Consider the following 144,179-nt stretch of genomic DNA (forward strand, 5'->3'; position numbering starts at 1 on the left):
CTAAGGTGGCTGCCTTGTTTAACTTCTTTGAAAAACATAACATCTTAGTGAGTGACCTCCTGTATCAACTGTCATTCTAAAGATCATGCAGGGGGTGGGGTAGAGACATAACAGGATTCAATAGACACATTGGCCAAAAAACACTTCTGGCAGACACCTGTCTTGTCTTCACACCTGAAACTTCCATGTTGCCTTCATGACTGCAATGGAATGGGGTCTAACCAATTGATACAATAATTCGATATGGTTAATTACATCTCTATGGTTATGTATGCCATACAAGTGGGAGGACTTTCTGCCTAATCTTTTTCAAATTACCAGGGATTCTTTTATGTACGTGGGCAGGCCCTCAGGTTTTAGTCACATCTGAACAAGTCACATCAAGTCACTGCAGGTGGCACCTCATACAAGTGATAGTTCGGTTTAAAAAATTATGAACTCGGAACAGTCTTTGACAAGTTAACAAGTGTGTAATGTTAGTAATTTCTTTAATTATGTATGAAATAAACAATATAGAACACACAGATATAATGACATCAAGGTGAAAAATATAACAATACATTTGGTAACAAGTTTATATAAATGGTAAAAATTTAAAATGTGGAAAATTTAATAATATTTTGGAGATTTTGTTCAGACATTAGCTCAAGTCATAATCCTGACCAGCTAAAGTTCTTGTTCATCCAGTGTCTTGGGTAGATAGCTGGGAATGACTAGAAAGGACTAGAGAAGTTCACACAATACAACTTTACTAATACATCTATATATTATAGTCTATCTCTTTTTATACTAGGTCACACAGAATTTGGTGTATAAAAACCAGTTTTATTTATATAATTTCAATGGGACTGAATTTTATGTATTTGGATGAAAGAAAAATATGAAGTTTGATGAATTATTATTGCTATGCACGAACATGTTGGATTGATATTTAGAAAATCGAAATTATGTGCGAGATCCAAATAATACTATGTCAAAGATATATTTTTGCAAAATTTGTGACACAAAGTATATCCTAAGTATATAACAATCAATATTACGATAAACCTTTGATCTTTGGTGATTCTTTTTAAGAAGTATATTTGATAATCTACAAATTTTAATGTTCGAAATCGCCACTAGATAACTTGCAAAATGATAACAATTCTGTCATGATTAAATTGTATCATTAATTATTAAATTTAAGTCTATACCTCTGTTTTTTTTTTTCAGTCATCACAAATATACTTTTAGATAAAAAAATTAATTACAGTATTATTTGAAACTGATTTAAATCATAATGAACAATTATCAAATAGTTAATAAAACATAATTTAGCCAATATAGTGTAACATGTATCAAAGTTAATAAAACATACCTGCAGAGATAAACCCATACAATTACATGCCATTCATTAAATAAAAGGGAGAGAGAAATGGAGTTAAATGTCCACTAACATATGGTTCAATTTTATTTCAATAATTCGCTTGCTTTTGTGAGTCTTTAGCTGTGGGAGGAAACACGTACAAGCAGGCAATCGAAACCATGCCACTTGAATCAATGATGTCCCTTGTGAATAAACGTGCAAGTGTTAACCCAATCAGCAGCCCCCCCCCCCCCAATATTAAAAGAGATATGACCATTACTTATATATACCATTATAAATAATCAGCTGTTGTGTATTTGTTATCAATGTCATGGCTGACTTATCACAGATGTTTCAAGACAACCCCACTAATTCTATGTAACTCATCGCAAAATCATATGAAACACTATTTTCTATTTCCCCAAACAGCATCGTTTACAAAAAAAATGTCAAATTATGCCAATATGTGAAAATGTGAACTCCAAATAAATTTGAGATTAGAAAATTTGATCTTTTTCACATTATAATTACCAGTTTATTTTTGCTAGAGTTGAAATGAACAAAGCATATTTTATTTGATAATCCTCGTGTGAGGTCATGTATCACCTGTTAGATGTTTGTCTGTGGGCAATCAGATCATAGTCATTTAGCTCTCAAGGTAATCACAATTACTGAATGAACTGTTTACCCTACCAATCATACTCTAGGCAACAGGTTACATGGGAACTTGATATGATTCAGATCAAATTTCTATCCATCTCTTAATTCTTAATTCACAAATCTCTGAGATTTCAGGCTTTAGACCACATGTATAACAACCCAACTCTTTGTTTAACAATTAAATAAGTATCAGCTCCATTTATTTAAGCTCCATGCCTATGTCAATTTATATTTTTTTTTCATGGATACACAAGCTTATTCATTCCCACAACTGATGAACACAATACGTTCTCAAATTCCAGCACTAATCATGTACATGTAGCATATAATAAATTCAATATAACTCATCAATAACTGAACTATTCTAAATTTAACAGTTATTTTATATGCATGTTCAACCATCAACTTAAAAACAACTGAACTATTGTAAAGTGAACAGTTATTTTACATGAGTGTTCAGCCATTTAACTTGAAAATAACTGAATTATTGTAAATTTAACAGTTATTTCACATTATATGTGTTAAATTTAAAAATAACTGAACCGTTATAAATTTAGCAGTTATTTTACATGTGTGTTCAATTTAAAAATAACTGAACTATTATACATTTAACGGTTGTTTCACATTCAACATAAATACATGTATAGTGTAACTGTTCTAAACATAACAGTCATTTTACAATTGACTTCAAAATAACTCAACCATTACATATTTTAACAGTTTTTTTTACACATGTGCTCAACCATTCGGTTTAAAAATAACTGACTGTTCTAAATGTAAGAGTTATTTTACATATGTGCTCAAACATTCAACATAAAAATAACTTAAATGTTCTAAATATAACAGTTTTTTCACATATGGGTATTTACCATTCATTCACAAAATAACAAATAACCTGTTCTAATCTAAACAGTTATAACACATAACATTTTAAATGTGTTAACTATTTTCACAAAATATAACAGATCTGCTCAAAACTAGACAACTGTTTCACAGAAAATATTAAATGTGTTAAACTATATTTCTCACAAAAATAAACAGTTATTTTATAGGAAATTCTATTTAAGTTCAACCATCACTTCCCAAAAACCTGTCCTATATACTTCACAGCTAAATTTTCTGTCTTCAACCATTCACTGTCCTAGGTACAAAACAGTTAATTCACAGGATGGTTCATTTATTTTGGGCATGTTCAACCATCCACTCCATAGCCAGATGTAAACCTTCTAATCCAGTCACAACACAATCATGAACCTGTAATAAACAAATATTGAATGTTTATTATTTAATAATTATCAAAATTCATATCTTAAAAATAATGTACATGTAGGTTTTTCAACTCGTTTGTTTTGCTCTTCCAAGAATATGTAGACTTTCAATATAAAAGAAAAGATGGACTCGTGGATTTTCTCCGGGTCCTCCGGTTTCCTCCCACTGCTAAAGATCACTACATGCAAGCGAATTATTGATATAAAATTGAACCCTGTGTTAGTCCCGAAATGACCTAGCTTGTGTCGAGTGGACGATAAACCCCATCTCTATCTCTCTCTCTCAATACAATAGAATAGATGGACTTTCTTTCAATATAATAGAAATTTCAATACAACAGAAGAGGATTCAATCCAGCAAAGCCACCAATTGATTTGTTTTGTATTTATATTTCTTGGATTGATAAAGCAATTTTTATCCCTTCCTTTTATAGGTATCTAGTGAAAGACCAGAAGACCAAATAAAATCACAGTCCAAATTCATATAAATATCAGAGTATCTTTGGTATTAAAGCATTCACAGACTTGTAATTGAAACATTTTTGTATTCAGCATCATTTACTTCAAATATGGAAAGCTATGTTATATACGCTTGTATATCTCCATAGATGTCTAAATAAAGGAAAATCTTACCAGCCATTTTTTATCGAGATTAACTAGTTCTAGTAATTCGACTATTCTACAGGCTGGTATTTTAGAATGAACATCTGTTTTATCACTGATACAAGACAATATAACAACAGGTACATGTGGTGCTGATGATCTTTCATTTACCATAGCCTTTAATTCCATTAAAGCACTCTTTACTGAAATACATAATTATCAATTATCACATGTAATAATAATAAATGTTGTCTTGAGAAATTTCTTATGGATATTATAGGATTGGATGTTAAGAAAAAGTGAGGTCATGTATGTACATGTTGTAATATTCGTGAAACAACTCATGGAAATGCGGCTGCCCTGGAAAATTTTGCTCATAGCACATAGCATGGTGTATGCCATCTTCATTAGCCTGGTCAGTGCAAAAACTTAGGACATTAAATCCCATTTCTTTTATAACAAGTTGGACACAAAAATAATAATACTGATTTGGATGTTGGTAGAACGTTCAGTTTCTTACCTAATTCTTCTGGTTGAGATGCATCAACAACAAAAATAAAAGCATCTAACGTGTGACACAAGTTTTTAACTGCTGGCTGTAATTCTATTCCTGTATTGTCTTTATCCTGCGTAGAGTTAATAAATAATCGACTATGATTTGCTCGGTTTCGGTGCGATGGTTTTTCTCTCTCTTGCTTTGTCCCAGAATATAAAACTGTTAAATGAAATGTGGATCCAGTTTTCAATTTTAATGTCATACCTGCTCCAACACCTGTAATTCAATTTGGTAATATTAACTACATGTATAATAATTGTACATCAAGATATTAAGTGCCTTAGTTTCCTCAACAAGTTTAAAAATTTGTTTATTATTAACCAGTGACTGGAATAAAACAGTACTAAACTACATATTAGAAACTCAATTTTAGGCTACAATACAGCTAAAAACATTGATGAAGGCTTGTCCCTGCAAATTTCAAGAAATTTCGAGAAATTTGCTTGACTTAAACTTCTGTGTACTATCATTCCCAAAAGTTTCAGTTATCTTGGTCGCTTTGCATAAAAGTCATGTTCTTTCAAAATGTTCGTACACAGGCTGAAGTCTAAGTCTGGCAAATTTCTTGTAATTTGCTGGACCTTTGTAGGATTTAAATTTTTTGGACCGTAGTAGGATTTAAATTGTTTGGATGGGTTCTGTTTTTTGGGGTCACCCTGTATTAAACCTTCTAGATCCCACAGTGGAAATTAGTCTCAAATAATGCCTGACCAAAACAATAACTGTCATTTTAATAAATTTCTATTTATGATGTAGAACTGCTCGCTTTTTCCTTTTGATATCAACCCTGTCCAGAAGTTGAGTAATTCTTAATTTGACTTAAATATTTTTTTACAACCCCCAGGCCTGGTATTTGATGGTCTCAAGATTAATATCATCAAATTAAATAAATGATGATGTGTCTACTGTGTAATTTTATTATGACTAGACTAATCAGAAAGTAACACCAAATGATAACATTTCAGTAATTATCCTGTCGATGACCCAGGATGATATTGATTATATTTATATATACATGAAAGCAAAGATAGATACACATATGGGATTAAGGGCAAAGTTCACTTAGAGGTTATATGTAAGCTTAAACCTTTTTATGAATGAAATATATATATACATATACATACATATATATATATATATATATATACACAGATAGAGAGAGAGAGAGAGAGAGAGAGAGAGAGAGAGAGAGGTGGTTTGACCTCCACTCGACACAAACTAGGTCATTTTTGGACTAACACATGGTTCAATTTTATTTCTATAATTCGCTTGCATGTAGGGGTCTTTAGCAGTGGGAGGAAACCCGAGGACACGGAGAAAACCAATGAGGTTGGACAGGCGACCCTACTCCTTGTCACGTACAACCAGGGATTCGAAACCAAGCCAGTTGACTCAATGAAAGACCTTATGATACAGCACGCACATGCTAACCATTCGACCATCCAACCGCCATGAAATAAGGAAGAAAACAACTCACCATCAAATTGTCCTGGAAACATGGCTATCCGAGAGAATTTGTCATTATCTTCATAGAGTAGTTTGCGTACTAGTTTATGTGTACTGGTTTCTAAACCAGGACCGAACATCGCTACTCGAGGAGCTTTTTTAGGGAAAAAATATTTCAACATATTAGAAACTTGATAAAATGTAGAATTTATTTTTTTCCAGGATCTGTTAGCTTCTGGTGAGCATTTCATATATCTGTAATATAAATAATATTAATTACACTTAAAATGGCAGTGACCCAAAACAAGTCTTCATTTTCCATAATAAAAGAAAAACATAATCCAGCATTTATACAATTGTCAACCATTTGTCCCAACTGCAATTCATTTCAGCGTTAATTAAGAAATTAATGAAGCGGCTAATTTGTACATTACCCGTGCCTGACCGGTGTTCTTACATAACATAATATCTCATGTGTTAATAACCACTTCGATTAAAGATACAATACAAGATAAATTAATAACCTACAAAAGTTCTCCAATGGCTTCAGACCACCACTAATAATCAAATTCACCATTTGTTATTTATTAAAGATTTAGATAGGAAGCAACAATAGTATATTCGACTAAGGGGAAAAAAAAAAAAAAAAATTATATATATATATATATATATATATAACACGTGATTGTCTGCCATATCACCTCGGTGGAAGCGGACGTAAAATACAACTAACTCACACACACAATGAGCTGACAGTTTTCACTATAATGTTTTAAACATAGATAAAGAAAGAGGAATGTAATGAGAATTGCAGTCAAATTCTGGCTATAAAATTGATAATGAAAAGGGAAAATTTCAGTCAAATTACTTTATTGTAAGTGAAGTTATGAATGTTGAAAGTTTTTCATTGCTACTATTGTTACTATAATAAACAAAGTTTTGTTTGTCCATTTTTAAATTGAATTATTAATTGGGGATCGTGTTTCAGTCCATTAAAAATCACGACCATCCATGTTCTAGAGAGTTGAATATGGACTGGTCATGTGGATAAATGTGTAATTAATATTTTATATAACATTTGAGGCTAAAAGAAAGACCTGCAATAGACTGACTTAGCTCTTACATAAAGCATCTTTATGGGAAACTGATTCAATGCCATTTAATACTTAAACTGGATATATAACACAGAACACAAAGAAAGTATATCCAGTTCAATTACAAAATACCATTGATACAGTTAAATAGATATGTTGATGTGGCACTCATGTATCATGATTTAGGTAACCTTCATGGTAATTAGTGGCATATCTCTCAATATTCTTTAATCATTAAGTTCTGTTTTTGGGGGGCGTGTGTGTGTGTGTGTGTGGGGGGGGTCTAGATAAATATATTGGGTTTTTTTAGATAGTAATATTTGCTTCCTAAGGACTAGAGAATCATCGTATAAAAGTTGGTAGAAATAAACAGTACATGTACTTATATTCTATATAAATGTGTCCCTAAATACCCACTTAAATACATTGATGTTTAAATTCTAATATTTACATTTCATGATAAAATATGGTTATTTATATCATTTGCATTAATTTTATGAAATATTTATTTCCTTTGACAGCCTTTTATTATCAACAAAGCTTTAAAAAATAAACATACATCTACATGTATCTTTAAAACATCTCCTTCAACAATTGTGTAATATCACAGACAATAACTTTACATCATACTTACATTTCTTTGTATGACCATTCTGAATTAACTTCCTGATACATTTTTGGATTGGTAGTGAATGATAAGACTTCCCACTTTGGTAAATCCCAATCTAGACGTTGATGCCAGAGTAAATCATCTGTCGCTAATAGATTCCATTCATGACAAACAGAGGTGATGTTGATTAAGTCTTTAGTTGGTAAGTATGAAAATATATTCAATTTAACATTCACCTACAAAAGAAAATATATTACTATCATATATAAGTCTTAATTAATGTTTCCTGATAAAGAAAAAGTCCAGCCATTGCATTTATTAATAATTTCATTGATTGTCTCGTCTGGTTTTAATTCCGTGTAAACTATACGCAATCTGGAGTACAAATTGTGTTGGATTCCTGGTGTGAATTAGTCCAATTGAGAAATTTACAAAGAGGTACTAGATACAATCATAGTTCCTCATTGGGTTTAAGTATATCTTAATTAGGACTCATTGGTCGGATCAAATTTTGAATACTAATTATTATGTAATAAGCTTAAGCTTTGTTCATTTGTAATTAGATTTTATCTTTATCTAAATCTTGCGATTCTTTTGATTATATTAATACATTTGAAGGATAAGATGACTGCATTTACATGTAAATACTACATTGCAACATGTCACATCGATTAATAAACAAAAACCCAAGCATAGGCCTATGCATTTCTTAATTTAAACTCCATGAAATGGACTGACTTGAAAGTAAAAAACATCTATATCCCAGTGATGACTCTGCAGATATGTTTCAGATTTTGCATGCACTCTTAATTTAATTACCCTGCCCCTGGTGTAACCAAATAATCACATCATGTAAAATCAAAAACTACTATAGTGAAAATCGCATAAGCAAAATGTTGCTAGTTTTTAACTTAAACTTGTATTCCATATCAATGTGTCATGTTTATACATTTTATTTGACTGAATAAAAAACATGATGTATGAGATGATAATATGAAACAAGATATGTATCAGTCTAGATATGTGCCACATATTGTCATTTTGCGATAATATCTAATCATAAATGTTACTTACGGGCATACAATCAAAATATGATACCATTTCACTGTTTTTGTCTTTATTTACGCCATCTGAAACTGCTATTGAGCACGAATTGTTATTCTTCTTGAAGTGAAGCTGAGGGTCTGGTGTTTCTTTTTTCCGACTTCTTCCTCTCATTTTTCTGATGAGAAATTGTTGTAAGCCACCAGACACTACTTTGGATTCTGATGTTTTACTATACATGATATATTTCTTCATCAAATCTTTTACAGAGTGGAAAACAATATTGATTTCTTCATCAAGATCTATTTCAAAGTTACTATTATTATTCCCAATAATCCTGATATTTTCAGATTCACAGTTCACAGGGAATTTTTGGAACTCCATTTTTACCTAAATATCTCGCAACTTTGTCAAGCGAACTGGTGTATTTGGTATGTTGGCAAGCCATAGTACCCATTTCTTTTATAAAGAAAAAATAACATCCGGTAATACGTCACAAATATAGTAATTTTACATAGTTTGTCAATTTCTCCACGTGTATTTGGACAGCCAAATGTTGACAACAGTCACGTGGTCGGTCACGTGCCAAGAGATATTATACTTCCGGGGCATTGCGAAATCAAATCGAGGCATTGACCTCTTTTACTCGTCGCTGGATCGGAAATGGTTGGTCTCAATATTTATCAGCCAAAATATCGGCCTCCATCTGCTACAAATATTGCTCAATGAACTATATTTTTAGATTAAAACATTAACCCACCATTTGTCTTTATAATTAAATCATTTTATTTGGTGTTACAACAAAATGTAAACCAAATTAATGTATTTTTATAAGTGTGGTATCCAGTGATCATGTCTTTAAACATGCTGATGTACTGTGGAAATTTGTCGATTGACTGAGTGATTTTTGGTCTCCTCACCCTTTGCTCCACGGTTGCCTTAAAGAAAAAAAACCCCATTCTAACCGGGTACAAGTAAGCTACCCACGACGTCCATCGGAACCCCAATTGGGCACTGAAACTTGACGGTTCCAATCTTGAATCTAAAAACACTCACGAGTCATCTCGTATCACATTCTTTCTTGTACAGGTGTAATTTTTTTTATAATATTAATATTGCTTCTGGCTTTTCCTAGGATATGTTATAAATCTTTTTAAAAAATATGCAAATAAAAAGAATTCCTGCGCTCACATGTAATTGTAACTGTAATCGTACGGTACTCTGATATAGAAAAGCATACTGGAGTGGAAGGGGGTTCACCATGTCCATTATGATTACCATCATGTCATGACAATGTTGTAAATGTGAATCAGAAATTTTTCATAGGGAATAAAAAACGGTTTAAATTGAAACCGTTGAGCCAAACACCGTGGCCCTCGTCAGTAATAATACATTGAATTACATGAATTGGTAATTTTGAGTATTCTTTTCTTTCTTTGTAGACGAAGGGTACATCCAGCTTTGGGCGGCGGCACATTAAAACACATGTGCAGTGCCGCCGATGTGGACGCCGTTCATTTCATGCACAGAAAAAATTATGTTCATCATGTGGATATCCTTACCCCAGAAAACGAAAATGTAAGTAATGATATACAAAGCCTTGGATAAAAGTAAAGATTATGCTTTATGTCATAGGTCTAGATTGCTATATAGTCTGGAGGAGCCGCGGTGACTCAATAAGACGCTGGCTCATTATCTAGCCAACTTGGTCTTTGGTTTGATTGCGGTGTTGGCTGAGAAAGTGCCTGCAGATTTTCTGGTGCGGTTTCCCCCCTTATCAGTGGTGCAAGGATAGTGTGTACACATTGGTGTGCTTGTAAAAGAACCCATGACAGTTTGTGCCACTGTCTGTGCAAAATTTCACTCAAATAGTAAGTGCAGGAGGACTACACGCAAAACAAAAATCTACAAGATAAACCTGTGGACAAGACAGAAAATAGACATTGCAGTATTTGCACCAAATAAACAAATATCAAATCAAGTGAATGTGACACAGACTTCCCTCAAATTTGAAAACAATCAAGAATACAAAATAGACGTAACGGAAATAATGCGACCAATCTTGACAGTGGGCGTCTCCTCAGTGGTGATAGTCTGCCAGTTGACGTCATGAGTTAAAACGTCAATTTTAACAATAAGGGCGATATTCCGGATAGAATCTCGGAAAAAGCTAAAAAAATAAGTGTAGTGAGCATTCAGAAGCAAAACCCGACGAGAACATTCTGCAGTACAAAGGGTTAAAACTCTACTCTAATAGTCCGTGTCACCGAATGGCGTCTGCCCTTCATAAGCCCAGTTGGTGTTAAACACCATTTCATTTCAAACTCGTATCATATACCCCATCAAGCCTTGGCATGAAATTTCCAAACATCAATCCTTGAAGTCAGTGCATGGCAGAAAAATTGATCTGATTTTGTGTTATTTCTCATGAAGTACCAGTAATAAATAAAAAAAATATTGTAAAATCATTATGTAAATGCCCCTTTACTCTTGATTTTATGGTTATTCACATAGTGTTTTAAGAACTGCAGAGAAATTTTAAAATGTTCTGCTTTTCATCCTGAATGGTTGATTTTTCAGTCGGATATTGTATAAGCTATATAACAGGAGTCTCATTTGGCCATACTAGTTGAAATAATGATTTCTTTTATTGAAATAAACCATGGTTGGGTAATATTTATATTTGTAATTTTTTTAAACAGATAACTGGAGTGAAAAGGCCAAAAGACGAAGGGCACAGGGAACAGGAAGAATGAGTCACATGAAGAAAATTTTCAAGAGATTTAAGTAAGTATAAATTGATTTTAGGAGTTAAGATTGTTTTATCTCTAAGTATACGCTCAACTCCCTATTACATGCTACTTGTAAATATACAACCATATTTTCATTGATTTCTGAGCTATAGAACAATCATACTCCTCGCAGTGTTTCGTTTGATTCGACCTAACCTCACCCAAACACTGCCATAATCACTGCTAATTTCTGTCCCAAATTATGACGGTCAACAGTCGTGTCAACTACAATACATTACATCGTAACAAAATCGATCGAGATTAACCAGATCTCTAAATATGTTGACTTAAAAGTATGACAGTTGCGGCGGCAACATTACGTCATGTGTGCGAAATTTTAATGCTAAATTAACCAGTGCATACATAATTGAATATTGCAGAAAAACTTATTGTGACAAACAAGGCTATCCAAAATAGCTACAAACGTAAACATTCGTTCATTGCCACATGTAGAATCGTTTTATCCTCTATTGGACAGCACAGCAGATGAAAACAAATATTTTCACCATCTTTTAATACATTTAATCAAAACCCCAATTTTTCACTCTCTGTACAGCAATGGCTATAGGGGGATTTCTCAGGCCAGTGCTTTAGGAATGTAAACAATCAACTAATCAATCACAAATTTAACTGTAAGGCTGTTTGTTTATGTATGCATTTTTTTACCTGCGAAAAAGTCGGTCAAATGCAAATGTACAGGGATCAGTTCCATGTAACCATCAAAAATGTGTATATGGAAAATTTGATTTACTGTACAGGCATTCCTAAGTATGCCCTGTTTTGACAACCTTTTGACTAGATTGGATGGAAAGTTATTTTGAGACTTGCTGATGAGAACTCTTGACAGGATTGTTTGGAAAATCGCTTTGAAAAGTCTACACTGACAGTTGAAGGGAAGTTGACAGTACACTAAATTTAAGATTTTTTCCCATCTTTTTCAGGAATGGTTTCCGTGAAGGTCAACCTAAGGCAAAGAAAGCAAAGGCTCCAGAGTCTTAAACATTTAAATCTCTGTAAATAATTAAAAAAAATAGCAAATAGAAATTTGTTTATTAGTTACTAAGATATAACAATATGCTCCCACGATTATCATTGCATGACTTGCAATTCTCAGCACACGGCTTCAGGTCAGAATCCTTAAGTGGACGAAGATCCTTTTAAATTGATCAATTATGGATCAAATTAGATCTGTGGAGACTGAAAATGGATCAGTATTGAGGTGTTGGCATTGAAGGAAAATAACAAGGTTGTGTTACTCAATAGCAATGTACTGACACACTAAAATTACAGCAAAATACAGACCAACCATTGCACAGCTTTTCTCTTGTCCTGCTGGTCTGTAATAATTCACCACAATCCATCGTCGCCAACGGACCACTAGAATGATTGCTTATGTTCCTAATTCCTCACACAAAGCCCACCAAACTTAGTTTTGCTAAGTCAGGTACATTCAACCGAATCAAATTAGTCTTTCATCTGACTAGGATAGAAATTGTGGCTTAGGTCTGTTGCACACCAAAATCGAACTCGTCTAAGATCTTTTGATCCTTAAAATATATTTTATGTTCACAAACTTGGTGTATGTATTACATAATTGTGTGAAGAGGAAGGACAATTTTAATCAAACTCTTCCGCATTTATTGTCAAATATATTCAAACATCAATAAAAATCGAAGCCATTCGCAACCTTTGGGATGTAAACATTTTAAATCGGATAAATATTGTGACCGTGATATTTCTTACAATCGGGAGCAATAATCCAAGAAGTTATGGCCCAATCCAAGAAGTTATGGTCTGATGGGTGCAAGAATTGAACCCATCGGAAATCTTTGGGATATATTATAAATTTTGGAAGCCCTGTTTACACTTGGCTGCAATAAGCGTACCAGGCCGCGATAAATTTCAAGAAATTGATCGGTTTACATTACTCTCAAATAACTAGTCTTGGAACCACGCCAAATGTGAAACTCTCACAGAAAAGTTCATTTCAGGCCCTATTCAAATTACCCCGATAAAAACAATTGTGGTTGAATTAGTTTAGGCAGCCATTTTGACAAAACTGTCAAAGTTCATTTGGCGCATACGCAGTAGTCCGTACTGAGAACCGTTGTCAGACCCAATGGCGTTTACCGTACGGCACATTTATTTTTGATCTGTTTACCCTACAAAAAAATTAACCTGTTACGCTTAAAATTTGTAAACCGGGTTCATTAACTATTTAGGTAGTTTTCGTACAATTGGGGGCAATAATCCAAGAAGTTAGTCCGACATCAAATCAGACGCATTCAAGATCTTGCTGATATAAACATTTTAAGTTTCACCAATATCCGATCAAATTTTTTACCAGGGGCGATGACAAATGTCCACATGATGTGGACCTATTAAAAAAAAATCATAACAACCAATTTAATATTTATTTCTGTTTTAAAAATCCAATGACATATACCTAAAACAATTTTGACCATATCCTGTTTGTTTTGTTGGCAGAAAATGCCGAATATTGTGAAAAGTTTAATTCATCACATCTCAACACCATTTTTGGAAGGATATTCCTTTTAGAGATGCAACTTTCACAATGACAGACTTTAATAAGTTCTATTTTAATCTCAAATTTGCCCCTTTAGATACTCTACCCAATCAAATTTAGGTTACATCTATCATACAGTTCAGTAGATAAATGCACAAAATTGTCTAGATTGATCCCATTAAAGAGCACCTGCCCTGCCACTATCTACCATATTTAGTTGAAATCCATTGAGCGGTTCTGCAGAGGTACTGTTCGAAAAAATGTTTCAAAATACATGGATCCAAATTTGAGCTGCCTCCATATGGTTGATCAACTTGATTTAAACAAATCTCAATAAGCACTACCTCCAAGCAACAAACCCTAACAAATTTTAATCAGGATGATCCATGTAATATATCGACCAAATATATTTAAAATCCGTAGAGTGGTTCAGGAGAAATTCAAAATTACAATGGTATTGGACGCCAACGGTCAGAGTGAAAATGTTCAACAATTTCAAATAATCACAAGCTTATATCAATTATCCACTGTAGGATATAAAGCAATATAACTACAACACAAAATTTAATAAATTTTGTATAAAGTGGGAGCCATGTGTAATCAACTGGTCATTGCAAAATGTCAATAAAATCCACTGTGCTATGAAGAGTTTTCAATTTTTGCTAAACCATCTGCATATTGGAATTGATTACTGTTTTCATATTCACTCATATCAAGTGCCACAAAACAACTTTCTTTAACAACCCTTTCATTATCTTTTGCATATTGCTGTAGAATCTCTGTGCACTGTTCAGTGGCTATTGCCCCAAGAGCTTCAGCACATTCATGTCGCACCATAGGGTTTTCATTTTTATCACACAGATTTGAAGATAATTGTTCGATACAAACACTACTTTGAATTTGACCCAAGACATAAGCTATTTCATGTCGAAATAATGCACTTTTACATTTCAACCCTGAAAAATTTAAATCGGTAATTAGAAATATGAAAAACATAAATCAATAATTACAAATATATCAGAACTTCTAATAACACCTAAGGTAGCCAATACTCAATAATTGAATGCTGTGTCAGTAATTTATAAATCCCCCTTTATCCCAACTGAAATACATGTACTTTAAATTAAAGTATTGGTACATTACATTTATATACATTCATTTCCAAGACCCCTCCCCACTCTCCTTTCTCAAGTGATGATGAACATGTGACAGAAGATATGTCTCTATCCAGTGAGCAATAACATCAATATTATTATGACTAATAATTCTGTATGGCTTGCCCGGTATATTTCACAATGCTATACCGGCAATGACAATCAAATGATTATGAATTCTTTTTACCTTCTGCTAATGCAAGCACAGCTTTATCAGATCCATTATTTCTCAATGTAAACATGGCTCTGTAGCGTTGAAATAATGGAAGAGACTCATCCAATAAAATCTGTTGTAAGGAAAATACATCAGACTCTCTTGCTGGAGGAGCCGGATCAACGGATTTGTAAGGATTTACAGAAAGTGTTTCAATGTCTTTCTGTGATTCTTTCATCCATTTTATTCTCTGCAATGCTAACTGACAGGTTTCAGCTACCTGAAATACAAAATAATTTAATTTAACGAAATCATGTATGTAGCATATTCTGTGCTGGTTGTCAACTAGCAATAATATCATAACTTCTTTTAGTTTAATTGTTGACATTTGAAGCAGCAACAAATACATGTTCTACAGTAGCCATGACATTATTATGGTATCAGTTTATATACATGTACCGGTAGTACATTTTTTTTGTACTAAGTAGAATACTATTAATCAAACCTCTATAACTGGATCGTGTGAATATTTTAAGAGTATATCAGCAACTTCTGGATGACCAATAGCACCAAGAGCCTCTCCTGAAAAATAAAAATATCCATTTATTATTAGCTTATATTTTACAGTGAGGGGCTCAAAACAAAGCAACTTTAACCTTGATATTTTCAGTACAATTATACAAATACCAACGTGAATTGTTTCAATGGCATTTGGTAATTGAACTGGAATATACATGGAATTTGAAATGACGTTACATGTAGGTTACATACCAGCCTCGTGTCGTACCATTGGTTCCTGGCTTGTATCTTCTAACACCTTGACTAATGACGGAATGGCATACTCGTCCTGCATCTGTCCCATACAGTATGCGAGTTCATGTTTCAGAAGTGCTGATTCGTCATCAAAACAACTTGAAATTATGTCCAAAGCTTCCTTGCCACCGAGGTTTCTTAATGTAAATAGTGCTCTAAATCTATCTTTCAGTGGTTTACTTTTGTCTGTCAATACCTCACCAACTTCAGAAATTTTTTTGGGATCAATGATGCTTGTCATTCTGTGACAAAATAGTAAACAAAACAATATATTTATGCACGTGTTAAAAGTTATTACACAACTGCGACCATGTTACCGGAAGTCATGGAGTAATCATTTATTGAATAGTCTAATTGAATCCTGAATTTATATTCAATATATAAAGCATCCTTGATACGATTCAGATATATTTCATGAATATTTGACATACTCATACAAATCTTTCGAGTATCATTGCGATTCCAAAATGTTATTTTCTAGATATATAGAAAATATTAATGTGAGCGCTCCCTGCATTGGGCCAAAATAATCTTCTTGACAGAAGACCGTTGACTGAAAGGGTGTACAAATTTATTCCAGAAAAGAAATGCATACTACATGTTAATGCATGACATGAACTGATAATCAAATACCAATTACGATAACCTGATAAAACGATGTAAGCAAAAGTGTTTTGGTGATTAGATTTGCAGTCATGAGATGTACAAAATTACAATGGCCAATGTTCATCATTCAGTTCATTATATTATACAATTATACACATCATAATCATGTTCGGAAGTGAATATTCAATCCCCAAACCAAAGTGTCTGGCTGATTCTTTCCTCAGCATATGTGATAGCTGTACTGATTGTTGACAACGAAGGGTCAGAAAGTGTGACATATTTTTCCATGATAAGAAGTTATCAGATGAGATTGTTACTTCTCACATTTTCAAACCAGTTTGAGGTTTTTTTCTTTTTTTTAGTGTGGTAATTTTTCTTTTTTTCTACATTTCAGAGATATACTGTTTTACTGTGTGTATGAAAATTAGAGGAAAACTGCTAATCACATTGTTTGGTTTAGACTTTAAGATAATGAAGTGACTGTTGCCACTTATATGAGATGAGGGCAGATTGGGGCACCCAAGTTGTAAATAGGGAGGCGCTGGTGTTCCTTTGTATCAACTATGCATTTTTCTCTGTGGTGTTGTTATCCTTTATATTATTCTTAGTGATCTTAACAAATACGTCATCAACACAAGAAGATTTGATCACTTCCCTATCTATCATGGCCTCATGTTTTGTATTTGTTGATCTCATTGTGGCTAATTTCTTGGTTCAAACAGTCAACATGAACACAGAAATAAGGTTATTACTTTAAAAGACAACAATTTAGAGGAATGATCGAACAAACTTGAATTACAGATTTGCTCAGATAAAATGATTATACTGTAAAATAAACAATGTGATATTTATTTACAAACTCGTGCTTTTAATCACATCTATATTTCATTCTTCACCTCACCTGTGCACATTCTATGAATTCTATTACTTACACTGTGATATTTGTATTCTAACTAAAATTGTCTCGGCTGTCAAAATGGATAACAGTAAGAGTTCCAGACGTCTCCGACTGACTTCCAGAAATGACCAAGTCGGAATCATGAAATTTTCTTCGGAAACCATTACATGTCAGAATCCGGGTTCAAACGATTCGACGCCTCTGAGCCCTAGTTCGATGTTCACATCTACAGAACTGAAATACATCAAACACAGTTTTATTAATGCCATCTTGTTGTGTCACTGGGATAATATTTTAGGACCAAGACTATATCATTTGTGGAAAATACAAAATGTGTCTCCTCCTCCTGTTGGTGTTCTGAGATTTTTAACTGGGCAGATTTTAAGTGGTGAAATATGTAAAGAATTAGACAGCAACTCTATAGATTTTAAATTTTATGACATGCCTGATAAACTTATTTTAGTTGCAGCTTTTGTATTTTCTGGACAGCTTGATCGTGATGTAGCCATACAATCTGTAGGTTTTGTGATTCCTAATTCTGAGTTGAATCTTTATCTAAAATATCACAATCTGTTACAGCTGTGTTTTAGAAGATTAATCTCTAAATTTAGAATTTTGTTGAATAAGGTAAAATTTTATATTCAGATTTATAAGTTATTGTTAAAACGGCTGATCATCATTTGACAGATTTTGAATACCTTGCAAACTACAATATTGTGAAAGTTGAATCTCTAAAAGGAACATCAGTCCAAAAATGGTTCAGTTCCATTTAGTATTCATAAAGATACAGTGAATTGAATATTCCACAACAATACGAACAAACAAAAGCCAGTTTTGAGTAAAATCCGTTGATGGGCATATTTTCAATCTGATAAAATGTTAAATAATTGATTTGCACACATTTTAGTGTGGATTAAGATATGAAAAATTAGATATTTTCTGAAAAAATGCCAGTGCACACTTTTCATTGTGAAGAGAATGACAATGTACTGCAGAATAATATTAGAATATATATAACCTTTATGTTGTCTAGTCATTCGGCTGAGATGTAAAACCAAGGTGAATCCATTTGTTTGTTGGCAGAAACGTAAAAGAACCATAGACAGTTAAAATTCAATGAAAATTTGACTGAAAAGCTGTTATCTGGCAAAATTCTAAAACAAACCAACAGACCAATATTACAATATTGAATTGACAAATTTTGAAATAAGTATTGTTTAATGGTCGAGAGCGAGACATTAAGTAATATATTGTAACAACATGAGGGCCGTGAGGCCCGAATGTTTTTACAATATATTACGCAATGTCTTAAGCTCGAGACCATTAAGCAACTTAAAATACAGACACTTGCACGTGCTTTGCAATGAAATACGTCACTCGAGTTCAATATTTTACCAAGTTACGCTTGGCACATTGCCCGTACGATTATTTGAAATAATGGTACTCAAACATCAAAGGGTGACGTCACATCTGTATTTTAAGTAATGATATTGTTCACAAAAGCATTCTTAACAAAAAAAATATTTGTTGATTTTTTTTTAATTTGAAGGTATCTCGACCTGAAGATGTTTTAAATAAGTTTTCATCATGGTTAACAATATGTCTAGAAATGTTTTCCTCTCTTACCGAAGCTGGCCTTCCACAACAACCCAGGGTAAGTACAAATCATTTCTAACAGATTAACAAACTGGGTGGGATGTTATGAACGTAAGTTTTATCTCCACTTTCAACAAAGCAGTGCACTTGCTAGTATGAGAGTATGTTTTATCACCTTTCTCAACCTGAAATGAAATGAAATGGGGTTTAACATCCTACTGCTCTGAAACGACTGGGCTAATGAAGACGTGCATACGCCATACAGTGTGCTGTTGTGGAAATTTTGCCCGGACAGCAGCACTGCAGTCTACTCTTACATGTATATCTAATTCCAACTGTCAAGGATTTTCTTATGAGCACATCAATGTGTACATGGGACCTTGTATTATAATATGGGGGGTTGGATGGCCGAATGGTTAGCACATGCGTGCTGTATGATAAGGTCTATCATTGAGTCAACTGGCGTGGTTTCGATTTCCCGGTTATACATGACAAGGAGTTGGGTTGTATGTCCAACGTTGTTGGTTTTCTCCAGGTCCTCTGGTTTCCTCCCACTGCTAAAGACCCCTATGTGCAAGCGGATTATTGAAATAAGATTGAACCATGTGTTAGTCCCGAAATGACCTGGTTTGTGTCGAGTGGACATTAAACCTCATTGCTCTCTCTCTCTCTCGTACTATAACATGAGGGCATGGTTTTGTTTATCAATAGGGACCGACAGACCCAAGCCAGCATCTTGATTTGTTAACTCAACAGGAAATTTGTTGTACATGGACACTTGGTCCTGCATTGAGGAAACTGTTTAAATACTAGGAAGCAAATAAAATATAAAGAATTTGGAACTGTTGGACATGTAAAACTTGTTAATGGACCTGTTAATGTTGAATTCATATCATTTTAGCTATAATTTTTGTTCTAGTTGTCTGAAACAGCCTTCTGTCCACATCACAACTTAGAACCAGATTTTCTCTATAGATGTATAACTTCTCACTTAATGACGTTTGGTAGAAGTTTAGTTGTAGGTAAATTAGCCGAGAGAGTCAATCTTGTAAGTTTGATTTTATTTTTTTTCTCATGGTCCAATAGTGCTCACACAAATATATGAACATTTTCATCGCTATTCGAACTCAATGACTGGCATTCATTATTTGATGTCAGTTAAAACTATGAAATTTAATAAGTTTTTTGTCTGCAAATGGAAATGTTTAATATATTAATTCAATGAAATCAACTAATATTCGAAAATAAATAAACAGATAAGGAAAGTCATTGATATTTGAAAATGCAACAAGTAGAATCTAACATTTATCAGATGGAAGAATGATGTATTTGATGTGATCACTACAGTCCATATCACTTCTATATTGCTACGTTGTAATATTACAAGTTCAGGTACAGATCTTCGGTAAATAACTTGTATAGGAATGGTCGTGGATTTGACGACATGACTGGGTTAATGAAGACGGGCATACACCATGCAGTGTCAATTTGGCTAGACAGCGTCACTACAGCCTACTCTTATTTTAAATTCCAACTGTCAATGTGTACACAGGACCTTTATTTACTACATGTATGTCCCATCCGAACAACTATATGTTGTCCCCTGCAAACCCTCTGTCCCATGCCACTAACCAAGGAGAACCACGTCGGAAAATCCAGATGAACTTATTGGATAAAACTGGGATCAAACACTGGACTTCCCGGTTAGCGAGCCACCGTCTTACTTATTGGAAGATTGTACGTAGATTACGGTCGCCTACTTCAAGTGTCCGCTTCATTTTCTTCTTATTGCTAAAGAGTCCTGGATGGAAGCAAAATAATGATATCAAAATTTACCATAAATTTAGTCTACAATATTGAGCTATGGTTGTATTAAGTGTATGTTAATCCACATTTGTCTCACTGTAAACAAAATTTTCTTTATTTAGTAAGAAAAATTTTGAATTTATTTTCTAGGTGATATCCACATTAGCATTATTTAATACTGACAATGAAAGAGCCACTTCTAGATTAGTAGATGATGATAAACCATGGTCATATCATCATGATCTGTGTGTACAGGGTTTACTCAAGGTAAGTATCAGTTAATATGACGGCACGTCACGCAGGATTTCTCTTGTGAGTCACACCTATTTCCTGTCGTTACTCGATTTCACCGAATTTATGTTTGATTACAAGTTAGGATCAATTGTGCTTCATTTAATTTGTGAAATATTTATATTCTTTTCATTTCATTTAAGTTTATCACACTTTTATACCATGTTTAAGACTGTACTTTTTGCACAGTGGTGGGGTGTTCCATCATGATTAGTTTGAAACGATACTGTTGGTATCACTTGGTATCACTGAAAGAAGGCAAGAAACCGTTGCTTAGTGAAATAGTCTTTCTTAACTGGGTTAAATTGGCAGGTAACTTCAATCCTTGAGGAAGATTCTTCTGAAGATTTGATTTCTGCACAGTCAGTCCAGTCTATGAAAATAAGAAAAAAACAAATTCCATTTAGAAGGAACATTTACGATTTGGGGGCTACTGATTGAACATGTTAAAATGAACCTATAACCAAATTACTGGTTCATTAAAATACTTCAAATTGCAATAAACTTTAGCCCTTTGAATAACTGACTTTATTTCTGCTCCCTTGGTCCATTCTATGAAAACAATGAGTACAATATTATGAGATAACTAGTAGCAACATTCACCAATCATGGGCTGCTCCTTGAACATTCGATCCCTGCATTGGCCGAGAAAGTTCATCCAGATTTTCCGGCGTGGTTTCCCTTTGTCAGTGATGCAGGACGGAGGGCCTGACAAGGACAGCTGTCTAGTCGTTCGGATGGGATGAAAAACCTAGGTCCCGTAAAAGATCCCTTGTCAGTTGGAATTTGATATAAGAGTAGGCCGTAGAGCCGCTGCCCGGGCAAAATTTCCCTCATAGCACACTGTATGGCGTATGCCCGTCTTCATTAGCCCAGTTTATGAGCAGAACAGTAGGATGTTAAACCTCATTTCATTTCCTTGAACATGATAAGATGAACCTTATAATAACCAAATTATGGATATTGTAAAACACTCCAAATTATTTCAGAGTCACCACGGTGCTATAACACTTCCTATACGAGAAATATTATGTAGTCGTTATCCTACTACTATAATAGATGTACAGAATCGAGACGTTAAACATTCACCATACTGTTACGGACATGATGTTAAAAACTTTCAAGTTTTACGAGATGAACTATTATATTTACATCAAAATAACATGGATGAACCTGATATGAGCAACAGGTATGTAAAGTTATTAAATTGTTGTTCTCTGTTGTCCAGGGCTAGAATAAAGACATCACACATCAAAAGCCATAAATTTTGTTATCGAAATAAATTGTCTGTTAAAAAACCCTTGCTTTGAAACTTTTTCATAAGGATTTTAAAGGTACTTTTCCACGTACTGTGTGATTTGATGATATATCTGGACTAAAAACATATTCAAACTAATTAATCTATCAAAAATTTGCGTCCAATCCCTCTCAAACCTTTGTATACGCGGGGAGATTCCTCAATCTATAAATCGCGGGGAGATTCCTCAAGCTATAAATAAACTGATGTTAGAGGCCATGTCTGTCATCTTGCTGCTTTGAGTGTGGGCCCATTTTTCATAATGTATTTTTCAGTACTTTCTGACCATTTACCATACATATTGAGGCCTAAGTAAATTCCTAATTATTTTCTGTCAACTTCTTTTCCCGCCGTTTAATTGCAGAGTCTTTTGCACATTGACACCCCTAAATGTTCCCAAAACCTAACCATTTGATCAAGAAATAACAACTGCTACTTCAGTCAAGTTAGCAGACAATAAGCTGGCAGACAACAGTCGGGTTGCCAGTTAGTGATTCCCTGACATTTTTGACCAGTGCTTGCCCCATGGGTGTTTTTCGGGTAATCCAGTATTTTTCTAGTAAGACTGAGTGTCTTTACCTTCCATATAATATACCGGTACTAAATTTGCCTTTTACTGGAAATAACCACCCAATAAATTTGTGTTCTACACTTTATGTTTCAGCGTGTTTCAGAAAGTTCATCACAGCTCATATTTAGTTTCAACTCTTATAGATGAAGTAAGTTTAAACAGACAATATGTTAGATGGACAAAATCAAATATCATTATTTAAACGACAGACAAAATAAATATTATTATATTGCAGTTATGGTGCAATCTCAGTGATAGCATCTCATATATATGCAGGACAAAGTATCTAGACCAATGTCATTAATTGAGTGTTGATATCACTTTGATACTCAAGAATTAAGCTTTTCAACTTAATATGGCGATTCTTGAAATGCAATAATTTTACTTCCAATGCAAAGATATTCACTAAATGTTGACTTCTATCCTTATATTCTTAAAGATGCATTATGTAAGAGCTAAAAGTTCCTATTGCAGATCTTTATTTTGGCTTCAATTGTTATATAAACTATTATTTAGTCATTTATTAACATGGCAAACCAATAATCAACCCTCTAGGGCATCGGGTGGCAGAGATTTAAATGGATAAGAGCGAAGTAAGACTTGAAAATTTAATCATAAAGTGGATATTCGAGACTTAGTCTTGCTTGTCCAGTACTGTTGCTATGATAATAAACAATCAATGCAACATCTACTAACACTCATTACTTCACTCAGAATAAAGTAATTTGAATGAAATTTTCAATATATTCATTTTTCATTATCTATTTTTGAACTGTTATAGCATGAACGTCCGGCTCTTTATCTAAATCTTACTTAATGCATCTTTAATAAGTGTCTGCCCTTACATTAATGCTGTCTGTGCATATTTTATTAAATGCAATCTGTTTGGTTGATCATTTAATTTGCAATAACTGGTTGAGTGATTTTGATAAAAACTACACTACATGAGTCTCCCACATAAATGCCATTTGTGCATATTTCATTGCCCTATCTGTTTGGGAAGGGTGTTACATTCACTGATATCTATCCATCCTCTGAAAATCCTATTTCTGATGCCTCAGTGACTCACTAACCATAAGATAGCAGGTTTGATTCCAGTTTTGGCCGAGAAACAATCTAATTAAAATATAGATCTATATTTCGTTTCGTTTCGTTTTTTATACCTTCGATCGCCTACACTACATGTAGATCTAACAAGTTATAGTGGGAGTTCACGTTCTATGAAGTCAGGTACCAAGCAAGCGACATTTGACCCAATTACGTCAGTCATTCGATTAACCAATGAGCGACCGCCATGTATTTTTTATCTACTTTTGCTTTGTTTTGATTTCTATTGTCGCTAATGTCTACCCACAGTTCCGCGCAAAAAAGGTCAAACGCTCGATTCGACAGACCATTTGATTGGCTGACCCCTCATTTCAAGCAGAACACGAGTTAAATAACAACGCTTCCAGATCCAAGTGTAGTAAAGACAAGTAAAAACGAAATTTTGAACTATAAAAACGAAATGTAATTGGATCTGTGTTTTAATCAGATTGGCCGAGAAAGTTCCTCAGAATTTTCCAGTTGATTTTCCTTTCATCTTAGTGGTGCAGACAGAGGGCCCTCTAAGGAACAGTGCCTATTTGTTCAAATGTGACGAAAAGCCAAGATACTGTGTACACTTTGGTTTGCACGTAAAAGAACCCTTGGCAGTTGGATCCAATAAAGAGTAGATGAAAACGTGGCTGTCCAGAACAAAATTTCATTTCATTTACCTATTAACTGCTAAAATATTGGGTAGTTATCATAGATAGCTGATTTTGTATTTTGTAGATTTCGAAGTTATCTGCAGATTGTGGTATCCGTGTGGCACATGTTCAACAGTTTATGCGACTGTTAAATAGAAGAGCCTTTTCTCTAATTAATTATGTGGAGACAGAAACGTAAGAAATATTCTGAGTTATTTACAGATAAGTCACAGATAAGCAAATTAAAATCCTCATTTGTGATGTAGGATCAAAAAATCCTGAGCACCTGTAATAACAGGTCCTAGTAAATAATATCCCTCAGCAGTTTGAATTTGATGAAGAATAGACAGTAGGATTGCTGCCTGGGCAAACTTTTCCTTCCATCTCAGAAAAAAAGAAAATTCATACCCCTTGGTCCAATTCTTAATATTAAGATATTAAACACAATTTTATATTGAATATCAAAAGAAACTATACCATAAATTTGTGTCTTGAAAAAAATTAATGTAATTGGGTGCCAAATTGTTTAGAAACGGATTTACCTATAGGCTTGGCAGACTGAGGCCTAGGGCCTAAAGGGCCTCTGGCCAATGTGTCTTAACATATTTTACACTGATCTAAGCCTTTCATAAACATTCATCCTCATCGATTTGGCTCAATTGTGTTTAGAACACCCTTTCATCATCCTATAGTTGTAAAGGTGGGGAAGTGGGTGGGGCCTCATAAGTGGAGTAGTCTAGGGCCACTCTTTATTAAATTCGACACTGAGTGAAAAACTTAACAAAAATCCAAACACTGACCTACTTATGGTGTTCGCTAAACTGCTTATAAAGCACTAAACGATTTGTACAACTTGTTTGTCTAATATTGACTCAGTCAAATTTGATATTGTAATTGGCAATGACTAGTGTTTGTAATTACATTATATGCCAATTGTTCAGTACACACAGGAGATCAAACATCTAGCTTGTAAACTGTTTCAATGGCATTTAGTAATTGAACTGGAGTATACAGTTCACAATTCTATGGAATACAATTACTGCTTATTACTGAGCTACGTTTCGACTAGGCTTCTCTAGTCATTATCAAGCAATGATAAAATATAAAATTATTAGCTTGTAATATTAAATGTACTATTAACACCAGAACACTTTTCATTTTCACTTACCCTTAATTTTGATTATCAGTTTCTGATTATAATATATGGTTTAGAGTTTGTTGTTTACATATATTAAATATTAGTAATTATTTATTATCTAGAGTTGTTGTTTACATATATTATATATATATATATATATATATATTATTTTTAGGTTAAAGGGATCCATATCACTTAAAGGTGGTCTGAAGAAATTACGTCAGGATTTATCACTTATTAAAGATGGAGATTTTAGGATTATTCTTGCCACAGCTGAAAAATGTAAACCAGGCATTTATCATTTCTTACTTGGTGAAGGCAAACATGTTGATTTTGTTGCGCCTATGGGTGAGATTATATGAACTTGACAGTTCCTTACAATTGCTTTGTTTCTGTTTAGTTTAATGGTTTAATTTTGTTTTTAGAGTTGTCATTATATAATTAACACATGTACATGTATGTACAGCGGACTGTAATCGAAAAAGTGAAACGTTTATGTTTTCAGATGTCTCTAACTATATTATTATTACATTTATTTGGAATATTTAATTTTCTTCAAGTAAAGAAGCTATTGCAAACTGAAACAAGTCAACATGGATGTATGTTGAAACGTGGGATTTCAGTCTACAAAACATGTCTCGACGGCATAACAAAATATCTCGACCACAACCATGACAGTTGAAACATATTCGTTGTGCTTAATTAAAGATATATTATGTAAGATTTAGATAAAGAGCTGACAAGTCTTGCTATAATAGCTCAAACATTTCATTCAAATTACTTCATTCAGAGCCAAGTTATAACTGCTTGTAATTTTCACAAGATGTGTGCATTGTGGTAACCAGGGCACTAGTATATTCGAGACTTAGCCTCGCTTTCCCATTTTTAAATTAAATTTTTAAATGGCGAACCGTTCTAATCTAGTTAAATTCTCGAGTATCCGTATCTGATGCCATCGAGAGTTGATTATGGTCTTGTGTTGTTAATAAATGTCTAATTAATAGTTTATATAACATTTCAGGCCTAAAGAAAGACCTGCAATAGACAGATTTAGCTCTTGCATAATGTATGCTTAATCACAATTCTACTCAAACTACCTGGGTAGTCGAGACTGACAGAACTGTGAAGGGACTGACAGAACTGTGACATGACTGGATTCCCCGTCACTCGTTTGCAATTCTGTCAGTTAGAGTAGTTCTGGACTGACAAACAAACATTCCCTTGGAGAACAAAAGTGTATTAAATTAATGTGTTTGGTAGATTTCATTTTGACAGGTATTTCTCAATTGACAGATTGAATGCTCACTTCCTAATAAAAATGAGTTTATTTATTTATTGCACCTAATGGCCATCTTGGGCAACATATTTATTTAGGAGAAATAGTATTATTATATGGATAAATGACAGTGTATATCAAACTTTCAAAATAAGGTCATATAAAAAAAATATTCTGTTTCTCAGATAAAAAACGCCAAAAAAAACACAAAAATAAAAGCCTTCCTCCTGCATTAGATTTTTGGTACGGATTGTCTGAAAACCAGAATATTATTTTTGCATGGCTTAACCTTTAAAAATGTCCTTCTTCAGGTTGACCCCTTTCAGAGTTACTTTCGTTTTTGGTTGACTTGGCAGCCAAATTTATTTTTTATCTTAATTTCAAATCAAACATTTATTTGTTTGAAAACAGGGTTACATAACCCATTTAATTAATTTTATTCTTCCGTTATTAGAGTGACTTGATAATCGAGATGATCACATACCCCTACAACTTTGGCAAGTGTATAAATATGGTTATCCAGGCACTTACACATACTGGAATTTGGTAACTCATAGCCAAACCTACAAGTAAACTGAAAGTTTGCATTTCTTCGAATTAGTATCACTGAGCTTTAGATATACTATTCAAAAAAAGTAGGGGATATTTGATTTTGGGGGCATAATACTAAAATATGCAAATGACTACGAAAAAAGTCACTATAGAACCTAACAGAAGAAACATTTCCAGTTACATGTGACGCCCAAACGCACCAATAGCTACCGCATGGAATGCAGGTGATGCTTGGGATCATCATGGGGGTCCAACCCAAGATTTGCACGACTCTGACTTTGAATGTTACAGTCATTGTGGCATTGAATTCCAGGGTGGAAACATCAGTTTAATTGTTTTAGTGACCAGAAAACAAATTTTGATATGCGTCGGCTTACCCAAAATGAAAGGTTACGTGCCCTTGGCATGCTACAGATCGGCACAACACAGGCGGTTGTGGCGCGGACGATGAATGTTTCTCAGTCTATCATAAGCAGGCTATGGTCCAGATACCGTGATACAGAATCTGTACAGGACAGACCACGCTCAGGTCAACCAAGGGCGACAACTCAAGCCCAGGATCGATTTATCCGTACCTTGGCCTTGAGAAATCGTGTCATCACAGCAAATCAGATCAGCGCTCGTCTTCAAACAGACACTGGTGTGAGAGTGAGTGGCCAGACGATTCGGAATCGACTGCATAGGGGTCACCTTCGCGCCCGACGTCCTCGCGTGATCCCTTGTTTGAGAGATCATCACATTCAGGCAAGACGTCGTTGGTGTAGGGATCGTCAACACTGGGATAATCGACGCTGGAGCAATGTGATGTTTTCAGATGAGTTAAGGTTCACTGTTGATTTTTTGGACAGACGTAGGAGGGTGTGGCGTCGTCGAAACGAGCGCTTCCAAGACGTTAACGTCATCAGACATGATCGATTTGGGGGTGGTTCTGTTATGGTGTGGGGAGGCATCACTGTTGCTGGAAGAACGGCTTTACATGTTGTTGCAGGGCGTGTTACAGGCCAGTACTACCGGGACAACATCTTGGCAGTCCATGTTGTGCCGTTCGCACGACATCATGGCCGCCGTTTCATTTTCCAGGATGACAACGCAAGATGTCACAGGGCCAGGATCGTTACAGGTTACCTCCAACAACAGAACATCACCACATTACCTTGGCCAGCACTGAGTCCCGACCTCTCCCCCATCGAGCATGTCTGGGACATGCTTGGACAGAGGTTACGTCAACGTCAACAACGTCCTGCCAATGTCCAAGAACTTGCTGCTGCGTTGCAACAGGAATGGGACAATCTGGACCAAAATGACCATAGACGTCTCATTAGGAGTATGCCACGTCGGATCAATGCTTGTTTGGCAAACAGAGGAGGATTTACCCGTTACTGACTTGGTTGTGATGCTGTGGTAACTTTGCTGTTTGACCCCGGGTATCATTTTACCCTTATAATGGTCAGTCTGTGCCTTACTTAGTCTAACGATCATTTGGAATAAATCGATGAATGTGAACTTCATTTCATTTTGTCATTTGTTTCTTCGTCAGTTTCATTAGGTGACTTTAATAACACTTAAAAATCAAATATCCCCTACTTTTTTTGAATAGTATAGTTGTGCAGGACCTGGGATAAAGGTTTGAATATCTGGGATCGCTCCTTTATAAATGTTAAGTATTTTTTTGTTAACTACCTTGCACAGAAAACACTAATTGATTTACACATCCTACTTGATTTTAGTTATTTTGAATTGTATATTTATTTATGGTATAGTTGAGTTGACTTTGTTTTAAATATAATTAAATGTAACATTATTATGAATTTCTCTACTTCCATATTGTTTCAATGGTATGTAGTATTTGAACTGAAACTGAGTTATTTTTCAACTAAAATTCTTAAGTCTCTATTAAATAATCCTGCAATGGCATTTAGTAATTGAACTGAAAATATATAGGAAACAATCCCATGGAATACAATTGCTGTTTACTATTGAGATAGGATTCTGTAGTCTTTATTAACCAATGCTGTAATAGCATTTAGTAAAATAGAAATACACAGGACACAATCCTATGGAATACAATTACTATAGATGCTAAAGGATTCAATTAGGATTCTCTTGTCTTTATTAAGCAATGCAGTAATGGCATTTACAATGTAGTACAATAAAAATACACAGGACACAATTCTATGGAATACAATTACTATTTACTACAATAGGATTCAATTACCAAAGGATTCAACTAGGACACAATTCTATGGAATACAATTACTATTGACTACTAAAGGATTCAACTAGGACACAATTCTATGGAATACAATTACTATTGACTACTAAAGGATTCAACCAGGATTCTCTACTCTTTATTAAACATTGCTGCAATGACATTTAGTAAAACAGAATTACATAGGGCACAATTTCATGGAATACAATTACTGTTTACTACTGATTTAACAAGGATTTTCTAGTCTTGATCAATCTTTGCTGCAATGACATTTAGTAATTGATCGAACTGGAAATACATAATACATTATTATTTTCTATAGAATTGTGTCCATGTATAATATACATCTGCTGTTAAAAGACTATTTTAAGATGTATGAAAGAATAGTGGGTGATCTCACTGAATAGCTAAAAGCTTTTTTTAACAACTTGCCAGAGAAATTTAATGTAGAAGTTTAATATGGTTGAGATTGGTATTGAGTATTTATTGTGATTTGTATAAATGACGATTATTTATAAAAATATGAAGTGTAATGAATCCGTATATAATAAACTATGTCATTTAATGATACATGTATATATTCAGTTCGTTATATTTACGATAACCTTGCCCTAGTGGGATAACCTTGCCATAGTAGTGTACGAACTGTACGGACATTCATTATTTAAAGCTTCTTCAGTCTTACAGAAATTAATAGTGATGTTGGAACTGAATTATTTTATTTTTGGTTGGCATTTCTCTTCCCAAATTCCTGTTTTGGGTGATAATAAAGTAATAAGTAGTGATAATACTAAAGGCTATTGGTCTGTTGGCATTCTGTTACACTTGTATTAAACTTGTATTACACTTATTGTAATACTAAAATATCATTGCCAGTTTTGAAAAACACAATTTCACCTGTTTCAAGGGGATCCGTACATTATACTGTACACAGAGCCAGAAATAGCCCGAAGTCCACTGGCTGCATCACTCCAAGATGGCAGCTGATCAATTGTATTTGGACAATTCAGAACAAGCATCATCTGTAACTGGTACTCGGTGGAATTTCTCTAGGTCATTACACAGTCACGGTGACAAATTAATTAGATTGCAATATTAACTTTTTATTCTGTTTGAATTAAATTTCTAAACAATTTCTTCAATTCATTAAGAAATAGATTAATAGTATATGGCCACAAAAACTGTTTGAAAATAAAATAAGTGTGTATGCAGGGGCGGATCGGGCGATCATCGCCCGAAGGGCCGGTCGGACAAAAAATGAAAAAAAAGAAAACTTTGTCCAATTCGTCTAAAAAACCTTTTCTGCTAAACATTATATGCGGGGGGGGGGGGGGGGGTATTGGACCGGCCATGGAGCGATGATGATCATGTTGTATGTGGCCGATGGCTTTAACGGGCCGCGACGCCATCACTGGAGTCTGGAATGGGTTGGTATAATAGACTTTCTGGGCTGGATGTGGGCCGGAATGGTCAAAATTTTCTCAACTACATGTAGTCCCATTTTTTAACCAGTTAAATACTCTTGACTCTTGACGATACTGGGGGGTTGGATGGCCGAATGGTTAGCACGTGCGTGCTGTATCATACGGCCTGTCATTGAGTCAACTGGCGTGGTTTCGAATCCCCGGTTGTACGTGACAAGGAGTAGGGTCGCCTGTCCAATCTCGTGGGTTTTCTCCGGTTTCCTCCCACTGCTAAAGACCTCTACGCGCAAGCGAATTATTGAAATAAAATCAAACCATATGTTAGTCCCGAAATGACCTAGTTTGTGTCGAGTGGACGTTAAACCCCATTTCTCTCTCTCTCTCTCTCTCTCTCTCTTGACGATACAATGATAATACCACACTGATCCGCAGTGAATATTTGCTTGGCCGCGACAATCACTGATAAGGATGACATTGATGCGGCTTAATGAGCTAGAAATATTAACTTTTTTCCTGCGACAAATTAAATTCTAAAACATTTTTTGTATATATTGGAAAAATAAATAAAGGCGTTTGACGTATTTGTAGTTAAAAATTATTTCCGATTTAGTGTAAATGGGTATTAAAATGACTAAAATGCAGCATTCTCTCCGAAGCAGTTATGTCTTATGTAAACAATGCACGCGCCATTCAGCCAATGATTCACACCGCGTGCTGTGACAGCACGTGTTAAGGCAGTCATCTATGACAGAGATATTATACGAGACTCGTAATTCTCTGTGAAACAGATTGTGATAATACGTTAATTAATAATATGACGATATGATAATTTGACAGGTTGATGGTTGTAAATTATTTGCAGGTCGGGGTTTTGGCCTAAATTAATCGATTTATGAGATATATTATTTGGCAGAGATTATAATCAGATATGCCACCAAATCGCATATTTGGGGTTCATTTTTCAAAATTTTCCCGGGGGAGAGCCGCAGGACCCCCCGTCCGGGCTCAGCGGTCAGTAAAAGGGGCCGCTCCGACACGGGAGCCCGGGCCGGTTCCCGGCCCCAATCCGTCCCTGTGTGTATGTCGGAATTTGATCCAATTCCAATGTCCATAACATTTTGAGTTGCATACATTTGGATAGATAATCTGTCGTACAACAGAAATGATGCTGAAGTAAATTTGGGCTATCAAATGAATCAGCATTTTACCATATTAATTGTTGAAAAGGTGTATTAATATAGTCATGGTAAGTGTGAGCACAAGTTAACACCGCTATATAGAATGATATAAAATACTTTCCTCGTTGAAAGACATTATGACATTCAATAATTAGGTTAGACAGTTTAAAAAGGTCTTCAGTGAAAACCCCGGATAGCTTTTATATTAAAGATTAGACAGCGGATTATATTTCTATAGGTATAATAATATCAGGAGTTACGAATAAAGGGAGTAGAAGCTAGGTCTTGGTTCTTGCATTTATCTCTTTCAGAAGACCCACTCATCTCTTTTTGAACTCCAAACTATTTACTTTCCATTTCAACATGGCGAAAGTGTAGCTATGTATTGACCCGTAGCCCTAATATATCGAGCCCTTTAATAGTTCCAAAGTTTGATACCTTACGATTTTCTAGCTAGGTTTCCCCTTGTCGGTGGCGAATGACGGAGGGTCTGACAAGAAAAAGCGTCTAGTAGATTGAATGGGATTTAAATCCGAGACTCCGTGTTCACGTTGGCGTGCACGTAAAAGAATCCTTGACATTTGATATTCTTTGAAGAGTGGACGGAAAAGCCGCTGTCCAGGCAAAATTTCTCATCTTCATTCTCCAGATTGGTGAAAAACAGTAGGACGTTAAATCCAAGAAGTTTCTTGGTTAAATCCTATTTCATTTCATTCCATTTGATAGTCTGATGTCGGCAATTTAAATATCAAAGACCACATTTCGGGGGATAATTTTGATCATCAAGTTACAGCATATTTTACATATTTGGCTTTATTATTTATACAGACAATAAATCGTATATATGACTATTATCAATTATTAAAGGTGGACTTCGGTGATTTAATGAATATGGCGTTGCCTAGCTCTCCCTTGTCAGTGGTACAGGGGGGTAAAAAAAAAGGCGTCTAATCTATCGGATGGGACAACAAACTGAGGTTCACCCATGTATAATCCTTGACAGAATTTGAAGAGTAGGCGAAAACGCCACTGTCTGGGCCAAATGTCCCTCACACCACACTAAATGGTCGTTTGCCCGGGGTCTTCATTAGCCCGTTTGGTGCAGAAAAGTAAGACGTTAAACCCCTTTAATTTCAACCCCCAAGCTCTACTTAGTGGATGCCTAGTTATTGGCAAACATAACATTATATACATATAAAATATATGTATACGATATGTATGATCATTTATAGGTATAATAGCATAATTGTATAGCATATTATATAGCTGTAAAACTTATTCTAATACCCAATTATTTGTAGATTATTGACATTATTCACCCTGTACTTGAGTGAATTGAAAAGGACATTGACAACCCTTCTATTGTGAGCACGTGAGAGTAAACAGAATGACATTAGTTTGATAGTGGTCAGCTACCTTATCAATGGAAAACAAATCCAGCCTTTTATATGTCGGACCAGTGATTTTTACATTAAAATATATGAAAAAATAACAAATTATTTATAGATTTATGGATATGTATAACTTATGTATTGTTGATAAGTAATTAATGCTACTTTCTGTGTATGTTGTATTAACATTCATGTTGAAACATGCGATTAATATCAAAATAAGTGCTATGGTGTCTGTATAAGAATATTATATGATACTGAATGGAGATAGTAACAGCCAGCATAAGAGTGTTGATTTTATATACTGGTCACATGACTGATTGACTACCTTTCCTTTCCATTCAGCCCGGTTGTATGTATCACGGTCTTGTAAAAGTCGGGATTTTAATCACTCGGTTGTTGCTAATCGCGCCTAGGGTTATCTTTAATTCTAACAACACATGTCATAAGGATATTAAACTTTATATCGGGTCACAAGTTAGCAATGTTGCTCCTGTAATGGAAGGATAATAACTTTATATCTGATTTCACCAATGAAAAGACAGGAAACATTACAGAGATTTGTGAGACGTGTAGACTATACTGAATTAATTTTAATGTCTTCGTGAGATAGGGATTTATTTATTTATACTGTGTGTAAAGTGGACTTGGATCACCATGAGGCCCAGTACAGCATTTTCTGTCAGGAGACCAGCAATGGCCCTGTGTGATGTCATCAGATGTGGATATTTTCAACAAGTTCGAACACTCGTTGATGTGGGGCTCGATGTAGACAAACCTGACGCTGAGGGAAAAACCCCTTTAATATTGTGTGCTTTTATAGAACCCGAAAGCTGGGGTGTCGGGATAGCCCGAATATTAATAGAAAATGGCGCGAATGTTTCTACCCAGGATCGATATGGTTTAAATGCTTTTCATTATGTTTGTATATACGGACGCTTTCAGTTGGCGAGAATCCTTTTAAATGCGATAGATTTTGATCTTAATCAAATAGACCGGTTTGGTAACACCGCCCTGCATTACGCCGTGAGAGCCGGGAATTCCATGATCACCAAGCTTATCGTTCAATGTTTAAAACGATATAATTTACCTTTCGATACACCAAATAAACAAGACCACACGGCTCTGCAAGAAGCTTATAAATTGAAGTTTTTAAGTTGTGTTAAACTTCTGGAAGATGATGACACGTTCGAGATACCGTGTGATGACACTAACCTTATATTAGGGTTTGAAAACATCGAACCCAAAAACAAACCTAAAAGATGTCTACGCGAATGCTGTAGGAATGTCACGTTACCGGGTCGTTATGAGAGACCAGAAAGTACTGCAAAAGCTCCCAAACCCAACAAGAAGAACCCCGAAAGGATCATCAAGTGTGCGAGTCCTAAAGACTTCAGAAATACCAAAGAAAATATTTTCAAACTGACGGCTTTACCTTTCGATGATTTGAACTCCAGTGAAGAATCTCTACCAACTATCACTCGACCAAAATCCGCTTTCATCAGCAGACGTGATTCAGAATCAAGCAGTGATTCGTCTTGCTGCAGCTGGCGAGATGAACTCAGAACCTTATACCAAAACTTTGAGTTTCAGTGCTCGCGATCTTGGAGGAGACCCGTCAAACGACTTGAGATTAAAATAGAGGCACCAACCATCGATGAGGAAGCTGAGAAACTAAAAGATAAAAGGTGCAGACGACCAAGCTATTCCAGATTAGGTCTCAGTCTAGATCTCCATGGCCAAAGGCGCCGATCGTCTTTCTCGCCAAAAATATCACGAAAAGGGTCGACGTCTGATAAACGTTCGCCTTCTGGGGACAATATATCTTTAGGTTCAAGTACTGATTCAGTATCAAGTGTAACACCAAGATCCAAGAACAACCTCAGTCCGAGAAGTACAAACCAATAGAAATTGACCAAGTTAGTTTACAGTCAGTACACGCGACTCAATTCTATGGAATACAATTAATGTTTATTACTGGGCGACTTTTCCACTAAATGACTCCCCAGTGATTAGAGAATGTTACAGTTAAAACAAATATAAACTACAATAAAAGTAACTTAAAGATACATTATGTAACATTTAGTTAAAGAGCTTGCCATTCTTGTTATAATAGTTTAAAAATAGATAATGCAAAATGAATATGGTGAAATTTAATCTTTGAGAGTTTGTCGAGATGTATGTATTAATTGCAACCACCGTACTGTTTGTTCGAAGCTAAGCCTCGCTTCTCCATTTTTAAATTAAATCAAATATGGCTGAACCGTTCTTATCTACTTAATATTGGAGATATCCGATGGCATCGAGAGTTGATTGGGGTCTGGATAAGTTAATTAATGTCTGAATGATAATATAACATTTCAGGTCTAAAGAAAGACCTACAATAGAAAGGTTTAGCTCTTGAATAATGGGGGATCACGGTGGATAAGTGGGTAAGACGCTGGCTCGCTAGCCTGGAGGTCGGGTGTTCGATCCCTGCATTGGCCGAGAAAGTTCATCCAGATTTTCCGGCGCGGTTCTCCCTTCTCTGTGATGCTGGACTGAGGTCTCTGTACACATTGACGTGCACATAAGAGTAGGCCGTAGTGCCGCTGTCCGGTCAAAATTTCCCCCATAGCACACTGTATGGCGTATGCCCATCTTCATTAGCCCAGTTCGGAGCAGAGCAGTAGGACGTTAAACCCCATTTCATTTCAATTCATTTCTTGAATAATGTGGATAATAATGATCAAATTGTAACGATTACATCCAATATAACACTAGCGAATGAAAAATATAAACTGTAATATTTGTATTCTGCGTATTGCCAGTTGAATTACTAATTGAAATAATGCATTTAGCAAAGTAAAGAGAAATTTATCTTTGGTACTAATTGTGATGAATATGAATAAAATACAATAAATGTTATAAACTATTTTATATGACAAGGCAGTTTATGAGTTCATTAAAATAATAAAAGTAAGAAATATGACCGCTATTCTTTTCATGTGTGAAAAGAGGGATAGCAATTAATGGAATACAACGACTAGATAATGTCATTTTGGGACTAACATGTGGTTTCCTGTACTTCGGCGTTTCGCGATCTGTCTGCTGCTCTCTAAATTGCTATTGTGAAAGGAGTGGGTTAAAGGGACATTGGCGCTTTGGAGTTAAGATCATTTCGTTTCGTCGTGATTTGACTACAAAGTTAAAGTTAAACAAATTGTATGCATGCATACTTTGATACAGATTTGTTTACCCATGTTTATAGTGGTTTTTATGGAGTTCAGCTTGTGTAAAATGCAATGTCCATATTTGGAATATGGGTAACAGTATATTTTTTGAAAATGATAACCCCCTTTAATGTATATAAGTTTAAGATTCTTTAGTCGAGCAAATTATTCCTATAGCGGTTTTCATGAAGTTCAGTTGATGTAAAATGTTTTACTCCGATTATTGGTTACATTACATTAATGCCGATTTAATATAATATCCAAATTATTATACAGCCATAAAATCTGTGTAATTGTTAAGAAACTATTGCGTAATATGACATATTGATATATTGAACAGTTCTACCGGTATAGATCAATACAGGCTTTATCTTATTGTTCTTTAATATAAAATATACCTCAAGTATTTCCTGATTGATATCAATAATCAATAAATGTGTTACAAATATAGAAATTTATTGCTTTTATATGAAGTATACACTATTGATCTCATAATGCATTAGGGGGTTGTGGTAGTCGAGTGGTCAGGGTAATAAACTCTCGGACAGAATGCCCCAGGTTCGAGTCCCGGCGTGGGCCGATACGAACCTCGGGATTTTCAAATCAAGTTTTTGAGCCTGCGGAGCTGACATGTAAAGTATTGTCCAGTCGTTTGAATAGCAAGACAACAGGATGTTCACCCGTGTAGGCTACACTTTCATTGGCGTGCAGTAAAAGACCCCCCCCCCCCACCGACGATAGCAAAAATCGATGATTAGGTTGTTTGTGACCACCTCTACATTCGGCGACGTTCATATAATCGCCCATTAAAATTCTTGGGCCCGCCCATGAAAAGCCACAAAATCATAGTTGACATACAAATAACACAGGACTACTAATGTTATTATGCCATAAATAAAATTGAAGTATTGATAGATAAAGTCATGAAATAGATAAAAGAAAAAAGTTGAATAAGCCGTCTGTTATACCATGGTATTAACACATACAATACCCTATTAACTATACATTATCACATTCTATGCCAGCATTTCAATTGATTATTTGTCTGCATTGAATAAAACGTGAATAATATATAATACATATGTTAATATACTACTTATATATTATCATTATAGTCTTTTTCTCACCGCCTTTCAATTAGGATTACTTTTGCCTTAAAGTACTTTTTAGGGTAATTTATTAGGGTAAAAATCTCGCTAGTCTACATGCTGACATGATATGTCTGCACCAGAAACACGTAATATTTTAATATAAAATGGCATTAATTCGGTAAGAGAGGGAGACCACGAGGTTGGGCAGACGACCTTACTCCTTGTCACGTACAAGCATGGGATGGAAATCAGGCAACTTAACTCAATGACAGACCTTATGATCTAAAGAGCAAGCGTTGAGCCAATCGCCCCACGCCACCGCCACCAAACCACTTATATACTTACTCATACATTACAGACACAAAATAATGAGCTATATGTATATAAATCAGAGGTGGTATCGGCTGTTCTAGAAGATGGAATCGACTGAAAGAGATCTGGAATTCCCACACGCCGAGTTAGGGTCAGGTAACCTTAATACTAAACCAGAATTCCTGACTAGAGATGAAATAGACAACACCAATTAACAAGCGTGGTTTGAACGAAGATTGTTTTTTAAAACCCAGACGCTACTTAATACAAATACCATCCTATATCAACCATACATACTTATAGATACTAACAATTTATCACTCAATTTATAAAGATAAGATTATTTAAACAAGTACTACTTGTTGTTACAGGTCGAAGGTCCGGTAACTGAAATAAGCTAATCTGTCATATTGTACGTGCTAAAATTTGAATTTATTTTGACAATATTTTAATCCAGTTGGGTGACAACTTTATAAACAAAATTTATAATGTTAATAGAGCATTATGTCAGGGAATAAAGGAACGTGGGTAGTTGGTTTGTAAAATTGTGACTACAATTCGCCGCTTTAAGTCATATTGCTGTAGGCCCCTTTAGTTCAACGAGAAATGAAAGCTTAATAATAAAATGAACCAAGTAAAACTAAAAGCGACTTGTTCATATTTCAGAACAATATGACTCGGTGTGTGGGTCTGGAATACAGTATACAGTGGCATCCAGTCTATGGAAATACTAGTTATCTCATGTTACTGTATTAATTTGACCAGATCGCGAGGAGGCAGAAATCGAATCGACGCCCCCCCCCCCCCCGCCTCCCAACACACACACTGCACAAAAAAAAGAAGTTCACTAGTCCGCGGGTGCACTATTCCGCCGCTATAAGAAATACTTTAAATTTGGGTATCAATAAACCTAACCCTAACCCTAACCCTAATAATAGATATCGGTGGACTAATGAACCCTAGCCCTAACCCAACCCTAACCCTAATAATGGATATCGACAAATGAACCCGCGGACTAGTGAGCATTCCCCGTTCCTAAACTGAACATCTACATGTACTAGATAATTATAGAATTAACCGGGAAATAAATACTTAACAACAATGAAGGGTGTAGGTATCTCAAGTATATTTGAACTAGGCAACGCATGGTGGGGGGTATAAATATAATCGCATTCCCCTACTTTTCAACACCGAGGTGCCGTTACCTTACACTGTCCTCCATTCCTATTCAGCATACCTTACCTGTAACATTACACAAATTCGAACTACAAAGCGAAAGGTTGAATGTGTATGTGTGTGTGTGCGGGGGGGGGGGGGGTCTACAAAAATCATTTAATTTACACTTTTGAAAGGTCGGGAGGTTAACAGCCTAAAGATGCCTTAAGGTTATCGACGCTTGCGATATGTTGGGCTCTTTTTCTGTATAAAGATTGTGATCAAGGAAATAACTAAAAACAACTATTCAAAGAAATGGTTGGTATAGAAGAGGGCTTGAATTGACATTTTCTTCCCGTGAATTTTCACGGTTGAGAGGTGGAAGTATAGGAACCATTATAGTCAATTAGAGAATATTTGGTGGCCTGCCTCCATCGGTCTAACAAGAGTTATCTCCCGGTAATTGTTATTCACGTTAACTGGCGAATCGTGGAGAGGACGGTAAATTTAAACGCTATCAGTCACCCCATGTTCTAAATCTTGAACTTTGATTACAAGGTTTCCATGACAAAGGCAATGACTCCAAATTTAAACTTAGATAGGTTCATCACTAAACCTAGCCAAGCAATCACCGACTAAAATTGCTAAACCTCCGAAAATGAATTGAAACCCATGAAATAGTGTAGACATCACTATAATTTATTGATTTGGGGATGCTTTTAATCTGAGTACATTATAGTATGTAAAATTAGATATTGTCCTAAGAGTGCCAGCGACGATCATTTCTAAGAGAAACGAAGCAAAGAATGTATAGCTCCCCATCCCAGTCCCGCCTTAGTAATTGCTTCCCTTGATTCATCCCACCCCCTCCTCCTTTTGCGTGACAGTTTTTTTTTCATAACGTTTTGGTCTAGAATTGGACAACACCGTTTGAATTTACATTTTCTGGTGAATAATCATGGTTGTGGGGCATACATGAAAAAGGCAAATCACGTACATAACTGACGCCAGGGACTATTATATTCCTTTGATCGGGCGTAGCAAAAATCGAGATGGTCAACACCCTTTAAAATGTTTATCAGATGATTGTGACGTGTTCGTTATAAAGGTTAAGATCATCGAAATGTTCAACAAAATGTTACAGACCAAGGGATGTTATGGATTTAACATTGAAGTCAATGGGGGAAATTATTACTAGTCCAATTCATGCTAACATAACCGTAACTGTAAAGTCATTCCGCTACCTTTTAACACTAACGTTCTAAAACTTTCTATTTTTAAACTATTTACATACTACTCAGGATGGCGACAAGCTTATGAAACGATTTTTCCTCATGTTAATTAAAATAATCAGTGTTGAAGAACTGTTGGTGAAGTGTAACGTGTGTTTATCACAGATGAAGAATATTGGTCAATGGGATGAATAAATCAGAGATAATAAAGATGATTACACGCCGTTCTACACATTAACGTTAAATCAACAAAAAAACATCAATAGCTAGAGATACTTATTAAACAGACATGGCGGAAGCAACTTCAATAAACAGAATGGCGAATCAACGCAAATCAGATAAGAAGTCGAAATCAAGTTTTTCCCATGGCGATTATTGTCTCACGTAGATTTACTGTAGACGTGGGTGTAGGTAAATGTCATCTCGTTATTTTGTTTCGGTTTGAATTTTTAATTGGCCTGCACTAGATGTTGAGCAAACCATGTCCTTATTGGTTCGATATTAAGTACTGTGATTGGTTTTAAAAAACATTTTTGCCCAAGTAAAAGATGTTTTCATTGTTTAGCTGGGCCGGTGGAGTCTGCTGAACACAAACTTCATAGTTTAACTGTAATTATAATAAAATCAAAAAAGATGGTCTAGACTGTCCTGAAACGGAACTGAAAAGAAATAGGCTTTAATTAAAGAACCTAGATATTGACTCAAATGGTCGCAACGCATATAATAATGTATTATGAATGTATATAAACTGATTTACATTCAACCGTTTCTGTTATTAACTTAAATTGTTAATCAGTTATGTTCGACGAAATACGCCAGAAGTCTCAATCGAATGTCAATTTCTAGCGTCTGGTTATTCCAGTCTAAACCGATAGTATTTATTGCGTATGCTCACCGTTTGACATCACTTGCGGAATATGTCTTGTCTCGGTCTTCGAGTCTCTTGTTACAAATGGCGCCAAAACACATTATGGTACACAATTCGTGTACCAATGGTAAATGTTTTTTTTTGTCTTAAATATTGGATATCAGAAGCCCATCTTTACCCGGTCTTCAAATGAGAAGTGGTATCATATGTTTTAGAAACAGCAAGCAGGCGCTGTTGTCTTTAAAATTTTACATATTTCTTTTTCAAATTTGTCAACCATCTGCAGTACTGCCCCTTTAAAGTTTGTAAATGATAATTTTGTTCATAAATGGTTTTGTTCATAAATGGAGTCGTCCAGCACGCCTATATACGATGCTTTCTGGTCAGTCGGACAGAGCAATTAACAACTGAATCAATCGATGCAGCAGGAAGTGGGTACACTCAGTAACTAGGTTGAACTAATACATTTCATCGAATTTATTACAATTGCTGTTAATCAAGTTCCTTTAACTTCTTTTGAAAGCCATAGATTGTAAATGTCATTCTTAGCAAAAAATAAAAATCCTAGTTAAGAACCAAAATGGTAATCCGCTTTACAAGATTGTCACAGGGAAAGGTGAAATGTTCTCACAATAAAGCTTTAAATCAAATGAAATGTGGGTTAACTTCCTACTTTTCTGCTCTATCGGACTAATGAAGACAGACATGCGCCATGCAGTGGCTTTGAGGGAAATTTTGCCCGGATAGTGACACTACGAGTTATTTGTCGTTTTTTCCCTAAAATCCCAACGACTAGACGCTGTTCTTAGCTACTACCGGTAGACTCGGTTGATGACGCTCTAAAATAATTAAAGTTTGATCTAAAGTAAGTATTTTAAAGCCAATGTTTGGTCTTATTTCTCATTTTATTACAATACTTCCAGACGAAGTAAATTAGGGTAGAACAAGTGACGAATTATGCTCAAGGGAATAATATTATATCTTTCAGTGTAGAACGCAGCAATTTATTTCCGTTTCCGTTTATTAGTAGAAAATTTAATGGCCGCTTGAAATATATGAGCAATGTAATTTTTACTAGGTTATTTCAAGATTTATTATTAATAAGACCTACTAACAGGTGGATCACTATTGCCTTGTAAATCTCATCACTACTGAAACTGTTTCAACCACCTCGGGTGAGTTGGACGGTCTGTTGGTCTAACGCATGCGCTTTAGATCATAAGGTCTGTCAACGCGTCAAGTAACGTAGTTTCAATCCCAGGCTTATGTGTGACAAGGAGTAGGATCACCTTGCTACTGGTTCTCGGCCCCCCCCCCCCATTTTATTGAAATAAAATTGCACCAGATGTTAGTCCCAAAATGACCTAGTTTGTGTTGCGTGGACGTTAGGCGCCCTCCCCCCCCCATTCTCTTTGTCTCTCTTTTTATTTCTCTCTTTCTATCCTAGTTTACGCTGAGTGGAAGTTAAAGAGAATTTAAGCTAGAGCTTAGATCGATTCCCGTATATACAACTCTGTATGCAGATTGAGATATTTTACTATTTCTGAAATTTGGACCTCATTGATCTTCATGATTTACAAACGTCATTCTTCATACATCATGCCCTACTATATTGTTATTTATGGTTAATATTCAATATGGTTTCCTAATATGAATGCCAATTTCCGCCATTATTCTCTTAAATGTCGTCTGCCTTTGTTCTTAAAGGGAAGACGCTCGAATGAAATTCTCGACATGAGATGACCATAAACAAATCATTACGAGCGAGTGTATAAATCTGTGGCCGTTGATCATATCAATTCTAACGTCTGGACGAATTCAATTAAATCACTACAGACATTCTCTTGGGAATATTTATCACCTGTATGGTATATCAGAAATGTTAAAATGACACGACCTGTTTGATCTGGCTGAAACATTTAAGTCAACGATGACGTGTTAATCTGTTTTGGAAGATGGAAATCTAAAAACAATCTCGTGTCTTCAAAATTAAAAAAACGAAACTAGCATTTTAAGCGGGCTACGTCCGCTTGTTTTGTTGCATGGCTTTATAACTGAACCAGTTACCAATCGAAGTAACACTATTTAACCTCATTTTTCATGTTCTTATAAAAATATTTATTTTCTTATATATTCTGTCTATGTGTAAGCTATTTATATAGCCTAAGTATACTGTTATTGATATAGCCAACATTATAGTATACTAAGACCTCATGGATGTAAGATCACGTCGTTACCTTTAACAGTCCACGCACAATTTGCTGGAATATCTGGGTCTGTATAGAAAAATACTAGACTATTTAAAAGAGCTGAATCTTCCCATTGCAGGTATTTTATTTTGGCTACAAATCATTTAGAACTTTATGCACATGACAAGCCTATAACCAGCTCTCACGGCCACCGGATGGCGGAGATTTAAACGGATTGAAACACGGTCGCCGTTTAATGATTTAATTTAAAAATGGCGAATCGAGTCCCAAGTCTCAAATAACAAGTAACGTTGTTACGATAATAAACAATCTATGTCACATCTTGTCAAAACTTCAAACAGCGATAATTCATTTTGCATTTTCTATTTTTGAACTATTATAGCATATAGCGTAGTAAGTGAACCGTCCATTTTTTGGCGAATGTATTTCCGTTATTTGGGAACAAACATCAGAGATGAATGAGACCATATATCATTCTGAAAACTCGGATGACATAGAAACATTTCGGGCAGATAGTCTCATAATATCTAATTTACCCATTTATTTTACCAGACACTCGCAATAACTGAGTTAATTAACCAACATTAATAGCATATGGTCCTGTCTTTTTAAGCCCTATTTTTTTCGAGTGTAGGTTAACCTACATAAAAGACTAACACAGGTCCATGTCAAATTTGAAGACGTCATCCAAAAGTGACTTCAGATGCCTGGGCTGTCGAATACAAAAAACTGGTGATCATTCTGTTTACATATATGGAACTGGATATAAAATATTAATTCATAATAATTTGGACTTCGTGTGGCCGCCCATTAGGATGTTTCGTAGGAAAAATGAAAAGCATATCTCATAAATAATGTAGGGCTGGAGAATTTTTGAAGACCTTGTATATAGCTACACTGACGATTCTTATTACTTTTCGAGTGCCTTTCTAGTGGATTAGCTATTTTAATCATCACTTAAGATTATATGGGATTCGACGGTTTTCTGAAGTTGGCCTGGACCTTTAAGTAGATTACATTTGGTGACCTTCTGCTTTCTGCAAATCGTGTATTCGCGTCAATCCACTTCTCGGTGCTGGAACTTGGTACAGTGTCTTTATACCCAGACCTGATTGATCCGCACAGAATTATTTCCGGTTTAGGACTAAGTCGTTTAAAGAAAATGTCCAAGTTTGTGTTATTGATGTAAAGCGATAGCTGGGTAATGTATCTTCTAGCCTCGGTCAGAAAGCAATTTACTTGTAAGTGAGAGTCAGATTGGCCAGATCTATTATAACTGTTACAAACGGAAATTTGAAGAATTCGAAGGCTAGGAGGAATAGCAATTTAGAAATTTATGTTACAGCGACAGGAAACGAGGCCATTGATCTTGACTGTCTTATAATAGAAGATTTTTCCAAGTTAAATACAATCATCTCTAGTATCATGTCTGCTATACAATACTGTACAACAACAATTATTTGCCACGGTTAATTATTGCGAATGATCTGTTGTACCACTAGAAATTGTTTGCGTCTCAGTTAATTATTGCGATTGACTTGTTGTGCGGCAAGATGCAACTATTTATTTATGCTAGCTAATAATACCACTGTATCCATGCATTCTTAATGAATGTGTGTGTGTGTGGGGAGGGGGGCGCGTGCGCGTTGCATCATAATGTCTGTCATTGAGTCAAGTGGCTTGATTTCCATTTCCCGCTTGTACGTGACAAGGAGTAGGGTCGCCTGTCCAACCTCGTGGGTGCTACCACTGCTACCAAAACCTATGCGCAAGCATATTATTGAAATAAAATTGAACCATATATTAGACGCGAAATGACCTAGTTTGTGTCGAGTGGAGGTTAAACTCCATTTCTCTATATCTCTCTCTCACTCTCTCTTAATGAACGGGGTAGCTTAATTTGCATTAATTAATTTCTTAGGGTGTAAAATTTAAGTCATCATTAAAAGAAAAACAATTCGATATACATAACAGAGTGTTAACTATGTAAACTCTTCGAATGGGAAGTGACAGTTGGTGTTCCAGAAATAGTAAGCATATCCTGCCTTATGCACGACATGCGTCACTGCTGGATCGATGGTTCGGACCTGGATTTCAGAAGTCTATGACTGATATAACCAGCAGAGGAGTTAAATACTACACTTCGATAGCTGTGTGTACTCCTCAGAGAGAGAGAGAGAAATGGAGTTTAACGTCCACTCGACACAAACTAGGTCATTTCGGGACTAACATATGGTTTAATTTTATTTCAATAATTCGCTTGCGCGTAGGGGTCTTTAGCAGTGGGAGGAAACCGGAGGACCCGGAGAAAACCCACGAGGTTAGACAGGCAACCCTACTCCTTGTCACGTACAAACGGGGATTCGAAACCACACCAGTTGACTCAATGACAGACTTTATGATACAGCGTGCACACGCTAACCATTCAGCCATCCAACAACCCACTCCTCAAACAAGACGTGGTACACCGTAATGGGTTATGTCCTGGTTTGCATACGTGATTCTCCATTTTAGCCGCTCGATATAAAGGGTACGATAAACACAAAGTACATAAAACACAACATTGTAAAAAGTAAATGAATATCCATTTTATGCATAAATGTTGTTTTTTTTTCAAATTTTGTTCAAAAATGCCTTGAAAATTTAGTGTTTTATTTAGGCACACTGTATGGGTACTGTCTCCTACTATTTTGCACGCCTACCATTTTACCCTAAGAAATATTATGGCTAATGAATCTTATTTTGTGTAAAAAAAAAAGTAATAGCTATTATAGACCGGTTACCGAGTTAAATCGGACACCGAGTCATTCCGGGTATCTAGTCAATCGGGTACCGACTGAAAGCGCAATTCTAGAATAGGTTATTTTGTGTTCAATTACAGCTAATGACCGTGGATAACTAAAGTTGTATAACTCTTAAGACACTGGTCAATTTGTCTTTACTTCTTAATAGCCCTGACATTTTCTAGCTTTCTTTCATTAAATCCTAAATCGTTTAGAGGTTTCTTTCTGAATCCTGATAGATTAGGAGTCATTTAATACTACAGACTACAGATATTCTTTTCTAAATATCAAAAGTCACTTTCAAAATTTAATGAAGAATATTTGACATATGAAGAGGTAGATTTCCCGTCACAGTGTCCGGGGTGACAGCGTTGTGACATTTTAGCACCCGCGCTTACCAAAACTAAAAAAGGATTTCAGAGGTTCTAGAGCAGTGGTTCTCAACCTTTTTTCGCCAACGGCACACCTTGGAACACATGAAAAAATAGCGGCACACCTGGCTAAATATATATGAAAAATATTTGAATTTTGCAAAATATGAACATGTTAAGTCAGACGGAATACAACCGTAGACAGAGACTAGTCAAAGACACATAGAATGACTCAGTGCCGGACTGGTGGGCCAAAGGCCCACCTGTCAGGTCATTGACCAAGGCCCACACGTCGGCGAGTCACGAGCGCGCCGAAGGCGCGCAAGCGTCCCAGGGAGGTCTGGGGGTTCTCCAGGAAAACTTTGAAAACTGACAACCGCAAACCCATTTCCAAGCATTTCAGACCAAAGCAAAACAAGGCAAATTTTTGATTTCCTGATACAATTAGATAACAGAATGACCTAAGAGCACTATCATTAGATGAATTTGAGAATTATCTTCAGTGTCAAAAACAAAAGATGAATTACACGGTTCTCGGTATAAAGTTCTTTCCTTGTAGTACACTTCTTTTTTTTGTGTTGTTTGTCAGTCATTTTTTTCCTATATTTTCTTTCTCCTGTCCTGTGTCCTGTCATCTCCTTCCTTCTTTCTCCCCCCCCCCCCTTTTTTCTCTTTTCCTTTTTTTCTTTTTTCTTTTTTTCTTTTTTCTTTATAGGCTTAGACCCACTTTTTTTTTAATGAGCTTAGGCCCACCTGTCACGGACAGGTGGAGAGGTGGGCCAAGTCCGGCACTGGAATGACTCAAAGAAAAACAAAGCTATGAACTTAATTATCAGTAGACACCAGTGAATTCTCAATTGGGATCACGTGTTTTTTTTTACATTTTCTTAGTGTGCCTTTCAAAATTTCGCGGCACACTTAGGAAGATCTCGCGGCACTGTTCTAGAGTGAGAAAGAATACTCCGCCTCGTTCACCACAGCAATCGCTTATGACAAAGGCTGACAATTAATGTGTGCCTAGTAGTTCGGATGGGACGAAAAACCGAGGTCCACCTGTGTGCACATAAAAGAACCGTTGTCAGTTGGAATTTGATATAAAGAGTAAGGTGAAATGCCGCTGTTTGGATAAATTCTCCCACTAACTCGGCATTGAACACATTATCATTGAAATAAACATTACCACATCAAACCCAATTCCCATTTTATTCATTTCAAAGGGGAGGGGGGGGGGTGTGCGGATGGTTTTGCGCTTTGGATCAGGTCAGTCCTTGAGTGGTACGTGACAAGGAGAAGCGTGCGTCTGTCCAACCTCTTTGGTTCTCTCCGGGTGCTTCGGTTTCCTCACGGGTCCTCCGGTTTCCTCACACTGCTAAAAGTCCCCAATACAACGCCCAATCGAATTATTGAAATAACCCAGTTTGTGTCGAGTGGACGTTAAACCCTATGGCTAATATAATCACCAGCGGAGTTAAACACAACACTTCGATAGCTGCGTGAACTCTTCAAGAGAGAGAGAGAGAAATGGGGTTTAACGTCCACTCGACACAAACTAGGTCATTTCGGGACTAACACATGGTTCAATTTTATTTCAATAATTCGCTTGCGCGTAGGGGTTTTAGCAGTGGGAGGAAACCGGAGGACCCGGAGGAAACCCACGAGGTTGGACAGGCGACCCTACTCCTTGTCACGGGAATCAAAACCCCGCCAGTTGACTCATTGACAGATCTCATGATACAGCACGCACGTGTTAACCATTCGGCCATCCAACGCCCATGAACTCTTCATATAAGATGCAGTACACCGTAATGGCTAAAGTCCCGGTTTGCATACGTAATTCGCCATGGTATGATAAAACTCGCTCTCTCTCCATTCATTTCAGAAGTTTTATGTGTACATCCCCGATTTTAAACACAGTCGGAAAGGCGGTGGGGGTGGGGGATATTCGATTATAAGAATAATAATCTGGCGAATAATGACTGTGGTTCGGTGCCCAATTTCAAGTATCACTAAGAAATACAGTTGGTCTATTTTGAGATGTTAAAAGCGAGTGTGTTATAATACTGACGTCAAATATGGACGAGAATATTTAATAAATATTGATTGTAACTATCGTCTGTTTCATTATCTATATCTGGTAAAACTTGTTTTTAAATATGTTTAGAAAATCACGTTTGATGTTTTCAGGCCACAGTCTAACATTTAGAATCTGTAAAATATCTGTCAGAAAACTACCGGCTTGAAATTACTTTTAATACGTTAACATCTTGCGTCGATGCCATGGTTTTTGTTTATGCCGAATATTTGCACATTATTAAACACCCACGCTTGAATTTAAAAACTCCATCTGGCTCTGTATAAATTTAATGAAATGAGGTTTAACGTTCACTTTTCTGCACAGCTTGGGCCAATGAAGACGGGTATAATATGTTATAATACTTCGAGGAATTCGACCCAGGTGTTTGCTGAGAAAGTCACTCTGAATTTTCGAGCATGTTTCCCGCTTGTAAGTGATGCAGGACGGAATGCTTGGAAAGGACAGCGTCTAGTCGTTCTGTGTGACGGAAAACCGAGGTCCCGTGTACACGTTGGGTTGCACGTAAAAGAAGCTTGACATTTGGATTTCAATCAGTTTCCTATGGAAGCCTATAACTACCATTCATAATTTCTACTTTTCGCCTCTTCAGAACGCGAAAGTCGAAAAGTCGAAGTTACGACAAAATGTGAGGCGACAACACGCCATACAAGCCAAATCAACTCGAAAATAGGAAATTAAGAAATATCACACCGCGATAATAGCTCGTGTGTCGATTTCCTAATTTCTACTTTTCGAGTTGCATTATGGCTTGGTATGCGTGTTGGCGCCTTCTTACTGACATCAATAAATACAAAAATATGACTAAGTCGAAAGTCGACAAGACGGTATACAAGCCAAAATGCAAGTCGAAAAGTATAAATTAGGAAAAACGAGGGGCGCTATTATCGCTGTGTATTATTTTTTAATTTCCTATTTACGAGTCGATTTTTGCTTGTATAGCGTGCTGTCGCCTCCCATTTTGTATTAACTTCTACTTTTCGACTTTCGCCTTTTGAAGGGGGCGAAAAGTAGAAATTATGAATGGTAGTTATAGGCTTCCATACTTTCCTTCATAGCACACTGTATGTCGTATGCAAGTCTTAATTAAACCTAGCCCACAAGCCGCCGTAAGTGTTTTCACAGGCACGGGTAGGGTATGGTAGCTCGCAGACCAGCCGCAACAAACCGGGTGAAAATTTTGTATGGGCAAAAGTCTCTACGACCAGTCTGCGATCTTCTACGGTGCCGCATACACGCAAGTGACCAGTAGACTGTCAGCATCAATCGGGCTAACATTATGGGGGATATTTTCACGGTCCACTCATTTCATATCTTTATTATGGGATCTTTAACCTACTGCCAATGATAGCGTGCTGTCGCCTCCCATTTTGTATTAACTTCTACTTTTCGACTTTTCGACTTTCGCCTTTTGAAGGGGGCGAAAAGTAGAAATTATGAATGGTAGTTATAGGCTTCCTTACTTTCCTTCATAGCACACTGTATGTCGTATGCAAGTCTTAATTAAACCTAGCCCACAAGCCGCCGTAAGTGTTTTCACAGGCACGGGTAGGGTATGGTAGCTCGCAGACCAGCCGCAACAAACCGGGTGAAAATTTTGTATGGGCAAAAGTCTCTACGACCAGTCTGCGATCTTCTACGGTGCCGCATACACGCAAGTGACCAGTAGACTGTCAGCATCAATCGGGCTAACATTATGGGGGATATTTTCACTGTCCACTCATTTCATATCTTTATTATGGGATCTTTAACCTACTGCCAATGATATACACTGTAATACTTTGGTCCTTAAGACAATATTGGTACTTGAAACACTGTTGCTTCACTCTTTCTATAGAGTCAAATCACACGTACTTAATGAACGTGAATGATATATTTATATATAAAAACAAAATCCTAACCATTGTCAAAATATCCATCAAATTCTATCTGTTTATTGACCTATGGTTGGTAGACCAAATAGGGTAATGTTCACCCCCCCTGGTGAGCAGCTATTATTTATTGAGAACGAGGAACCTTCGAAGCCATTCCAGCTTAACAATAACGTTGTAGGAACCATTTAACGTGCTAAATTGTTTACAGTTATATCCCTAGAATTTATCTTTCAGGGTGTAAGAAGCAAAGACCCAGGGAAAATGTTGTAGTTTTGAGCACATCTTGCTATTAAAGTTGCTTAAAGGGGCTAAATCGCTAATTTTTGGGACCTAGAAATTGACACAAATGGGTAGCAACGCATATAATAATGTAATATGAATGTATTTAAACTGATTTACATTCAATCGTTTTTGTTTTTACTGTAATTTCTAAACAGTTATGTTCGCCGAAATACGCTATAAGTCTCAATCGAATGGCAATTTCTAGCGTTTTGTTATTCCAGTCTACACCGGTAATATTTATTGCGCATGCTCTCCAGAAGAATATGGCGTCACCGTTTGACATGACTTGTGGAATATGTCTAGCCTTGTTTTTCGAGCCCCTTATGACAAACAGCGCTGAAACGCATTATGGTACACGATTCGTGTGCCAATCGTAAAATGATTATTTTGTCTTAAATATTGGATGTCAGAAGTCCATCGTTGCCCGGTAAGATCATGGCATCAATGTTGATTTAAATTGACAAATAATTCGTGTTTGCAATGTCGAAGATTTTGGATGATATTGAGTTAGAAACTTAGCTACTTTAAATATTCTATTTCCCACAGACAACTCATATATCGCGAATCGCTTACTCCCCTGAAAGCTTCCTAAGGAAATAACATTTATCATTATATGGTCAATAAAATTGTGCATTTGGGCGGGGTCGCGGGCATTTATGTCAGCCCTTCTGTCCTTTTAACCCCGCAACCATCCCGCCACTGATTCCAACTTATACAACCATGCTATGGATGAATTATGTGTATTTATTAGACAAGGTGGAAGTCACTTTCCTCTCGAGCTATTGTAAACGACTCTCTGCATGACTTTAATACAAAATTTAAGCTTTTTTGTCCAGATTTTAGTTGTAGTCGAATTCTAGATATTAAAGGCTGCGATGACCGAGAAAAAAGGAATTTAGAAAAAAAACCCTCAAAGATCTGAGCTCTGGTTTGAATATAGGCGCCAACTCAGCAACACGGTTAATGAACACACACGGAGCTGTTTAATTCAGGTGAATGAAGAAATGTCTTGGATTTGGAATATCAAACTGTTCAGCAGTGCATAATCGCTAGGCTGCTACAATTCACTTAAACGGATGACATCGGTGCGAGTTAATTAGCTCACAATATTTGCTTTTATGCTTCTGCAAATTAAATTCTAAAACATTTTTTGAAGTATTAGAAAAATAATTAAAGGTGTTTGAAGTATATATGGATAAAATATTTCCTATTTAGTGTAAATGGGTATATAATATGTTACGCGAATGCGTAAAATGTGGAAAAGGCACCGTTCTGATCGGACCAGTTTACCTTACAACGTCCTATATGCTAGCAATGCACGTACTATCGAGGCCAATGGTCGGCTCCCTGTGATGTGACGTCATGCGTACAATGCATGCGGACTTATAAAGGTCAGTCATCTTACACAGAGTTAGAAGAAGGCTTTTGCATTAGCTTTTTGAAACAGATTGTTTTAATATGTATAAATACCTAGTATATTATTAATAGTATCTGACATTAAACAATAAAGGTCTATTGCCTAAAGATCTTGGTTCCTTTCGATATTTGCATGTATCGGATCGTAACTTCATGGATTATGACTCCTGATTGTACGAAAAATCGTGTTTTTAACTTATGGGCACTCTAGAGGTCACAATTTCATCTGATTTTGATGAAACGTGATATGCATGTTTATAACCCAAAGATCTTGGTTACTTTCGATATTCTCGCATATCTGATCTTAACGTCCTGAATTATGACCCTTGATTGTATGAAAATCACATTTAAGATTGTGGTCCCTCCAGAGGTCACAATTATATCCGATTTTAAAAATCGTTTAAATATATCACTATTCTTCCGTAAGGAAGGTTGAATTTGAATTTCGGGAAAATCGAAACAAAACTGCCCGACAAAATGGCCGCTCTTGTGTAAAAGTATGTAATACGAAGGTTATGGACCCTCTAGAGGACACAATTTTATCCGATTTTGATGAGACTTTAAATATATCTTTATATCCCAAAGATCTCAGCCCCTTTCGATATTTGCGCATTTCAGACCAGAACTTTCTGAATTATGGTACCTGATTGTACGAAAAATCGCTTTTGTTTTTGGCTTGTTTTCTGTCCATCTCTGGCAAAATGTGGGCTTATCTTGCCTGGCAACCGCTGGTTGTACTTATTAATTAAACTGGCAGTGTTTTGTTTGTATTGGTTACCTAATATAGACTTTCCACGTGACCGCTGTAGAGAGTTCTTTTATATGCACGCCGATGTGTACCTCGGGTTTTCATCCCATCCGACGACTATATAAGGGGGAACCACGCCGAAAAAATCACGATGAACGTTTTCTGCCAACACCGGGATCGAACACGCGACCTCCAGGTTACTTACTGAGCCACCAGGGCACCCTTTGCTATATAAGGAGATTATTGGAGGACAAGTGTTGACTCGAGTTCATAATAATTCTCTGACCTTCCGACATCATGGGTTCTAGTTATATAACCAGTATAATTACATATCATCATTCAATATTTGATGATCTGTGTGAATTGTATTATTGTTGACCCCAAGCCCGAAAACTAAAGTTCGTGATTTTGAACTTTTGCACTAAATTATGGACTTTAATTATCAACTAACTGCTAAACAACATGACTGGGCCATTAACATCCCGCGCCCTGTACGAGGGCTGGTCGAATGGCTGAAAAGTTCCAAAGCCTGAAAAGGATAGATCAATTGGGTTGAAACAAACTTTTGTCACCAACAAGTACAATCATTAAATGAATCATAGACAAAAGAACTACAATTGTAGTGTTATTATTGTCTCCATACCAGACCATCTTGTGAACCTACCCATTGAAATCACCAGAAATGGACAAAACTGGCTATACGGCAGTCATCAAGTAGCCGCAACCGAAAAGACTAACCCCAACACAGATACATGTCGACCTGGTCTCCACTTTAAGGGATGATACCCATTCCTTTTCCATAGTAAAGAAACGAGCTGCGGAAGTTAGGCATGGCAGATAGAGCCTTGACGATGACCCCCGTCCTGGAAGGCCATCAACAGCAACCATTCAAGAAAACATTACCCGGGTGCATAACATGTTGATGGCTGATCGACGATTGACCAATCGACATATTGCCAGTATTGTGGGCATCTCTCATGAGAGGGTTGAGCACATTATCGCCTATGTGTTATGAATGACAAAAGTTTCTGCAAGACGGGTGCCAAAGCTCTGGACTGCGGATCAGAAACGTGTCAGATTCCTGACGCCCTGTGACAATCTGTGTCGTCTTGAAGCAGATCCTGATAATAATTTGTCCAGGTTTGTAACCATGGATGAGACTCGTTTCCAGAAATGAGAAAGGAACTATCCGGTCATCATTTTCCTAGTAATGATGACGTCAGAATTCTTTTTAATAAATTGAATAGATTTATTTTACATTTTTAAAAATAGAACAAGTTAGCAAAATGTCACCAATTAAAGAATGAAAAGAAGTAATATTCCTTTAATTGAAAGAAAAACTCAACTCGGCTGAACATAAAACTGAGGAGCAGAAGCTTTTAAAAAACGAAAAAAAAAGTTTAAGGCCACAGCTATTTGATTTTCTGTTCTTCGGTAACACCTGTTAAAATCTTGCTTGTTATTTCTTCGAAAAAAAAGAGACTAATTTAAAAACCAAAGGTATTTGGTTCCACAGTTCAAAAGCTTCCAGTTCCAAGTCTTTAAAGGACAATATTGGAGTCCATTATCACATATGTGATAGAACTGGTTAAACACGCTCCAAATATAATTTTAACACAGATATCATTGCTAGGATAGATGTATAACGAAGATTGCACGAAACAGAAGTGACGCAAAAAATGGAAAACAAGAATTATCCTTCTATATAACTGACTGAAGTAACGAGCGACAACAGATACACGGCAAATTTCTGCTCACTGATAATTCCTTCGAAGACCAAAAGTTATTATATGAGATTGTGAGAGGATATCTGACAATCCAAAAATATAATTGAATGTGACTAGATAACAGAAAACGAGAAGAATAGAAATAGCCCGTGTATTACTATGTTGTTATTAAATATAGAATGAATAAAAACATGGTAATGCACGGACTGTTTCTATTTTTCTCGTTTCTCTTATCTAGTGACATTCTATTATTTTGGGGGGTTGTCAGATATCCTCCCATAATCTCATATAATAACTTTGGTCTTCGAAGGAATTATTAGTGAGCAGAAATTCGCCCGTGTATTTGTGTCGCTCGTTACTTCAGTCAGTTATATAGAAGGATAGGCCTAACTCGTGTTTTCCTTTTGTCACCTCCGTTTCTTGAAATCTTCGTTACGCAATGATCTCTGTGTCAAAATTATATTTAGAACGTGTTCAACCAGTTCTATTACATATGTGATAATGGCTAACACCTATACTGTTCTTTAAGTTTTGAAATTTGAAACAAAACATCTTCCACGTCATTCAAGAGGCAATCTGATTAAAACACAGATCCTATTTCTTTTCGTTTTTATAGTTCAAAATTTCGTTTTACTTGTCTTTACTACACTAGGATCTGGAAGAGTTGTTATCATTGACGTGTTCTGAATGGTGTGAGGAATTAGCCAATGAAACGGTCTGTTACGGCGAGCTTAAGGCGTGGTTTGCATGGAACTGTGGGTAATCCACTAGTAACATCAATGGTGATTGGTTAATCAAATGTCTGACGTCATACGATCGAAAGTATAAAAAAACGAAACGAAATATAGATCTGTATTTTAATCAGATTGATTCAAGGGGCTATTTATTTATTTATAAAGGCCCCGAAGAAGAGAAAATCATTGATGTGGCCTAATCGGTGTTCAGAGACCTATTACAACATTTGCTGCCCGGGGGAAAGGCACCCTTCTTCTTCCCCAAAATGATCGATGTAATATGAAACGTCTGATTTTTTACACTCATGTGGCTTCTACACACGCGCCATTTCCGCCATATCGAATATCCGTAACATGTCTTCAGTGAGAGTGATCGATTCGGTTGAATTAGCATCTTTAACTTTTACAGGCTTCAAATTATCGTTTATTGAATTGTGAGAACGGAATTTCTCTCCATTTACTAACCCAAGACAACTTTTATATTTACCCGTTTGCCGCACATTATCCAGTAATTTGTTCTCCTCGAAACTCTCCTGGTCACATGATTTGATTGCTCGGATTCCTTTAACGTACATTTTGCCTAAATCGGTATGAAGATCAGGCGGCGTATGAATGGAAGCCTTGTGTACTATCACAGAAACGCGTTTAATATTAACATTATCATTTTGTATGTGATCACAACTTCTATAATTTTCGGATAATTGCAATGTTTTTGGTTTCAGTAATTTCTCTTTTTCGGGATCTGCAATATAGGCCGGATTATCTAACCCTGATGAGGTCATTTCCGAGAATTCACCGACCGACACATCGCACACTTCCGGCACGTTGCCACAACTACGCGACATCCTTTTGATTTTTAGACACTCCTCTCGACAAGCTATCCCTGTGTCTGAAGATAACTCTACGTCGGTGGAGTCATTGTCAACAGGTCTTATATTAGGAAGAGACGATGTCTTAAGCCACCTTTCTTCCCATTCCAGTAATTTTAATTTCACCGACTTTTTAACCTTTCTATCCGGAAGTGGAGATTTGTGCCTTTTCTTCCAAGGACTAGTCAATTCTGGTGTTACAAGCATGGCGGGCGTACTTATACTCAGCGCTTTAAATAAAGTTTTATTCACAGAACTTGACCTTAGCACTGCGTGAGGTTTTTGTAAAGGCACTTCGATACCTCGAAAATAATTTTTCCTAAATTGCTCCATTATCATTTTATATAATTCATCTTTTCCAATTTTCCTGGAATTTTGATCCGGCACAATATTTACATATTTATCCATGATTTCGCAATATAATACAGCAGCCACTATTATCACAAATAACCCAATACCCATCAACATTGGACCTAAATAAGATAAACATTTTAGTGTATAATACGTAGCATTGTATTCTATAGGGACCGCTTGGGTATTATTTTGAGCTAGAAAAGTATCTGAAATTGTTCCGGGATAAAATCCCATAATGCTCATCATACATCCGCTAGCTAACACAACTATTCCTAGAACTATGGCACCAAATGTTGGGAGCAGACACGGCATTCGTAAAATTTCGGCACATTTTAAACGTCGTCTAGCGACCCGCCTACGTTTACGTCTGGCATGTTCTGGAAGGCCCACGAGACGCACACGCGCATGAGGAACAAACATTTCCCGTCTTTCCTTCCGTTTCCGTTACAAACCACCAACATACGACATCTTGGATAAAAGTAAAGGAAACAGTTTCATGTTTGGTCGCCGACTTTTCAGACATCGGAAAACACTCGATGTAGTAATGGCGCGCTGGGAACTAGAACCATCATCAATTGTCGCATATCCAAACATAGGAAGACAGTGTGCAGCATACATTGGCACGTATTCTATACACTAGCCGATAACAGGAGAAAGCCTGGTTCAATATTTGTCAAGATATTGAGTTTTAGCGATCTCGACTTGATAACATTTAGCTAATCTCTTTCACTTCTGTTGACACCGTGTTGCTTGTTCAATCTGGAGGACAACCCTCTTGACATTTTGTATTGGCAGGTCTTCGTTATTCCTCTATCTGAAATGCAAAACAATATATAACATAAAGTTAACCATTAATTAATAAGCGTTTTAGATAAAAAAAAATCATCTCTGCTCAATTAGCTCACGTAGGTAGAATAAAACAGTCCACGTCCATTTATCGAACATTTGATTTTTTTTCTTTATTCTAAATTGATGGCCTAGAAATAAGACAACCGGTGCTTTAAAATAACCACGCCACAGAACGAAATTAAAAATGTTATCTAATTCAGAATCCATTTAAAAGGAAAATTATTGATCGAAATATTATATCCCGAAGAAAACCGGTAATAAAAAGCAAACAAGAAAATTCAATGCGACGTATAGCTAGTGGGTAAAATTGTTTTAAGTCATTAGCCGCGTAGAAATACGTCAAGCATTATCACATAATCTATACCTTGACTGTCGTTTTAAGCATTCTCGTTTAACAAATTCTCAAATTATACAATCGCTTCATTGATCCCGAAGTAGAATCCGTTAAAACATGAAATTTGTTGGATAATCACTGAAGATTCGAGGCATTCTCTCATACAGTCATGTTATAATTCGGCCAAATCACCCTTTGCCTGATCTCTTAAGAGCGATTTTGAGACACCGAGACTGTTGTTGACGAGAGTGGAACACTTGTTAGCCCAGGGCCAGATTTGATCACCGATGTAGCGTCTTTTCATGTACAAATACGCTCAAGGCTGATTTTACAAATAATACAGAATGCTCTATTTTTTGGTTTTCAGGAATCAATGTGGCTTGGTTTTTAATCAAAGTTGGCATTGTATAGGCTATTGGTATCTGTCTGTTATATGGTCAATAGAATTGTAAATAGACTAGAAAATGACAAAAGATCACCAAATCTATTGTCCGTAGCTTTCTATATATTTACTTGTTAATTATAGATCAGACACCCATCTATTTAAGTAATTAAAAATTCTAATTAATATTTGTGGTGTATTGATTGGTATGATGTTTATAAAGGGACTAAGTTTATCTCCTCTTGGATCAATGACTAACTCTTTGGTTTACTTCAAAACCACCAGAGCCAATAAAGAACGATCTTAGTAATTAAGTTTCTTTACACGACGTGGGAAGTTGCTGAAACGAAACAATAAAGACGATATTGATGATAGTGCTTAAGAGACCGGGTAGTGTTTGTCCCACTATAAAGTACGTTAATATATGTTCACATCTAATAAACATTGACAATACACAATTAGGCTTCCATGGGCGTGTTAGTAATGGTGAACCTTGGTGTGGTTATTTTAAGTCTAGCTCACAACCCACCGTATGTGCTACTACAGGTAGTCTACGGGGGAATTTTTTTTTATTAAACCCGTGTGTGAGACTAAAGCTGCATTTCCTTTAGTACGGATCCGGTCCGGGAGTAGACATAGCACACGGCAAGTTGTGTATCCTTATATGCGGTTTTTCAACATGGCACCGGCATTGTCAAGGTTCGTAAAAGAAGAAAAAACATTGATAATATTAGTTGCACCATACAAACTGTGTTTCCTTATGTGCGTTTACGGACACGGTTCCGCATGCGTTTCCGTACCAAACGCTACATGGTCCGTTTCGAAAAACCGTACCGGACGCCGCATACAGATTCGTATCCGCACCCGCACATAAGGAAAAACTCTTACTAAAATTCTATGAAAGTGCTTTTTTCCGTATCCGCAACCGGACCGGAGCCGGACCGGATCCGTACTAAAGGAAATGCAGCTTTACTCGTCACTTGCTGTGTTTGGCACCGCAGAATATCGCAGACTGGCCGTAGAGACTTTTAGTCCTGCACCCGGTTTCTTGCGGCTGGACTGTCAGCTACCAAACCTCCCAACCCGTGCGTGTCAATACACATACGGCGGGTTATGAACTAGGCTTTATTTGGTTGCGTGGCGTATTGTTTATATATTTGTTATTCAACCAAATTTTGACTCGCTATATTTCATCACAATGTCAAGGTAATATGACCTATCCACGGCTGGCGTCAGCTGGGTACGCACGCTCCTTCAGTGAATTTATACATAGATCCGACGGGATGTGAACAGTTGTTTTTTTGGCTGTACACAGTACACAGATAAGAACACGACGAGGTGATAAAACTTGCCAAATGTTACCAAAACTTAAATGCTGGAATATAACACTTAAATAAAAAAAAAACAAACCAACCCCCCTATCGCACCAATAATAGCGCTTGTTAATGCATCTTGACAACTTTGACCCATCATCTTTCATGTTTTGTTAATTCTGTTACTCAATAATTCTTAATTCACCCATCGTGGTGTTTCCATTGGATAACAATGCATATTTGACAGGTCTGACCTTTGACTTCAAATGAAAAACGTCACCAATACATCCGACGCTAGTTTATATCAAAGTCAACATACGAATTTTTATACTGTACTGATCATTGATATACGTCATACAAGATATCCTCAGCTAACCTTTATATACAACTGATTGGGAACAGACCAAGAGACAGAATTAATTAAGATAAATCACAGAGAAAAAAAGTTTTCCATCAAAAGTTATGTAATTTGTTACTGCTTCAATACATCGTTAGTCGACTTCTAATGAAATAAGTCACGGATGAACCAAATTAAATGAACTCTACATAAGTAGTTAATTACATCACATAACAAAGATTGCATTCTTCGACTGAAGGAAATCTATCGAGGATAATTTGTTAACTACGTTTTGCAGATGAACTGTTTTCGTCAGTGGCCAAAGGCAAAATGTGACTTTCTTGATGTGTGATAAGAGATTCGGGCTTAATGCACTTTCAACTGTGCGGAGTGAGGTGAGGGATGGGTGGGGCTCTTTAGCGCCTAACAATTCTCTTGTGGCATACAATGTCCGTGTTTTGTCTCATTTACATCCATATAATTATCTGGATTATTTTTTGTTGTGCCTTGTGGTTCACTCTCAATTGGGGGGACCATCTGTGACAAGTGAGCTGGGGAGTGAGTCTAGGGATGGGTTGGTCTCTTTAGCGCCAGATGGTTCTTTTGTAGTCAACAATGTCCGTGTTCTGTCTCGCTTATACCCATATATTCATCCGAGTTCTGTTTGCAGTTTTTCACAATCTACGGGGACTATCTGTGACAAAGGAGCTGAGGGATGGGTTGATATCTGTACCGCCTCCTGGTTCTCTTATAACTTACAATGTCCGTGTTCATATCCATAGGTTTCTCTGTTTTATGTTAGGTACAAATATAGTTTGGGGTTATGTGCGCCCCCCGCACCCCCACACACATAAACAACCTCTTCTCTCACTATTAGTTTATCAAGATTCTAATTTCCAACTACTAAATTCGACGGCACAAAGCTACTTGTTCTCTTATCGCTTACAATGTCCGTGTTTTGTCTCGTTTATATCAATGTTGTATATTAATAATTTCCAGTATCAAACTCGACGGCTCGAACTGTATATATCTAGAAACTACTGATCTTTGTTTGTTATAAATCACTAAAGTACTTTTAAAGTACCGCAGGCAAATCACAGCCACAGTTAGGGATTTGACGGGTTCAATATCCCAATTAATAGTCAACAAATATCACGTCAGTTTATTTGAGCAAATTAATCAGCAGGGAATAAGCCTTCTTGTTGGTAGAGGAAGTCATTAGTTCTTCATCAAGTTATTCCTGGTGGTACATAGTCAACCTTTCAATGACGCTGGATTATGATTAAAAAGCCAAGCGATTTTCCTAAGCAATGTGTAAGCGATTTTTTCAAATTGTGGCCCATAGTGCTAAAACAACATGGTCTTTGTGCGCGTCATTGCGACGTCAATAAATATCCCAAATATCAAGCAAGTGGAAATTCGGCGGCAAAGAATTGCTTGATCACTCTGAAATCGAGTATTAATTGCGATAGCAAACAATCTTTCGTGGACATATCTTATAAAGTGGGGCTGCAATTTTGACTAGTAACATGATCAGCTATTGCAAAGCTTTAAACAACGCCTGCAAATTGCTTGTACGCATACACACACAATTGCTCGCTGCCATTGCGGGGATCACGTGGCTAAGTGGGTAAGACGCTGGCTCGCTAGCCTCGAGATCAGATTTTCCGGCGTGGTTGCCCCTTGTTAGTGATGCAGGACGGAGGTCCTGACAAGAACAGCTGTCTAGTCGTTCAGATAGGACGAAAAAACGAGGTCCCGTTTACACATTGGTGTGCACGTAAAAGATCCCTTGACAGTTGGAATTCGATATAAGAGTAGGCCATAGTGCCGCTGCCCGGGCAAAATTTCCCTCATAGCACACTGTATGGCGTATGCCCGTCTTCATTAGCCCAGTTCGGAGCAGAACAGTAGGACGTTAAACCCCATTTCATTTCATTACGTGCACGCCAATGTGTACACGGGACCTCGGTTTTTCGTCCCATCCGAACGACTAGACAGCTTTCCTTGTCAGCCCCTCCGTCCTGCATCACGCAATGACTTGTAGGAGAGCCATATGATGTAGGCATTCCGTCAGTAAACTCGATCTGCAAATTGAGTGGTGGAGAGAAAACATGTTAATTTAAAGTATTGTAACCTAGGCTTGTAACCTATGTATCCAGACTTGATATAAAATGTAGAAAGGAACTGCAGCATTGTTGTACCTGGTAGACAAACGTCTTAGCGACGGAGATTAAGAAGAATATACACAACGTGAGTCCTAGCCATACGAAGAAACAAATATAACCAGAGACAATACTAGACGATTACAAGGTCATTAAAATATGTAGCAGAGAAGAGAGTATGCGTCACACGCTGGATGTGAGGAGTTTTTGACTTACTGGCTTTTTACATCTGACTAGCTACTCATAGACTACGTAGTGTTACACTGGCAGTGATGTCCAGGATCCCGTTTTACTATACTATTCAAAAAAAGTAGGGGATATTTGATTTTGGGGGCATGATACTAAAATATGCAAATGACTACGAAAAAAGTCACTATAGAACCTAACAGAAGAAACATTTCCAGTTACATGTGACGCCCAAACGCACCAATAGCTACCGCATGGAATGCAGGTGATGCTTGGGATCATCATGGGGGTCCAACCCAAGATTTGCACGACTCTGACTTTGAATGTTACAGTCATTGTGGCATTGAATTCCAGGGTGGAAACATCAGTTTAATTGTTTTAGTGACCAGAAAACAAATTTTGATATGCGTCGGCTTACCCAAAATGAAAGGTTACGTGCCCTTGGCATGCTACAGATCGGCACAACACAGGCGGTTGTGGCGCGGACGATGAATGTTTCTCAGTCTGTCATAAGCAGGCTATGGTCCAGATACCGTGATACACAATCTGTACAGGACAGACCACGCTCAGGTCGACCAAGGGCGACAACTCAAGCCCAGGATCGATTTATCCGTACCTTGGCCTTGAGAAATCGTGTCATCACAGCAAATCAGATCAGCGCTCGTCTTCAAACAGACACTGGTGTGAGAGTGAGTGGCCACCTTCGCGCCCGACGTCCTCGCGTGATCCCTTGTTTGAGAGATCATCACATTCAGGCAAGACGTCGTTGGTGTAGGGATCGTCAACACTGGGATAATCGACGCTGGAGCAATGTGATGTTTTCAGATGAGTCAAGGTTAACTGTTGATTTTTTGGACAGACGTAGGAGGGTGTGGCGTCGTCGAAACGAGCGCTTCCAAGACGTTAACGTCATCAGACATGATCGATTTGGGGGTGGTTCTGTTATGGTGTGGGGAGGCATCACTGTTACTGGAAGAACGGCTTTACATGTTGTTGCAGGGCGTGTTACAGGCCAGTACTACCGGGAAAACATCTTGGCAGTCCATGTTGTGCCGTTCGCACGACGTCATGGCCGCCGTTTCAGCTTCCAGGATGACAACGCAAGATGTCACAGGGCCAGGATCGTTACAGGTTACCTCCAACAACAGAACATCACCACATTACCTTGGCCAGCACTGAGTCCCGACCTCTCCCCCATCGAGCATGTCTGGGACATGCTTAGACAGAGGTTACGTCAACGTCAACAACGTCCTGCCAATGTCCAAGAACTTGCTGCTGCGTTGCAACAGGAATGGGACAATCTGGACCAAAATGACCTTAGACGTCTCATTAGGAGTATGCCACGTCGGATCAATGCTTGTTTGGCAAACAGAGGAGGATTTACCCGTTACTGACTTGGTTGTGATGCTGTGGTAACTTTGCTGTTTGACCCCGGGTATCATTTTACCCTTATAATGGTCAGTCTGTGCCTTACTTAGTCTAACGATCATTTGGAATAAATCGATGAATGTGAACTTCATTTCATTTTGTCATTTGTTTCTTCGTCAGTTTCATTAGGTGACTTTAATAACACTTAAAAATCAAATATCCCCTACTTTTTTTGAATAGTATATATAACTTTATTGAACATACATGTTTGTAAGTATTTAATTATACTGTTGGAACATCTGGACGTGGTATATACTATAGACTAGGCACCTGAGCTGTTGAACTAAAATAGAACAAGTCATTAGTTCTTCACCAAGTCAATTATTATTGACGTCATACTCTCCAACCTTGCAGTATCAGATTAAGAATTTATATAAGACTATGATGTCCTTTATTAAACTTACGCTAATTATCTGACTGGAGGTATAATAATACAGATGCCAGGTGAGTAGTGAGGTATGTGTTATTTTGAATTGTACGTACACCGCTGGGAGCCACGGTGGCTCAGTGAGTAAGACGTTGGTGTGCTAACCTGGTGATCCCGTGGTCGATCCCTGTGTAGGCGGAGAAAGTTTGTCGGGATTTTCCGGAGTGGTTCCCCCTTGTCGGAGGTGCTGGACGGAGGGCCTGGCAAGGGACATCGTATAGTCGTTCGGATCCCGTGTAATTGGAATTCGATATAGGAGTAGGCGGAAGTACCGTTGTTTGGGCAAAAGTTCCCTCATATGGGATATGCCTCTCTCATTAGCCTAGTCGAAGCAAAACAGTAGGACGTTAAACCCCATTACAAAAGTGCACACACTCTAAATCTGCTAAATGAGAAAGATGACGAACACTAATGGTCTGGTTATGAAACCGGACGCAAAACCAGAATGTATCGGCACAGAATCCAGACGAGAAGGACCTTGAGGATTCTCATGTTCGGTTCTCACTTTTAAAGGGACCCACACGGACAGTTGCTTTAGTCGATCGGACGGGATCCACGAAAATAAAACAGACCCCGTGTACAGATAGGTAGTTCGGCAGTTGGGATTAGAAGAACAGTAATCTTGGTCGGGTTCCAAATGTCAAGGGTTTTATTATGCACACGCCAATGTTTACAAGGGACTTTGGTTTTTCGTCTCATGCGATCGAGTAGACGATTGACTCTCCATCCTACAGCACTGATAAGGATCAACTTGATTGAAAATCTCGAGGAACTTTTACGGCTAGTACCAGAATCAAACTTACTGGTTAGGGAACCAGTACCATACTCCCTGGATCTCTGTTGTGCCAGTGGGAAATCAAAGAAGAGTAGACAGAAAATCTTACTTTTCACAGCAGTGCCAGTAATGCAAAAGCCTAATTTTAACTATGTACTAGATGACTGACGTGCAGTACTCAACTTTCAATCACTGTTTATGAGAAATATCTTTGCCCCAGAAACACAAAACTTTGCACATAGTTTCTTATTGTTGTATTTGATACACTAAAACAACAAAAGTTTTATAAAGGGCTATATTTTAGTAAATTCTTAACTTAAGTCTGAGAATGCTTTGTGAACTCGGGGGCAAGGTCTACGTGTGACACATGCGTTGCTTACGTAGGAGGTAGTAACACAAATTGGCCCGGGTAGAATTTGTGTCTTTTACTCAGTTTACGCCTTCTGGTACTATTTTTCAAACTAAATGGGTAATACTATTTTTTCCAGATATACTTCCAACATCTTTATTTTTTTCTTAATAATTTAGAAAAATTGTTTCAGAATTGAATTTGTCGAAGAAAAAGATGTGAATATTGAGAGCTAATTAACTCTCCTCGATGTCATCCCTCAGTTATTTTTGCGACCTAGCGATTATTTACTGCTGGTCGGGGATCACGGTGGCTAAGTGGGTAGGGCGCTGGCTCGCTAGCCTGGAGGTCGGGTGTTCGATCCCTGCATTGGCCGAGAAAGTTCATCCCGATTTTCCGGCGTGGTTCTCCCTTGTCAGTGATGCAGGACGGAGGGGCTGACAAGGACAGCTGTCTAGTCGTTCGGATGGGACGGAAAACCGAGGTCCCGTGTACTCATTGGCGTGCACGTAAAAGATCCCTTGACAGTTGGAATTCGATATAAGAGTAGGCCGTAGTGCCGCTGTCCGGGCAAAATTTCCCTCATAGCACACTGTATGGCGCATGCCCGTCTTCATTAGCCCAGTTCGGAGCAAAACAGTAGGACGTTAAACTCCATTTCATTTCATTTATTTACTGCTGGTCAGTTTGCCCCTTTCCGAAACGTCCCAGCGGACACTGTAGCAACGGACTATTTTAATTTAAATGTTTCCAGTTTGTATAAAGAAATTGATAATTTGGCAAACAAAACACTCGTGCGTGCATCATCCAACGTAATAACAACGTAATAACAAGTTGTACAAAACATGTGTTCTGGAAATTTATATCCCGTATTTGCGTTCATTTGATAATAAATTATTTTGTCAGGACAAAATCCACAGGAAATGAATGACATAAAGACAGCAATTCACACAAGAGTCAATCTTAAATAAGAGAATTAAAAACAAAAGAAACCGGATGTGTTTGATTATAAAATTCATTCTTATGGCCGTCTGCAAATGGGTAAAGGTCTCATATACGTAACACGTTTTGAGAATTTGAGGAAAAAAATATACAGCGGTTAGGCCACGCCAGTTTGAATTTATGTTCTTCGGAACTTATTTAAGAATGAAATGAAATGGGGTTTAACATCCTACTGGTCTGCTCATACTGGGCTAATGAAGGTTTGCTATGAGGGAAATTTGCCCGGACAAGGCCGTTACAGCCTACATTTATATCGAATTCCAACTTCAAACGCATCTTTTACGTGCTCGTCAATGTGTACACGGGATCTCAGTTTTTCGTCCCATCAGGGCGACTACGCAGCTCTCCTTGTCGAACCCTACGTCCTGCACCACTGACAAGAGGTACCACGCAGGGATCGAAGACGCGACCTCCAGGCTAGCGAGTCAGCGTCTTACTCACTTAGCCACCGTGGCTCACCAGGAACTTATTTAAAAAAAAAATCCAAAAGTAATTGGTTGCATTCATCAAAATCTTTTAGCTCCAAATTTGTAAGTTTTGAAAACATTTTCTCATAATTCATGTGGCTAATTTATTTATCAAGACATCGAAGAAATGAAATGGGTTTAATGTCCTACTGTTCTGCTCCTAACCTGGGCTAATGAAGACGGGCATACGCAATACAATGCGCTATGAGGGACATTTTGCCTGGGCAGCGGCGCTACGGCCTACTCTTATATCGAATTCCAACTGCCAAGGGATCTTTTACGTGCACGCCAATATGTACACGGGGCCTCGGTTTTTCGTTCTATCCGAACGACTAGACAGCTGTCTTTCTCAGGCCCTCCGCCCTGTATCACTGACAAGGGGGAACCACGCCGGAAAATCGGGATGAACTTTCTCTGCCAATGCAGGGATCGAACACCCGACCTCCAGGCTAGCGAGCCAGCGTCTTACCCACTTAGCCACGTGATCCCCCAGACACCGAAGAACAGAAAATCTAATTCGTGTGGCCTTACTATATTATAGAAAGTGTGGTGTATTTAAAATATACATCTAACCAGACAGCGATGAAATGTTTATTATAATTTGCTGGCGATTATTCCATTCATGCTAAAGTTAAGAGTTTTATATACAGAGTAGGGAGAATAAAAGGTAAAGAGCTTACATTAGTCGCATCAGCCTGCTCATATAAAACAAGATAAACACGAAGAGAGTCTTTAAGAGAGAAATCTGTAAAATATGTTGTAGGTCAATGTTTTAAAGACAAGCCAGCATGTTTTCTTTTAAGACCAATTTTTTGGGTTTAACGTCCTACTTTTCTGCACTAACCGGGATAATGAAGACGGACAACGGCCATCTTCAATATAAACCTTGATGTCGCTTTAACTCCGTACACCTTCGATTGGCTACTGACCCAGCTGGGGACATCTCAGATTCTTCGATAGAACATATCATCGGGAATATCAAGTCTCGCGCTTTCTAGCTAAAATGTATACTTGCGATAATCGAGTTGCAATGTTCAAGGTTCTTTCAATCTCAAGGTTTCTGTGGAGGTCGACATGTTCGATTTGAATGTGTTTGTGTCACGACCTCTGGTTGGACAACGCTATTGTTCACGTGTCTGTGGTAAAGGGGGATAACGTTCCTATAAGTTCGAGATGTCAGACCATCTAGCAACGGCTAAAATTCGCGGTCGCTGCTTCAGGAACCTGGGTCGTTAACGGCCCGCAGTGGGCTATGAGGGGATGTTTCTGCCTACTCGTCACCAGTTCCAACTGTAAAGGTTTCAACGAGAATAATGTTTTTTATACTATCCGAACGACTAGGTGCTATACCATGACAGGCCCTCCACCCTACACCAATGAGAAGTGGGAGGGGGCAGACTTAAAGATATATTCTGTAAAAGCTAAATCTATTACAGGTCTTCCATGTGGCTTTAAATGTTATATGAATTATTATTTAGACATTTATCTACATGACAGGTCCATAATCTACTTCTACTCTCTTAGGATATTATGTGAATTAGACAATTTCTTGTTCAAACATTATTTAAAGGCGCTAAATCGCTATTCTTTGGCAAATAGTAATGGACACAAATGTGTCGCAACGCATATAATAGTGTAATATGAATGTATATAAACTGATTTACATTCAATCGTTTCTGTTTTACAGTAATTTCTAATCAGTTATGTTCGGCGAAATACGCGAAGAGTCCAAATTGAATGGCGTCAGTTACGCCGGAAGTATTCTTCTGTGAGAAATGTTTAGCCCCGTTCATCTAATCGCTTCATTACAAATAGCGTTCGAAATCATTCTGGCACGCGATTCTTGTGCCTATTTTAAAATGTTCATTTTGTCTTAAATATTGGATATCAGGAGTCCATCTTTTCACGGTAAGATAACAACATTAATGTTGATTTAAATTGGCCAATAAGTCGTGTTTGCAATCAATGTCGAAAACTGTGGATTATATTGAGTTAGTGACTTGCCTCCTTTAAATGGTTCCATTATTGTTTACATTGGTTTCCATCAATATTAAATTTGCTATATCTCTATTTGTCTTAAGACAGATATAGTAATAATTATGTTTTTGTTTTTCGTACAAGCAACTTTATTCTTCATAAAGCCTGATTAAAATACAGATCTACATTTCGCTTCGTATTCTTATACTTTCGATGACCTTCACGTTTAACGTCCTACTGTTCAACTCCGATTGGGCTAACGGAGACGGACATACGTCACACAGTGTACTACGGCGCTACGACCTACTCTTATATCGAGTTCCAACTGTCAAGGGATGTTTTACGTGCATGCCAACGTGTAGACGAGACGTTTGTTTTCCGAAGGATTGTCACTTGCCAAGCCCTCTGTCCTGTATCACTGACAAGGCGGAACCGCGCCAGAAATTCCCGATGGGGCTTAGAGAATAAGACGATTGTTCGCTAACCTAGAGGTCCTGTGTTCGATCCCGTGTTGGCCGCGAAAGTTCATCGGAATTTCCCCGTGTTAGTGATGTAGGACAGAGGGCTTGACAAGGGACAACGTATAGTCGTTCGGGTAACACGAACAACTGACGTCCCGTATACACATTGGTGTGCGCGTAAAAGATTCCTTGAATGTGCACGTAAAGGATTCCTTGAAAATGCACGTAAAAGAACCCTTGGCATTTGGGATTCGATATAAGAGTAGACTGTAGCAACGATGTCCACACAAAATGGCACACCGTATGGCGTATGACCGTCTTTATTAGCCCAGTTGAAGCAGAACAGGTGGACGTTAAACCCCATTTCGCCTTATTTCACTATTTTTCCTACATAAAGACGCGGAGAAATACTTAATAAAGCTCGGCACACTGAACCCATGCCAAAGTGTACAAAAAATCCTCTCCGATGACATTTAAAAAAAACCGTGAAGAATTAAGTGTTCAAAATAACTTAAATGTCAAGACGAATGCAATGCAAGCATTCAACAGATGGTCCTGTGCCAATTAGCACATCACTGAATATATCACTGGTCATTACAGCTACTGTTGTTACCAGTGATGGTTTTTATTTTTCTATCGTACGTTGTTAATTTTAGTTGGCGTATCGTAAAAAAATGAAATTGAATTAAAGGCGTTGAGTATCCAATAACAAATAAATGAGCCTGGACGTAATGTGACAATGAGGTATGCAATGCTAGAATTTAAGCAAAGCAAATAATGTTTTAATTGCAAGAAATCTGACATTTATCGATCTATCTCATACAATCTGACACACGGCTCGAGCTAACATCTCACAGCCTATGACAAGTTTATGATTTATTAACTAGCCGTGAATGGACGCTTGCCAGACATCAAAAAAACACCAAGAGCCATCTTGTTGACCAGTCACAAGTCGTTATCACATTCACAGACAACATAAGAGGTACCAACAGGCCCTTGAAGCCTCCCAATAATGGTGGCTTTGAGCACTTTGTTTAGTTTCACTGTCTGGAGGCGAAACGAAAATCGTAGAAAAAAAGCATCCCAGCGAAACGATAACCAGTTTGTTGAAAGAAATCCCGGAGTAAATATAAGACCTGCGTTTGATTGGATAAAAGTTAACGTCAATCATCCAGATGACAGATTATTTACCCTAGATAACCAGAAGAAATGTTTTGAAAGAGTAGATTTTATAAATTAGAACCATTATTAGATCATTGGTGATTTAATCATCGATCTGAGCGTATTATTTACTTTGAATGCGTCTCAGATAAAGAATTGTGATAAAGGGATCGATTTTTCATCAGTTAAATGAGGGTAGATGAAAGTTTGTGATAAATCAGAAGCGATGATAGGTTTATGATTAACTTGAGATGAAGTAAGGTTGATAGTGTAATCTACTAATACCTATTTTACACCAATAACCAAACGTAATCTCCACCATACATAACTCTCATTACAACTTAAAGATTCTTAACTTTATCTGATTCCTGGTCAAATTCTTTTATGTTTCTTAAAGGGTCGATGACAATAGTGTAACTGATCCTATGACAAATCCTATGCTCTCGGGCACAAAATGAAATGAAATGAAGTTTAACGTCCTACTGTTCTGCTCCTAATGGGCTTATGAAGACGGGCATACGCCGTACAGTCCACTATGAAGAAAAATTTTGCCCGGACAGCGGCGCTACAGCCTACTGTTATATCGGATTCCAACTGCCAATAGATCTTTAACGTGCACGTAAGCATGTACACGGGACACCGGTTTTTGGACCCCGGTTTTGCGGCCTATCCGAACGAGTAGACAGCTGTCGTTACCAGGCCCCCCGTACTGCACCACTGACAAGGGGAATAACGCCGCAAAATTCCGATGAACTTTCTCGCCCAACACCGGGATCGAATACGCGACCTCCAGACTAGCGAACCAGCGTCTTACTCACTTAGCCACCTTGGCTCCTGGAGGACAAAATAGGTTATTTTTTATTCATTGTTAAATATCCCCGTAGCAGACTGTTGGGCTTATAAAAGACAAACAGCAAACCCTAAATCATCTGCATTTCATTTTCTAGGTGAGTTCAAATAAGATTAATAAATTTCTGTGTTTGTGTCTATAAAATAATATTATAACGTTCTGGGAAAACATTAACAAAATCCAAATTACCGAATGTATTGGAAATCGATTTGAGACCGAATGCAAGTAAATTGAAGAAAGCGTGACATGTAACCTAAATATGATATGCCAAGTTGGTCGGAAGAAGTTTCGCCACCCGTTCCAAATTAAGCCGAATACCTAGAGATTACACGGTTGGAGTGAGTGTCTACAATTTCCTTAAATAGAACTTTAAAGAGAGCGTACGAGAAAAACTTGTATGTTTTCTTTGTATATGGGAGTAGTAGGGGCGCCCGCCCAACTTCGTAGGTTTTCTCCGGGTTCTCCGATTATCTATCATTGCTAAAGACCCCTACGCGCAAGCGATTTATTGAAATGAATTTGTTCCATATGTTACTTCCAAAATGACCTAATGTCTCGAGTGCATCTACCCCCCCCCCTCTCTCTCTCTCTCATTGCTTTTGTTATAAATTTTCAGCACATACTCGATATATTTTGCAATCTTGAGTTTGGGTGCGTTTGATAGCGATAAATCCGAATCCTCCCCAAGACGGACACAGGCTCACTTAGCCGGGGGCCACGGGGTCGATCCCGGTGTTGGACGAACGAAGGGCGGGAAATGGGGGCAGACTAGGAAAAGCTTCTAAGAATTTGACTAAGAATCGGTGGGAACTCCGCTGTTCGGGCAAAAGTTCCCTTATAACACACGTACATCTGAAATTCCAAAATGCCAAATATCATTTGTTTAAGGCGAAATATCTTGTATGTAAATAAAGGGTGCAGATTCTGATACCAATCAAACACGGCATTGCACGCATGAAATTCTTCCAAATAAATGTATTTTTTTCTCGCAAACCACTTATTTGAAATTTGAGATTTTAATTACATGTATTAATGATAGGCAAGGTATCGAGAATATAATCAAACTATAATTTACCGCTCATACTTCGATATTAATAGAACAGGCTACTGTTAATAGTGTCTACTACACCTGTTATGTATTTCACCCACTGGATAATTGCGCTACCACCAACAGTTTGATATAACTTAAGGCAAATATAACGGTACAATTAAAGCACTATAATCAGTAAGTAATGGAACTTTGTTTACATAACTTTGATAAACTAAATAGTAATACTAGCTTTATATTTTTATAGTTAAATGGGTTTGTCTGTTGTCACGAGCAAAGTACACCCGGTTATTCAAATCGGAAGAAATTACTTTAAATCAGAAAATGGGTTAATGATTCTAGCAACATTAAACTAAGTAAACTAAAAGGATAATTCATGAATCGATAAACTGATAATTATTTTGACCGGAAATGCGGCCATTTTGAGTATTAATCAAGTTTCTTATAATCACTTATTTAAGCAGGAGGCAGAATGAATCGACAAAAGCTGCTTCTTTATCCTTCAAAGAAAGACGCCCGTATCCATTTGGGGGAAATATATAGCGAAATTCCTACCAAATTAAAAGTCGTCAAAGTAAAAATAAAGACCATAATATTGTAGATCGGAAATGCGGCCATCTTGAATATTAATCAGGTTTCTAATCATTTATTTAAGCAGGGAGGCAGAATGAAGGGAATAGAGGGTCTTTCTTCATTCTACAAATTATCTCTTTTTAAGCCGCTTGTGTACATTTTCGGGGAAATATGTAGCGAAATTACTATTAAATTAAAAGACGACAAATTCAAATAATAAAGATCATAACATCGTGGATCTAAGATGCCACCATCTTTAAGTATTATTCTGCTTTCAAATCAATTCCAATACGCTGGATAAGGTTCACAATGTTGAAATGATAGAATCTAAGTCATATACTTCCGAGACGAAATACCGCACTGAAGTAAAAGATGGTCTTGATCAGACAGTTGAACAAGTTAACGACTAAATCATGTTACGCTCTTCATAAAAACCTTTTAAGTGGAAAATCATTAATGGTCTGCTCTTGTTTGTCCCGATTAAAATATTAACATAGGGAAAGTTATAGTGGTCGACGGCAACGTAAAATAATAATAAAAAAAATCTTTCTCTAATGGTGATATTTATCAAAGTATCAAAATATCACGGCTGCTTCAAGTAATTGATGTAAAAAAAAAAAAGAAATAGAATGTAAATGTCAGTGCTAATGTCTTGAAATGATCTGTAACTATAAAATGCAGGAGATGAAGTGATTTGTATAAAGAACGCCCATCTTCTCTCATACTAGTTTAAAGGCGCAATGCGGAAGAAAGTGACTAAACATTTTACATTCTCAAATTTCGCAGGCACGGTGGCTCTGTGGGTATAGATTTCTTCATGGTAGGATGAGAGGGGGGGGGGGGGGTGGATGGCTGAATGGTTAGCACGTGCGCGCTGTATCATAAAGTCTGCAATTAAGTCAACTAGCGTCGTTTCGATTTCCCGGTTGTACATGACAAGGAGTAGGGTCGCCTGTCCAACCCCGTGGGTTTTCTCCGGGTCCTCCGGTTTCCTCCCACTGCTAAAGACCCCTACGCGCAAGCGAATTATGGAAATAAAATTGAACCATATGTTAGTCCCGAAATGACCTAGTTTGTGTCGAGTGGACGTTAAACCCCATTTTTTTCTCTCTGGCGTGATTGACACCCCATGCTTGTACGTGGCAAGGAGTAGAATCGCCGGCGCACCCCCCCCTTCCCTCCTCCCTCTCTCTCTCTCTCTCTCTCTCTCTCTCTCTCATGGTAGGGTGGATGTCCTGTTAAAGTAAATCGTCAAAAATCAGACAACACACTGAATGGTGTATGCCGGTCTTTATTAGCTTAGTTGTTGCAGAAAAGTAAGACGTTAAACCCTTATTCATTTCATTTACTTAGACCCCCCCCCCCCCCAAAAAAAAAAAAAAAAAAAAAACCCAAAAAAACAAAAACAAAAAAAAACCCAAAGAAAAAAAACAACAAAAACAACCCAAAACAACGGAGATGAAAACGTAATTTATACTGTTAAGACAAAAAAACTTAGGATATATGCCACCTTTGTCTCGATATACGTGGATAGAAATTAGTTATTGTTATGACGTTGATATATTTTTTGATGATTCTCTACTACTGGGCCTTTAAAGATAACTCTAATTGTGTATACCGACATATGTAGGAGGACAGCCGGAAATAGGAAGACCCGAAATGCATAAAATGCAATGAATAAAACACTTGAAATGTATTTAAAATGGAGGAGATGAATGCTTTTTGATTAAATATCATATAATCCACAAAATAAGATAATTTTCAAACAAGATTAGTAATAATGAAATTTACCTGTTAAATAGCCACTTCAAGTACTAAATTCATCAAAAAATAGTATTATTAAATAAGAAAATGTTCAGTCTTTCAGTTCATAATAAAGTCATTTTGCCCCCCCCCCCCTCCCCACACACACAAAAAAACCCACCCTCAAAAGTGAAATTTAATGGGAGTTAAGCGTCCTAATTTTCTGCTCCATCGGGGCTAATGAAAACGTATATACGCCATGCGGTGTGCTATGAGGGATTATTTTGCCCGGACAGAGGCGCTACGATGTACTCTTATTTCGAGTTCTAACTACCAAGGGTTCTTTTACGTGCACATCAATTTCTACACGTGATCTCGGTATCCAAACTCTGCTTGTTTGAAAAAGAAGGGGCGTGTACTCTCAGACAGTAGAGCCCGCGATATCAGGAATGGCCTTATCCAGGTAAAATCTATTAAGTGAACTTAACTTTATATTTTTGTCAAGCTTTAGTGATATATATTATCCCCAGGTTTACTTTATATTATTGTCACATGGATAGAAATACTCGGACAACTCGAACCCTAGCTACGAGAATGTGACTTAAAACTTTGAGATATACTGATGCGTTTGTTTTAGCTGCGATTGGATGACTTTAATTTCACCTTGCAAACATAATTTCTTTATTAATATATGTAACATCTTAAAAAATTAAGTTAATTTTATACTATACTATTCAAAAAAAGTAGGGGATATTTGATTTTTAAGTGTTATTAAAGTCACCTAATGAAACTGACGAAGAAACAAATGACAAAATGAAATGAAGTTCACATTCATCGATTTATTCCAAATGATCGTTAGACTAAGTAAGGCACAGACTGACCATTATAAGGGTAAAATGATACCCGGGGTCAAACAGCAAAGTTACCACAGCATCACAACCAAGTCAGTAACGGGTAAATCCTCCTCTGTTTGCCAAACAAGCATTGATCCGACGTGGCATACTCCTAATGAGACGTCTAAGGTCATTTTGGTCCAGATTGTCCCATTCCTGTTGCAACGCAGCAGCAAGTTCTTGGACATTGGCAGGCCGTTGTTGACGTTGACGTAACCTCTGTCCAAGCATGTCCCAGACATGCTCGATGGGGGAGAGGTCGGGACTCAGTGCTGGCCAAGGTAATGTGGTGATGTTCTGTTGTTGGAGGTAACCTGTAACGATCCTGGCCCTGTGACATCTTGCGTTGTCATCCTGGAAGATGAAACGGCGGCCATGACGTCGTGCGAACGGCACAACATGGACTGCCAAGATGTTTTCCCGGTAGTACTGGCCTGTAACACGCCCTGCAACAACATGTAAAGCCGTTCTTCCAGCAACAGTGATGCCTCCCCACACCATAACAGAACCACCCCCAAATCGATCATGTCTGATGACGTTAACGTCTTGGAAGCGCTCGTTTCGACGACGCCACACCCTCCTACGTCTGTCCAAAAAATCAACAGTGAACCTTGACTCATCTGAAAACATCACATTGCTCCAGCGTCGATTATCCCAGTGTTGACGATCCCTACACCAACGACGTCTTGCCTGAATGTGATGATCTCTCAAACAAGGGATCACGCGAGGACGTCGGGCGCGAAGGTGACCCCTATGCAGTCGATTCCGAATCGTCTGGCCACTCACTCTCACACCAGTGTCTGTTTGAAGACGAGCGCTGATCTGATTTGCTGTGATGACACGATTTCTCAAGGCCAAGGTACGGATAAATCGATCCTGGGCTTGAGTTGTCGCCCTTGGTCGACCTGAGCGTGGTCTGTCCTGTACAGATTGTGTATCACGGTATCTGGACCATAGCCTGCTTATGACAGACTGAGAAACATTCATCGTCCGCGCCACAACCGCCTGTGTTGTGCCGATCTGTAGCATGCCAAGGGCACGTAACCTTTCATTTTGGGTAAGCCGACGCATATCAAAATTTGTTTTCTGGTCACTAAAACAATTAAACTGATGTTTCCACCCTGGAATTCAATGCCACAATGACTGTAAACATTCAAAGTCAGAGTCGTGCTATTGGTGCGTTTGGGCGTCACATGTAACTGGAAATGTTTCTTCTGTTAGGTTCTATAGTGACTTTTTTCGTAGTCATTTGCATATTTTAGTATTATGCCCCCAAAATCAAATATCCCCTACTTTTTTTGAACAGTATATTACACAGCCCAATGTAGTGAAACAACTTTCGTTTATTTGCAAATATTGTCGGCAAAGTTAAACAAGCGCTGTTTTTAACAGAACTGTTAAGGCCATTCATAATAACGGTGCATTAGTCATTTTGTACCCGACATATATTTAGCCCCGCCTTCATGACGTAAAGACGTCAAATGTAAATACCGGGCAAAGCCAGCTTTTTAAAGCTTCGATTTAAAAGAGAAGATTTGGACCCGTGTCTGGTAGGATTATATAGCTATGCTTAATCGTAGTTGGATGTGGCAGAAATGTAATAAATAACAATAATCAATCGTTGTTTTGAAAAAAGCAAATAGCCACTTTTGCATATTGATCCTCATCGAATTTTGCCAGAAGGAACTATATAAGGACACACAGAGTTGAGAGATAAGGTTTCTTATCTACTCGAACCCCAGGGCAATGTCGAAGACGGGATGGTGTCACATCACTGAACGCCATGTGTACTGTCGATTAATTAGACCTAAAGTGTGGCCTATACTATGTCCAATCGCTTAGTAGATTATAGATTATAGAAGGCGCAGAGAAAAAACGAAGACGATGAAAGTAGACTAGGTTAAAAGACGCTTTTCCGTTGAAAGTACCCAGTTAAAGAACATAACATTTTATTGGTCTGGGTGCTATGTAAATCTGTGTCCGGTAAAATATAAAATACGGAAAATGAAACGAATGAAAACGAAAAACGAATGAAATATATCTAATTTCAATTCACATGGAGACATTTACTGAGAAAATGTTGACGGAGTTTGTATGTTCGTGTATATTATCACTTTCAACACACGTCTTCAACATCCTCTGCGTCCTACAAAATATTGACCCGTGTGCAATAAAGGCCTTAATGCTTGTTACGTTGTATCAACCTACGACGTGTCGATACGCCATCGAGACAGCGATCAACAATTAAAAGAAAACATTAAAAGTTCTCAGATTCTAAGACGAGAAGTTGAAGCAATGCAGAAAAAACACTTTAATATGTCTGGGCGATTCATACTATCAGTAAAGATGCTGTTTAACATAATGGCCGAGACATGTGTTGAGACATAGTTTACCGTATACCCAATTTGTGTGGATATTAAAGGCCCGTGCACACAAAGGACTGTATCTGTTCAGACATAGTTTACCGCATACCCAATTTGTGTGGATAGTAAAGGCCCGTACACATAAAGGATTATATATGTTCAGACAGAGTTCCCACACACCCAATTTGTGTGGATATTAAAGACCCGTACACACAATGGATTATATATGTTCAGACATAGTTCCCCCACACACCAAATTTGTGTGGATATTAAAGGCCTGTACACACAAAGGAATGAATGGATTATATCTGTTGAGATATAGTTTACCGCATACCCAATTTGTACCAGGCTTTATTAACCCAGTCGGTGCAGAAAATAAGGTCGTTAAACCCAATTGCATTTAATTTCAACAAATTTCTCTGGATATTAAAAGTCTGTGCACACCAAGGATTATGGAAAATTGCCGACGAATTATCATTGGCTTGCGGAATATGTGAGATTTCAACACGTTCTTCTCTATGCTCTGTCCGCTTTTTGAGGGATAATGACTGACAAAGCATGGGCCATGATACGATGTAGGCGATGTGACATCCTCGTGTACTATATACCATCGCCGATGCCCAACAGATTGTTGAGGGCGAAAAATTGGGTATCCATAAGCCTTTATCTAGATACAAATTATGGTTAATTTGTCTCTAAACATCTGTGCTGGTTACACTAGTGGTGGCCATGTTGGTAAAAAAATGCTGCGCCATTTAGTAACGACGGGTGTTTTCAATGGAGAATAATGAATGAATCCGCCCCCCCCCCCCCTAAGAATTGACACACTTTTGGTAGACATGGTTTATAAATAGCATATCCGGCAAAACCATTAAAAAGTCACTGGAACTGTGTTTTAACAGGAGACAGGGTGAAATTTGAATTACATTCCACCTCAGTTAAAACTCGGTCATTTCGGAACTACATTATGGTATATTTGTTTTTAATAAGTCGCTTGAGCGTAGGGATATTTAGAAGCGGGAGGTAACCGGAGTACCTGGAGATAACACGAAGGATTTAACAGGCGATCCTATTTTTTGTCACATTCAAATTCAGGATCTACCCCACGACCTACATAGATGACATGCCAAAAAAATGTAATCTTTCACTACACAATGGAGAGAAGAAAACCAAATCATTTTTCAAAAATATTCTTATTCAACACAAAACAAACCGTTATTTGTGTTCATGATTAATATGGAAGACGAGGCTATTGTTCCCTGGATGCTTCAGACAAAAAAATCTCATTTTATTATTCTTGAAATACAGACGTCAAGACCCCATTACCCTCCTTCGTGATCTGTTTTACTGTTGCCAGCTGAGCCCAATAATCTAAAGAATCCCTTTCTTGTATATCCAAGATGGCGGCATTCCAATGCCACCATATTGTAAACACAAATAACATTTTATTACACAAACAATAACACTTGACTAAACACAGGAGGGTACACGATAAACCATTTTATATACGGAACCAATGTGGTTTTGTTTTGTTGATTCATCTAATAATACTAAAACACAAGCACGATTCATATTTCCATCTGAGTATGGCGCTGGGTCACTAATGAGGAGTTTCCGGGTATGACCCCGGTATTGACCGAGAAAGATCCTCGGGATTTTTCAGACTAGATTTCCGGAGCAGAACGGATGGCTTGGTAAATTGGCAAGGAAGGACATATGGTTGTTCCGGTGGGAGGCCACGTGTATACCATTAGGAGCACCATGACAGTTGGAAATCGGAATAACAGTACGCCATAGCTCCGGTTACCAGTCATCTTTTGTCTCAGTAGAAGAACAACTTTGATTTCTGCTAAAAATCCCTTTAACTTTGGTATTGGCAATCACCGTGTGAGTTTCTACAATTTATGAGAAGTGGCATCAGATGTTCTAAAGAGTAACAACAACAAAATATGTCAATGGTTACATGTGCAATGCGAAAGGGAGAAATTCAAATGTCAAGAGTTTTTTTGCACGGCATCGATTACATGAATGGTCATCGTTATTTTTTAGTCCGATACGAACGACTAGGCTCAATTTCCTTGTAAGCCCCTCGGGCAAAATGTCTGACAAGTAAGAATCGTTCTTGAGAAATCCCAAAGGTTCCTCTCGCCCAACGTCGGAATCCATGTATAAATGGATAAATAGTTTAAACAAACTTGTGAACTATAGATGCCAATATTTATAAAAATGCAGTGAATTAAATAAAGATGAATTATCTGATTCCAGATATTGGCAACTAGGGATTACTTTTATTACTTTGTTTTGTATGCACAACCGTATCAGTGTTAACACCCGTACTAATGGACCTGTATCTCAGCTATGTAGGAAATAAACTGGGGTTTAACTTCTCACTTTTCTGCACCTAACGGGCTAATGAAATGAAATGAAATGGGGTTTAACGTCCTACATTTCTGTACCAAACGGACTAATGTAATGAAATAAGGTTTAACGTCTGTATCAAACGGGATAATGAAATTAACGCCCTACTGTTCCACACCAAACGGGAAAATTTTGGTGTGATATGAAGAAATTTTTACCGGACAGCGACATTTCCGCCTGTTCTTCGTGGAATTCCAACTGTAAGGGGGTCTTTTGCGTGCACGTCAACGAATTAGGATTAATTTAAAAAACATAGATATGTCCCATGAAGTGAGAAATTTTACAAGAAAACAAATAAGAGCGTTGGATATTGAACTGGCATGCAAACAAAAGGATTTTTTGAAATGGCTTTCTTGAATTAATTTCATGGGCGTCAACATCTTGTTTTAGGACTAGATACCTCCCTTAAACTTTGTTTATGATAATGTAAAAGACCGGATAATCTAGGCAATGACCTATTATTCTCAAATGTTGACAACTCATCCAGGCTAATATTCGTAAAATATTTTTCTGGGTGATAGAGACTATCAGGGGCCATAATCAATGACGTTTCGATCCGATACATGCCAATATCGAAAGGAGCCGAGATCTTTTGGAGATTACCCTATATTCCAAGTTTGGTCAAAATCGGATAAGAATTGTGACCTGTAGAGTGTCCACAAACAAACTGCGGATGGACGGACGTCCAGACGGATAGGGACGACGACAATATACGTCCACGTGAAAATGTGGGCGTATAAAAATGGATTGGTCTGTACCACTCGTTCAAATGAAATGAAATACTATGGGGTTTAACGTCCTACTGTTCTGCTCCGACTAGGCTAATGAAGACAGGGCCGCTCGTTCATGGAACCATACGGCTAAATCCCCGGATACACACTCTGAGAGACCACAGGGCGATGGAATGACTCTTACTGATGTTCTTTCATCTGGGATATATCTTGACATGAGCAAAGATAATTTTCTACAACCGAAGGAACACGGCGTAAGTAATTGATATATAGAGTGACATTAATCACAGTCCTTTGATGATGTAAAATAAACTAATGACAGTTCTTCGACCTAATTGCCTTTATACCTAGAAATTACAGCTTGCCAGTTTCGCTCTGTGATATATATACTGAGTAAGTAACAAAAACCTACGAGGTCATTCCGAGACTATGATGTGATGTGGTGTGTGGGTAACAAAAACCTACGAGGTCATTCCGAGACTATGATGTGATGTGGTGTGTGGGTAATAAAAACTTACGAGGTCATTCCGAGACGATGATGTGATGTGGTGTGTGGGTAATAAAAACCAACTAGGTCATTCCGAGACTATGATGTGAAGTGTTGCGTGGTTAACACAAACCTATGAGGTCATTCCGAAAATATGATGTGATGAGGTGTGTGGGTAACAAAAACCAACGAGGTAATCCCGAGACTATGTTGTTACATGCTGTGTAGGTAACAAAACAAAAACGATCAAGGTAATCCCGACACTATTTTGTTACCTGCTGTGTAGGTAACAAAACAAAAACGATCAAGGTCATTCGGAGACTATAACGTGACGTGCTGTGTAGATAACAAAACAAAAACGATCAAGGTCATTCCGAGACTTTGATATAACATGTTGTGTAGGTAACAAAAATTTATATTCATTTGGCTTCGGCTTATGAAGCGGCTCATGCAAGAATAAAGTGTTATCTTACAACGGCGGGGGATTATGCGTCGTGCAGATTTATAAATTGAAATCAGAATAATTGATAGTTGATTTGATGTTTATTCCGCCATTCTACCAAGTCAAAACCTCACAACGAGGCTCTCAATATTCGATTATCCAGAGAAAACATTATATAGTTGTGATTAACCAGACTTGAGTAGATATTAGAGGGTTATTTAATAGAAGATATAACATCCCCCCGGCGAAAAAAACAAATATTATTTGTTTAATAAAACCCGATGATATCTACTAATTAAATAGAAGATTTAACAAAAGACAAAGTTTCCATTCTAGAACATCCAAGGTCTTTTGTTGGAGGGGCAGTCAAGAGTTTGAGGCTTTGAGCATTAGATTATGACAACTGAATTCACAGATGAGTTAGCGGAAACGTCACCGTACTCAACGTTACATGTATGACCATAGTACAAAAAGACCCCAATGACCAAACTATTATATTGACACTATTTCACTTTTGAGAAGTTCGCACAATTTAAAAAATGAATACTTTAATATTATATCATCTTCATAACAAATTTATGTTTTAATATCATATCATCTTTATAAAAAATATAAAGTTTAATAACAAATTTACACTTTAATATGATATCATTTTTATACCATATTTATACTTTAATATAATATCATCTGTATAACAAATTTATACTTTAATATCATATCATCTTTATAAAAAATATAAAGTTTAATAACAAATTTACACTTTAATATGATATCATTTTTATACAATATTTATACTTTAATATAATATCATTTTTATAACAAATTTATACTTTAATATCATATCATCTTTATAACAAATATAAAGTTTAATAACAAATTTACACTTTAATATGATATCATTTTTATACCATATTTATACTTTAATATAATATCATTTTTATAACAAATTTATACTTTAATATCATATCATCTTTATAACAAATTTAAAGTTTTAAAACAAATTTACACTTTAATATGATATCATTTTTATAACATACTAGAAGAATGCCCGGCTTCGCTCGGGGGACATAACCCCGAAACCGGAAGTGGTAGACTAACGCTACCTGGCCTATATTACTCCCCGGTCCGAGCTACCCCTATACCACAAATTTCAGACTCGGGGCAGACCTAGTGTAGCCGCCAACCCCGAACAGACAGACAAACAGACAGACAAACGACAGTCACAAATATTAGTATAGATAGATTTATACTTTAATATGATATCATCTTCATAACAAATTTATACTTTAATATATCATCTTTATAACAAATTTATACTTTAATATATCATCTTTATAACAAATTTATCATATCATTTTTAAAACAAATTTATATCATCTTTGAACTGTATCAATGTGTATTAAAATATTGATTTTAACAACCTTTAGTAGGGCTTAACATGCTGAAAAAACCTTTAACATTACTTTAGATGTAAGCCTTTTAACATTTTCTAAAATGTCATTGTGTGTTAATTTCGATCTGTGATTGAAGTCGGTATTTATATGGAATGAGTTCGTCTGTACATCATACAGCTGAGAGTTGGTTTTACTGTGAAAAGGAAATAAACTGAATTCAATTTAACCGATCTGGAGACCAATATATGATAATTTGCATTTTGTATGGATTGAATGAGAAATTGGAATGGAAAGATAGACAAATTGTGCCCCTGATAACGGCACTTCCATCTATCCCGATTAACGCCCACTACTTTATTGGGTTTAAAAACAATCAATTATCCATAGCTTTATAAACCTTTTATGAACGCAGTTAAATTTTCGATATGATGTTTATAATATGCATATATATTATATTTCGTTATAGCAATACGTTGGGCTATTGCACTATTGCCCCCCCCCCCTCAAAAAAAAAACCCCAGCAAAATAAAAACAACAAAAATACACGGCTCTAACGATAATTTTCTATTACAGCTAACGAAATGAAATGGAATGTTCTTGAACATCTTACTTTTTAGCACCGAAAGGGCTAATGAAGTACGACCATCGCGGCTAACAAATAGACTCTATACTATGCCCATGTCGAGATTAAAGAAAAGGTCAAGCTATAGACGAACGGTTTATGTATAGTTGATTTTATTAATGGGAAGATATTATTCCACATCTTGATATCCAGGATGGATCAAATGAAATGGGGTTTAACGTCGTACTGTTCTGCTCCGACGGGGCTAACGAGGATGGGCATACGCCATGCTGAATGTCATGAGGGACATTTTGCCCGGGCAGCGGCACCATGGCCTACTATTATATCGAATTCCAACAACTAAGGGACCTTTTACGCGCACGTCAATGTGTATACGGGACCTCGGTTTATCGTCTAACCCGAACGGCTATGCGTTGTCCTATGCCAGACCCTCATATTGATATCCAATTTAACGAACTGATTTTACTGAGACGATCAAGATAAAACAACCCTTGACAGTTGGGATTCAATGGATCACCGAGAAAAATTTCCCCCATAACAGACTGCGTGACGTAAATCCGTTCAGAAAAAATAGGACGTAAAACCCCATTCCATTCATTTATTCAGATGTTTAGAAGCAAAATAACACGAAAGGAAATGTTAGTATAATTTTAATGAGACTTTATTGTAGGCTACTAAGTAGCTTCTCTATAAAATCATGTTCTCTGCATACAAAATTGTAGAACATTCAGTCAAAGCAGCGATTTTAACTAATCATTTCAAATTTTTTTATAAACATCTATTGGTACTATCAATAATATGAGTACCGTAAAAATACATTATAAACAATCGTATGGCAAAGGTATACCTCGGGAACAGCTTTTTCGAAAACTCTCAATATCTATAGCAGTGATTCTCAACCAGTGTGTCACGAGATCTTCCTAAGTGTGCCGCGAAATTTTAAACAGCACACTAAGAAAATGGGTAAAACCACATGATCCCAATTGAGTTTTGACTGGTGTCTACTGCTAAGTTCATTGCTGTGTTTTTCTTTATTTAGTTTGGATTACTTTATGTACCTATGATTAGTCTGTGTCTACGGTTGTATGCCGTCTATGACTTACCATATTTTTATTTTGAAAAATTCAAATATTTTTTATATATATTTAGCCAGGTGTGCCGCTATTTTTTTTATGTGTTCCAAGGTGTGCCGTCTTCAAAAAAAAAGGTTGAGAACCATTCTATAGGGACCATCTTTACCAACCATTTCTACAATGTGGGTACGAGAACGGAAATATACGTTGATCTGTCAGGGCTTGGCACTACATTTTTGAAAACACCCCAAAAAACGAGAACTATAATATGATAAAATAATTAGGCAAGAATTAACATGAGTTTGTATAAAAATGTGTAATTGCATTACTATTAAAAAACACCAAAACTCATCGGTTTGGGGGGGGGGGGGGAACCGAAGAAATCCGATTGCACCTTTACCATTTTAGATTTAAGCGTGACTTTCCTACATAGAAAGTTCCCGGACATATGACAAAACAAACTTGCGAACTCACAGATCTAAACACAGACCACTATAATAGGCATATCTACACATCCAATAGCGATTATTGGTTCACGATGTCCTTAAGAACTTCACGATTTTCACTCGTCTTTAAACAAGAAATTTCTATGCCACAACACTTCTCTTTATTAGAATTTATTACCTCGGCAATTGCCCTAGAACCACCGTGAAGAAAAAAAAAACATAATTACGACACAGACAGAATGAAGTAAATGTAATTGGATTCAATGCGAATCGATCGAACATCTAGTTAAAAACTAATCGGTAACTATCGATCTTTAGTATTTTTTTGTAGGTTTTCAACAAGTTAATGTGTGTAGTCATAATACGAAGAATAGTTCATTTTTACAAGTAAGTAGGCTATTTATATTTCCAGCAAGACTTTTAAATCGAGTTTAAGTTGGTTGTTTATGCGGTCCCCTAGCGAGTAATAAAATAGGCAATGATTGGTATATATCGTAAAGAGGACTACTCGTTACGATATTAATTTAATGGTAATCAACATTCCAACAACATAACGTTGTCAATAAACAATACATTAACAATATCTAGTATAAAGCCCATTCGCGAAAACAATGGCGGAGAGTCGAACTCGGGGAGCATTAATTGTAATTATTTAAAGACAAAAAGCAAAATACCAAAATACTGATTATGTTGTCTTATAAGAGAGTCTGAACTCGAGGGAGCAGTAATTTTAACTATTTAAAGACCAGCAACCAAAACACCGATTATGTTGTCTGCGTCATCCCTACTGTGAAAGTAGACGTTATACCACCACTAGCTACTCCTACTACAATAGTGAAGGAATATGCAAATATGTCTAGAGCACCAGATGTCACTTCTTTATTTTGGGCTTGTGCATAATTGATAACTTTTATTGAACCCTATTGATCTAAGGTCTATCATCGATTCAAGTGTTGTGGTTTAGAGTCCATGCTTGCATTGTTACTTACAATGCGTAGGGTCAATTGCACCACCGATTCCATTTCACTTCTAAACAGCCCTTTACCATAAATTAGTCCCAACTCAGTAATATGCTGGCTTTTGAGTCAGGATGCCCTGGGTTCGCTTCAGGTGTTGGTGTGACTGGTCGTTCACCTTGTTGTACACCTGTCATTAATCCGAATACCTGTCTGTTCAATACCTCATATCAGATATATTGAATAACTAACAATAGACTAACCCTTCTCATTTAAAGGGCCAATCCCGATAATATTTTTGAGAATAAAACTGCTTAATTTTGTGTTAAAATCCCTTAACATCCTCTAACTTAGGGTAAAGCAACTAACTCAATATGTGATATATTTTCAAACAACTTAAACCCGTCAGTCTTAATCTGGAAATGGAGACCGATGTCCCAAGCTGTATTATGCGGTGTCTGGATAAAACCAGACTTTTATTTTATAAAAATAATGTGTAGGTGAAATTTACCTTTCGTAATCAAGTACGGCACATGGGTCATTCACTGTATAGACCAATAAAGAAAACGGAATCGATTATCAGGTCACCCAACGAAAAAAATTGGCCCGAAATCTTAAAAGGGTTACGTGTCCGGATAAGCAATTTTGACGTTCACCTCCAAACGACTCAATATTTTGAGCTGAAGTTTTATGACGGGGTAAATACACCATTCCTCTCTATTTTGACCCTTAAATTTCATACGTACTCAGACTTTTATTTTTGAGACTCTTTTCAAATCGGGATAGTCCCTTTAAACTTCGAGTCAGTGACGCAAAATAGCAGTTAGAATGTATTTATTAACTTTTTGGTGATAAAAATGTGTTAATAAAATGAGCATAGATCGATAACAATTGACATCTGAACAAAGTACTTTCAATGAGAGAATATAACTAAATGAAGTATTAATTTAAATTAGTATAACCATCTGTCGAAGTGAATAAAATAATATAAAAAGTATTTACATGTTATAAGCCCGTTTCATTTCATTTCCACGATGAAACCAGTTATTACATATTAGTACATATTATTGACTTATTTGATATGTATGTGATGAATTTGTCCTACAGTGCCTTTAAGTCAAATCACATCAGTATTTGTAAACTGCTGTTAAAATCCTAACATGACGTACATTATATAAAAAGAAAGGAAATACGATAATAAAACAATGAGAGATTAACACCAAGTTCAGTTCGTCCATAAATATTCTGTTTGAAATATCCAGTGTAAACAGGTTAATTAGCGCTTTCCCTAATTAAGATGTGTGTACTTGTCAATTCTTGGAATAACGCGTGGGTATTAGATCATAGGCTATGTTATTGAGTCAAGATGCGTGGTTTCGATCCTACACTAATTGTTCATGAAAAGTCCGGCGTGGTTTTCCCCTGTCAGTGGTGCAGGACAGAGGGTCTGACAAGGAGAGCTGTTTAGTCTTTCGGATATGACGTATAGTTATTCAGATGGGACGAAAACCGTTGGATGTTGGAATTCGATATAACAGTATTTGTTTTGTCCGGACAAAATTTCCCTCGTAACACACCGTATGCCCGTCTTCATAAGCCCAGTCGGTGCAGAACAGTAGGACGTTAAACCCCAAGGGTAAACATTATAGAAGATTACAAAACCACCAAGACCATAAACATAGTCATTGCACATAGCTAATCTACGGAGCCCGGTAAGGGACGCAAAATTTAATAATAATAACCGTCGCGCGCCGGATAAATAACTGGCGCGCGCCGGATAAATAACTGGCGCGCGCCGGATAATTTCCAATAAGAAATAGAATGAAATGGGGTTTAAAGTCCTACTGTTCTGCTCCTACTGGACTAATCAAGACGGGCATACGACATATATAGTGCGTACTATGAGGAAAAAAATGCCAGGGGATCATTTACGCGCATGCCAATGTGGACACCAGACCTCGGTATTTCGTCCCATCCCAACTACTGTACTTTGACCGTAGGCTCGCTATCCAGGAGACCCCTTGTTCCATCACTGCTTTGGCCGAGGAAGTTCATCGGCATTTTCCAGCGTGGTTCCTCCTGCACCATTAATTGACAAGGAGGAACCACGCCGGAAAATCCCGAGGAACTTTCTCGGCTAATGCAGGGATGGAACACGGGACCACCTAAATAGCAGGCCAACGTCTTATTAACTGAACCACGTTGGGTAGCCAAATAAGGTCTGACATTGAATCAAGTGACGTGGTTTTGATTCCCGCCTTGTACGTGGCAAAAGGAGGGTCGAGTCGCCTGTTCAACCATTTTTATTCGGGTGTTCTGGTTTCCTCCTACTGCTAATTACCCCTTCGCACAACACAAGAGAATTATTAAAATAAAATGTAAGCATATGTTAGCCCCGAAATGACCTAGTTTGTGTCGAGTAGACGTTAAAACGCAACTTTCTGTTGGTGGAAAATTCCCAAAATAACTGGCGCGCGCCGGATAAATAACTGGTGCGCGCCGGATATTAACTGGCGCGATAAATAACTAGCGCGCGCCGGATAATAACTGGCGCGCGCCGGATAATAACTAGGTTCTCGTCACTACACGCATGTCGCTAGGTCATTTCGGGACTAACATATGGTTTCATTATTTTTCAATAATTCGCTTGCGGGTAGGGGTCTTTATCAGTGGGAGGAAATCGGAGGACCCGAAGAAAACCCACGAGGTTGGACATGCGACCCTTCTCCTTGTCACGTCAACCGGGGATTCGAAACCACGTCAGTTGACTCAATGACAGGCTTTATGATACAGCACGCACGTGCTAACCATTCGCCTTTATGATACAGGCTTTATGATACAGCACGCACGTGCTAACCATTCGCCCCCCCCCCCCCCAATTTTCAGTTGTAGTTTGAGTTGAAAAGCAATGTTTTGAGTTTTGACTTCGTGAGAACAAACCGGATGAACCGAAGAAAACCTACATGTACAGCACAATTCCACCAACAGACAGGTGGGGTTTAACGTCTTCTCGACACAAACTAGGTCTTTTCGGGACAATCATATGCTTCCATTTTATTTTAATAATTCTCCTGTGCGTAGGGTGATTATCAGTGGGAGGAAACCGGAACACCAGAAAGAAAACTGTTGAACGGGCGACCCGACCCCCCCCCCCTTTTGCCACGTACAAGGCGGGAAGCAAAACCACGTCACTTGATTCAATGTCAGACCTTATTTGGCTACCCAACCCTTGTAATTGGAAAGGGGGGCACGTGGTTCAGTTAATAAGACGTTGGCTCGCTATCTGGGGGTCCCGTGTTCCATCCCTGCGTTGGTCGAGAAAGTTCATCAGGATTTTCCGGCGTGGTTCCTCCTGGTCAATCAATGGTGCAGGAGGAACTGAAATCCCGATAAACTTTCTCGGCCAACGCAGGGATGGAACAAGCGGCCTCCTGGATAGCGAGACTACGGTCAACGTACAGACGTTGGGATGGGACGAAATACCGAGGTCCGGTGTACACATTGGCATGCACGTTAAAGATCCCTTGGCATTTGGAATTCGATATAAGAGTAGGCCGTAATACCGCTGTCAGGGCAAAATTTCCCTCATAGCACGCACTATATGGCGTATGCTCGTCTTCATTAGTGCAGTCGGAGCAGAACAGTAGGACTTTAAACCCCATTTCATTCTATTTCTTATTGGAAATTATCCGGTGGGCGCCGGATAAATAACTGTTATTTATCCGGCGCGGGCCAATTATTATCCGGCGCGCGCCCGTTATTATTATTATTATATTTTTTTTTTGCGTCCCTTACCGGGCTCCGTACTAATCGGATAATAGTGTAATCTTAATGTTAGAAGCCCAGATACTCGGTACAGAAAAAATGGTAGTCGCATTTCTTTTAGCAACGTCAGATGATGAAATCGATGCGTACCATTCCCAATTTTTTTAAAAATATATCATCATTATATTATATAAGAGTACAGCGGGTGGGTATTGAATTTTCGAACTTACATACGATTTTCGTTTTGTATTTGTTTTATTTTGTTTTTCGTTTAATTCTTTTTGTTCTTTTTTCTTTCTTTTTTTTTGGGGGGGGGGGGATGGCCTCGGAAGTATATCAGATAAGGATATTCAAATCTTAAAGTCGGCGGGTACAAAGAAATTGACATATTGATTGTATTATACGAGTATAATACCGTTATTACTATTCAAAAAAAGTAGGGGATATTTGATTTTTAAGTGTTATTAAAGTCACCTAATGAAACTGACGAAGAAACAAATGACAAAATGAAATGAAGTTCACATTCATCGATTTATTCCAAATGATTGTTAGACTAAGTAAGGCACAGACTGACCATTATAAGGGTAAAATGATACCCGGGGTCAAACAGCAAAGTTACCACAGCATCACAACCAAGTCAGTAACGGGTAAATCCTCCTCTGTTTGCCAAACAAGCATACTCCTAATGAGACGTCTAAGGTCATTTTGGTCCAGATTGTCCCATTCCTGTTGCAACGCAGCAGCAAGTTCTTGGACATTGGCAGTACGTTGTTGACGTTGACGTAACCTCTGTCCAAGCATGTCCCAGACATGCTCGATGGGGAAGGTAATGTGGTGATGTTCTGTTGTTGGAGGTAACCTGTAACGATCCTGGCCCTGTGACATCTTGCGTTGTCATCCTGGAAGATGAAACGGCGGCCATGACGTCGTGCGAACGGCACAACATGGACTGCCAAGATGTTGTCCCGGTAGTACTGGCCTGTAACACGCCCTGCAACAACATGTAAAGCCGTTCTTCCAGCAACAGTGATGCCTCCCCACACCATAACAGAACCACCCCCAAATCGATCATGTCTGATGACGTTAACGTCTTGGAAGCGCTCGTTTCGACGACGCCACACCCTCCTACGTCTGTCCAAAAAATCAACAGTGAACCTTGACTCATCTGAAAACATCACATTGCTCCAGCGTCGATTATCCCAGTGTTGACGATCCCTACACTAACGACGTCTTGCCTGAATGTGATGATCTCTCAAACAAGGGATCACGCGAGGACGTCGGGCGCGAAGGTGACCCCTATGCAGTCGATTCCGCATCGTCTGGCCACTCACTCTCACACCAGTGTCTGTTTGAAGACGAGCGCTGATCCGATTTGCTGTGATGACACGATTTCTCAAGGCCAAGGTACGGATAAATCGATCCTGGGCTTGAGTTGTCGCCCTTGGTCGACCTGAGCGTGGTCTGTCCTGTACAGATTGTGTATCACGGTATCTGGACCATAGCCTGCTTATGACAGACTGAGAAACATTCATCGTCCGCGCCACAACCGCCTGTGTTGTGCCGATCTGTAGCATGCCAAGGGCACGTAACCTTTCATTTTGGGTAAGCCGACGCATATCAAAATTTGTTTTCTGGTCACTAAAACAATTAAACTGATGTTTCCACCCTGGAATTCAATGCCACAATGACTGTAACATTCAAAGTCAGAGTCGTGCAAATCTTGGGTTGGACCCCCATGATGATCCTAAGCATCACCTGCATTCCATGCGGTAGCTATTGGTGCGTTTGGGCGTCACATGTAACTGGAAATGTTTCTTCTGTTAGGTTCTATAGTGACTTTTTTCGTAGTCATTTGCATATTTTAGTATTATGCCCCCAAAATCAAATATCCCCTACTTTTTTTGAATAGTATACAATGGGATCTGAGGTGGCCCGGTGGTTAACCGGGAGATCCCTGATTCCATCACGAAGTTGGCCCAGAAAGTACCCCGGGAATCTGTAATGTGGGTTCCCATTGTTAGTGATCCAGGACGGGGTGGGGGGGGGGCTGGAAAAGAACAGTATCTAGTCGTTGGTTTGTGACGAGAACAGATGTAGTAATACGGATGGCAGGAATTTGTGCTAAGGAACATCTATGTAAAATAATATTATGGTTTTGATTAATTATTCTCCATTGCCAGAATATTAGCTATGGTATACGTTAATTCTGAAACGCAATTAAATTTTGTTTATGAAATATTGTGACAATAACAGGACATGGGGGCTAAAGACTAGGGATGGAGAAATATGATGGCCGAAACAATATCATTATTTTTACAAATTATTGATTCTAAGTTCATAACCGAAAATAGTAGAATTCATACGCAATATTTGAAGTGGAGTCCTAAGAAGAAAATAAGAAACAAACGCGGTCGGAGACAATACTAGACGATCATGGGCTGTTCCAGAATGTGTAGTAAGAAACGATGCATGGGTCATACGTAGGATGTGTAGCCCGCTCTCCACGTCAGACAGACGACTCATGGTGCTACACAACACTCAGCAGTTGGAGTTGGAAATAAGAGTAGGTCTAATGCCGCTTTCTGGGCAAAATTTCTCTCACAGCACACATGCATATTTTCATTAGCCCGGTTAATGCAGAAAAATAGGACGTTAAACCCGATTTCATTTCATTTGATATGTTATTATAGAACATTTGATTGCAATATAGGATGTCGTGCTTTATAAAACACTCTTCATTTATCTAGTAATTTCACGTAACTGACAATTTCCGTTGCACGTTCACTTCTATACAAATGTATTGAATTTGTACGTCAAACGGCTGACTCTAGATTCTTTACCACGACATGACCTGACAATGCACAAAATTTCATAGCAGAGCTATAATATTTGAGTTAACCATACGTATTTCTCCTAAATATTTATTATAAGTATTAAGCTACTTGGAATGCTGCCTAATAATGGAAAGTATCCAGTATAACAATTTTAATTGAAATAAATGATGAGAGAGAGAGAGAGAGAGAGAGAGAGAGAGAGAGAGAGAGGGGGGGGTTGGGCAGGCGCAAACGATTCTACTCCTTGTCACGTACAAGCATGGGGTGGAAACCACGCCACTTGAAACACACATGAGGTTATAAAAAGTATACTTTCAGATAAAAATCCATTTTGAGGTTCGAATATGTGACCTACTTAACATCGATTGAACATACCTTTAACTACTCGATAAAATAGACCATTAGAACTTAATAATCGAGTAAAAAGCAGTATTGATGTGTGAACTTACCAGACGGTAAATGACCTATCAATAATAACGGGAACGGTTACGGGTATACTATCATTAGCGGTGATAATTTTAAACCCATTTCACACTATTTGCTAACTCTTAATCACTCAATGGATGACTAAATTGGACTGTTTTAACAGATTCGAGTGTTGGAAAGAGATTTTTTTAGCAGTTGTTAAACAATTCATCGTGAAATAACCGTTATATTACAGGAATAATGACATGTTGTATAGCGATCGCTAAATGCTGACAGGGTTTCTTTTGTCTAATGAGCATATCAGGCGACTAGGATCATGAGTGCTTGTGGAGATCAAATACCTCCAGGACATAGTGTAAAGGTACATTGTTTAATTTGACGGATGGATAGTTTGGGCCATTTGGATTTGCTTGAAACTGTGGATCAACTTCTATGTCTAGAAAGATCGGTCCTTCATCCGTCCGTGCAAGTTAAAAAATTTCTGAAAATTTTCGACCCACGTTAGGATTCAAACAGTGATATTCGAATCGACAACACGACTCTTTAACTAAATATTGACAATAGGTAATAGACTATATCTTGATCAATCACCAATGGGACGAAAAAACCTTGTTCACGTTGTTCACGTTGGCATGCACGTAAAAGAACCCTCGACAGTTGGAATTCGACGAATAGTACCCGGAAAAAAGGGTTGTCCGAGAAAATTACCCCACAGCACACTGCATCTTAGAAGCCCCACTGTTCTAGCATCGATTGGTACATAACAATAGGACGTCAAACCTCATTCCATTTCGTTTGCGTCTTTGCTACGAAGCTACGCATGAAGTGGGGGTAGTCTGTCTTATCCCGTAAGACCCCCTCCACCCCCACCCCCGCACGCCTACTAACATAAATGGGATTAAACCCTTTGACTTTTAACAGCCATTGTTTATGTTATAAAGTCTTTTATCAATTTATATATAAACAATCTATTATGTATGTATAATATAAAGCACAATATATTAGAAAAATAATTCAATTAAAGCTTTTAAAATAACTTATCTACGCACGTCGCCATGTTAAATCTACTCCAACAGGCAGATCATCAAAGAAAAAATCTCAAAAGACGCACAAACATTGACGTATATATTATAGAATTCCATTCAATAGTTAAAACTAACCATTATCATTGTTCGCACATTTTAAATAAATCACGCAATGCCAGCGAGAAACAGCTCCAATATTTTTTAAATTATAAACAAAGGTATTGAAATATCGTGAATGTGTACGTCACGTATTCAAGATGGTGGGAAAAAAGTCACGAACATATATAGCAATACTCCTACAGTTTTCTTATTAAGAATTGTTAAGATTATTCAGTAGCTTTTTATCAGGTGTGATAGTTTATATTCAGCATAATGGCTATTAAAAATAAATCAGTATATATATTTATAGTAAGTTGCGTATTATCTATAAACATTGAAATTTTGATTAAGGCCTCGTCTAATACGAAATGAAATGGGATTTAACGTCTTATTGTTTTGCACCGACTGTACTAATGAAGAAGGACATGCAGAGTGCCACGAGGGAAATATTGCCTAGAAAGCGGCACTACGGCCTACTTTGATTTCGAATTTCATTATCTATCTTTAAAATATTATTTATAGTAGGAATAGGCAAATATATATTTAAGACTAACATATTTAGATTAATGCTTATTTAAATGTGATTAACGAAATGTTTACATGACAGCTGAAGACATCAAATTTAAAATGTCAAGAGATCAGTCCAGACAATGGACATTTATTTATTTGTTGTTGTCACCATCATTATTGTTTAATACCAATCTGATTAAAATACAGATCTATATTTTGTTTCGATGGCCCACACTACATAAAGATCTGACCAATTGTACTGGGATGTCGCGTCAGGGGTCGTGCGAGCCTCTTTTGACCCTATGACGTAAGATATTAATTAATCAATTAGCGTTGACGTTTCTAGGGGTTTACCCACTGTTTCGTCTAGAGCACGCCAAGAACTCGCAGTAACAGACCGTTTCATTGGCTAATTCCTCACATCAACTAAAACGCCCGTCTTCATTAGCCCAGCATAGGAGCAGAACAGTAGGACGTTAAACCCCATTTCATTTCATTTCATTCAACTAGAACGCCTGTTATATAACAACACTTCCAGATCCTAGTGTTGTGAAGACAAGTAAACGAAATTTTGAACTATAAAAAACGAAACGAAATAGGATCTTTGTTTTAATCAGATTGGTTTAATCGACTGACATAATAATCTGGTCATTTTGAGACATAGTAATTTTCATTTCTGTGTTTACGTTTACGATCGGTTGGGGAACACCTAGTCCGGAAAGCAGCGTTTCTGTCCAGTCTTCCTCAAATTACAACTGTCCATGGTTCTTTAACCTGCACACTACAATTGAATCACGAGTGGAACTCGGATTTTCTCACCACGTGAGAGTCTAGACACGTTTAATGTTGGTCCAGCATGCAAGGACGTGGTGACTGCTGATTTGCATAAGGAACGAGATTTCGTAGTATGGGCACCAAATCTCGATATTTACGTCGTTCGGCGGTGTGGGTGGAGGTGGGGTGGGCTTTGTGGGACATGCTATACACAATTGGTAGTATGTGAGCCACTGGTTTAACAATATGATTATGAAGCAATGAAAATCAGAAGTCGTAAAAACCGAATTGAAACCCATTGATTTACCCTATTTGAGAGGGGGCGCAAAAACTCTAAACCCATTGCGCCCCTTTCACTTAGCCCCTGTCTGCATTCCCCATTAAAATGAATGATAAAACAAACCAACTCTCAGTACGCCGATTTCGTTCCGAATGATAAAGAAATTACGTTATACGGATTCCCTTCTGCTCTTCTTCCTTTTGTAGAGTTGATTGAAGAAGAGAGAGAGAGAAATAGGGTTTAACGTCCACTCGACACAAACTAGGTCATTTCGGGACTAACATATGGTTTAATTTTATTTACATAATTCGCTTGCGCGTAGGGGTCTTTAGCAGTGGGAGGAAACCGGAGGACCCGGAGAAAACCCACGAGGTTGGACAGGCGACCCTACACCTTGCCACGTACAACCGGGGATACGAAACCACGCCAGTCGACTCAATGACAGACTTTATGATACAGCGCGCGCACGCTAACCATTCAGCCATCCAACCCCCCCTTGATTGAAGAAGAAACGCATTAAAATGCAATCCCACCTAGACTATGACGTTTTGTATAATGTATAGACCAAAAAAAAAGAAAAAGAAAAAAAAGGAAATAGAAACTGAATGTCAGTATACATGATCTTTGTGAACTAAGATATTGTTTACATTGTATCTGGGTCTGTTCAATATCTCCGTGTTTCCATTTCAGTTCAGAATAAAAAGCAATCTTTTATTATAAATGGACTGTGTGTTGTAATTCGATTTGTCGAGTGTGTTTTGTTGTAGAACATTATATTTAAATTATAGTCTTGTAATTCTATATGGTATGATATGAAATGCGGTTTCAACATCCTACTGTTCTGCTCCGGCTGGGCTAATGAAGACGGGCATACGCCATGCAGTATGCTATTAGGGACATTTTGCCCGGACAGCGGCGTTACGGTCTACTCTTATTTCAAATTTCAAATTCCAACTGACAAGGGTTCTTTTGACTTTTACCTGCACGGCAATGTGTACACGGGAACTCGGTTTTTCGTACCATCCGAACGACTAGACAGTAATTCTAATAAACTTAATATAAAAACAATCCATGTAAGTCAAGATCTGTTCGTACGACATATATTTATTTAAAATAAACCAAAACATAAATTTATGAGGATTTTAAAAATGGAAGGCACTTGCGTCAGAATGACGGAAGTCGTACATGGTGCAGGTTATAATGTTACACTTATTTTTTCTAGAACATATTTGTGAGTCAGAGCAGCCCAACGGTTTCAAATGTTTATTTGTATGTTATTCGGGGTCACATCGAATATTCTAAGTCATATTCGATTCAACTAAAGTGAGTCGCTTTTTGGTGCAATTACAATTTTCTAGTAATTATATCTTTTCCATTATCTGTTTGTTTATTTTTAGATATTAGTTGATATCATTGATTTAAACATACATTATGCAAGAGCTAAATCTGTCTATTGCCGGTCTTTCTTAAGGCCTGAAATATTATCTAAATTATTAATTAGACATTAATTAACTTATCCCGACCATAATCAACTCTCGATGTCATCTCTACCCTGCGATATTTACTGGATGATAATCCGATCTGCTGCTCAACTTTCATTCATGATTAAATACAAAAAAACTGGATAATCGAGACTATGTTTTTTTTATCGTACCGACTTTAGTAACGATGATTGAGGCTAGGCCCAAAATTCAATGACTAAATTTTCGGTTCAGAGTGGATCAATTTGACTGAAATTTTCAGCAAATTCCCTTTACATTATCTAGATTTTAACTATTATAGTGAGAACTGCCAACTGCCAACTCTTTATGTAATCCCCCATAATGTATCTTTAATATTAGTAAATGTCTCATAGCTGTCAAATAACAGAACCAATTCCGTTAGTTCTAATTGATATCGGAAAACGAATCCTAAAAATTAAGTTCGAAAAACCATGGAAAAACTATTCGAATTCAAATATTCGAACATTTATTTTTTGAGCTCTATTGGTTACGCGTTTAACGGGTTCGGTAGGGTGTTGTGATTGTACACGGCGAGTGTCCTGAAGAAACTAAATTTTCTTAAAACTGATATTATATGACTCAAAAGTTATCTGCTATTACTCTTTTTTTGCATTTCGAAAAGCCCCGAACATCTAATCGTAGGCGGAATTTTTGTGAACTCTGTGGTTATGCATAAGAGGTTTTGGGATGGTGGGATGATTTTACAAGGAGTGCGTTTTGAAAAAAATAAATGAACATTAGCTGATATTGTAAGACTCAGATGTTATCTATTGCATTTGTTCTGGGAAGAAAAGATCTTTAATCATATTCCTATTCTTCGATTTTCAAACAAACGAATAATGCTTCAATTATCACTTTGTTCTGGATCATTTTAAATATTCCATGACTTTTAAATGTTCATTTATTGATTGCTAATTGCAACTTCATAGAATACATTGTATCGATTGGGTGTGCACCAATAAATTCAGTTAATAAGGCTGAGGATCGTGTATAGACAAATCTCGTGTTACTAGATACATGTAACGGTACGTGGACATCACCAGGGAAACGTACCAAAGTCACTGATACAAGGGAGAACGAGAAATGGGGTTTAACTTCCACTCCGCACAAACCTTTGCGGGACTAGCATATGGTACAATTCTTAAATGGTGGGAGGAATCCGGAGGGCATGGATAAAAATCACCAGGTTGGACAGGCGCCCCATCTCCTTGTCACGTACAAGCTTGGGATCGAAACCACACCACTTGACTAATCAATGTCACATGTTAGACCATTCGACCACTACTCCCCCCACACACAGCCCCCAGTTACTCGAATACCTATGACAAAGTAGTGTCAAAGGGGTAGCCATTCGCTATTACTATAATGACAAGCATTTCTGCTAAATACAGAATCAAAATCTTATTGAAATAGATCTGTGAACGACACATATAACAATTCCGTTGCATGTCGGCTTTAAAAACATAAAGATGGTCCCAAATAAATGATAGGCCTATACATACCCTGCTTCGTACACAACACCCGCACACTACCTAGCTAATTGGCGATATAATTTACTGTACGGTAACATACACATTATTCACCAAGGCAGTTATTTATATACAACCAAATGGTAAGCTAAGTGTTAAATGTGAAGTGGTACCAAACCTTAATGAAACACCGCCTGATAAATGTGAAGTGGCATAAGACCTTTAATTACCCACACCTGATTGGGAATCGTGCGAAAAACACCACACACTTAAATCTGAAAGGCCCCACAAGCTACATCTATATCTTTCTGAAGTGGCCGTAAAACTACTACTGGTTCATACTTTCATCTCTTGCACACGCACAGCAACCCTAGACATTTTAATTTTATTTTGTCCAGATAAAATTATCTTGCATTGCATACGTGGTCAATTGGCTAAAATTATGACATACTTATTGTGTGGATCAGACACCATTCAATTCCTTTCTCTTCCTTTCTCAAAGGCTTCGTTAGTTTGTTTCCTTATAATTAACACACATCTGATTCACTTTGATTTTTTCTCGATCCACCAGCCTATCAATATATTATGGATTCTTTGGAAAATTGATGGGAAATTAAGCATGGGAATTACCGGCTAAAAGGTCTGAGTTACAAAGTCTTTTTTGTATATTTTGAAAATATTGAGATATGTTCAATGAATATTTCGAGCTTCTAGAATGAGTGAGCATACCCATCTTGGTGTCTCACAATCCGTATATAATTGTAGATGCATAAATTATTGTTAAATCGCAATTTGCTTGCACAAATTGATATACAAAGGAATACCAGACCATGCCCCAAACATTACTAAAGTTTCTAGGATACAGATGAATAAAACACACTTAAAACAATATGTGACCCTGTCAACACAAGCTACCAAAACTCACCCCGCTCGGCGATATCGTTTTTCTTTTCCATCTGTATGTATCTCCCCATTTTCAAACCGCTCAGGAGCGGGTGTCCTATGTTCATGCGAGTACGTATATCGTTAAATATGTTTTGGACCAATGGTTCTTTGCCGGTAAACAAGGAAGCCACGGTAACTCGGTAAGTATGGTGATGGCTCGCTAATCAAGTGGTTTCTTTCTTCGATCCAGGCGTTGGCCTGGTTTGACCATTGTCAGTTGTTCGGGACATAGGATATGTCAAGGAAAAACGTCTAATCGTTCTAGGTTCCGTTTACAAATTGGTACTACAAATACAAAGTCCCCAAGGGGTTATGATACGAAGTAAGAGTGGGCCGTAGTACTGCCTAGCGAAATCCCGTCTTCCTTAGACCAGTTGGTACAGAAACGTAAAATGCAATTTTGTTTAGTTATTAGCAACCAGTAAAACAAAATAGACTAAATTGAGATGGTGGCTGGGGTGGCTGGAGCTTACCGGTACTTGAAGAAAGCTCATTAGCACCATTTAACATCTTATTTATATAAACCACTATTAATATATTATATATGTGTTTGGTAAAAAAATCAGACCTGTACTAACATATAACGATGTTAGGGTAATCCTAATAAAAATTATCTCGGGTTTAGGGTCAAGATAATCCTATCCTATTTCATAAATACCGTATCTACGAGGTAATGGGCTAGGCTTGGTATTCATAAAGACAGTATTTACAAGGTCATCTTCATTCGTGAACACTGTGGTTACGAGATAATCTTTATTAGTAAACTCTGTGGTTACGCGGTAGTCTTTATTAGTAAACAATGTGGTTACGAGGTAATCTTTATTAGTAAACAATGTGGTTACGAGGTGATCTTTATTCGTAAACACCGTGGTTATGAGATAATCTTTATTAGTAAACACTGTGGTTATGAGATAATCTTTATTCGTAAACACTGTGGTTATGAGATAATCTTTATTAGTAGAAAATGTGGTTACGAGGTAATCTTTATTAGTAAACACTGTGGTTACGAGGTAATCTTTATTAGTAAACAATGTGGTTACGAGGTGATCTTTATTCGTAAACACCGTGGTTATGAGATAATCTTTATTAGTAGAAACTGTGGTTACGAGGTAATCTTTATTAGTAAACACTGTGGTTATGAGATAATCTTTATTCGTAAACACTGTGGTTATGAGATAATCTTTATTCGTAAACAATGTGGTTATGAGATAATCTTTATTCGTAAACAATGTGGTTATGAGATAATCTTTGTGGTTATGAGATAATCTTTATTCGTAAACAATGTGGTTATAAGATAATCTTTATTCGTAAACACCGTGGTTATGAGATAATCTTTATTAGTAAACACCGTGGTTATGAGATAATCTTTATTAGTAAACACTGAGGTTATGAGATAATCTTTATTCGTAAACAATGTGGTTATGAGATAATCTTTGTGGTTATGAGATAATCTTTATTCGTAAACACTGTGGTTACGAGGTAATCTTTATTAGTAAACACTGTGGTTACGAGGTAATTTTTATTAGTAAACACTGTGGTTATGAGGTAATCTTTATTCGTAAACACTGTGGTTACGAGGTGATCTTTATTCGTAAACACCGTGGTTATGAGATAATCTTTATTAGTAGAAACTGTGGTTACGAGGTAATCTTTATTAGTAAACACTGAGGTTATGAGATAATCTTTATTCGTAAACACTGTGGTTATGAGATAATGTTTATAAGTAAACACTGTGGTTATGAGATACTATTTATTCGTAAACACTGTGGTTACGGGGCAATCTTGATTCGTAAACACTGTGGTTATGAGATAATCTCTGGTTTTAAACACTGTGGTTACGAATAACGCTGTCCATAAACATACCAGATGTTACCTTAATACCTTTATACAGGTTGTCATACTATATAAATACAATGTCGATGTCGTCATTTACACCTGGGCAATATATCAATATTAATAATTACCTTCATATATGTTTAGGAGTTACGTTTGATTTATATGAAGCCATATGATAATTAGATCAGTTATATCGTCCGTTAATTTCAGTTCATTCGCTAGGCCCTCGTTCACTTTTATCCGATTTTTCTCTTTTGTTACTTGTACTTTTGATTATGTTACATAAAGATAATATACTTTACCATTTAAGTTAATTAAGAAACCCTAAGAAACCCCCAAAATATAGACTTGCAAAATTCGACGAACCACATTACATGATTTTTACTCATTTTTTGCAATCTAATCACCTAAATAAATCATATCTATTAGGAGCATAAAGTGTTGTATTCTACTAATCCGTTAATAGACTACAAAGAAAGTAATTTATCTTTAAAATTGCCCCCGCCCCCCTACCCTTACTAAGTTTATAAATCGAACAAAAACAAACAAAAAACGAGAAAAGAAAAAAGCTAGCCATACGTACCCAAGGTCTGTAAACTTCCGGGTATAAAGACACAAATTTTTCCTACACTTTTGCGGAAACACTTTAAAATCCAAGCATATTAGTTCCATGTTATCCAACATATAATATCATCCTTTACTCTGCAGACAATATCATTATTAAATATTGAAAAAAAAAATGGTAATAGCAATTTTCTCGGAACTGTATTACGTCAACTAACATAAAATAAGAGGGAAAAAAATCCTGGGTAAATTGCGTAAAGTTAATTCTATATTGACATGATGACAGAGTCTATTCCCTCTTATGACATGCTTTCTTTCCAATACTAGTGTTATTAACATTCTTTAGACTTTGCGCCACCTTCATTGGCCGTGTAGTTAAGTGCACGTGGTATAGCACGCGCGGCCTAGAACTCAACCTATTGATTGTAGGAGTTAGGTATATCGACAGTGCCAGTGGTAATAGTAGTATACGCGGTCCCCTCAAACACACGTGTTTACCTTTGTGAGTTTGTGATCTGAAAGTCTTATATTAAACAAATATCGCACACACAAATCCATGTCCAATTATGTAGCATCTAAAATGCCCTTGGTATTAAGCGACAAACAAATCGCGTGGCGGAGTGAAACATTAGGCGTAAGATAATGCGATAGGTGTTTGACTACGTTACGTAGCAAGGAAATAGATCGGCTTTACATTATATTACTAAAAGCATGATCAAAATGGATCGATCACTAGTTATTACAAAACTGCGGGTGCCCTTTCAGGTATGCGTTTGTCATTATTAGCACTTTTGTCTTGTTTGTTGATCCAACTTGCATTACTCTGGTGATTTCACACATCGTGTGTACCTAGCAATTTGTAGCACTATATTTTCTATTCAAAACCACTTAACCTCTTACGGTTGATGAACTTTTAAAGAATTCATTTTATTCATTTCAAATGAGAATATCACGAAACAACTCTTGATCAATTTAAGAGGCTAATAATTCTGTTATGTTAGAGCAACTTCCCATGTCCGTAGCTACTGCACTGGGTTAATGTTACAAAAGCCGTGACGCTTACATTATTTGGTATTGACTGAAAGCATGTTTCCAAGTCAACCAGGACAAACAATTAGATTGCTCAACAACAAAATGTATGATCGCATTTGAAAATAAACAGTGTAAACTTAACTGATCAAAATATTTAAAAACAAAACTCACACAAAACATCCGTTTGTCTGAAAACCAACGACATTGTGGTCAATAGTATCCTTTCTGAATCCAGCCATTCTTTAAAATCAGTTCAATCAGAATATCATTTGGGCCAAACAAACATCAGCTAAAGAGTATCACCCGACCTGGACACAATCTATACCAACCTAAGTCGATTCCGAACACCATCAACAAAGGCAGTTGTAGGATTTGTTCTACATCTTTTTTGGATCCAGCCCCCATAAGTGGATTTTGACTTTGATCTCGGACATCGGACAATCGTAGAGTATCACATTTTGATCTGGTCTTGCTTTCTATTGGGGGTGGGGTGGAAGAAGGGGAGAAATTGACGCACAGGAAGGTTAGAATCTTACCTCTCAAATGGTGTAATCGATATCTTTGTAAGGTGTTTACGTCTACTATTGTCTATAATTATGGCATGATTGTGTAACATGGACTGTAACAAAGGGTCATGTGCGTTACAAGCATTATCCATGTGGATACCAACTCACCTGAACATCTACACCACGTACGTGTAGTGCGTGCACCCCGTCACCCACCCACCCGAACTTACTATAATAAAAAGTAATAAACACAATAACACCATCTGCACCAACAAAACCCATCTCAACCAAAACAACTGTCACCAACAATGACAATATAGCAGAATGCCATCAGAACCCGATCGTAGTCCTTAATCTTCACCAACATAATTAACTCAACTAGGACACGACCAGACCATCATTGTAGTCAAAACACAATCATTATAAACCAGTTAACTCACACATAGCTTACGAACCATGGATACCAATGTTTTGCTCGGGAGAAAGGGTTTCGGCGAACACCGGACAAGATCTGCCTACTCTTTCTAGAAAACTTGATTCCACACACAAATATTTGTTGTACTTTTCTGTGTTAAAACTATATCTCAATTTAGTTATAATGGTGGTGTCTGTAGTTTTGCGTCCGTTGGGTAGTGTATCCCTACTTACTTACTTCTGTACTAAAGACTCTTGTAATATTTTATGCCGCGCCGAATGCAATTGAGGAAATGATGTTGAAATGGACTCTTCTGTCACCCTTTATTCCCGTTTTTACTTCCGGGCACAATTTTGGTATACAAGAACGTGGGACTTGACGAGTAAGTCTTCTTGTTTATATTATATACTATTCAAAAAAAGTAGGGGATATTTGATTTTTAAGTGTTATTAAAGTCACCTAATGAAACTGACGAAGAAACAAATGAGAAAATGAAATGAAGTTCACATTCATCGATTTATTCCAAATGATCGTTAGACTAAGTAAGGCACAGACTGACCATTATAAGGGTAAAATGATACCCGGGGTCAAACAGCAAAGTTACCACAGCATCACAACCAAGTCAGTAACGGGTAAATCCTCCTCTGTTTGCCAAACAAGCATTGATCCGACGTGGCATACTCCTAATGAGACGTCTAAGGTCATTTTGGTCCAGATTGTCCCATTCCTGTTGCAACGCAGCAGCAAGTTCTTGGACATTGGCAGGACGTTGTTGACGTTGACGTAACCTCTGTCCAAGCATGTCCCAGACATGCTCGATGGGGGAGAGGTCGGGACTCAGTGCTGGCCAAGGTAATGTGGTGATGTTCTGTTGTTGGAGGTAACCTGTAACGATCCTGGCCCTGTGACATCTTGCGTTGTCATCCTGGAAGATGAAACGGCGGCCATGACGTCGTGCGAACGGCACAACATGGACTGCCAAGATGTTGTCCCGGTAGTACTGGCCTGTAACACGCCCTGCAACAACATGTAAAGCCGTTCTTCCAGCAACAGTGATGCCTCCCCACACCATAACAGAACCACCCCCAAATCGATCATGTCTCATGACGTTAACGTCTTGGAAGCGCTCGTTTCGACGACGCCACACCCTCCTACGTCTGTCCAAAAAATCAACAGTGAACCTTGACTCATCTGAAAACATCACATTGTTCCAGCGTCGATTATCCCAGTGTTGACGATCCCTACACCAACGACGTCTTGCCTGAATGTGATGATCACTCAAACAAGGGATCACGCGAGGACGTCGGGCGCGAAGGTGACCCCTATGCAGTCGATTCCGAATCGTCTGGCCACTCACTCTCACACCAGTGTCTGTTTGAAGACGAGCGCTGATCTGATTTGCTGTGATGACACGATTTCTCAAGGCCAAGGTACGGATAAATGGATCCTGGGCTTGAGTTGTCGACCTGAGCGTGGTCTGTCCTGTACAGATTGTGTATCACGGTATCTGGACCATAGCCTGCTTATGACAGACTGAGAAACATTCATCGTCCGCGCCACAACCGCCTGTGTTGTGCCGATCTGTAGCATGCCAAGGGCACGTAACCTTTCATTTCGGGTAAGCCGACGCATATCAAAATTTGTTTTCTGGTCACTAAAACAATTAAACTGATGTTTCCACCCTGGAATTCAATGCCACAATGACTGTAACATTCAAAGTCAGAGTCGTGCAAATCTTGGGTTGGACCCCCATGATGATCCCAAGCATCACCTGCATTCCATGCGGTAGTTATTGGTGCGTTTGGGCGTCACATGTAACTGGAAATGTTTCTTCTGTTAGGTTCTATAGTGACTTTTTTCGTAGTCATTTGCATATTTTAGTATTATGCCCCCAAAATCAAATATCCCCTACTTTTTTTTAATAGTATATTTGGGGTAACAAGGCAGAACTTATTTTACAGATGCGCCACCCCGCTTTCTCTTCTATTCTTGTGGATAGTTAATTTGTGACCGGAATCAGTCGTTCATGACCGGAATCAGTCGTTCATGTTCGGAATCAGTCGTTTATGACCGGAATCAGTCACTCATGTCCGGAATCAGACGTTCATGTCCGGAATCAGTCCTTCATGACGGTAATCAGTGGTTCATTTTGTTTGAGGGTATTAAATTTTCTTAAGGATAATCTTCTATGATATTTCATCTCATGTCAGATTTATACTTTTTGTAAAAATCCGTTTTGTCGGACCGCACTAAATATATCATATGCCACTCCAGTTATTACATACTGAACTTTCTCTGTACAGTTTTGAAGTATGCAATATCTTCCATGTAAAATCTCACGGTTGACGTTTTGAAATTGTAAAAAAATAAGAAAATAATCGAAAGTAGAAATGCACTTCTACATAGAAGTATTCTCATCGGCCATACTTATTGTAATAATTGACGTGTACATGTCACAAACAGGAAGTTAAGGGATCTGTATTTCACATGATAGTCATTAGCTGTAATGCAATATATTAAACGACTTCGATTTCTCTATCGCTGACATACATTTCAGCCAAATGTCGTCTGCCACTCGATTAGCAGAAATGAATCTTACGAAGAATGACAGTTTCTGAAATAGTGTCATCGATTTCATTAGGGTTGCTTCCAAGGACGATTTCATCTTCCTCGAGAACGAATTACTGAAATTGGTTAGATTGAGAGCCTTTGTTGTATGTTTGAAGGGTGGAATGTGAAAGCTAGTGCATACGAGCAAAATTATTTGTCGCAGACCAGTCGATTTATTCCTCCTTAAGAAGTCACAGCACGCTGTTCATATTTTTCTATGACAGTAAAATTCATCATCGCCCGATGTTTACACAATAATGTTTGTTTAAATAAATCACACACACTCTCCTGTAAAAGAACACGTTAAGCGATGGTCTGTCATTGTTTGGTGTTTTTTTCTTGGTTTGGGATTTTTCTTGCCGATAATCTTACCGTGTTCCACAGTTGCCAAACAGGGGTAATTATTCTCTAAGGGTGTAAGGTGGGATATAAAGGAGGTTTAACGTCTCGTCAACACGCTACTTCAATCAATTTGAGACCCCATTTTCTATCTATGCTAACGTGTACAATACTAGGAAAGAGAATTTTTCCCGGAATTTTCTTCAAATTCTAACTGTCGTCGTATCTTTGAGGTGTACTCAAGTATGTACACGCACGGGTGGACTTCGTTTTCCGTTCCACACTTTCCTTGTCGGCCCCGCAGTTGCTACCCCTAACACATATTCCTGAAGCAATGGTCCGAGAAATCCCTCTCTGGTCATTGCTGGGTTGGCTTATGATACTTGAGCTTTGGGGGAGTTTGTCTATTCTTCCCGGTCAGTCAAATCTATCCCAAGTACAGCAACATGACAGCCCTTCGTTTAATCTGGGTCTTCCCTAAAACTTTGGACAGTGATTTAAGGTATTAAAAACGGTGAAAGTATGTTCGTCTTCAAACAGTTTTGTTTACATTGTTTTCGATTTGATAGCCTCCTTTGTCACGCAGTTAGTTTTTTTTTTTTGCAATATTCTGCTATGCACTGGTTAATTGGGGAAAATAAAATCGTGAGTCATGACGTAACGTTATGTAAACATATTTGGTCCAATTTGGAGCTCTGTTTTAGGCGCAATGCTTTTGTAACGCAGTCAGCTATTGGTTGTTAATCGGACCATTGACCAGTCATAATTTGGAACAGAAATTTGCTTTCGTTAACGCAGCGTTTAGTGGGATAAGGTATAAACAAACGAAACACTGCGAGGAGTATGCCCCTAACAAGTCAGAACCGGGTTTGAAAAATCCCAAGTTTCTCGGTCAAGCCAGAATTCGAACTTTGGGGATTTAAATCGAGAGTCCGCAGCTTTTACCACTCGACAACACCGGCCCCGACGAGGATTTATCTTCGACCTTGTTGTTCATTTAAGCACGTTGAATAATGCAGTGTTTAATCTAAGCTTATTGAATATATTTATGATAACTGTAAAGTGGATGAATCAGCTATAGAAAGTTATTAGTATATAATATATCTGAATGAATATTAAAGCATTCTGTGGTGAGAAAGATAACGGTATTTGATCTATAATTAATTATATGACTTGTCTTTATCCACGCGTCGTCCATTATTGAACGCTATAAGATGAAGTTATTGATGGAGAACTGACTAAATACTTTATCTGTATTCAAGTACTACTGCTAGTATTTATACTATTTTCTCAGGAGGGCTCCAGTGGGGTCGCGTAGCAGTAGTACCTTGATCGTTTAACTTCTGCTTCTACAAAAGTAATATCACAGACCGAGGGTGGGGGTGGGAGCACTTAGCCATGGCAAAATAAAAGTGTGGCATACGCTACTCTGAGAGCGTATGTGCGAGTTTAATTTCTGGCAATTCATTGGTCCAAATCAAATTTTACAGGTTTGTTGTTTTTCATTTCTGATGAAATATTATTATAAATTCTTCCCTAGTTTCTAAGTATTCTAAACATTTGAATTAATTATTACTAACGGACCGTAGCAAACACTTGCGTCCAAACGAATAAACCGCGGATAGATCTAGACCCACCAACCCACACCCTAATTTCCGTTCATGATTCAATATTAAATTACCTACATTTATTAGTTTCTATCCGCGCTGTGGTTCAACCCACTCACGAAGTTCCGCGGGTTATTTGTTTTGACGCAAGTGTTGAACTTTTCCGAGGGTTCAGTTCAGTTTTACTGAAAAGCACGTTTTAAAATATCATTGGCGAAGCAAGAGTTTGTGTCGCCTGCGGTGGTCCACCCACGCACCCAGCTATACACACGATACACATCAAACAGTTAAAGTCCCGATATGTCATTTTAAGTATGAATCAATTACCATATTGTGAAAGATGAATCTCTAATAGGAACATCAGTCCAATAATAGTTCAGTTCCGTTCAGTATAGGGGATCACGTGGCTAAGTGGGTAAGACGCTGGCTCGCTAGCCTGGATGTCGGGTGTTCGATCCCTGCATTGGGCGAGAAAGTTTATCCAGATTTTCCGGCGTGGTTTCCCCTTGTCAGTGATGCAGGACGGAGGGCCTGACAAGGACAGCTGTCTGGTCCTTCGGGTGATACGAAAAACCGAGGTCCCGTGTATATATTGAAATGCACGTAAAAGATCCCCTGGCAGTTGGAATTCGATATAAGTGTAGGCGATAGTGCCGCTACCCGGGCAAAATTTACCTCATAGCACACTGTACAGTATAGCGTTTGCCCGTCTTCATTAGACCAGTATAGGAACAGAACCGTAGGTCGTTAAACCCCATTTCATTTCATTTCATTTCCGTTCAGTATATACAAAGATATGTGGAATTGAAATTTCATCAATCTATGCCGCTCGCTATGCATTAAACCCGCCGCCATTTTGTTGTCCATGAAAATTTGATTATAGGCCTGTTTTAAATCCGATTGAATCCAGGCTGGGTCATTAGCGTTGGTATTTTGATTTTGTTTTCTTAATTAAAGATACATTCCCGGCTACAAACTGGGTGATTTGATGATATATTTGGACTAAAACATATTCAAACTAATTAATTTATCATAATTTTGCTTCAAATCCTTCTCAAAACATTGCAATATTCCGGGAATATCCTGGCTATAAAAAATCGATCAAAAGAGGTCATGTTTGTGTCACGTGACTTACCTCTCTTTGTACCTAGAAACGCAAGCGAAGTCGGAGGAGAATTCATTGCATAGACAAGACGACGTTGTCTTTAATCGCTGACTATTAATATCGAAGCCTAATTAAATTTTCGGATTATCCACTGCCCGCGTCTTTTTACATGATTTTTATCACAGAAAGTGTTGTACGTCTAATTCTTCGAAAGGTTTATCAACATGTACATCAGGCGCTCAATCTCCGCGTGCAACCTTCGACGTCACGCGTGCAGACACTCCTAATCGTCGGGCTGTCGATTAGGGAAACTCTTGTATTTTTGTCCTGTATGCGCTCCATGAGTGTTTTTCGGGGAATCCAGTATTTTTCTAGTAAGATTGGATATCTCTACTTTCCATATATACCAAAATTACCATACTTTTATTTGAAATAACCACCCTATAAATACTTTTCTGGGAACGTAGCTTTAAATGTTAAATAATCAATCTTAGTATATATTAACGTGGGTTAAGCCGTGGGAAATCTAATATTTTAGCGACAAATGTCAATGGCTCACCCTTACTTTAACACCCGAGTAGATTTTATTATATACTTCGAGAAGGTATTTGTTGAGTAATAAAACCTTCTAGTAGTTTATCGAGGGCTGGCCGTCCTTACCGCACGGTACAAATATTATCACCACTAGAAGCAACAAATTCCAGAACAAGCCAGAACTCATACCAAAATGGCCGCTTTATACAAATGAGTATTTAGGGGAATACTAACCCGAACCCTAACCCTAACCCTTTTAAGAGAAGTAAAAACTAAATTAGACCCAAGTTCAGTCTTTTAAAAAGGGTTAGGGTTCGGGTTAGTTATCCCCAAAATTCTCATTTATGTAAAGCGGCCATTTTGGACTCCGGAAGCACCCGAACCTCGATAAACTACTAGAAGGTTTTATTTGTACCGTGCGGTAAAGAAGGCCAGCCCTCGATAAACTACTAGAAGGTTTTATTACTCAACAAATACCTTCTCGAAGTATGTAATGAAATCTAATCGGGTGACTTTAAACAAAAAGCAGTGTTCTAGTGGGGAAAAAATGTGTCTTGTATCCCTCTAGTAGTCAGATAGAAAATACCCCATCTTTTTTCGCAGTAGTAGACCCAATAATGCCCTCCATATATAGTGCCGCCTTTCTTCTCTTTAGAATGAGATTTTCAAAGACAGTGTTATCTGGATTAGCAAAACTCACATGGTGTTTGAGAATATAGGCTCACCATACTGTCTAAGGGTGATATGAAACAATCTACTACGTGATCCACCACGCAGATCTTTTCCAGATTTATAACCGAGTTAAACGAGTACGTCTCCTATTACCGCCAATCTTTTCATTGGTAATGGATTGGGCTGTGGAAACGACAACGGGAATGCCACGAGGATTTCAGTTGAAATATAACACAAAAGCTAAAAGACTGCACTCTTGTCTCACAATTAATGCTACCTTAGAGACGAAGAGTCTGCACCGAGGTGTTCTACAGATAAACATAGTAAAAACGAATATCCTACATCCGAATGCCATTGGATGATCCGATCGACATCGATGTAAGGTTGTAGGAGAATATGAAAAGTTCATCTATATTGGCAGTTAAATCTGGGGGATCTGACCACGATGGAAGACCGGATTTCAAAGTTTCGTGTTGTATTCACTGTAATAGTCAGGAAAAAGGAAACCAGTTGCCAAGCATCAAACTTGTATACGTGTTTTACATGATAGCAAAGAATAATTGATCCCTAAAATAATGTTTTATTCTTTGCTATTTAGGGATCAATTATTCTTTGCTATCATTAAACATACATTATGCAAGAGCGAAATCTGCCCATTGCAGGTCTTTCTATAGGCCTGAAATGTTATCTAAATTATTAATTAGACATTAATTAACTTATCCAGACCATAATCAACCCTCGATGCCATTGCTAGCCTGCGATATTTAGCGAATTGGAATAAAACAATTTGAAAATAATTAAACATAAAAATAGATAATCGAGACATTGTTTTTTTTATCGTACCGACTTTAGTAATGATGATCGAGGCTATGCCTAAAATTCAATCGCTAATATCTCGGTTCAGAGAGCAGCAATTTGACTGAAATTTTCAGCATATTCTATTTACGTTATCTATTGTTTAACTATTATAGCGAGAACTGCCAGCTCTTTATCTAATCTCAAATAATGCCCCTTTAAGATGAACATTATCTTCACGTTGAAATATGCAGAGTTAACTGGTCTATTACAACATTCACACATAAGTGATTGAGTGAACTGTATACGCGAACAGCCAGACAGTTACAAGTATGTATACATTAGGTGTTATTTTGTCTAGACTAATATTTGTTGTGGTCGAAGTGGAGATAATTTAGGATGAGGTTATAGAGATTATACACAAATACTAACCATAGAAGAGATGAAACATGCACCAACACTTACATTAATAAGATATCGTGGACATAGGAGAGAGAGAGAGAGAGAGAGAGAAATGGGGTTTAACGTCCACTCGACACAAACTAGGTCATTTCGGGACTAACATATGGTTTAATTTTATTTCAATAATTCGCTTGCGCGTAGGGGTCTTTAGCAGTGGGAGGAAACCGGTGGACCCGGAGAAAATCCACGAGGTTGGACAGGCGACGTGGACATAGGATGACGTAACATTCAGTATATACGTGGACATAGGATGACGTATCCCTCGTCTGTTTAATAACATTATTCAGTATATAGAGCTATAATTTGAACTCCAAGGATTATTCATTTAATTTGATGTATCTTGTATACCCAGGACAAATACAAAATATAGACATATTTACTACATACTCTTTGAATTATCCCCATTTAATTTCATTTTAAAAACCTATGGGAGTACTGGTTTGAACGTCCGCTGAATTAAATTCTCTAAATGCCTTGAAAGTCAACAGGAACTTTTCGACATACGACAACAGTATATGGGGATGATCTTAGGATGTTCTGAGTATAATCGGTGAGCGTTGTCACTCGGCGGTCCCCGGATTTTCCCGTTTTCCGTTCCCTAAGAGGTAAACTCGGAGTTTATTTGTCACTAAATTAAGGGACCAAATATCTTACTGCAATTGCCTACTGCCAGGTGGTTTTCTGCACAAATTTCACTGAAATACATTTCTAACAGCAAAAATCGTCATTACATCCCGGAAAAGTACTCGCCTGAATTAGACATGATTTTTAGTTTGTGTTAAAATAAAGATTTTTGTGGTTTTTAAGTAAAATCAAAATTAAAAAAAGTATAATCCATGACGTGCAGACATATGGTCTCTTGAGGAATCTGGTAGCGTGGGATTGAATCAAGTGACATATATTCTACTAATCTTCCGGCTCATCAAAAACCTTGATAATTTTATATTCCAGTTCCGCAATACTCTGAGTTTCTTTCTCTTTGTAAATTTATTTTGGTAAAAAAATTGGAACAATTGTACTGAAGAGGCAATATGAAAATGTCAAAAGACGTTATGAAAAATGAAACTGTGGCTGTGCGTGCCAAAGTGACACCAAGAGTAACACAAAAACCCACGAAGATTCTCAAGTAAATGGGTATCATAAGCGGTTCTAATGTGTATAGGTATATATTAAACCATTTTGACTAGTCAGTAATTGTGGGTCCGTTTCAGACTGTTCTACAACTTAGCAGTCTCTGTGATTTAGTGTTCCGTTTTTGACAATCGAGGCTAAAATATCAAGGGATGGGGGAACAAATATTTTGACGATCATGTGATAGCAAAGTGGTGCACGTGGATTATGAAATGTCCACGTATCTCGCTGTATCTATGCTGTCTCAATCGAGCGTTCGACATTAATAGAGTCTTAATAATCACGAAAATTGAAGTATCTACTAAAATTTGGATTTTATCTTTAGTTAAGATTTCGAGAAACAGGGCCCTGGGCCCTTATTCACGAAAACTTAACTTAGATAAAAAAATCCAAATTTTAGTAATTTGATTGGATAATATTAGATTGATTTTAGTGCTAAGCCAATCAAAATTGAGGTATCTAGTAAAATTTGGATTTTATCTTAAGTTAAAATTTCGTGAATCAGGGTCCTGTTTGTCATGATCAAATCCTTCATTCAAATAAAAATTGGAGTATGTTATTTTTTTTGTGGAAGCTAAGTAACACGCTGGATTCGCCTGTAAATAACATCTGACATTTACTTTGAAACGAGAGAATAGATGATTTACACCGATTGTCTAATCAAATTACCTTTATTAGTTCAAGAGGCATTTGATAAGATTAAATAATAATTGACAGTTCTCGCTATATTAGTCAAATTTCTCCACTCTCAACCGAGATATTAGCTTTGGAATTTTAGGCTAGCCTCGATCATCATTTCTAAAGTCGGTACGATAAAAAACAAAGTCTCGATTATCCATTTTTAAAACATATATTGCAAACCGCTAAATATCGCAGGCTAGCGATGGCTTTGGGAGTTGATCTGGATAAGTTAATTAATGTCTAATTAATAATTTAGATAACATTTCAGGCCTAAAGAAAGACCTGAAAAATAGGCAAATTTAGCTCTTCCATAATTTATGTTTAAACATGTCTTCGTTTTGGTGAGAATTGTCACAAGATGTGTATGAAAGATTGATCCGGCATCGTTATGGATAGATTAATCATTTGGCATTCATTGAATGAAATGTATGATCAGCTTACATCGATGCCGCGGAATAGGGGAGTAATGGGTGGTGGAAAATATGATGCAATGCAATGCTGAATTCAGTAAACAACTGGATAATAAAATGAAACGAAATATAAATATATTTTAATCAGATTTGCCCTAATCAATGAAATTACTATTGTTGAAGTGATATCAGGTGTTACAGGAAGATGGCGAGTCAGAGAGATGGACTTTAACGTCTTTGAAAATAACCGGGTCATTCCGGAACTGACCTTGGACATTAGACGTGGGAATAACAAGAAAAATTCACGGGGTTAGGCAGGTACCCCTGCCCTTTGTCACGTGTGCACATGCCTTGTGTGGATAAAATGTCTTATGAACTAAAGCGCAGGCCGGCGATCCTACTCATTGTCATATGTTTATCCGGAATCGAACCCATTCCTTCCATAGATGAATTGTCTAATGATCTACCGCGCACTCGTAAGCCCACAATGGCCCTACTCAGCCCTTTCCAATTTCTCATCCCTATAGAAACAGTAGACGCGGTCAGTCTGAAGACAGGTCTGTAATATAATCTATTTATATCATAATCTAATATATTTGTCTTTATTGTATTTTATTTGTCCGGACTAAATGAAATCTATTTATATTTCTTGTCGCACTATTGACGTCATAGACCTTAAGATGTGCTTCCTGTCATTCAAGACAGAATTCCAAGATTAGAAACTTCACACGACTAAAGTAAGAAATTCAAATAGAACCTGTTAGTGATCTTGACCTTATTAACAACGATGAGTGTGTGATATAAAAAGAGACAGTAATAATGATGTAACAAGACTAGTGGAGTATTATATCAGCTTCTTTAATTAAGACATGGAGAGTATCAATTGGTGGAGCTGAACAGCCAACATGAATACACAGACAAAAACAGCCACGATGACATTTAGAATAACAGTATGCAAATATCGCACAGAAAAAAAAAGCAACATCCACCCACCGAAAGACAAACTAAATTAATAAACAACAAAAATCAACAAAGAGCCGGGATTTGATGTGTATTTTAAATGACATTTGGTCCGAAATGATAATGTTAGGGTTTCGGCGGGGCCGAGAACTTACCATGTTCATATTGGACGTACACGTAAAAGATCCATTGGTAGAATGGATTGGAAGAAGAGTAGGTAAAAAGCCAAATATCCATCTCCCCACCACACACAGAGAAATAAAATGTTAGACTCAAATTGATTAAGCTGTTACCAATCATACGTCAAGATCTGGCTCTTGAACGTAGATCGTGGCACAGCACCTTCTTTCATCTACTAAGTAGAACAAGAGAAAGAGAGAGAATGAAATGAAATGGGGTTTAACGTCCTACTGTTCTGCTATTAAACTGGGCTAATAAAGATTGGCATACGCCATACAGTGTGCTATGAGGGAAATATTGCCCGGGCAGCGGCGCTACGGCCTACTCTTATATCGAATTCCAACTGCCACGGGATCTTTTACGTGCACGCCAATATGTACACGGGACCTCTGTTTTCCGTCCCATCCGAACGACTAGACAGCTGTCCTTGTCAGGCCCTCCGTCCTGCATCACTGACAAGGGGAAACCACGCCGGAAAATCTGGATGAACTTTCTTGGCTAATGCAGGGATCGAACACGCGATCTCCAGGCTAGCGAGCCAGCGTCTTACCCACTTAGCCACGTGATCCCCGAGAAAGAGAGAAATGGGATTTAACGTCCACTCGACACAAACTAGGTCATTTCGGGACTAACACATGGTTAAATTTTATTTCAATAACTGCGCGTAGGGGTCTTTAGCAGTGGGAGGAAACCGGAGGACCCGGAGAAAACCCACGAGGTTGGACAGGCAACCCTAATCCTTGCCACGAACAACCGGGGAATCGAAAGTAGAACAAATAATAATGGACATTAGAATATTTCAAAACTGGGAACATGATGACAAAGTTGTATATTATGGTTTTCAGAATGCTTGACTTGATTATCCCCTGATAGATCAAAACACTGGGCTGTCTGATAAATTCACCCTTGGATCTCAAATCTTTATATATATTTTACGAGGTTCAACAGAGACAAGAATGTACTGATGAACGAAAATATGGTTTTATTTATATATGGAATTACTATTATTTCTTTATCAAATGTCAAGTTACGTTACAGAAAATACAAACGTGGGTCAATGTATGTAAATGAAAACAATATATGATGATAATGTTAATGTGTTATATACTTATAGTAAGATTGATGTCACGTTTATAACATAAAGGTAATAGGTGAGTACTTGAGTACAATACAATTACCATTCGTAATTTCTACTTTTCGCTACACAAGCAAAAATGCAACTCGAAAAAGAAGTCTCGGCAAAACGAGGGGCGCTAATATCGCGGTGTTTTTTTTGGTTTTTTTTCTTGATTTCCAATTTTTGCATGGTGTGCGTGCTGTCGCTTTACATTGTGTCGTATTTTCTATTTTCTACTTTCGCGTTCTCAAGGGGCGAAAAGTAGAAATTACGAATGGTAGTCACAGACTTCCATGGTTAAGAGATTCACTTTGGATATATCTGTATATATCGCCTATTAAATTTATTGTAATTATTGATAATGTGATCGCTTGAAGAAAAGGGGGATTCTGAAATTTACGGTAATTTGTGTAAATTATTTTTTGTAGTCTAAATAGTAAACTGTATGTAGCATTTTGTTGAAAATGTTAAAGATTATGTAAATTTGTTAAAACGTGATCCATGTATACCTTGCCAGAAGATGTTACGATGTTTGGGATTGTGTACAGAATTTTGTAGTGTTCCGAATTAAATGATGTAATGGTGACGGGTATTTGGAAATTTGATTTAACTCAAAATGATACTTTCAGAAATACTTGTAATATTAGCAGGCGTTTGCTGGCAACCCATGGAACCCATGATAATTACTGTCCCAATGACTATAAAACTTTAGTTTTAGGAGGAATCAAATTAATTTAATAGGAGTTCGACACAACGGGTTCCTCTTGTTTACCTTATATTATTATGCACGAACAAGCGATGACAATTTAAATGAAACCCAAGATGACCACAACATTAAAAAGGTAGTTTATTTGGACCTTGTTACATGAGCCTTATGTTTAAAGAATGCAACCCTTCCATTGGTCGAGAAATAAAATCAGTGTTATGACTATGCACTCAACCGTTAAACTGTCCAGATTCTTTTAGACAAAGGTCCAGAGTATGGAAGCCGCTAAATACATGTACCCCCTCGCGCATTCTTGCCTTAGCGCTCACCATGTGCGAAGCCGAAGCCAAGAAGCCGTAGCAAATGGTATCAATCTCATTCCGTCGCGGATTCGCTTCGCTATGAGTCAACGGCAGAAGGCAAGAAATAATGAATGTGAAGCTAAGACGTCGGGTCAATTCTTACCTTCGCGTTGTTCATTTCTTACCGATTGCCTTCGCTTCGTTACGAATATATAACCGGAAGGCGAGGGCAAGAAGGAGCAAAGTGATTTCATCTCGCTTTCCGGTTTATATCTGTCATGCGCAGTCTTACAGAAACCAAAAACCAAATTAAGTTGAAGCTTTAACAATAGGAGTGTGCATGGCAGATACAGGCGAAGTGAAATCAAGCGACTGTCTGGCACAAAAATCATTTAAATTGATTTTAAAAATTTTATTAAATTTCTGAGATTCTGGACGACACCGCTATTATGCATCTGGAACATATAGAACAGTGTTACGTAATATATATAAGATTACTGTAAACAAGATTGGTTTGTTGTTGATTCTGTTATATTTTGATAGATGTGAAATGTAAGCCATGTGATTACTACTTACTTTGTGATATTTAAACTTGTATGTAGATAACCTATACTTGTGTCTGTCTATTTCATACAAAACATTTTATAAGCAACATAATAACACTGCATCCTTTTAGTGTTTATTTTATCTACGTATTTGTACCTATGTTTGTTTGTCTATGCGGCTAATACTGGCGTCCATTTCCATCGTTATCCAATCTATAGATGATATATGTGTAGATATACCCCAGTGTTTTAGATATATAAGTATAAATATAGGAAATGTCGATGTGGTATAACCTATCTATATTATCTCTATTATTCCTTTGATATTATTTTAGATTGTTGTATCATTATTGTTTGTAACTCTAAACAAGCCATTTATGGGAAACGGGTTTTAATATGGGAGAAGTCCCAGACACAAACTGGTCACGTAGAGGATTTTATAATGAATATGCATATGCATACCAGTCTCTAATTAATGCATCATTAGGGCCTTATTTCAACCCAAAACAAATAATAGAAGGGGAATGCGTTAAATTATGGAAGAAGTCCCAGATATTATCTTGTCATGTATACAATCTTATAGGTAATATTCATAGGTATACCAGTCCCTAATGAATGCGTCGTTATTGTTTCCATTATAATGATCCTTGTCTAATGTCGAGCACTATCTAAGAGTGCTCAAACTTTATTTCCTAATCAGTTAAGCGAAATCTCTGAAAATGACCATCAATTAATTAACGAGAATATCCGGAAATTAACCTAAATGAATTAACGGGAATCATCAATCTGATTAAAACACAGATCTTATTTCGTTTCGTTTTTTATAGTTCAAAATTTCGTTTAGTTGTCTTTACTACACTAGGATCTGGAAGAGTTGTTATCATTGACGTGTTCTGAATGATGTGAGGGTTTAGGCAATGCAACGGTCTGTTACAGCGAGCTTTTGGCACGTTGTGCACGGATCTGTGGGTAATCCACTAGAAACATCAATGCTAATTGGTTAATCAAATGTCTGACGTTATAGGATCAAAAGTCGCTCGTATGACCTCTGACGTGTCCTATCGCTACAACCGGTCAGATCTTCATGTAGTGCAGGCCATCGGAAGTATAAAAAAACGAAACGAAATATAGATCTTTATATTAATCAGATTGCGGGAATCACCGAAAGTAATCATAACTCCCCAAACAATCCTCACCCCCTTCACAGTCTAAGTTTGAATTTCGAGAACCCCTCTAAGAATCCATCTTAAAATTTTATTTTTAATTAGTAATCCATTAAAGGGTATGTCCGAATATGACTAAATATTAATCAACGGGAATCACCGAAAATAATCATAACTCCTCCACACGGTCCACATCTTCTCGCAGTCCAAGTTGTAATAAGAAGTTGTAAGAAACCCCCTCCGAAAATCCAACTTTAAATTGTATTTTTTATTACTAAACCATTAAAGGAAACCCCCGAATATGACCAACAATTAATTAATGGGAATCTCCGAAAAGACCCCGAATTAGTTAATTAAAAGACCTTATCCAATTTTCATGCATGTTTACATTCTAAAACAAAACTTAAATTTCTATAAATTTGCTTGACTCATTTCTTAGAAACCTTACGCGCAAGCCAATTAAAAATGCAATGAACCAGATGTCTAATAATAAAAAATTATCTCTATTCAGATTTAACGACATTGAGAGCTGTAAAATGTTCTTTGGATAGTAATACCATAAGACCTCGATGTTCATGGATATAAATGAGTTATCCTCTAGTAATTGACAGACTATTATAAGAAGGTATCGTGGACTTGAAATGGCTATAATATAACTTGAGTTAAAACTGGTGGGGTTTAAAGATTTTTGATCAGTATGCTTTTTGTAGACTACGTTTGATTGTGTGAAGTCAGGACATACCTTTAAATCTGGCGAATGGGGCCTCTTAATGAATTAAACGCGTAGGGCAATAAAGACCTAGTTGCTCCTACGGGACATTTATGAAAACTTTCCCCTGCATATTTATTTACACAATGAATGTTTAAGTAAATGGGTTAACCTTGAATTATCTGTGTGTAAAATGGTAGAATTCCCTGTAGAGAAAACGTCAATCTGTGTTAATGAAGACAGAATGACGCATGGTTCATCTATATTGTGTAAGTATTGAATTGCTGGGAGATCTTGGCTCAATTATAGAGAATTACACCCTTGGTAGCAGGCAAACGAAGAATCCATTTTCTTCTGACAAGGACGATATAAAACTAAGTAGGCCAATGTTACAATGACTAAAAGCACTTGGGCATATTGACCAAGGTACAGCAGCTGATGGCCAATTTAATCAATAAACACGGAAAGGTTTGGAGAGGAAAATGCCGAATAGTTTAAAATTACATTCATTATGAAGAAGGGGGAACATACTCTTGGCAACATCGATCTTCCCGAAAACTTTAGATGTTACAAGTCGTGTTAAAAGTATTTTTATTAAGTGTTTTATCTGATGGTGCTTATTGGATTGTGTAATTATAGAAAATCAGTACCTTCTAAAGTCGACTAGACACAACAAATTATTGATTCCTGTCCTCGTTTTTTACTCAATTATCACCCAATAGTTTTTAGTTATAATAATTTGTATCGAGAAAATCACCAAATGCTTTTAGACATTGTAAACACCTGAAACCATTTCTAATTTTTGGGGGGCCATTTTCTTTAGTTACATTAATTTGTCCTGATGTTTTAGACTTTCTAGAACATCTGAAACCACTTCTAATATATTTTGAGCAATTTTCTTCAGTTATATTAATTTGTCTTAATGTTTTTAGACTTTATGGAACACCTGAAACCACTTCTAATTTGTATGGAAGGGGGGCGTTTTTTAGTTATATAATCTATAAAATCACCAGATTCTACGTGCGTAGTTAAAGGATCAAGTTGTGCTTTTTGTTATTGTACAACAATCGAAACCACTTTTAATTTATCTGTGGTCTTCGTGTAACAAACACATGTTTTTGGGTTTTTTTTTTTAAATTTTGTAGTGTAATATAGTTGTATTTAGTAAATGGCGTTTGAAAAACACCTCAAACCCTTCTTATTTTTCTGGAAAATTCCAATTATATAGCTAACACATCTTCAAAGAATTAAACATCACTCCGTGTTGTAGCCGGAGATAACCCACGAAGTTAGGCAGGCGACCCACACTCGTTGTCGATTGCAAGCCTGAGGTAGAAACCACGCCATCCGACAGACCTTATGTTCTAAAATGCACACAATTTGAACTTTGGATATGTTGATTAGTAAACAATTTATAAGGTCACATTTGGGCGCAATTCGTCCACACTCCGTCGCACCCCCCCCCCCCACACACACACACACGTGCTCTCTAAAATCAAAGTCTAAGACTTTAACCTGGAATCAATTTACGATAGACACGATCTTCATTAAACAATATCAGACTTCCGTGATGTATTTTCAAAAGTATTTTGATCACGTTTGAATTTCATTCGTTTCGTCGATTCTTATTAAAATTTGATTACAGTTTCGTTCCGTTTGTTTTTCTGATTTGTACGTATAACAAACAGGATAAAGCGAAACGAAATAGAAGGCAGATTTTAATCTAATGATAAAAGCTGTTCTCTACACGATACAAATGGGTTTTCTTTCATACGTCAACACAGTCTAGTTTATTCATCAGAGGAAATTAAAAGGACATCTGGATATAACGCACAATGTAGTGAGAAGCAAAGAGGCGGAGCGGGACGGAGTGGGGTCGGTTGGGGGAGGGAGGAGGAGAGGGGGGTGATGTGACGTTCACTTCGTTAAATTGGATCATTTCACGTCTAAAATAATATGGCAACACTTTATGTCAATACAGAGGAATTACCGAATTGAGATATTTCAGTGGAAATGATAATAATATATCTTTATATCCTGTAGAGCTGGCTTCAAAGTTTTACCTCGTTAAATGATTATAATATACTGTAAACTTGAGAGTAATGACACCTGGTAAATCGTGGCTACTTATGCACGTGTTCACGCGTCCAGTAGACGAACCTTGCCAGATTAGAACAATGTACTTCCATTTTTCGGGTATAAACATCGGAGAATGAGACCATATATCATAGAAATATAATTTGGATAACAAAGAACATTTTCGGGCAAATAGCGCCCCCCCCCCCCTATACACACACGCACGCACACACGCACGCACCTTGAGCCCCCCCCCCCCCCCCCCTCGTGTCTACGTCTATGAATAGGAGTTAACGTCCTTCTGCTCTACGCCAATCGAGCTGATAAAGACGGTTAGCTTTAATACACACTACATTAAAAGTATGTCCCAATGGAACAGAGAGTATTAGCCGCACAATACTGTGTTTCTTTCCGCAACCTTTAACAAGCTATAAGAAAATCATTAATTAGATTCTTTTTTTTTTTTATCAGAAATTGGTCCCTAAGAGCTGTCTATCTTGCTGCTCTTCTTATTTCTTCTGGTTCTACTTGGGGACACGCTCTCTGAAAAAAAAAAACTAAATTTCCGCCTATTCAAGTACGTTCGACATGACACTTGACATGTCTGTTGATGACCCGGTGCGCGGAAAAAAAGTCACAGGAAATAAAGTCACAGTACAAAAGTCACAAATTTGCCTAGGTAAAAAAAAACACAGGAAAAAAAGTCACAGTTTTTTATTACATCTTAAATTGTCTGTGGTGTCGGATGCCTGCTGCTTCATTCTCAGACGCACCTTGGTCAAGGAGATCTGTGCTTCATCTGCAGGGTGATTGTGAGACACTCTGATCTCGGGGTTTTCTTTTTTCCATTCTGCCTATTAACCATATGATGTAGGTAGGCCTGTGGATTCTGATACAGTGTCTTGGAAACAGCAATGTGAAGATCGGACTATTCAGTGCAAGAAGAATAAACATACAAACTCCAAGTAAAGCTTTAAAGACCAGATAAAGTACCATGCTACAAACAAAATATTTAACCAAACCTAATTAACTCAAAGACAAATAACTTAAAAGATCAAAGATATACTCACTCTACAATACAATATATATAAGTTGTGACTTTTTTACCTGTGTTTTTTTTTTACTGTGTTTTTTTTACTGTGACTTTTTTACCTGTGACTTTTTTTCCTAGTTTCGATGATCCATACCCGTATCTTTAATCTAATGTCTATTCTTGAAGGAAAAAAGCTATGACGTATCTTAATTTTAAAATAATTTATATATGGAGACCTCTGTGAATTGAACTTTTAAAACAATTAAATTTTCTCCGTAGATCCCAGTTATCCAATTAGCTTTTAGAAAACATAAAAACAGCTTCTTTTTTTTTTAAATATATCCTTGGCAATAAAAATAAAACCGTCCTCATTAGCACAGCCGGTGCAGAAAATTAGTACGCTAAACTCCATTTTATTTCTTTTCATTTCCTAAAATAAAGTAAAAAAATACATGGCATTCCAAAGAAACCCATTGTGCATATTGTGCAATATATGTTTTCAAGAAGAAAAACGAAAATCATGGCCTATGGTAATTTTAAAATAATTTGAATAAGTAGGGATTCCGCTGTGTAGAAAACTTTCGGGAGATGTTTTATAAATTATTGTTGAAATACGTGTATAGACGTGTATATATTTACCAGTGGTAAGATTCATAGAATATTTCCCGGGACTTTAGAACCTAGATTAGCTGTTGACACGAGCAGTAAACACCCGGGTAAAAGATTGGGCGTGGTATAGAATTGAAAATACTTAGTAGGCCTATTCTCTAATCGCAATTATTCTCACACGAAATAAACTTACAAAGTGTATGAAATGTGGAGGATTTAGTTATGGAGTATATTCATATTTACATGCGTCAGGAGTTTGGGGTATTAATGTACATAAGTGTATTAATAATTTACATATTAAAGTTACAATTTCATATTTTTAAGTTATATTTTTAAAATGTATTAGAATAAAGCCCTAAAATAGATGGTATCTATAAACAGTCCTACCTTGTTAAAGAATAATCCTATTAATCCTATAATTCACTATTGCCAGTTGAGAAATTGGCAAAAATATCATTTTCAACTTCAAATTCAAACGTTTGAAGATAGCTATTCCATGGTGGGGAATAGGAAAACAAGGGAGGTAATTGTGTTTTTTTTCCGGTGTGAAGAATTTTTAGTGTGAGAAAGATAACCTATGATCGTATAATAGTGAGTTGACAACCTATTGAGCAAAAGACATACAAATAATTATGTTTTGACTTTCTTAGAAAATACGAAATTGTAACTTTAATGCATGTAACATTTTTATTGGATTAAGTAAAAGAAGTAGTAATATAGCCGCAAGGGGCGATATGGGCTGACTCCGAAGAGACGACATAAATAAAACAGAACTTTTTAGATTGTGGAATAGAATCAAGTCTAATTTCAGCAATGCTTTGTGTAAAGCTGTCCACAAATGGTCAATAAAGCGGAAATCGTTATGGGATTATCGCACATTTAGTCGAGGTAAAAAAACTTGTAATATAACTAATCTATGGTGTTCAATCTGGGATAGAGCGAAGGACATGTGGAACTCGAATTTATGGAATGACAAGAATAAAGCCAATGGAAAATAAATTAAAGTCATATAGATTTTATAAAACCGAAGTAGGCACTGAAAATTATGTGTGTAAAATTAGAAATAGATCACTTTGGAAAGTACTGTCCGTGCTAAGATGTGGATCATTACAATTGAGGATAGAGACTGGTAGATATCAAAACAACCCCGAAAATGTCTCCAAACGTATTTGTATTACTGTGATAGAGGAGAAGTTGACGACGACTATTTTTAACTATGATGATAAATATTCATCAATTAGATACGACATTTGTGCTGGTCATTATAACCCTGATTTTAATCATGTATCAAACCAACATAAGCTTTTATTTTTAATGGCAAATGAACAGATTTTACGGTTTTATTCCTCTTGTATTATTTGAATTGAGAAAAAGCTTGATAGTGATGTGATAACGTTGATATATATTTTTCTTGTTTTATTCTTATTTATGTAATTTATTGATTATACTAATGTGAAAATTTTAACCGTGTCGTCATCGGCTGGCATCAACTTTTTACTTTTATGTAACTATATTTATTAATATTTTAAAACTTTTGTAAACATGTAGATGGTGACACGTTAATAAAATATATTTTATATTTTGTCTTTTTGCTAATTCGTTAATACAAAGTACAAAGACAACGTCTTGAGATAATTGACTTGGGTAGAAGGAAATACTTGAGATCGAACTAAAGGTAGATGGAAGGTCATAATTAGATCGGTAAGATTATGTTATAATATTAAAATTGAAGTAATTCAAGAGTTAAACCTTTCACATCAAATTCACCAGCAAGTCGCGAGAATAACACATCATGATCGACAGTATATCAAATACCGAAATGAAATGGGGTTTAATGTCCTACTGTTCTAATCCGAACTGGGCTAATGAAGACGGGCATACGCCATACAGTGTGCTATGGGGGAAATTTTGCCCGGACAGCGGCACTACGGCCTAATCTTATATTGAATTCCAACTGTCAAGGAATCTTTTACTTGCATGTCAATGTGTACACGGGATCTCGGTTTTCCGTCCCATCCGAACGACTAGACAGCTGTCCTTGTCTGGCCCTCCGTCCTGCATCACTGACAAGGGGGAACCACGCCGGAAAAATATCAACTCAAATACTACTGAAAGATCTAATAGTATCAACAAGTCACACCGTTTTGTACTTTTAATAACGCACGCACTTTGAAGGATGCTGAGATTTTGCGTTCTCCGTGAAAAAGTCAAATTGAAATGCATGTATGTAGCCAATCAATTGTAAGCTTTAAGGTCATCAAAGACAAACCTTACGTTATGTTAGGGGGTCAAACACAGGCACTTTACATTATAATTGTAAATAGGCCAAGCTTCGCCTGGTACCCTAGTGGTCATTTCGGGACTAACACACGATTCAATATTAATTTCAATCATTCGCAGTTCGGGGACCCGGAGAAAACCCACGAGGCTGGACAGGCCACCTATTCATTGCCTGATACAAGCGGGGAATCGAAACCACGCCACTTGACTAAATGACAGACCACTTGATCTAAAGCGCTCCAGTTAATCCCCCCTCCCTTACTTTCTACAGACCCCCTCCACCCCCGCGAAAGCGAATTATTAAAATAATGACATACCATAAGTTAGTCCAGAAATGACCTATTCTGTCTGAACCATCATACAAACAAATGTCATAACGCCAATGTTAGTGAGAGCAACGTTTATTATTAGATTAAACCAATTCAGTTTCGTTTCGTTTTATTGTGGAGTGGTACTTAAAATCAGAGAAATAAACGAAACGAAATCTTAAATCTAATTTTAAATATATTCGACGAAACAAATGAAATTTAAAAATGATCTAAAAATATCTAAAAAGAATACGCCGTATGGAAGTTTCATATGTTTAAATTAAGGTCAGGTATATCGTAAATTGATTCCAGATTGGAGTCTTAGACTTCGATTTTAGAGTGTATGTGCCGGAGACTGGTAAGATTCCGATCAAAATAGCCACTAAATCTGGACCTGGGCAGACGTTACGTGACTGACCAGTTTATAAGGATGTCCATTTAGTTTAAATGATAAGCTTTATTCGTCTAGAAACGCTAAGAATCGTCTGAAGACTATCAGGGGCAATTTCTATGATGACCATGTCATACATGTTAAGCCTCCACAGACTAGTAATACCAGTAGCTAGTGTCGTGTATTAAATTAATTAGATTATGTGACCTGATAAATTGCTTAGAAGCCAATAGGAATCAATATCCAATGTCCAGCAGAATTGGTTAGCTATGCGAATTTCCCAGATAAATGAACCCGGCACCATTTTTTAACATTTAGGGGCAGGGGCCATCGTGATCTGAGTCTGCGTTGTAAATCATAAAGTCTGTCATTGGATCACTTATCGCGGTTCCCAACCCATCGAGTATGTAAAAAGGAGTAGGGTAACTGCCCAAACTCGTGGGTATACCCCGCCCGCCCCGCCCGCCCCGCCCGCCCTCTCTCTCCCCCCCCCCCCCCTCCCCTCCCCACACCGAGAACCGCGCTGGTACCGATTCAACACCGGAAAGATGTATACCGGCCCGGCCACCTCCAGCAATTAGCGTGTATACATCTGTAACCTTACGATCGCTTGAACATTAACTACTGGTATAAATTGGTTCATTAGAACTCAATTAGTTTAACTTCACGTATAGTGTTGTGGTAAATGACGCCGTGAAAAGGAAGTGGATTTCTCGAGACTCCAGCAAATTACATAGTGTTATTACCGTCACTTACACGTCACGTGAACCAGTTTTTCACTTTAACTCAGTTACCAATTCTATTTAAATTAAAAATAATTTTAGATCGCACTATCAGGGACCAATATTGATCGTGTATCTAGCATGCTATCCTTTTAAAACTGTTCTCGGGGTTTAAAATACTTTTATTCCGGCAAATGAAGCCTGTCACATACAATTAAAAAAAACATGATCCCGCTTTGCATTTGAGAACAGAGCAATAGAATCCAATTTAATTGAAGTTCAATCGTGCTTTCGTTTCTTATTTGTTACAAAAGTGAATAAAAAAGGTCTAACATCATTTTTAACAAGTTTGTGTTTTACATGACTGGAATTCTCCTTTATCGGATGAAAGAATGCTTTATCTTAGGCTAAAATGGTATTAACCAATATTACATAATAGTTATCGGTTATTTCACTGTAAGTAAGTAACGCCTGCGTAGTAGAAAATATTACATAATAGAATAATAATATTCTGTTTAATCATAAGGGCATATTGGCTGTTTCATATAAATGGGCAACTGTGTGTTTAATTAAGAACTAAGAAACTCTCCGTAAGTGTGAATATTGTATTAATGCAACCATGTTGTTTGTATAATTATATTACGATATGGTTAAGCCAATATGTGGAAAAGGGGCTGAGAGGTTGTTGAACTTTTATTACGTGCACGGACCTTGCTTTTCGTGGTATTACAGACTTAGACAATCTGATCAAAACACACAGATCCTACTTCGTTTCGTTTTTTGTAGTTCAAAATTTCGTTTTACTCGTGTCTTCGCAACACTAGGATCTGGAAGAGTTGTTATCTAATGAAACGATATGTTACGGCGAGTTCTTGGCGTGCTCTGCACGGAACTGTGGGTAAACCCCTAGAAACGTCAACGCTGATTAATCGATGTCTGGCGTGATCGGGTCAAAAGCCACATGTATGATCCCTGACGCGGCATCCCAGTACAACTGGTCATATTTTCATGTAGTGTAGCCCATCGAAAATTATATTTTAATTAGACTGAGACTTAGATTGTCTTTCATTATTGTAATTTGTTCGTCGAATTCCTACTGCCAAGGGTTCTTTTACATGTACGTCAATGTGAACACGGGGGTCCTCGGTAATGCATTTTTACATTATTTTCAAAGATTATTTTGCCGGTTTTTCTATGCCAAATAAACTTGAAAGGGGCCTTTAGCTGAAATTAATTAAATTAAATGATTTTAAAAGAATGCTGAGAGTAATAACTTAAAACCATACCTATAAACAATCCGTCATTTTTTTATTTTATTTTATTTTTTTTTTGTCAAAAGCTGTGGCAGAATTTTAAGCTAAGTCGACTTTAAGTGGATTTAACTTTCAACAAAATAGGAATGTCGGTGGTATTAAAATACAAGTGCAAACACACGGCCTTCTGTTTGTTTCGAGTTGGCTTTAACTACATCTTTAAATTCATTGATTTACACCTGAAATAATCAAATAAGCGCCAACCAGTTTGATGTAAATACCAAATATCCTCTTAAAGCTGCTAGTCGTCATTGCATTTTTTTTTTTTTTTTTTTTTAACAATATCAGATCTATTTTTTCGCGGCTAAAATTGTGTACTCAAAATTGATTATCTAACATTTAAATAGGACAACAAAATCAAAATATCGACCGGGATTCCAACGGAGAAACAGGCCCATCAAAAGAGTTTACCCAGCAATACATATAGGTGTCGCTGGCTTGTTTGTGTTATCTGCACAGGATATCGGTAGTTGCGAAGTTTTCATTTTATCAAATATTTGTAAATATTGAATGGAATTGAACCAATTTCAGACTAATATTTCTTTTAGAGACTTAACTGTCACAGTATCTTGCCAGAGATTCAAAATGCCTCAGATGATGATCAATGGCTTTAAGAACTCATATATACACCAATGAAATCCCGCAAAATAAACAGATTACATCGGGAATGGGGGGGTGTGGCCGAATGGTTAGCACTTGCGCGTTGTATCATAAGGTCTGTCATTGAGTCAACTGGCGTGGTTTCGATTCTCCGGTTGTACGTGACAAGGATTAGGGTCCCACTGCTAAAGCAAATTATTGAAATAAAATTGAACCATGTATTAGTCCCGAAATGACCTATTTTGTGTCGAGTGGATCTCTCTGTCTCTCTCTCTCTCTCTCTCTCTCTCTCTCTCACAGATTACATCACTCCGGTACTCATAGAATTCACGCTGGCTTCCGGTTTATTAAAGAATATTTTTCAAAATCTCTGTATTAAACTATAAAACTGTTTTCATTTTGACTTTGTTCTATTTTATTTCAAGTGAGTTTTAATCCTCTGTCGTCCTTCCCACCAATTAAGTTTATCTAACGGTAAGCGCGTAAACATAATATGTGCCTTCCACCCCAACTTCAAACGTCCTTGACCTTATGCTTATATCAATGAGCAAAGTGTTAATTTTATTTCTTTTTTTAAATATTAAGTTAAACAACTACGGAATTAGATTAATTCATATTAGAATGCAAATGGTGTGTCATTGACGTGATTTGATAATATCAATAAATATATCATTTATGAACTTATTGATGTAAGCAGCACTTCCTGTGAAAGATAAATAAAGAAGAAGTCGTTACTTTTTGACTTATACTTTCACAATTATCGAGAAATCAGGTGGTTTGTCTTAATATTATAGACCATTGACCATCATCTGCAAGAACTGTCGCTTCTTTTAATATTAACATTGTTCATATGGAGCGGCACTGTCAAAATCTTAGCTATCATGGCTTCAAGTGTTGGTAAATGTTACCAAAAATGGCGTGTTTATAAATTTTGGATAAAATATTTTTCATTTATATTAAAATAAAAGGTATTTGTAGGGTTTGATAAAGAATTTGTTACTTAAATATAATTCATCTGAGGCAAATTCTTTTCTATGGAGTACCATTTGCAAGACATTGTATTTTCCAATAAATCATTCAGTTGGACATTTCTACATTGAATAGTGGATTATTAATGTAAAATCTAACATAGATTAAACAGAGTGTTGGGTGTGAATAAATATTGTATAAAATTTATTGCAAAATATTTTACTATAAAACTTAATAAATATGTCCTATGGTTAATTGTAGTATATCTTTATGCTTTCAGGCACAAAGCTTGGAAGATTGAATTAAAAAGTCATAATAATGTAAACAATGTGTATTCAATTCAATGACAAAATAGCTCAACACAAAAGCACTTTTAAGGACATTTTGATGCTGCATTTACTATTTTCCATATAGACCCTAAATATTTAATCCAGATGATGTTTATAATTGTACTCCATTCAAAAATCTGTCCCTTTGTAAAAATGGAGGATATAGGAAACAAATAGTTTGATTCTATGGACTTCGTGTGCTAAAACAAAGATAGTTTTCAAAATTTGAAGTCGTGTTGGTTTTAGTGTGCATGTATATGTCCAGGCATCTCTGTGAGTCTTTGTGATTTCCCATGTTGTGTTGTTTACCCTAAAGCTGCGCAGTGCTGAATGGTATTTGCTTCATATCGCAAGTTACAAATTCCAAAGTCATTATTTTAAATTTTCACTCATTTTTATAGTTCAGTATCATTTCAAGCACATTAAGATACCGAATACGGGCACTAAAGCTCTCTTTTAGAGGACTTCTCAATTCAGGTGTTATGACAATTTTTGTCACTTTAACTTGCCTTTAATAAAACCAATGTCTTGTTTATACGTTAAAATTTAAATTAAAGAGATTTATTGGTAAAATTTCTCAAGAATCCTGATTTTCAGGTTTAGTGTATAAATACTGCTTCTAACTTTGTTTATAAACATGTTAACACCATATGATGATCAGGCGCGGATGTTACATTGACTCAATAATCAACAAATGAAAGAGATTCGCTTTCCCCTGGGTTATAAAGGCAATAGAAAGACTATCATCTTTACATTCTATAAACAATCTGGCGATGAAAGGTGGTCTGCTTTGACTAAGTTTTGTTTTTTAAGCTGCTAAATCTGGTTAAAATTTCGGAGATAAAAGGAACAGGTTGCCATGCAACTAAACATACGCCCTCCAGGAGCCTGAGCCACCTGATCTCTCATAACTTAGTTAAGTAAATCTGTTTGACATCTACTATCAGGCTTGAAAGGTCAATCTATATTCGGACAAACATAACAGCTTATGAAAGTTGATCGATATCTAATTAATTTTAACTTATGTTAAGAAACATTTCATCGAGCTATTCTACCCCACAGATATAGTACTTTGCCCACACGTGGGCCTAATCCAGTCTTAATTTTTCATGGGAAATAATCCCCACCCCGTGACCTCGTGAATCGCCACAATAAAATGTTGTGGATACAAAAACCGTATTTGGAATTATGTATAATTCTAGTTTAGAGACCTGGGCTCTGTTTCTCGAAATCTTAACTAAAGATAAAATCTAAATTTTAGTAGATACTTCAATTTTGATTAGCTGAGCACTAAAATCAATCTAATATTATCCAATCAAATTACTAAAATTTGGATTTTATCTTAGTTAAAATTTCGTGAAACAGGCCCCGTGTCCTATTCTGCACACAGAGAACTATCTACTACGAGAATAAATCTCTGTCCTGACTGGCAGCCATATCCAATAATTAATATACTATTTTGTAATGAGGTTCTACTCCGTTTTACAAAGACTACATAAACCTTTTTAATTTTATTAAATGGAAGCAGAATAAATACGTCTGAAAATGTAAGCTTAATGTTTTCGACTAAAATCGTCGATTTTGGAATCTAAAATGTCGGCCAACTAGCTTAGTGTACTTTGTTCTCATGTGCAGCTAATTGTAGACAATCAGCGTATTTTTAGTGTGGTGTCCTATTGCTTAACTACCGTGGCCCCTAGTGGTTTGAAGAAGCATGCACTAAAAAGCGTGAACAGCAACAATGAACTGGATATAAGAAGCCAATCCCCAGCTATATATTAGTTAAAGACGGGTATGTTGAATGATGAAGAAGGCAACCGTCTAATAGTGTAAATGTTTAATTCAATTATAAGGACGTTATATTGATTAAAAAACGAGGTCAGCCAAGTGGTGTTTTAAACAGATGAAATATTTGAGATTTTACCAAGTTTTAAAACATTAAAGATGTCAGATTATATTATAATGTGTTGAATTAAAATATATATTATTTGTATTGCAGGTTTACTCAATAATTAAACAAGTAATATTTTTCAATATAGAGTAATTATATTTAATTAAAGATGTCAGATACACGGGGAATATAATGTAATTAGCAGGGTGGGGGGGGGGGTAAATCGGGAGACTCGGCGACCCTACTCCTTATCTCGTACAAGCGAGCGATAGATACCATGCCACTTATGACATACCTTATGACATAAAGCGCAAACATTAGCCCAATCGATCACCCAAAATATTTGTGTGCCAAAGAAAAATAATTATCGGGTTTATTATACTACATATTCTTGATAAGGAAAATCTCTCGTCAACACAAAGTACACGAGGCTATGGGTTTCCATACCACCCGCTGGGTTAAACACTTTTGATATTAGCTCCAGGGTTGCTACTCCTTACCCCCGACAACTTTCTTTTCGGCGCATACTTTTTTTTGTGCCTTCCGAACGACTGGGCACACTTGTCATCTCAGATATGACAATTTAAACCGATCTTGTCAACACCGCATGTTTTCGAAACAGTAACATATTATTTTTTTGTATGAACACTTTTTCATTTACACACAAACGGATCTCTCTCTCTCTCTCTCTCTCTTTCTCTATCTGCCACGAAACTTATATGATTTAACGCCTAGACAATTTCAATTACAGCGTTAATATATCCCACATCGTGAATATGAATTTCACATTAACGTTATTATATGAATATCGAATGTGTTCTATGTCTACAAGGCTTGTTAAAAGAACAAAAGCGAGGTCACTTCGACTAAACACTATTTATTTAGTGGGATCAAATTCGAACAATCCTGGCAGTGCGAAGCGTGCTTATTCGCCATTAACTGTTCTGCCTGTTATTGAAATAAAAGCAATATCAGAACCAGTTGTATTTACTTCAGCCAAGCTCAGCGTGCTTAGGTCAACTTTTCCAGTAAAGAATCGAAAATCACGCGGTTTAAGAAACGGATTTGAAGAAGCTTTTATGGAGAAATCGTTCAAGATTTTAATCAAGTGTTAAGCCAAGTTGGTGTTAGTAATGTCTGCTTCTAAGGAAAACAAAATACACAACAGAGGAGAGACGTGAGAGGGAGTGGGGTGGCCAGGTGGTCGGGTCGGGTCGGGTCAGGCGTGGGTCGGTCGGGTGGGTGGGAAGTCAAGGTACGCAGGTGTCAATTAAATTTGTAAGACTAGTAAAACACCCAGAAGAACAATATACCAAATTACTGGTAGAAATGGATAATAATTCAGGTAATATTTATTATTAATTGTAAAATTGCTTCCTTAGTTAAATAAAGAGCCATGGCTTACGTCCTGCCTTTTTGTGCCAACTGGGGTAATAAAGGCGTGTATATGGTGTGCTTTGAGATAAATTCTGTCCGGACTGTAACGTTTCTGTCCACTCGTCGTCAAATTCCAACTGTCAGTTATACCGGGGGTTGGATGGCCGAATGGTTAGCACGTGCGCGCTGTATCATAAGGTCTGTCATTGAGTCAACTGGCGGGGTTTCGATTCCACGGTTGTACGTGACAAGGAGTAGGGTCGCCTGTCCAGCCTCGTGAGGTTTCTCCTGGTCCTCCGGTTTCCTCCCACTGCTAAAGACCCCTACGCGCAAGCGAATTATTGAAATAAAATTGCACCGTGTGTTAGTCCCGAAATGACCCAGTTTGTGTTGAATGGACGTTAAACCCCATTTCTCTCTCTCTCTCTCTCTGTCAGTGATACCCGTCACCCCAGTCTTTCATATCACCCGAACAACTAGGCGCTGTTTCTTGCCATGCCCACCGTTTTGCACCACTTACAAGGGGAAAACACACTGTAAATTCTGTAGAACTTTCTCGGCCAACATCGACACAGCCTATGTCATTTCGGGACCAACATATAGTTCAACTTTATTTCAATATTTCGCTTTCGCGTAGGGGTCTTTAGCGGGGAAGGAAACAGGGGACCCAGAAAAACCCCACGAGAATAGACAGGCGACCCTACTACTTGTCACGTTCAAGCGGGAAATCGACATCGGGATGGAACCCGAGATCAGCGCATTACTCACCGAGCTTCCAGCCTTCCTCTACATAATAACATCATAATTCTTTTAGAATATAAGTTATTTATATATAATGTACTATTATTTATAGTTCATATTTCAATAATTCGCTTGGGCGTAGGGGTCTTTAGCAGTGGGAGGGAACTGGAAGACCCGGAGAAAACCCACGAGGCTGGGCATGTGACCTTACTCCTTGATAGTAAACCGGCCACTTGACTCAGTGATCTAAAGTGCTCGACGCCCCACCCCCAGCCATGTCATATGTACTTAAGTGGAAGGCATCTCTCTAGACAACAATTTGACTAGTAAGCTGTAGAATGTGAATGGTCCACCCCCTCCCCAATATCCTATATGTACTTAATGGGGAGACAGCTCTCTCTCTCTCTCTATACATATATATATATATATATATATATAGACAAACACTATTAACTGGAGATTACTAACTATTTAATAGTTGGTGGCAAAGCTGAAGTAATCAACATATAAATTATTCACACTTGTCATTTGATAATAATTCTTATACAGCTGAAGACAGGCAGTTATTTAAACCGCACAGAACTAAAATTGATGACGAACACCACGCCACATGTCTCATTTATTGTAATGGCGACCAGACTATTATGGTCAAATATATAAAGTTTGTTTTTTTCGTTTTCTTTTTCTTCCACTTATTACTTACAATGAACGACATTGCCATACTGCAAACATGGTACAAATTAAAAATAAATAAATGCACTAATTACCATTTCAGAAATGTGAAACTAGCATATGAACACGTATTTGTAGTAAATTAAAGGAATGGGTTTAAAACGTTCTACTTTTATGCACCAACCGGGAAATTGAAGACGGGCATATACCATGCAGTGTGCTATGGGGAAAATTTTGTCCGGGCAGCGGCTTTTCGGCCTACTCTTTCAATTCCAGACGCCAAGGGTTCCGTGCAGGCCAACGTGTACATGCAACATATTTGCATTCGTCCGACCCGATGCTGATACTTGAAAAGCCCTCATTCCTACGAGTGGAGAATCCCAAGGAGTTTTCTGGGCCAACATCTAGATCTAACACGAAGCCTCCTGCTTAGTGAGTCAACACCTTACACACTGAGCCATCGTTTATCAGGGTCAGAGTTACTTCCCTTGTTTTCAAATCAAATATGGGGTCTACTTTCATGACGGTTGGAGAAGTGGGGGATTGCCACACGCCGAGTTCGGTTAGATTTAAGGATAATATATGAACTTCCCGTGTAGAATATGTCCATCTTCGTTAGCCCCTGGTTGGTGCAGAAATATAAGGTGTTAAATCCCATTTCATCAAATGAATAGCCGTCAATACTGAGCGAGCGCATTTAATATTAAACATACATTATGCAAGAGCTAAATCTGCCAACTACAGGTTTTTCTTTAGGTGTGAAATGTTATCTAAATTATTAATTAGACATTGATTAACTTATCAAAATCATAATCAACTGGATTAGACCCCGGTCTGCTGCTTCTGATAAAATCAAAAAATGGATAATCGAGACTATGTTTTTGTATCGTACCGACTTTAGTAATGATGATCGAGGCTAGGCCCAAAATTCAATCGCTAAATACTCGGTTCAGGGTGGATCAATTTGACTGAAATTTTCAGCAAATTCCCTTGACATTATCTAGTTTTTAACTATTATAGTAAGAACAGCCATCTCTTTATCTAATCTCCCATAATGTATCTTTAAGTCGTTTATAGTAAACTCGAAGGCGAACGCGTCGAATTTTTGTTAGCGGGAAAAAGCGAGTATGTGACTTAACGTCCACTCGACACTGTGCAGGACATTTCAGGGCTAACATACGGTATTTCCGTAATGCAGTAATTGGCTTGCACATAGAGGTCTTTATAGCAGTAGAAGGTAAGCCGGAGGACCTGGAGAAAACACACACTGTTCGGAGAATTCTCGTAATTATTTGATTTTATGCCGGCATATTTCAATTAATGCTATTCAATAAAACATGCGATATTGTACAAGGTGTTAGAATGGTATTGGTCTATCAATTAATAATGGGTAATTGCCTTTGTTAATGTGACTCAGTATGTCTTCAAGATTAGTTCCTGATTTAACTCTACTAAGGTCAGATTGACCAGTCAGCTTTTTAATTTCCGGCCTGGACTCTGAATAACGAAAATGTCCCACATGCGTGGAGGTTTTATTCATCAGGCTTAAAGAATTATGTTGAGATGTAACTAATTTTGGTGTCAACGGTCGATAAAAACAAATCTAAAGTAACAATATTGTTATTAATGTTGAAGACCCCCCCCCCCCCAAAAAAAAAAAAAAAAAAAAACCTTAAAAAAAAAACACCACCTCCATTCTTTGGATGGAGTTAAAACATGGTCGTCATCATTGTTATTGAATCTTACTATCTTCCATTGTTTTCCTTAATATAATGTCTGAAAACTCTGATTCTTAAATCATTTGGCTACCAAACTAACGTTTATTTATAGTAGGTGATGTTAAAGAGAAATACAATAAAGGTTGAGAATATATTTATATAATATAATAATTTTATTCAGTATTCAAGGCCCATAGTACACTGTGCTAAGAAATATATTTACAATTGTAATTTTTAATTAATATTATAACATAAATAATATTTCACATTATGACACAAAATATATATGTACAAATAAGCATTTCTCAAATAGTTCAAAATTGAATAATCGCATTTTAAAATTATTTAAAACTTTAATTAGATAGTTAATGTTTTATGGTATCTAACGCCTAATCTCATTCCATTATCTTTAAAAGATGCATTATGTAAGATTTGGATAAAGCTGGTCATTCGTGCTACAATTGTTCAAAATAGATAATGAAACACGAATATATTGAAAATTTCAGTCAAATAATTTGATTCTGGTCGAAGTTGTGACTGTTTGAAAATGAAGCGCAGATTGTTTATTATCGTAGCATTTTATCGTTAAATTTTAAATCTCGCGGGTGTTCAAATCCATTTAAATCTCGACCATCCGATTGTCTAGAGAGTGGATTATAGGCTTGTCATGTGAATAAATATCTAAATAATCATTTATAAGAGATTTGAAGCCAGAAAAGACCACCAATGGGCAGATTTAGCGCTTACATAATGCATCCTTTAGCACTGTTATAAATTACAGAAGCCGCATTTAAACTTCTTTTGTTCTAAAGCTAAGATTATTTCTCGGCATCCAATTAAGAATGAATCTCTTGTCATTGATAAATAAGCTGATCAACCTTAGTTAAAAGTAAAACTAATTGTTTCGGTGTTTTATTTGTTTCATGATCAATTAAAACTGCACCACGGAGGTGGTGGTATTCTTAGATTGTTTACGAATGTTTCATCATTTTAAAATCTTACTGTAGACCATGAACTTAACCGCGGTCTTTATAGTCCTTGTTTCAGAAAGTTCAAAGACGCTCTGACATTATCCACAAGGTCAGCTGACATGGGAGCATATTAATCAAGATCATCAAAGCAAACCAAGCTTTCTGCTTTTCTGTCAATTCGATTTCATCAAAGATTACCTTCTGCCAGTTTTATGTAAGTGATAGAATAGGTTGAAGAGATTACAAACATAATTTTAAAGCAATGATCTTTGCTATGGTTGTTCCCTACCATCTTCGCCCCAGTTCCGGATGTGACGCAAATATAGGTGATCAACTTATAATGGGTAGTGACCAGTACCGGGTCGGGATTGGGGCCTAAATAAGGGGAGGGCAGGGCACATGCTCACAGCAAATGTCGGTCGCGTAAAGTGTAGTTGGCCCTTGTGCTAGACTATCGGATGTGCGGGGAGGGGGGGGGGGCTGTTCAAGCACGCCGTCTGGGAAAACGTACCTTACTCAGTCGGTTAAAGCGTTCAGAATGCTGTCATTCCGGATATAAGCATTTCTTACAATTTCCTTCATGATTTGTAAGTAAAGGGTTGCATCCTTATATGCAGAATGTGATGGAGCCCCACAGGTCCGAGGCCCAGGATCCCGCACCAGGTTAATTCGCTCCTGATAGTGACAGTTACACAGTTCACATTAACCCCACTTATAATTCCTCTGAAGACGAGGTTGTTGTAGTATGAGATTATGAGAGAATATCGGATCGAACCCGAATGCCTACACGAAGAATATACTTCGACTTTAGGTTTTCCTAGTAGCACAAAATTGATCACATGGTGGGTGATCCACTGACTGTTTGTTCTTTCCGTGTTTTCTCAACTTCTCTGTTGTGGTTGGCAGCAAGTTTCAACATCACTGGTTACATTTGTGTCAGTAAGCTGGCAACGTTTATCAAGCCAATTAATTAAATGACGTGGGTGGTTGGGGTATGCCCCTGTTATAGAGTGGTTCACAGCCTCAAGTATGTTGCTAATGCTAATAAAATTCTGACCTTCTCTTGTCAGCATGATCCACCACTGATCAGAATTCTTGAATGAAAACTATTCAGTCACGGGATCGAACATGCGCTGTAGACAGCAAAGATTCGCCCAAAATAGACATACACGTGACAATATTCATTCACTTATTTATCAATGAAGCCATGTAAAATATTTCTTCATTACGTGTAGGACTTTTAAAAATACGTAGTTACGAACTTGATTAAAACTTTGGCTAAAACTCGGCGATTTTATTTCTAATTTAGTTGATTGTAACCAATAATGTATTATATTGTAACGGTGTAACAGTTCTCGTTCAGAGTCACGTCATGTAGTTTCGTTCTTTTTCTATCTTTGAAACTCAGTCTCGAGGCAACTTTGCGACACCGCAAGACTGTGAAATTTATTTCATTTAACCGTAATACCCTGTGGTTAGTTGCCGCCTTAGTGAGTTTAGACCTTAAATGGGTCACTAAGAGTTAACTCCCTTGATAATGGGAGCCGATCATTTTTTGAGCATTTAAAGAGCACATTTCCAGATGTTTATATCCTCGAAAATCAAACATGGTCAGACATTCATTGTTGATCAATGAAGTTTTTATGGTAGGGCCTGGTCATATAATGTTAAATTAAACCCCAATTGCCACCTTTAACCTTCCTTAAAATCTTTTGATGGGTCTAATTTTGATTTTTATTTCTTAAAGATACGTTATGGGAGATTAGATAACGAGTTGGCAGTTCTCACTGTAATAGTTAAAAAATAGATAATGTAAAGGCAATTTGCGGAAAATTTCAGTCAAATTGATCCATCAAATCAGTCAAATCGGTCATCATTACTAAAGTCGGTACGACAAAAATCATAGTCTCGATTATCCATTTAATCGTTAAATCGAGAAGGAAAGTTATGCAGCAAATCAGATCATAATCCAAAAATTATCGCAGGCTAGCGTTGACATCGAGAGTTGATTATGGTCTGGATACGTTAATTAAGTATTGTTTAATGGTCGAGAGCGAGACATTAAGTAATATATTGTAACAACAAGAGGACCGTCAGGTCCGAGTGTTTTTACAATATATTACGCAATGTCTCAGCTCGAGACCATTAAACATCTTAAAATACAGACACTCCGCACGTGCGTTTACAGTGAAATACGTCACTCGAGTCTAATATTTGACAAGGTACGATTGGCAAGTTGCCCGTACGATTATTTGAAATAATGGAACGCCAACATCAAAGGGTGACGTCAAATCTGTATTTTAAAGGACAATATTGGTGTCAGTCATAATAAAATATGTGATAGAGCTCGTTAAATACACCCCAAATATAATTTTAACACATAGATCATTGCTACGATAGCTGAGTAACAAGCACGTGAAGAAACGGGAAGTGGCGTCAAACATGACAAACACGAGTTGTCCTTCTATATAACAGACTGAAGTAACGAGCGGTAACAGACAAACGATCGAATTTCATTTTACTGATAATTCCGTTGAAGTTGAAAAGTTATTATATGGGACGGTGAGAGGGTATCTCACAATTCAAAAATAGAATTGGCTGTCACTAGATAAGGGACACGAGAAAAATAGAAAAATCCCGTGCATTCCCCCGTTTTTATTCATTCTGTTCTTAATAAAAACATGGTAATGCACGGACTTTTTCTAATTTGTTCGTTATCTTTTATCTACTTCAGTCTGTTATATAGAAGGACAACTCGTGTTTGTCATGTTTGACGTCACTTCCCGTTTCTTCACGTGCTTGTTACTCAGCTTTCGTAGCAATGATCTCTGTGTTAAAATTATATTTGGGATGTATTTAACGAGCTCTATCACATATTTTATAATGACTGACACCAATATTGTCCTTTAATGTCTAATTAATAGTTTAGATAACATTTGAGGCCTAAAGAAAGACCTGCAATAGGCAGATTTAGCTCTTGCATAATGCATGTTTGATTAAATGTAAAATAATCAAATGGAGTACATTTTAAAATGGATTAACCTGCGGCAAATTACAAATTGTCAAAAAAATGCGAATAATATTAACAATCAACCATTGTAGGAAAAGTTCAGTCGAGCTTATTTTGGTCATTTTGTTCGACCCCTAAGGCGTAAAATTATTTTTATCTGAACATATATTTGTAATGGCCACATGATACATTCAAATTGCCCAATGCCCCCATTTTAAATCAATCAATTATCCCAGCACGTATATTACGGTTTCTATTGTCTTGCGATGGCGGCCATATTGGAATTTGTAGATTCCTTGAAGTGTCTCGAAAGATACGTTTTTGGTAGCTTGCGTATGTTTTCCAATCTATGGTTATGTATTCAGGGTGGCGATTGTCGAGGATATATATATATCTAATTTGAAGGTTTGTAGAATGATGTGACTGACTGTTGCCTTTACACAATCATCTTAACATTGTTAAATCACATCATTACACCGTCTAGCTTCATCACTACCTCGTCCAAATCATTATTTTAGAGTAGATATAACTGTAATATATTGTCTTGGAAATGTTCTTCAATACATAACATGTCTTTTTCTAAGAAATTAAGCTGACACTTCCGCAGTAAAAAAAAGCCTGTCTGATGTAGGGGAATGATTTATAATCACCATGGTAACGGTCTGGACTACTTTCTTACAGTCAACGTTAAGACCGGATTAGTGCCAAGGTTTGTATTTTATTAGACGTATGAATATTATCATAAACAGTAAGCCGTAGAAAGAAATAGAAGAAAAAGACACGGTTTCTGTCGATATTGGCATGTATCGGACTATAACTTCATGGATTATGGCCCCTGATTGTACGAAAAATCACGTATTTAGCTTGTGGACACTCTAGAGGTCACAATTTTCATCTGATTTTGATGAAACTTAGTATGCATGTTTATAAATCGCGTTGTGGTCCCACTGCATTCACAATTTTTATCCGATTTAAAGAACCATTTGATATATCGCCGTTACACCATAATGTCGTGAAAATCGGACCGAAACTGCTGGACAAAATGGCCGCTCTTTGTAGGCAAATTGTGTAAAAGTATGTAATACGAAGGTTGTGGACAATCAAGAGGTCACAGTTTTTTTTTAATCCGATCTTGATGAAACTTAAAGTATATCTCTATATCCCAAAGATCTCAATCCCTTTCGATATTTGCGCATTTCAGACCATAACTTTCTGGATTATGGCCCCCGATTGTTCAAAAAATCGGTTCGGTTTTTAGTTTGTTCTCTATCCATTTCTTGCAAAATGTGGGCGTATCTTGCCTGGCAGCCGCTGGTTTACTTCAAAAGTAGACGAATTTATCAAATTATGCCACTAAGATGTGGTACCAACTCACCGAGAATGGACTAAATACAAATTAAAGACGAAATATCCAAAATTTCCTACAAAGTCGTACCAAGAGCGCTTATGTATTGATTTCTTTCTCCAAACTCGATGAACGATCTTCTCGTTATTTGGTTTGACTATTTCTTATTTGCGTGGAATTATATGTATCTGGTACTACTTCCCGCTTACATATATATATATATATATATATATATATATATATATATATATCTAACAAAATGTCAACAACAAAAAAAATGTATTAGAAAAATTATATAAACTCATCCAACCTTCAGCCATGGAAACAAAATCTGGTATCGAATTCATACAGAATTTACTAAATGGAGCAAAATTTTCAAAATTTTCTTTTGAAAGCATGCCCTCTAACTCCTAACAAAATCGCTCCTTCCGTCATTCAAACCAGAATCACCAAATCCTAACATTTAGTGCCATTTTATTTTTCAGTTGTTTGCTCCACTTCATCTTGGTCTAAAGACTGTTATTTAAACCTATTAATCAAAATCCGTGATACAAAAAATTTCCCGAAATCTTTTTCAAACTTTCGATTATCAAGCTATTTGATTATCTAATCAAGGTCAAATGTATTATTATGGTATGGACGTCACATATGTGTAGATTTTAATGACGTTAACGAGCGCACTGTGTCCCGTGTACATATTGGCGTGCACGTAAAAGATCCCTTGGCAGTTGGAATTCGATATAAGAGTAGGCCGTAACGCCGCTGCCCGGGCAAAATTTCCCTCATAGCATACTGTATGGCGTATGCCCGTCTTCATTAGCCCAGTTTAGGAGCAGAACAGT

General features: G+C 37.2%; 5 protein-coding genes and 1 long non-coding RNA gene across 7 annotated transcripts; 3 read left to right on the plus strand and 3 right to left on the minus strand.

The window, feature by feature from the left end:
- Positions 1–471: 471 nt before the first annotated feature.
- On the minus strand, positions 472–9,201 carry LOC126818630 (F-box only protein 4). Its single transcript, XM_050546152.1, has 6 exons — positions 8,657–9,201; positions 7,607–7,818; positions 5,910–6,133; positions 4,397–4,648; positions 3,907–4,079; positions 472–3,259 (listed from the first exon to the last, which is right to left on the minus strand). The coding sequence occupies exons 1-6, from the start codon at positions 9,008–9,010 to the stop codon at positions 3,179–3,181; spliced, it is 1,296 nt and encodes a 431-aa protein (XP_050402109.1). The 5' UTR covers positions 9,011–9,201; the 3' UTR covers positions 472–3,178.
- Positions 9,202–9,439: 238 nt separating this feature from the next.
- Positions 9,440–10,204, plus strand: LOC126818691 (uncharacterized). Its single transcript, XR_007679307.1, has 2 exons — positions 9,440–9,715; positions 10,069–10,204. It is a non-coding gene; the product is annotated as an uncharacterized LOC126818691 (long non-coding RNA).
- A 3,614-nt stretch (positions 10,205–13,818) lies between these two features.
- LOC126818656 (deoxyhypusine hydroxylase) lies at positions 13,819–16,379 on the minus strand. The gene is made up of 4 exons (XM_050546183.2): positions 16,025–16,379; positions 15,759–15,835; positions 15,287–15,533; positions 13,819–14,901 (listed from the first exon to the last, which is right to left on the minus strand). The coding sequence occupies exons 1-4, from the start codon at positions 16,305–16,307 to the stop codon at positions 14,585–14,587; spliced, it is 924 nt and encodes a 307-aa protein (XP_050402140.1). The 5' UTR covers positions 16,308–16,379; the 3' UTR covers positions 13,819–14,584.
- A 216-nt stretch (positions 16,380–16,595) lies between these two features.
- On the plus strand, positions 16,596–27,889 carry LOC126818619 (guanine nucleotide exchange factor C9orf72). Its single transcript, XM_050546134.1, has 9 exons — positions 16,596–16,725; positions 17,067–18,197; positions 19,120–19,224; positions 20,086–20,214; positions 21,123–21,239; positions 22,253–22,452; positions 23,225–23,279; positions 24,947–25,056; positions 26,175–27,889. Exons 2-9 carry the CDS (start codon positions 17,649–17,651, stop codon positions 26,359–26,361), a joined length of 1,452 nt encoding a protein of 483 aa, XP_050402091.1. The 5' UTR covers positions 16,596–16,725; positions 17,067–17,648; the 3' UTR covers positions 26,362–27,889.
- A 6,389-nt stretch (positions 27,890–34,278) lies between these two features.
- On the plus strand, positions 34,279–36,940 carry LOC126818634 (uncharacterized). Its single transcript, XM_056100714.1, has one exon. The coding sequence runs from the start codon at positions 34,687–34,689 to the stop codon at positions 35,935–35,937; it is 1,251 nt and encodes a 416-aa protein (XP_055956689.1). The 5' UTR covers positions 34,279–34,686; the 3' UTR covers positions 35,938–36,940.
- An 18,772-nt stretch (positions 36,941–55,712) lies between these two features.
- LOC126818627 (uncharacterized) lies at positions 55,713–103,308 on the minus strand. 2 transcript variants are annotated; one of them, XM_050546147.2, is made up of 2 exons: positions 103,021–103,308; positions 55,713–58,173 (listed from the first exon to the last, which is right to left on the minus strand). In XM_050546147.2, the coding sequence occupies exon 2, from the start codon at positions 57,777–57,779 to the stop codon at positions 56,451–56,453; it is 1,329 nt and encodes a 442-aa protein (XP_050402104.1). In that variant the 5' UTR covers positions 57,780–58,173; positions 103,021–103,308; the 3' UTR covers positions 55,713–56,450. The 2 variants fall into 2 exon arrangements, with proteins under 2 accessions (XP_050402104.1, XP_050402105.1); XM_050546148.2 differs by lacking the exon at positions 103,021–103,308 and adding an exon at positions 58,573–58,651.
- Positions 103,309–144,179: the final 40,871 nt, after the last annotated feature.

Source organism: Patella vulgata, chromosome 4 (genome assembly GCF_932274485.2).
Source record: "Patella vulgata chromosome 4, xgPatVulg1.2, whole genome shotgun sequence".
Classification (NCBI taxonomy): Eukaryota; Metazoa; Mollusca; class Gastropoda; family Patellidae; genus Patella; species Patella vulgata.

What these genes read in the sequence shown, in the direction of transcription:
- LOC126818630 (XM_050546152.1), bottom strand. Translation starts at nt 9,010, where the DNA reads ATGGAGTTCCAAAAATTCCCTGTGAACTGTGAATCTGAAAATATCAGG. An exon ending in GTTTCCAGGACAATTTGATG is followed by an intron (nt 4,649 to 5,909) that starts GTGAGTTGTTTT and finishes ATTGAATTACAG; the next exon opens with GTGTTGGAGCAGGTATGACA. An exon ending in ATCTCGATAAAAAATGGCTG is followed by an intron (nt 3,260 to 3,906) that starts GTAAGATTTTCC and finishes TGTTTATTACAG; the next exon opens with GTTCATGATTGTGTTGTGAC.
- LOC126818656 (XM_050546183.2), bottom strand. Translation starts at nt 16,307, where the DNA reads ATGACAAGCATCATTGATCCCAAAAAAATTTCTGAAGTTGGTGAGGTA. An exon ending in CACACGATCCAGTTATAGAG is followed by an intron (nt 15,534 to 15,758) that starts GTTTGATTAATA and finishes TTTGTATTTCAG; the next exon opens with GTAGCTGAAACCTGTCAGTT. An exon ending in TGTGCTTGCATTAGCAGAAG is followed by an intron (nt 14,902 to 15,286) that starts GTAAAAAGAATT and finishes TAAATTTTTCAG; the next exon opens with GGTTGAAATGTAAAAGTGCA.
- LOC126818619 (XM_050546134.1), top strand. Translation starts at nt 17,649, where the DNA reads ATGGATAACAGTAAGAGTTCCAGACGTCTCCGACTGACTTCCAGAAAT. An exon ending in TAGCCGAGAGAGTCAATCTT is followed by an intron (nt 20,215 to 21,122) that starts GTAAGTTTGATT and finishes TTTATTTTCTAG; the next exon opens with GTGATATCCACATTAGCATT. An exon ending in AATTATGTGGAGACAGAAAC is followed by an intron (nt 25,057 to 26,174) that starts GTAAGAAATATT and finishes TATTATTTTTAG; the next exon opens with GTTAAAGGGATCCATATCAC.
- LOC126818634 (XM_056100714.1), top strand. Translation starts at nt 34,687, where the DNA reads ATGAGGCCCAGTACAGCATTTTCTGTCAGGAGACCAGCAATGGCCCTG.
- LOC126818627 (XM_050546147.2), bottom strand. Translation starts at nt 57,779, where the DNA reads ATGTTTGTTCCTCATGCGCGTGTGCGTCTCGTGGGCCTTCCAGAACAT.